The sequence below is a fragment of the Rhyacophila brunnea genome, unplaced genomic scaffold (assembly GCF_057557595.1).
Source record: "Rhyacophila brunnea isolate RB1 unplaced genomic scaffold, BYU_Rbru_1.0 scaffold_13, whole genome shotgun sequence".
Lineage (NCBI taxonomy): Eukaryota > Metazoa > Arthropoda > Insecta > Trichoptera > Rhyacophilidae > Rhyacophila > Rhyacophila brunnea.
The window spans coordinates 19,302,318-19,420,792 of NW_028232785.1; the positions used below are offsets into that span (position 1 = coordinate 19,302,318).

At 35.0% G+C, this 118,475-nt stretch overlaps 7 protein-coding genes across 7 annotated transcripts; 5 read left to right on the top strand and 2 right to left on the bottom strand.

The window, feature by feature from the left end:
- The first annotated feature begins 22,633 nt into the window (after positions 1-22,633).
- On the top strand, positions 22,634-31,219 carry LOC147076812 (uncharacterized). The gene is made up of 4 exons (XM_085940509.1): positions 22,634-22,891; positions 24,651-24,803; positions 29,009-29,161; positions 29,923-31,219. The coding sequence occupies exons 1-4, from the start codon at positions 22,715-22,717 to the stop codon at positions 30,484-30,486; spliced, it is 1,047 nt and encodes a 348-aa protein (XP_085796635.1). The 5' UTR covers positions 22,634-22,714; the 3' UTR covers positions 30,487-31,219.
- A 12,677-nt stretch (positions 31,220-43,896) lies between these two features.
- On the top strand, positions 43,897-47,453 carry LOC147076813 (uncharacterized). Its single transcript, XM_085940503.1, has 3 exons — positions 43,897-44,163; positions 44,555-44,707; positions 45,847-47,453. Exons 1-3 carry the CDS (start codon positions 43,987-43,989, stop codon positions 47,209-47,211), a joined length of 1,695 nt encoding a protein of 564 aa, XP_085796629.1. The 5' UTR covers positions 43,897-43,986; the 3' UTR covers positions 47,212-47,453.
- Positions 47,454-54,786: 7,333 nt separating this feature from the next.
- On the top strand, positions 54,787-56,068 carry LOC147076814 (uncharacterized). Its single transcript, XM_085940514.1, has 2 exons — positions 54,787-55,040; positions 55,883-56,068. The coding sequence occupies exons 1-2, from the start codon at positions 54,864-54,866 to the stop codon at positions 56,066-56,068; spliced, it is 363 nt and encodes a 120-aa protein (XP_085796640.1). The 5' UTR covers positions 54,787-54,863.
- A 1,384-nt stretch (positions 56,069-57,452) lies between these two features.
- Positions 57,453-63,623, top strand: LOC147076815 (uncharacterized). Its single transcript, XM_085940927.1, has 3 exons — positions 57,453-57,572; positions 60,446-60,598; positions 61,386-63,623. Exons 1-3 carry the CDS (start codon positions 57,453-57,455, stop codon positions 62,568-62,570), a joined length of 1,458 nt encoding a protein of 485 aa, XP_085797053.1. The 3' UTR covers positions 62,571-63,623.
- A 7,746-nt stretch (positions 63,624-71,369) lies between these two features.
- Positions 71,370-77,762, bottom strand: LOC147076816 (uncharacterized). Its single transcript, XM_085940928.1, has 4 exons — positions 77,552-77,762; positions 75,966-76,190; positions 73,779-73,931; positions 71,370-71,381 (listed from the first exon to the last, which is right to left on the bottom strand). Exons 1-4 carry the CDS (start codon positions 77,726-77,728, stop codon positions 71,370-71,372), a joined length of 567 nt encoding a protein of 188 aa, XP_085797054.1. The 5' UTR covers positions 77,729-77,762.
- Positions 77,763-83,812: 6,050 nt separating this feature from the next.
- LOC147076817 (uncharacterized) lies at positions 83,813-95,455 on the top strand. The gene is made up of 5 exons (XM_085940931.1): positions 83,813-84,038; positions 85,811-86,035; positions 90,180-90,332; positions 91,391-91,454; positions 95,385-95,455. The coding sequence occupies exons 1-5, from the start codon at positions 83,862-83,864 to the stop codon at positions 95,453-95,455; spliced, it is 690 nt and encodes a 229-aa protein (XP_085797057.1). The 5' UTR covers positions 83,813-83,861.
- A 4,598-nt stretch (positions 95,456-100,053) lies between these two features.
- Positions 100,054-109,886, bottom strand: LOC147076818 (uncharacterized). Its single transcript, XM_085940932.1, has 5 exons — positions 109,616-109,886; positions 107,680-107,904; positions 103,677-103,829; positions 102,322-102,934; positions 100,054-100,196 (listed from the first exon to the last, which is right to left on the bottom strand). Exons 1-5 carry the CDS (start codon positions 109,790-109,792, stop codon positions 100,054-100,056), a joined length of 1,311 nt encoding a protein of 436 aa, XP_085797058.1. The 5' UTR covers positions 109,793-109,886.
- Positions 109,887-118,475: the final 8,589 nt, after the last annotated feature.

Consider the following 118,475-nt stretch of genomic DNA (forward strand, 5'->3'; position numbering starts at 1 on the left):
GGACGCCGACCCAATTGGCCTCCGGGACGATCGGACGCCGGTACAATCGGGCGCCGACCCAATTTGACACCGGCCCAACTGGCCTCCGGGAGATTGGACGCCGCACGGCTGAATAAAATGCGCAAAGGAAAAGACCTACGTAACGACTTGGTAGAGAAAGTAGACGCGACACTTTAATATGCTTCTATCTACTTAGTGGTTGTACCTAATATATTTTGCGCTTAACGTATTTTTATTATGATTAATAATTATTATTACTTATGCTTTATGCTGTTTATAAAAAGAAAAGTATTCTTTCCTCGTCAGAACTTGAAGATGTGCATAATTAAGTGGTTTATTGTGTTTACCTACCTATTCATATTTAAAAAAAAACAAATATTAATAATGAATTGGTTGGTTAAAATAATATCTTTCGGCGTTTTTTCGATTTCATGTTATTATAATTGAACTTTATATGTGTACATAATCCGTAAATAAGTATTTTGAAGATTATGAAATTACAAACAATATAAGTAAGTAAACTACTTGAAAGGTACCTACATATTACATTATATATTATGTTGACAAAGCGAATTTGTAACTTTATTGGAAGTTTTAGTTATTTAAACACGATTTTGAATACTGAATAAGTCAATCCTCCCAAGTAATCGTTTTATACCTTATCATATTATAGGTTACCCAGTTTGGGGGTATCCATAATTTTACAAATAACATGTTTTTATTTGATGTAAAGTTAAAAATCCATACCTACCTAATAATTAGTTAATGGATATCTACAGTTTTTTTAAATTGTTTTATTTATAAAAAAATTGACAATTAGGTACCGTTTTATTGCTAAAGGTTTTCAAATTAACTTTCGCATAGAATTCTTAAATCATTGGTTTTGTATGGCAATTAATTATATAATATAATTCATATTATTTATTGTATCTAATACCTCATAAGTAATGTATTTATATTCTTTATAAATATATAGGTTATTAAGTAATAGGCCTACTTGGAGTTATACAAAAACTTTCGGACGTATTGAGACATTTTGTAGTTGTGAAAGAGTCCATTATAATATGCAATTGGATTTCTACAACCATAATCCTGTATATTTTTTAAATACGGTTATCAGCACCTTTAAATGATTGTATTTCTGAGGCCTTTCCTTGTTCATTACATTAGAATCTACTAAATAAATAATATATATACCTCAGAGGCAGACGGCGGCAACTGCCATATTCTCAATTTAGATTAGAGAAAAAAACAATTTATATTTTTGATGAATGCCTATAACTAATAAGAACTAAAAACATAAACAAAAGGCGATCATCTTTTTGGTAAATTTAATTCATTAAAGCACTGTTAGAATATTTAAAAAAAATTAAACGTTAAATTAAATTTAGAATATAAACTAAATTATTATTAAAATAAGCAGTAATAATTAGCATCATATTGCCTCTAAATAGCCCATCATTCCGACACGTTGTCTTGATCCCAAAGTCAACCGACAAGAACTTGGCAATCATTTAGTTAGATAGTCACCACGATTGACTGTAGGACATTTTTATCAATTATTATTAAAAATGGTTTCATCTTAATTATTCTGTCAAAAACTCATTTCTGAAAAAAAATGGAGTTGCATTAATCTGCTTCCGAAGAATAGGAATAACGTTATGGAATTTATATTCAATCGTGAATTTATCATAAATGTCACAAATTTATATACTTAAGTAATATTACACTGACACTGCCACAATGATCAAAGAAAATGTCTATGACGAGGATTATACATTTTTTTATTTTACGATTTTTAGTTGTTATGAAAATCTGCCCCGAAAATATACTCCGAAATTATGGTCTATGTATACAAAGGTAAATAATCATTAGGTATTTTTTAAACATCTCAAAATACTATTACTAAGTAGATAATGCAAAAGTTAAAAGCATTAACCCTACAGAATGCACCTAGATCAGTGATGGCGAGCCTGTGACACTAGTGTCACGCGAGATAATTTTTCATGGCACGCGAATGTTTTATTTTAAAAAGAGAAAAAACCTACAATAATTTAATAATATACAAGAAAGTTTTGCAAATAAATTAATGTTCCTATAAGTAAGTATATAATATTAAAAAATGATAACGACAGAGCAATGCGTGTTTTCTTCGGTGTTTAATATTATTTTTACCAATCGATAAAAGTCAGGCAAAAATGACAGATAAAAATATTCAACCAACAATGATGACAACTTGATGAAATTTATCGGCAGTCATTCAAATATAAACAGCTGCTTATTATTTTACCTCAAACATAATCGCTAAAAACGAAAAACCGCTTAGTGATAGGGAATATTATAATAATATGAAAGAAGCGTTGCTAAAATGCTTCCACGATCTCCTTGAAATTTTGAAAACAAGGAAAAAATTATTCAACAAATAAAAAAATTAGCTTTCGGCTAGAAACACGGTGAAAATATAATTCGGGAACTTAATTATAATCTTTAAACTTTTTTAATAGCATTCTTAAAAACTGGTTTTCATCTTTTTCTCATGAAAAACTGCTCGGTGTGTCAGACAGTCGAAAAATTATAATGCCGGCGCTCCATTGGCACGCAAGTCGGACGATTTACAGTCTTCGGACTTTTTTTTCGCGTGGAGCACCCCAGGTCTGCGGACTTTTTAATCCGCAGACCAGGCTCGTTGGATTTCAAAAATGTTTGATATTTTACCTCCGAGTTGCCAGACTTCGTCCGTCGATCGCAATGCAAATTTGATTTGACATTAATACGCAATCATTCGGACCGCAAAAAAATCTGTAATTGTTTTAAACATTTTCATTGATTTATTTGTTAATTTACACATTATAAAATGAGAGATTTACCAATTATTTTTTTATTTTTATTTATGAAATTCATAAAAGAAAACGTAAATCTTGTGTTGTTTTCACTGCTATATTATTTTACGCAAGTCTACATATAAATAACACAAAATTATAGGGTTATCAAAAGACATTACGATAATCGCAATTTTTGACTTTTGACAGCTCGACTTTTTTATTCGTTCATTGATCAGTAGCAGGGCATAGACAAATCGGACGATTTATTGTCCTCGGACTTTTGGCTCGCCAATGGAGCGCTGGCATTATAGGGAAATTTTGGCCGGCGTACGTAAAAAGGTTCGCCAACCCTGATCGAGATAATACTATTAAACTTATTTTTCTCCAAAAAAGGGGTTTTCAAACTGTGTTCACTCCTATAATTCTGTTTAATATAATATTTCTTTTATTGTGTTAACTGTCAATTCATGGTAGAAATGAATTGTATTATTTATTTAATTTAATAAAACACAATTTTTATCGTACTGACTAGACTAGCCACTGGGTGGACGAAACCGGTCGCAGTTATAAAGGTTCATCTGATTGGGTCATCGACATATTTAATATACATATTAAATTCTGTTCATTTCTACATATTAAGTCATAATTTGTGTTATGCTAATAATTATTTAATTTATAAATACGCGCTGCAATATAATCAGTTAATGTCGATTTAATGATTTATTTTCTTCCAAACTCAATAATTACCCAGTATAACCTAACTAAAAAAATACGACATCCAACAGGATTCGCGCCCAGACGCGTTATTGGCAATCGGCTTTTATATTTTAAATCAAAGTAGGTATTGAATTATCGATTTCGGGATCACTCCAGTGTTTTATATTATATTTTGCTGATATTTTTGTTTGGCTAGGTATAATGAATCTGGACGAATCCACTGGATGGCCCTGCTCTTAGACTATTAGCCAATGAGTTAGGCATTTTTCGAAATTCTTGTCATATTAAAAATATTTTAACGCTATTATAATATTTTGTATGATTCTCATGAAAATGACCAATCATTTTTAACCCCTGACTAATGATGTAGTTAGATTAGATTATTTTTAAATACCTGGGGCCTTAGCGCGTACCCAGGTATTTCCACAGGTAAATTAAAAATAATTCCCTATCACAAACATCGGCTTCCTAGTGATTTATATAATAGGTATTATATATTTCGACGTAGTTACACAAAAAAATACAACTCGTAAAAAATAAATAAAATAAAATCGAATTGGCTTGAAAAACAGCCTTGGTCAGGTGACAGGTGGTGGTATTGACTTTTGTTGTCAAAGAGGATATATAATTATTAAGTTTACCCTGTTACTTATTCCAATTCTTTATACTATTTTTGTTATATTAGGTATACGTATTCATATTCTGACAGTGAATTTGGACGTTTTTGACATTTTCATTTTTTGTGACATTTTCTTCAGAAATAAATATTTATCTTCTTCTTCTTACTAAGCCATCCCCTCGGAGGTCGGACACCATCAAGGTAATATTAGCTTTGTCGTCTGCTACCTGGAATAGTTCAGTGGAGCTGCACTCGTACTAATCACGGAGGTTTTTAAGCCACGAAATGCGGCGCCGTCCTCTGCTACGCTTACCATTAATCTTTCCTTGAATGACAAGTTGGGGAATACTGTACTTTTGTCCTCTCATAATGTAGCCGAGGTACTGTAGTTTCCTGGTTTTGATACTACGTAGAACTTCGTGGTCCTTCCATATTCGAGTAAGAACTTCAACATTTGTCACCCGGTCAGTCCAAGAAATTTTGAGGATGCGTCTATACAGCCACATCTCGAAAGCTTCAAGTCTCCGTGACATCTCTTAGTATAGCGTCTATAATAATGTTTATAATAATGTATTAATGTTAGCTATACTATCTTTCTTTCAACAAAAATATGTATTGATGAAATACACATGTAAATTAAAGGTGAAATTTTTAACATATGAACATTTCGACTTAAATTAATATCTACTTCACTCTACTCCAGTTATTTTTAAAATAATGTAAAAAAATAAACCACACTGTGAAAAAATATTCATTTACATATGCACCATGCTGAATTTTTTAAGTCCACTTTTCTTGAAATCATCTAATGTGATTTAGCGCGTTTTTTATAAAATACGTTTAGTAATAAAAATGGAATAAGCAATTTTAAGTCGAAGATACCTACTACCTATTTCAAACGATGGTGTATTAATAATAATATACACCTACATACAAATCCGCTTTGTCAACATAATATATAATAAAGTAGGTACTGAATACGGTATAGTTTGCTAATAAATTAGGTATGTGGGTACCTTTCAAGTGGTTTACCTACTTATATTGTTTGTAATTTCATAATCTTCAAAATACTTATTTACGGATTATGTACACATATAAAGTTCAATTATAATAACATGAAATCGAAAAAACGCCGAAAGATATTATTTTAACCAACCAATTCATTATTAATATTTGTTTTTTTTTTAAATATGAATAGGTAGGTAAACACAATAAACCACTTAATTATGCACATCTTCAAGTTCTGACGAGGAAAGAATTCTTTTCTTTTTATAAACAGCATAAAGCATAAGTAATAATAATTATTAATCATAATAAAAATACGTTAAGCGCAAAATATATTAGGTACAACCACTAAGTAGATAGAAGCATATTAAAGTGTCGCGTCTACTTTCTCTACCAAGTCGTTACGTAGGTCTTTTCCTTTGCGCATTTTATTCAGCCGTGCGGCGTCCAATCTCCCGGAGGCCAGTTGGGCCGGTGTCAAATTGGGTCGGCGCCCGATTGTACCGGCGTCCGATCGTCCCGGAGGCCAATTGGGTCGGCGTCCGATTGTACCGGCGGCCAATCGGCGGAGGCCAGTTCGCGGTGCCAAATCGTCCCATTCCCTGAGCAAATGTTTAAGTCGCGATTTAAGATAAATGTTATAAGATAAAGCTATTATATTTAATTTAAGTTATTGTAATATGAGACTGTTATAGACTTAGTGAATAATATAACCGTTAAATTACGCGGAGTTATTTATTGTGACCCCTTCCCTACTCCCGGCGAGTTAAGAAATAACGAAAAAGAAGTGTTAAAAATGTAGTGATAATGTACGAAGTAGCAGTAGTTGGTTCGTGAAGCTGTTTATTTTGGGTGTCGATGTGATTTTCTGGGAGGGAACTGCATTCAAATACTGCACTGGCTTTTTCATTTTGTGATGACGTTTGAAAATAGTGCCACAATTGATACAAAACGTTTGATATTTTAGAACTTTTTTCACCGTCTAGGTATCTGGTGTGTATTATTAATAATATTAAACAATTTGTATTCTATCGTCACCAACGACCTCGTTGAAAAAATCAATGGTCACACTTTCGCTACTAGGTATATTAATGATAATATATCAATCTTATCATTTTGTTGTGTAAAAATTCGTTTTGCTAGCAGCTGGGTAAGCATTATAATATTAATATAATGAGCAGCGTTTTCATTGAAAGGTAAGAGACCACGTCATGTTGACACGAACAAAAACGCCGACCTTCAGTTGGTGTTTGAAAAAGAGTATGGTTGACGACATAACTATACAAATCTAGCCTTGTAGTCAATTCTGCCACTCGAAAGCCATGCGACAACCTCGCGACAAAGTACTAATAAGGTGTACATAAGTCCCATAGTCCTTGTCAGCAAGTCAAAAACGACTTCTCAGTACATACTATGGAAGAAGCAGAAAAATAATTTGTCAAAAGACCAAAAACAGGTAATAAGTAAGAATAATCGTTTAGTAGTAGAAGATAAATGTATTATTGTTAACACTTTTAATAAATGTAATGAAAATTTCATGTAAAAATTTCACTTCAGAAATCGAGAGTCCTCATGCGTAATTATAACGCTGTGATCAGAGACTCCTGATATCGTCATTTCGTCGCTATAGGATTTGTTTCCCGAATAGACCAAATCGTCGCCCTCAAGGAAGAACTCACCAACCAACAAAAGTAAAATCCTGAGATAATCGGCTTTTAAACTTTTTGAAAAAATTTAAATTGCTCTCATTAGAAAACGAAAATACATAGAAGGAAACGGTTTTTTTTGTTTGATTGATTATTTTTGTGTTTATGTATATTACATTTAAAACATGTAACCTTCCTTAGAAAAAAATCTAGAAAAACAGTTTTTCGTACTTGGTTAGTTTTTCCATACACATTCAATGTATGACATTATTCAAATGGTGAGTTTTTATCTTGAATGATCATATTAATAAAACACATCAGAAAAGAATAATAATACTGTATTTAACTAAAATAATCTTGTCCATTTACATATTATAAGTCTTATACATAGACCTCGTCCGAAAAACGAAAAAACGTCCGCAAGGGAGACCTAGAGGCCGCTAGATCGATGAAAAAATAATGATGAAGTTCGGCGGAAGTACGTGGCAACGTAATGCACAGGACCGAGAAAAGTGGAAGCAGCTTGAAGAGGCCTTCATCCAGCAGTGGACAGATTCAGGCTGATGATGATGACATAGACCTCATTCACATTAACAATTAGTCTTCTTCTGATTCGTTTTCATTCATCAGAATATCATTCTGAGGAACATTTCTGGACACTATAGATCTACCATCATAAATTGGCATTTCAGCGAGGGCGCTAGTATGACATTGAGAATTTTACCATAACTAACAAAAAATAGTAATTTATAATTTTTTATTGGTAGTAGATTTCTGTACAAATATTATGCAATCCATAATTCGAGAAACATGTTGTAAAATTAAATTGCATTTATAACAAATATATCCTCGAGATAAACAATTTTAGTTTCAAATTCGACCGGCTGCCAACTTACGATGGTAGATCTTTAGTAGTTATGCATACCAGCCGTGGTATTCCTCTGGAATATTGTTTGAAGTGCAAAGTTTCCAGAGTTAATTTTTTTTTCACACTTATGGTCAATATTTTATTATATGCCTTTTTTATGGCTGGTGGTACTTCAAAGTTGCCATGTCCAGATACTTGTAAATTCTTATATTCATACTGGTGGCCATATCTAAACTGGATAATACCCGGTAGTTATCGATCGAATCTCATACAGTTAATCTTCAACCATTTTATGGTCTCACCATTTTCATCCTTCAATCGATTTTTGGTTACCTGATTTGACAACCATTGCAAATCCATCATGTCGTCGAACTTCATCTCTTCAACAAGATATGGCTGTCGATCGCTGGTTCTTCCTCTCGCATTTTTAAATATTTCCAACCAATCACTCATTCCATAGACGGACTTGTTCTTACTTTCCCGCTCTATCGCAGAATGCATGCTGTGAACAAAAATAGAGCAGCAATATTTTTGTTGCGGTTCAGACCACCACATGTATCAGAAAACAGTGAGATTTCTTTGACCTCATCTGGAAGATTTTCCATCCATTTTATCAAAGCAGAGCCAATTTCAGAGCTGCCGTTTTTTCCACGCATTTCATTCCAGCAATAGCAACCAGCTTTACCTGTAGCTCCATCATAAACAGTCAAATTGTAGACGCATATTTTTCTTGAATAGTAATGGTTCAAATACACTATATGACGATCGGTCACATATATGTCGAAAAACCCGTTTCTTATGTTGGCATCCTGTGTCATAGAGTGTAAATACGATGTCATAGACTGTCACATATATGTCAAACGATCTATGACGGCCTTCTATGTCATAGGCCTACCGCGCATGGACGATTACATAACCGGCCGGTAGCATTCGGACAATCGTTGGTTTGCTCGCGCATGATCCAAATTATTACCGGCCAGTATGTTTGAGCGCGCATGGCGTGATATAGATCGGAGGCAATGCGTCCGCACCGAAAAATGGCGGACGCAATATAAGAAACGTCAAAATGGATTTTGTGGAGCTTATATTATATAATATATAGAAGTTTTGTATAGATTATCAAACTGTTTTAAAATGTGGGTGTATATATTATTAATTTATGAAGAAACAAACTGAAAAAATGGGACTGGTACGCGCATGCAAAGCCAATAGGTACGCATCGATGAACTGTCAAGTCAAATGTGGATCTCATAACGGTTCGATGTATGCGTGTGCTCCATACGACCGCGTCACTTGTGCGTGCATTTATGAGTGCACTCTCGGCCGGTCATGACTTGTCATGCGCGGGCTCTCATTTAAAAACATTGCCAATGGGACCCCGGCCGGTTTGAATCGGTGTAAAATTTTGTGTCTGAACACAGATTTTCAATTCGGCCGTTCGCTCGATCGTCCATGCGCGGGGTTGCATTGCAATACGATGGTTACAACTCCTCGATTGTTGACCGTACGATAGTAAATCGTTCATGCGCGGTAGGCCATAGATTTTCGGCTCAGTGTAAACACCTCGGTAATTTTGTGTGACACTAGTTTATGTCTGTGACATCTATGCCGAGCATGTTGTCATATATTATTGTTTATGGGTCATAGATCGCGCGGGAAGTGTTTTTCTGTCTTTGATTTCAAACGCCATCTCAACAATCTTGACTACTAAACGAAACAATACCTAGTAAAAAATGGACAGAAGAAGTCGCAAAATCGTGTTGCAGTGGACGGATGAAATAATCATTAATTTAATCGGATTGGTAGAAGGTAATCCACTATTGTGGGACTGTACACTGACTGATTATAAAAACAGGGTCCAAATCGTACAAGATTTGGGCCTTGAAAGCAGTTCTCAGTACTCGGTGGATGATGCCACGCGTAAATGGCAGAGTTTGCGGTGCCAATACAAAGACTCTAAAAATAAGGAAAAGGCGACAAAGAGTGGCCAAGGGACCAGCGACAGGTACCACGTGAGATGAAAGTTTTTCGGCCTCCTGAAGTTCCTTGGCTGTGACTCGATAGCTGTCGTCACTACTTCAAATTTAGCAAGTATCGCAACGATTTTTATTAGACATTCCACATCGAGTTAAGTGTTTCTCTAGCGGCTAGCTATTCCAATTCAGATAACGAGCTCTCTTTGCAAAGTATTTATAGTATATTATTATTCTATGAAATGTATAAAGGTACCTAGGTACCTATCCACAAAAGTGTAGACAGCCTTGAGGTACGATCCTTCCTGAAACTTGGTATTATATTAGGCAGATGCTCTGTGAAATTAAACACAATATTATCCTATGACCATTCAGTCTCAGTTCTCTTTTCAATTGATGACTTGTTTAGGCTATTAAGCTAGGTAAAGATACTCTACTCCATATCGTTGTGATCTCAATTCTTGATTCCTGATGTTTTTTTCGTGTGTATCTTTAACAACAATGCATCGAAATCTTCCAGCGACAAGCGTACAAAATTTTTATACATTGCCGTATCCTCAGCTCTTAGCTCTCTTATTAAATTACTGTAGCATCCGAGAGTTTCCCGTCTTGCAATCCACTCACGAACCCAAACTCGTCTGCGTCTTGGTTTTTTATTGTCTACCAACAATACATATGCCACGATTGCCGCGGCAGTAGCTCCATCCGCCGGCATTATAATATGATATGGACAGGAACCAAATAGATAAATAAATTTAAAATCTCACTAACAAGCCTAGGTAGGTACTGATTTATTTCGTTTTATAATTATTATCTGTTTGACGTTTATGAAGGCGTACCAACCATAAAGTTTGTCAAGCGTCATGTTGGTAGTATTTATCAGTGGCAAATATGTGACACAATAGATTTTACGGCATCGTGTGTAAACGGATTGGCACATACGGGTGTCATAGAATCTATGCCCACGCTTCTATCATAGATTTTTTGACATATATTGGCTCATGTGTAAACGGAATGGCATAGATATGATCATAGACACTAAAACGCTCTTGTCACATATGTGCCCAATCGTCATATAGTCTATTTGAACCTTAAAATTGCGAAACTTCGGACTTCGGAATTTGTAGGACACTTTGAAGGTCGAATGTAGCCATTATGAATGAAGGATCTGATTTGGCTCTCTCTTTGTGAGCTGCTTTCGCTGCATTACAGTCTTCTTTCCGCCTTTGATGCTCTTGATAGTCTTCTTCAAGTTTGGCTTTTTTGGATTCATCCGTACACTTTGTAATTTGTACAAGTTGGGCACAAATCTTTTTTAGGTCTAAAAAAAGACAAATTAAAGTTTCTGCAGAAAAAACATCTGTACAAAGTTATACTGGAGTTAAATTTTTCCCTGTGCAATATTCTTTATACAATGCGTATATTTTTTGAATACTCAAATTTTTATCTAAATACTGCCTCTAGCAACTTTTGCGAACATAGTGTGCTTCCACTCTTGGGAAGCTGTTTATGTGCTGTTTGATAATACTCGTTTCTATTTCTTTCTTTTTATTGGCAGGAGAGCTCTTACCTCGTTGGTCATTTTTCAAAAAAACACCTTTTTCGCTTTTCCCTTTAAAGGCAGTGATTATTGAACCATTACTTATGCACAACGTTTTCTGAAAAAAATCGCGGCATACTCCTATATTCTCACCATTTTTCATGAAGTAATAATATGTCCGTGAAGCCAGCCTATTTTGATTTGCATTTTTTTTCATGCGAATAGGTTTGTGACTTTGTGACAAATTTTAGGATAAAATCGTGTCGTCCTTGATAATGTAGACCCCAATAATGTTTGCATAGCTCCACTCTATCTTCAGAGTTGAAATGTTGTTGACATTTGTAAATACATGCGGAGCAATCTAAGTCTTTGGGTAATTTTGCAATCTTTTTGAGACTCTAAATTATAATATTTGCGTGACGTTTTAGTATTTTACGATAAACAACGCAGGGAAACGTTAAACGCCATAATACACAACGCCGAACTGACAAGTGACTCAGTGAAAGACAGTGTTGCCATATTTTCAAAGTGAAATTATAGTACCAACCCTCCAAAATTATAGTATTTTGGCCAAAAATATAGTACGCGTTGAATGACGAATACTTTTCTGCATTTTCCAAAAATTACGCGTAAAGTAATTAACGTCACCTTTTTTTTAGACAAAAATTCAAATAGTAATTAACGTCTGGTTAACAAAAATTCAAATAGAAGGTGATTAACGTCTCATCTTTTAGACAAAAGTTCAAAAGTTAGGTATTTTAGTCCTCCCGAACAGCTTTAGCGCTATTTTTTATCTATTTTTCCGAATTTTCAAAATTATAGTATTTTAGGCGTACTATACCTGTTTTATATCGTACATAGTACGCGGGCCAAATTTATAGTACAAATACTATAATTATAGTACGGTTGGCATCACTGGTGAAAGATGTGTCACCAAGTGTTACCAATACGAAAAAATACGCATGTAAGAAGTCACCAAGTACCTTGGTGACTTTTTCCATAACACAAAATATCAGCTTTTGTATTTGGTGAATTATTTTAATATTATATTTTTTGACTTAAAACGTATAGTTAGAATTTTGGTGATTTTTTCTAAGATAGAGCTAAAAATTACAAGTTTGCCAGTATAAATAACTCATTTTGAGCAAAAACTGTATTTGGTGAGTTCTTCCTTGAGGGCGACGAAATGTCAATTTTACAGGAGACGAAAAACAAATTTCATTGTCGTATATTTAAATAATAGTAGATGTATCGATCATTCTTTCTACACTGTATGATTATAACATTATCCAAAAATAGATTCCAAGAATAATATACTGGTATAAATCATTAAATGCACAGAAAATGAATTTTATTTACAAGTACTCACTGTGGATATTCGGGAAATTTTTATCGCTCTCTCAGAATAATGGATATTCGGGACAAATCAAGGACGTTCGGGATTTAAGACCGGAGCGTATTGCTGCACGGCCCACGGATTACTGAGTGGTCAAAAAGTACGCGCCTCAAATGTTATATTTATTAACACGATAATTGTCAAGAATTACTTCTACTATTTAAATACTTAATGATCGTAATTACACAAGTTCGTATGTAATAATAACATGCGGCAATCGATTTTTCGGTTTTTTGGGATTAAGTAATAAAATAGTTTTTAAGTAATTAACCATTTTTCTATTGAACGAATAATTCACAAGATTTAAGAATGTACCATTCTAATAATTGAACATACATATTTTTTTAAATCACTTCTGAGAAAATATATTATAACCAATAGAAAAAAATCTTTTTGAAAAAAGTAAGACACCCGGCAGGAATCGACCCTGCATCTCCTGGGTTTACGCCCCAGTCCACGAATTATCCTCTATGCTACGAGGTGACATACTTATGACGACAAACTTTAACTATTGTTGTTTTTATTTAATAAAACGCAATTTTTTATAGTACTTATTCCACTTTTAATTAATATATTAGGACCGGTTTCGTCCGCCTCAGTGGGACATGACTTACTGAGGCGGACGAAACCGGTCCTAATATATTAATTAAAAGTGGAATAAGTACTATAAAAAATTGCGTTTTATTAAATAAAAACAACAATACAATGCAGTTCCACCATGAATTGACAGTTAACAAAATAAAAGAAACTTTAACTATTGGCCTTTTAATACCTGCTTATCAGCATTCTTCAAAATCAAGCGACTATCGGCGATCGGTTTTTGTTTATTAAATAAAAGTAGGTATCTACTACTTCAATTACTAACTGACGTCACGGATTTCTCCAATATTTTATGATGGTACTTACTCGTACTTGCTAACAATTTTATATTAATACTTTTTCCAAAAAAAAAATAATCTATGTATATTAATCTGTATATTATTATATCTATATATTTCTATGATTAACAATTAAACTTATTACAAACCACCAAATAAATAATATATTTACTATTGTAAGGAATAACAACACAAAATGATAGCATGTATAAATTAATTACCATTGGCTGCTAATATTAGATAGGTACCAATATCCAAAGTATATAATATTCACCAAATAAATAGTTACTAACATACATATTAAATTAAATTAACTATCAGCGCATTCAAAAATAAATAATAGCGTCGCCTTTATTTTCATAGAAATACCTAGGTTAAAAGTAAAATAAAGACAAGCAATGTTTGATTAATAATAATTTGAAATAATAATTATTTTTTACGTCATAGTAGTTGGCGGGTCACACTGTAGAATTCATATAGCCTTTGGGATTTTGTGTCATTTATCAAAACAAAATGCAGTTATTTAGGTCAAAATACTCACTTCCATAACTCTACTCTAAGTTCAGGGCGAACTGGTGATGTATCAGCTATGAATTATCTCTTCAAATTTGATGAATTCACTATTAAAACAATGGTAACTTTAAAAACAATATCAATAAGACGAAATTTGTTGACGGCCAAAAAATATGAAAGTGGGCGTGATTGTTTTAGAGCTAGACAGCGTGAATGTGGGAGCGAGATGCACGGCGTCAGCGCGGTTTGATTGCCTAAAGTCATATTCGGGAAATAAAAACTCAGCCAGAAATCTATTTCGACCGAAATTAACTTGGATATTCAGGTACGAATAGTTGGACATTCGGGAGGCAACCACGGAGTAATTGTAACTTTACATGGCGTATTCGGGTTTTTTTAAAAAATATCTCTGTTCCTAGATAAAAATATATTGTTTTTATAAATGATTTCGGTAGAGTTCGATAAAAGAAATTGAACTGCATTAAAATGTCGATTTCGACAAAAAAGGATATTCGGGAAACAAATCCTATAGCGACGATTTGATAAATTCTGTTATTGATACTTTGGAATATGTTTATATTGATAAATTTGAAAATAGAACATGTGAAAAATTGTTTGCATGAAAGCCGATAAGTATATGCTTGCTTACACTTGGTACAAGTATTGGAAATGTATAAAAATAGAAATATTAACTTTTATAAATTCCTGCTCTGTAGAATTTTATATTAATTAAATTAGATTAAGATAAAGCTAAGCTATTATTGTAAAAATATTGTGAACTCGTACATATGTTTATGTGCGCGTAATTATAAAATTTAGGTATTTTTTATATACGAAAAATCCGCTAAATTCGTTGAATCTTGTAAAAATAATTAGTAGAGAATCTCGAGGCCTTGCCTTAGATGGGTTTCCACTCATCAGCTACAGTAAATCTTGAACGTACTCCAAATGAATGAAGAAATAAAAATTTTAAATTCTGTGCGGAAGAAACTTCGCGCGGTTTTGAAATTGCAAAATGTATTCCGCTTGAATATTCGAGTCGACTATTCCTCGTCACGAGAGGGAATAAAATAAGAGATTATGTTTAGATTAAAGTGTAAAACACTATTAAAAGATTCATAAATTAATAATTACTCGTGATTAATATCTTTGTTAAATTAAAGTCTTTGCCTATTTCATTGTAAATGTTAGGTATATCATTGTAATAATATTACGTGATAATTACCGTGCTAAGGGAAGTTATTAACTGATAAAGATATTTCGGGCCCAACTAGTTTTATTAAAGTTTGGTAAATTTCTATTGGTCTAAAACGATTCAGAGTGGTGGAAAACTTAAACGCGTCATTGTTTTGTCGTTTCAGTTTAAAGATTGTCATTCCTTTATTTTATGTACGAATGTTTGTTGTAATAGCTTATTGGAAAGCTAAAAAACTTTCCTTTCTCTTGAATACATAAAAATGTATAAAATCAACTATTTTTGTTGAGTCATTCTAAATGCGTATTTACAAGACATGTTCCGGAGGCCATAGAAATAGCCACGGCCGACATGTAAAATTGCTAAAATAATATAATGTAATTTCAGCTCAACTTTATTAGAAGTTGTCTCTATTCAAAAGGTGTCTTAGATAAAAGATATACCAAAACTAAATCTTGGGCGAAAAGCGTGCGAAAGGGACGGATTCGCTGTCCCTCTCGGACTATTTCTTACTAGATCTCGATTCCGAGAGTATAAAAACTCGCCTTTTCCCCATACAAGTAACAGTTCACCAGTTCAGCAGCTCTTAAGTCGTCGATCAAAAGTCCTTTCCCGGAAAGGCGCATATCGTACGCGAGTCGGATTTAAAAGTCCTCTCTCGAAAGGAGGCGATCAGCAACGCAAAAAACCGGATACCAGTTAAGGGTTATCTCCTGACGTAATCGGCGGAGTAATTCATATTATTCTGTTCCGAAGTGAGACGCGAGTATTTTCGATACGTATTCTTCGGAATGACGTCATCAAAATAAATCGCGCGAGAATTTGTTTTGAAATAAAAACAAATTAACAAACCGAGTTTGTAATAATAATAACAAATTTTAGAAACTATTTTATAGTTATAATAATAAATTTTAGAAACTATATTAGTATATAATAAACAAACTTTCTGTCAATAAGTTTGTAAATATAAATAAACTATTAGTGAATAAGTTTGTAACATTAATAAACTTTTAATAAATAAGTTTATAAATATAAATGAACGTTTTATAAGCGGTTTATAAAATAAAAACTATTTTTCAAACCTAATATTATGTAAATATAATATGATTGTGACATTGTATGGGAAAATATTTTACGAAATAAAAATATTTATCGAACATTTGCGTATACTTTCCTCAGATTGAGTGTGAACAATTCGAATCTTTTTGAAAGATTTCATTAAGATTATATAATAATTAACTAAATCGTTTACGGACATCTTGATAAGTTTTAATTGTTTGAATAATGACAAATAACTTAATTGTGACACTGTGAACATTGAACCTGAATAAATTTGGTATCACACTAACCGAGAGTTTTATTTGGGATAATCAAAAGTTGTGCTACCACAAGGGAGATCCACCCTCCTAGTTCATCCCTAGTCTCCTTAGTGACGGCCCGGTTACATTAATGAGCTAGCTGCGAGCCGCGTCACGTCAATGTCCTGAAACCATTTTATAAGAAATCTCGGTTTAATGTTATCAACAACGCATTTCAAAACAGTGGAAAAAAAAGTAGTTTTGGAGCACACTTCTTCTGGGTTTCAATAGATCACTCATGGACAGCCTTTGTCCACATTTTCTTCATCGGACCAAATAGGTTAGTTCTGTATCCATCTACTGGTTGAAAGTATCCTAGTTGCATTACGATACCTATAGTGCAAATACCTCTATTTGCAATGTATTACATTATCGTTTATTCCCTTCGGATTTCATAACGACTATGTTTAGGAAAAAGGACGTAACCCTCGATTTTTCAAAAAGTGCTTTATTAGATATTATATTCTATAAAAAGAAAGTAAGCCGCAAATGCCGAATTATAATTAAATTCAGGTTTTAATTAAGATTAATTAATTTTTAATTTATGGGTAAAAGCATGTAAGTATCCGCAATTTTTATGATTTTTCTGTAATAACTTCTTAATTTATTGTAAGATCAAAAATATATTACACCAAATCATCAATCATCATGCACCCAATGTCTGTGCCTATTTAAAAAAAAATATTAAACTAAAAACTCTCAAAAAACGTTTTTTGCTTCTCCTGTAAAATTTGTTCAGTGAGGGTTACTTCCTATTTTCCTAAGCACGGTCGAATTACTAATAAAGTGAAAAATAACATCAAATAAGAATAGTAGGTACCTATCCAGTCATTTTATTCAGCGATGGACACACATCACATAATATGTCGTACGAATTACGTTTAATATTATTAAACTTAATTCGTACGACATATTTTGTGATGTGTGTCCATCGCTGAATAAAAATATGACTGGATAGGTAATATTATTATTTATTTTGATGTTATTTTTCACTAGATTAGTATGAAATCCGATAGGAATAAAAGGTAGTCTCGGATGTCAATCACCATTAATGAAAGGAGTTTTACCTACCATTAAAACTCTTATTATTCTTGTTGACTCTGAAGTCCCTTGAGATGTTGATCGTATTTTTGCCTTGTGTTCTTCTGCGCTGGCCCCTTTTTACCCCCTTTTCTTCTCGATTATTTACCTCTCTGGTTGTTCATCTTGTTTTTTACCGGCTGGCAGGACTGACGCTTGTATCGCGGCGTGCTTTGTCTTTGGTATTCAATTTGATATGTCTCAAGGAAACCAGGTAGGTGTTCTCTGGACTTCAGAGTCAACAAGAATAATAAGAGTTTTAATGGTAGGTAAAACTCCTTTCATTATTCGCTATTGACTCTGAAGTCCCTTGAGATATCTGTTTGTTATCACCTGGTAAAGCAAGATAGATCCTGCAAGATAAGGTGGATGAACCTAACATGAGAATTAGGTATAACATCTCCTTGCTTTTAGGCTCAGTGTACCGGGCTGAATAGAGAGGTCAACATATTTTGTTCTCCCGCTGTAGAAGTCTGTGTGTCTATCGGTCTCTGGTAAAATGTCTTAAAAGTAGCTTCTTGGCGCCAATTACCTCTCTGCAGGATGTCATCTATGGGGTAGTTCTCTAACCAATTTAGAGAGGCGACTGCTGATCGAGTACTGCCTGGTGATTCCTGTACCCCTGCATCAGCGAGTACTGACTTCACCCAATTTCCAATGACTGCTCGAGTCGCAGGTTTTGGGGGGCCTCTTGACGAGATAAATAATGCCGGAATATTACCACCCTCTTCTCTTCTCTCATTGGAAACGCAGATAAGTTTTCGTAGCCAAAAAACTGGATCGATGTTTTGGCAACTGGAAGCGCTTAATTTCCATCCAGATTGGCGGTGCCTTGATGTGTCCGTCTTGGAACCAAACACTGGCCATAGAATTATATGGTCGCCATTATCGACTAGGCCATTATCCGCTATACTGAGTAGGGTAAGGTCATGAACCCGTCGTCCCGATGCGAGTAATAATAGTATAGCTGTTCTGCGTGAAACCTCATATAGGTTGTATACTAGTGGTGTTGTTTTCTTGAGGTAGTCCACGATTATTCTAGGATCCCAAATCGGTGGTTTTGTAGGTCTAGTCTTGCGGGTGGATATGGCTTTTAACATATGACGCACTACTATGTTACTGCTGATGTCTTTACTGATCATATGTTTGCAAAAGGTAGCTATGGCTGACTTATGTACAAGAATAGTGTTATATGAAAGACCTTCCTTATTGTATAAGTGACCCAGGTATCTAGCCACTTCAATCGGCTCGGGGGTATTATAGCTTATCGTGTTGGCCATGCACCATGTCTTCCATTTGTCCCATGCCGGTCTATAAGTCTTCAAAGTGGATGGTCGCCAGCCAGAAGTGAGAAGTGATCTGTCCTCTACCGACCAGCTAGAAATTAACTCTGCCCACCCAAAATTATCCATAACTGGAGTGATAGGTCCCGGACTTGTGGAGGTGGATGGTTTGTCACTGTATCCACTAGAAATGACTCCAAGTGCGGGATCGGGTAGGGGGGTTCCAGTGATCTCTGCTGTAGGTCTGCGCTCCAAAAACACTTCTTCCACCATGGGGCCACTAGTAAATATTTTCCCCTTGCCATGTTCAGGTGTGCCAATACTTGTGGAATTAGATTCGGTGGCGGGAATATCCAGGCTAGTTTGAAGTCCCACTGTCGACTGAAGGCATCGTGGAACAGTGCAAGAGCATCGTTCGGATTTCGTGAGACATAGGTTGCGACAACATGGGCTGTGTTGGACGCGAACAGGTCTACGTCTGGGAGTCCCCATCTTTGAAATAGGGGAGCTGTAGCCGCCATAACTAGGTGCCATTCTGGGATAATTTTGCTGCGTGAGAGATGGTCTGCCACGCAGTTGTATTTTCCTGGAAGGTATTGTGCAGTCAATGATATACTGGCCTGGTTGGCGATTTCCAGGATCTGTCGGCAAAGACTTAGTAGGCTTGCGGACTTTGTGCCCCCTTCGTTGTTGATGTAGGCCACCACTGTTTTGTTGTCGGTTTGTAGGAGTAATTCTGATCCCCTGAGCGTTTGTTCCCGAAGTTGTATGGCTGAAAGTACCGCAAACAGCTCTTTTCGGTTGGAGTGCCACGTGGATTGGCGTTTTGTCCATGTACCTGATAGGTGGTACTCGTCTAACTGCGCTCCCCAGCCTGAATCGGCTGCGTCTGTGGTGAGGAAGTGATTGTAGGTTGCCCTGTGAATCTTTCCTGAGGAGCCCACCGCTCGAATCCACCACATGATGTCCTCTCGAGCTTGTGGAGGAATCGATGCTGATTTGTGAGGGTGGCTCCTCGATAATTGAGCGCTCGTACGTTGTAGACGTCGGCAATGCAACCTCCCCTGTGGAGTGACGAAGGTTGCAAAGTTGAGTCGCCCGAGGAGGCGTTGGGCCTGCCTGAGCGACCAACTGCCTTTTTGGATCTGCAATTGCAGGTGGTGACGAAGTGATGTGCACTTCTCTGTTGATAGATATTTCCGATTGTTGTGAGTATCCCACGTGATACCCAAGAACTCCCGCTGTTGGCTTGGAATCAGACAAGATTTTTTCTTGTTGATTATCCAGCCTAGAGCTTGCATGAAATCTATCATATAAGTCAGTTGCGACAGGAGAATCTCTCTGGACTGATTTGCCATGAGAAAGTCGTCTAAGTAAGTGACGATTCTCATACCCTTTCCCCGGAGGTGTTCGGCCACCCAGTTTGTTAACGAGGCAAACAGTCTTGGTGCTGCCGACAGTCCGAATGGAAGGCACGTGAATTGAAGGAGTTCTCCTTGGTAAACTAGCCGAAGAAATCGGCGATGTTGTATAGCTATAGGTACATGTAGGTACGCTTGGCTTAGGTCTATTTTTACTAACCAGTCTTCCCTTTGCAGGAATGTTGGGACCTTGAAGTGGTGGAACAGTTTGAACGGCCTTGGTTGTAGGAAACCGTTTAGGCGTTTTAGGTTGAAGACGGGTCGTTGACTGCCGTCTTGCTTCCTTACTAAGAACAGGGTTGAGAGGAAGCTTGGAGATGGTTCTGCCAATTCCAATACTCCCGATTCCTTCAGTTCCGCGATTTGTGAAGTGATCTCCGGCGATTGTCGCGTTTGGAAATCCTTCTGGAATTGCACGGAAGGCATTATTAGAGGGGGTTTCTTTATAAACGGAATACGGGTTCCCGTTATTATTTTTAATAATGGTGGTGGTGCACCCTTGGCCTGCCAGATTTCCTGGAAATGCTGGAGGCGTCCCCCTTTGAACGTGGTGAGGGAGACCCGGTCACCTGCGTCTTGGGTAAGTGCCCCTTGCACCACCTCGGTTATCTCTGGGAAAACCTCGGTTGGATGGGCGTGGGCCTTTCGGCAGGCCACCCCTAACCTGGTCTGGTATCCTCCTCGTATATCCCTGCCTCCGAATGGTGTCCTTGCGTCCACCTGACGAAGTGCTAGGTTGACTCTCCCTGACCTGGTCAACCACTTTGGTGGTCTGATCGAAGACCTTCTCCCGACCCCCACCTCTCTCTAGGAATACCGCCAGTTTATCTTTATTGAAGATGTGTTCGGCGCTAGGTGGGATCTTGTTAAGAGCCTCTCGGGTGAAGGTGTCTCTTATACCGGAGAGGATTTTCTTCCGCCTCGTCTGAACTAACTCTGCCCGCTTTCCACAAAGGATTCGGGTGACGTCCTCAGACACTTTGTTGAGTGCTGAAGAGGGCCCGAACTCCTTTACGACCGTCTCAAAAATAGCCGTACCGATGGTGTGGTCGCTGACAGAGTCGACCACTCGCTGCAACGCGTCCCGAATACACTCTTTTTGAGCAAGCATTGCATTTTGGAGGCCGGCAATCGTACGCTCCATTAAATGTATTGTTTGCGATGAATGGTCGTAGGGGCGTAACTCATCGTTGAGTCCCAACTCAACGAAAGACGGGGCCGCCAAATATTGTTTTTGGGTTTCAGCGTAGCGAACCCCCGCCCAATTATCTGTGTCGAACAGTTGGAGCCTGGTAAGTTCCGCTACCCGAGCTTTGTCTGGCGTCGGAAAAGCAGGCTCCTGAACTATGACGCTAAATACAGGCAACGGAATCCTGTTGGGTTTTTCCGCTGTCTCAGGCCTTGCGGGCGGCCGTAAAAAACTTACCGGAGAGTCGATGTTTACCATCGGATTCTGCGGAGTAGGCACCACTGCAGGCAGACCCTGTTGGGTCAAGATTGAAAAAATTTGTGATACCTTGTTGTCCAGGGATCTAACTGTTTCCCTTAGCTCACCCACTGGATCTTCCAACAGCAATTCCGATTCATTCGAGTCGGTCTCCATCGCTAGTCCCTCCGCGACGTTACTGGCTTCATTACGCTCCATTATTGCACAATTTTCACAATTTAACTGCACTGACAAAAATTTTTCGCTTTCGAACAAAGCACTACAATCAAACAATTGAATACCAAAGACAAAGCACGCCGCGATACAAGCGTCAGTCCTGCCAGCCGGTATAAAACAAGATGAACAACCAGAGAGGTAAATAATCGAGAAGAAAAGGGGGTAAAAAGGGGCCAGCGCAGAAGAACACAAGGCAAAAATACGATCAACATCTCAAGGGACTTCAGAGTCAATAGCGAATAATAAGGTGTTATTTCAGCATATTTTTTCAGTGATACGTTTGTATTCTCGTAGTTCTCAATACTCTCACGTAACAAAGGAAATGGGCGGTCTTTAAAAAACGACCAAATTATATTATTTTCTATACATTTTATGGTGTATACGTACTGGATACGTACTAATTTATTTTCGGACACGATTTGAAATACGTTATCTACTCTACCTACAATTATTTAAAAAATAAGTCCTCAAATATTTCAATTGTTTATTAAATTTCTTTAGAGATTCAAAAAAACCTATGTATATTTTCAATTAAGAACAACGCGTACTATAATTTTTCTATTCATAATTCTAATAATAATTCTAAATGTCATGGAATACGTGTGATAAAAATGGCAGCACTAAATATAATTCATAATATCTATGGTAGACGATTTGAGTATATTTGTCTATGGTCAGTGGATTATCACGTGGCGAAGTAAAGGAATTGCAAGATTTTGTGTTAAATATCGTTTATAATGGAAGTGAAAACCGAAACAAACGATGTCACACTGCCTGACAAAACGGCGGAGGAAATCAGCGACGGTGCATACCAATGCATTGACAAAAACCAATTCAAGAGCAAAGGTAGATCTGACGTGTCAGTCAAACAGGAATATATCGAGGACGACAGCAATATTAGAAACCTTAATGATGTAAGTGATTTTTTTATTTACTTAGGCGTTGGTATTCATAATTTTGTTGAAAATTGGCACGAATATGCTTCAAACTTATAAACATTACCATTATTCTGGTACTGGGCAAAAACAAAAATGGTTTATACAGTGGTTTTTCCATCGATTACGAAATCAGAACACCAATAACAAAATAGGTGCCTACTTACTTATTTACGCATCTACATTACGTAGGTACTGATATCAAAATACTTTAGTAAAACAACATATTATTGTTATTGAGTGAACAAAGTGCATCGTATTCACCATTGACAGTTGAGTATTATTTTCTGCAACGATTAAAGACTTCGACATTGAAAGGCTGTCTGATTGTTTCTTTCGAATATAAGTGCTGCGGGTATTTTGGTAACACGGTAAAGACAAGTATTATTAATCCAGCGAATAACTATTAATGATTGATATCTGATATAGTAGCTATTTATTGATTACTTGTATTCATCATGACTGGCAAGCAGTGTATTAGCATTGTCACACTGAATTCGCCGTCATTTTTTTACACATATTAAAAAAACCACTAGCTGAGCCAGCTAGCGGTCGCCAGTCTGTCTGCTAGGTCTTTCAGACGGCTTGGCGGTGTTGGATTTTAATATAATTGTGAAGTATGCATAGATGGCGCCATAGTTGTTTGCAAGGCCTGAACAAAAACGATGCATGAGTGCGAGTGAGAAAGTATTCGGCACCCTTATAATCTCTGCGACACGCGCTAAAGTAAGATAAAAGGTCTGCATTTCTGTGGGCTAGTTTCCAAAAGTATCGCCATCGAATCGGGGCGAAACGCTTCACATAGCGTCGATAACTTGCGAGCTCGAGTTACTAAAATTGAAATTTTTTGTGTTAAACATAAAGTCAATGGTAAATATTTTTAGTTAATTGAGTAGAAAAGATGGTTCTTTGTGTTGTCTTAAAATGTGGTAACCGTACTGATAAGCAAGAAGATGGTATTACTTTTCATAGGTAAGTTGATACATGTTCGTGATAATTTATTTGTATTTTATTATATATGTCAATATCAGTGACCTAGTGTTTCTTTAAAATAACTTAAATTATGGATATCTTTACCTAATGTTCACCGATTTCGAATGGAAATTAATTATGCGGGTGTCAACTATGGAAAACTCATTTTAAACGATCCGAGAACCGATTATTTTTTTGAACCCATCGGACATGACGAATAAGGCACACAATCGCTCACTTAAACCTGGAAAAGCTGTAGGATAATAATATAATATAAAGATGATCATAACTATTGCGATAAATGTATGAATATAGGTAGTATGTATTCGACCTGTCAAACGCAAACTATGAGAATTTATGTTAATAAAAATAATCGAAATATACTAGCATAAATCGTCTGGTGTTCAAATTTAGATCCATGTCCATCGCAGTATAAAAAGTATTGAATGATATGTCTATTGGACTCTAATAAGCATGTGGCGCTCTCACTCAGCGCACAATTTATACTGGTAAATTTTATACCAATGTGTTCAAATTTTGGAAAAAATAATCAGCTACCTATTCAATTATCATACATAAAATCGTAAGGAGGTAATGTAATTGAGTACCTACATGTTTTCAGAGGCAGACAACAACATAGTGTTAAACCACCGCCATCTCATGACTCGTGACAGTTTATTGGGCCAAAATGTCTCGTATAAAATTACTTGACTATTAATAATCTGGTGATACTGTAACATTTTATTAATAATGATATTACTTCCAGATGAGAGAATACGTTCTGACCAATATAAAGTCTGAGAACGATAATAAGGGAATCGCCATCAAAGAAGAATTTGTTGACAACGCAATCCGCCAAATCAATAATGACAACCCCCAACCTGGCTGCTCCGATCCACAATACAGGCCATTAGATCAGGTGTGTACGTTCAATTATAATGTTTGTGTATGAAGCCCTATAAAATTTGAAATTGTAAGAATTATATACGTTTTAATTTTTTTTATCCGAAAGATCGATATTAACCCTCGAAAACCATTTTAGAGATAAAAACACCACAACGTTTCTCACCAAAGCAAATTCTAACCGTCCATTTAGGGCAGTATTTCAATATTTAATGCAGGTTTTGGTGCACCAGTTTTTTTTATTTCGAAGAAACTCTTGTTATTTTTTGATAAATTCTACATCTACCGACATCACTTTAAAACATTTAACTGACTTAACAATAATATCTTATGAATATTTTATCTAGATTTACTTTTTCAAGGTAATTCTCGAAATACTGTGACAAAACCGAAACTAGTGAGGTGATTTTTAAATGAAGGAATATATCCGTTTTTCTTTGTGTATGTAGCTATTTCTATATATAGGTTCCAAATGATCTCCTCGATTTGCCGCCCTTCGAGTTACTGTTGCCCACAAGCGACGCTCAATCTGCCTATCCCCACGGGACGTCAGTGATCTACTAAGTAATTGTACTTTAAATAAATGTCGCGCTTTACATATTATATTAAGAGAATTTTTATGACTTATGTTCATAAAACGAAAAATTCTTCCCTTGTTAGAACTTACTTACTTACTTATCGTGTCCGGGATCACACGGCTCCTTTCCAAAACGTTGCAGCGGAGACCGCCCTGTCATTGGCCTTCAACAGGTCCTCCTCAACACACTCAATCCCAATTCGAGGGTAAACCAACATATGTTTCGCATCCTGCACCTACCCACACTCGCATGAGACATCCTCGCCGGTTAAGACACCCCACTTCTTGAGGTTTGTCTTGCACCTTGTGACACCGACTCTTAGTCTGTTCAGTGCATTCCAGACATCGAAGGGAAGTTCGTGTCCCGGCGAGGGTTCCTCTGTTATATCTATCCAAGGATTGCAGAGTCTTTCTTTCCATTTCTGGATATGACTCTCTTCTGGGAGGCAATCCACTTCCGTTGTCCTTTTAAGGAAGCTTTTTGTGGACTTGAGCCTTGAGGTCTCTGCTTGATTTCCATGGAGTGGGTGTCTGTGATCATGCGTCTGCTTCCTTCTTTCGACATTCGCCGCTACTTCTCTTCGTATATCGGGAGGAGCTATGCCTATGATAGGGTATATTTTATCAACGAGGTTCGGTCGCAGGCATCACTGTATGATTCGATCTGTCACCTTAATTGATACATCCACATGTTTGGCATGCACAGATGCGCTCCATACTGGTGCCGCATATTCTGCGGCTGAGAAGCATAGGCTTAAGGCAGACGTGCGCAGGGTATGTGGTTGCGCTCCCCAAGATGACCCGGTTAGTTTCTTTATAATATTGTTCCTCGCGCACACTTTAAGTTTTGTAGTAATGCAGTGTTGCTTGAACGTCAGTGTGCGGTCGAGGAGTACACCCAGGTATCTCGGCGTTGGGCAGTGGTCGAGTTTATCGCCTCTCCACGTAACACGTAGTTCTCTTTTGGCCTCTTCATTCCGAAGATGAAATGCACATACTTGTGTTTTCCGTGGGTTCGGTTTGAGGTGTTTGCTCTCGTAGTACACTGAGAGTTTCTCCAGCGTGACGGATAGTTATTTTCAACATCTTCGAAAGTCTTGCCTTGAGCTGCTACGGCCGTATCATCCGCGTAAATAAACTGCCTTGTACTCGATGGTGTTGGCTGGTCGTTTGAATAAATATTATATAGGGCTGGAGCCAGCACACTTCCTTAAGGCAGGCCGTTTTTTTGGGATCGCCATCGGCTATTTTTACCATATAACGTTACGAAAAAACGTCTATTTTGCAAAAATGTCCCTATGAGCGTCGATAAGTTGAAATCGCCTGTAAGTTCATAAAGTTTTCTCAATAACTTTTTATGATTTACCGTGTCATATGCAGCGGTAAGGTCGATGAATACTACGCCAGTTATTTCTTTTCGTTCATATCCGTCTTCGATATGCTGTGTTAGATTTAGAATTTGTCCACAGCACGATTTTCCAGGTCTGAAACCAGCCTGCTCTTTGTTTATTTTTTCTTCCAAGAAATTTGAGATGCGATTAAAGATCAGTCTTTCAAACAGTTTAAAAAGATGGCATAGTAGCGAAACCGGTCGGAAGTGCTTTAGATCATTTGCTTCATTACCTGGTTTAAGAAGAGCAACTACCCGTGCTTTCCTCCAGATTTTGGGAATCCGAAAAGTTTTTACGCATGTATTGAACATTTGTAGTAGCCATTGCAGAGCTTTGGGTCCGAAATTTTTAATTTGCTCTCCTCTCAGTTCATCCAATCCGGCTGCTTTGTGATTCTTCATATCTTTTATGAATTATCTTCATATGTTTTAGAACTCAAAGATGTGCACACTTAATTAATTTATTGTGTATACCTACCTACATGGGTACTTATTTACATTTCCAACAAATATTTAAAATAATGTTAAATGTTAGAATGAAACAAACATTATATTTCAGCGTTTTCTTCACTTAATATTATAATAACGTTTATACGTGTATATTATTATGCATAGATACGTGGATATTTTAAGATATGAAATAAAAACAAAATAAGTAACTTATCTGCTAAGTATATCTAAATGTTTCAATAGCTTGATTGATAAAGTAGATAGGTACTTGTTTACTTGACAGCTGGTACCTACTAAAGTGCCCAATTTTCATAATATTGATGGAGTTTTAGAATTATTATGCCCTCTGAACATTAATAAAGGAAGTTTTTCGTTGTCTACATATTTCACAAATCAATCAATATTTGTATGATTTTTTTATTTAAAAACAATATTTGAATCTTTCAGCGTCTTCTCGGTTTCAAGCAGAACAAAATAAAACGTGTAGACATTAACATAAATAAAAAAGTACTTATAATATAATATTATTAAATTAAGAATATTAAGTATATTGTACTATTAATGAATTAATAACGAAAACATACTGCGTACTAGGATACAGGTAATATTATTTTCAAAGAATAACGTCTTAAAAAGGTGCCTTTCAAGTAAAATTCTGGGCTTTTGTTTGTCTGTTGTGTTTTTTGCTTCTATATATTCATGTTTTATAATAAAAAAATGCCTATGTAGATTATCAATTATATGTTATAGAATAGGTACCGATATTGTCAATAATTGATGACTGTCGTTCTATAAATTATAGTAAAAGGGTTAATAAAACCGAATGCATAGATCGAGGGTTTTCAAATTTGCTTTTAATGGGCAGATACCTTCCTATTTTAAATTTGCCAGATTTAGGTATCATTTGTTTCGAATAATGTCAGAATTATAACATTTTCAAAGTCAAATATTTTCAATTAAAATCTACGTCTTTTGATTCAGTTATCTGTGTTATATCGTTTCAGCGTATTTTAACTGATATAATAAACACGGAACGAAAATTTTACCTATTTTTTGTAAGTACTCATTTGACACAATATTTATTAATTTAAAAAGTAGCCCATAAAGTAGAAATAATTAACTTATCTGCCTACTGGCATGAAGATATTTTGGTTTTTTTTATAATTTAGACCCATGTAACCAGACATCTAATAGTAGTAATTCATACATGTAATAATAAAATATGTAGGTACCTAAATTAAACAATTTTAAGATACACACTGGCATTATTAATCCACAGATCCCTTCCTTTTCGGGCTTCTTTACATAAGAAACATGCTTACCTAAATTTTGACACCGCAGCGAATTGTCAGAGCTTGTGGAGGCCCCCTTAGTCTGAATGACCGAAGAAGTATCCGTCGAGCTCGTACTCGGCAGAAGTAGTCTTTCGACTTAGCGTAGGAGACATGGCAGCGACGGGTGAATAAACCTCACAAGTGCCGGCACACTTATATGTTTTTTTTAGCCATCAAATAGGAGATAAGCAAATATTTGACTTCCGACCATCACACCAATCAATTTGTAACTGGCCACGCTGGGTACGCTGGCAAGCACTTTGAGGTTAGACTTGCAAGCCACCCGACATGTCCATGCGGAGGGGAAATACAAGATGCCCTGAAGAATAATGTCTGAGTGGGCGCTCCGAACAGGAGAAAATGCTCAAGTCGCACTAAACTGCTGTTCGCCTTATAAACTATTGCGAAATCTTTAAACTCAGTCAGATGGTGATACTGTAACATTTTGTTAATAACGATATTATTTCCAGATGAGTGAATACGTTCTGACCGATATAAAGTCTGAGAACGATAATGAGGGTATCGTCATCAAAGAGGAATTTGTTAACAACCCAATCCGCCAAATCAATAATGTGAGTCCTCAACCTGGCTGCTCCGATCCACAATACAGGCCATTAGATCAGGTGTGTACGTTCAATTATAATGGTTGTTTATGAAGCCCTTTTGAATTTAAAATTTTAACCATTATACACGTTTTGATTATTTTTTTATCCGAAAAATCGATATTACCACTCGAAAATCATTTTAGAGATAAGGCCTCTGCAACTGTTTCCGCAACTGAAGGCCACTTGCTTTTTAGCACTGCCGACCGGATTGTCGTATGATTTAACAGAAATGTCAAATCGCACAACTTTGGAGGCGCATAATTGATTGGTCCATTTCTTGGACTTAACTTGTCGCCAAATTATCGTGTGGCACATAGTGTCATCCTGTTTGAACCTAAAAACTGAATCATCAAATGAATGTTATTCATAATTTCAACAAAAATATCATCGATTATGGTTTGGTAACAATACTTATTTACCGTACCGCGAGCTTCGGCCTTAGTTTTGACGATTTTTTTTCCGATTGAACGGTGCATTTTTGTCATGGTATGCAAGCGATGGTGACTCTAAGGCTTCTACTAAAATTGTCCCACTTCAAATGCGCCGATTTTCCTTATTGACAAACCGTTAAGCCAGAAATAAGCCTCAACCGTTGAACGTAATTGCAATTGAATGCAACTATAAGATGTGCAAATCGACAAATGGTAATTTGCATAATTTGATAGCGTTGATCAAGCGTGAGTATTCCCTTACCCTAGTTAGTGAATCCTATCGTTATTAACTTATTTAGTTTAATATTATTGAACTGAAAATGCCAACAATATTCTTTTTGCACCTAGATTTCTACCCAGCAATGTTTCACGGAACCGCATCACAGTAAACCACTGGACATAGTTAGAGAAGGTGCGATTGACAATAACTTGATCAAGAACAAAATGCGACTCGCAACAAATAAAATCAAAAATATGACGATACAGCATTCAGAGATAACCATAGATGAATCAAAAGTCAAACGGGAGGTTCAGAAATTATACTTGCCAATGGTGGTTCGAATAATCTTGAGAAGAGTAACATATTTCCCACGTAACTTTATTTGCAATACATGTTGTGGAGTGTTTGAATCTATGAATCTTTTAAATGGTCACTACACTACGTCGTGCATGAACTCAAGTCGTCATGAGTCATACAAGACGCATAGTGGTGAACAGCTATATGATATTCTTCATTCATACAAATCTTCGAAGTGTGGTAGTAACACGATTGGAAAAAAACCACATCAATGCGATGTGTGTTTCAAATTTTTTTCGCAAATTGGACATCTCAAAAGACATAAAATGACTCATACTGGTGTTAAAACCACATCAATGCGATGTGTGTTTCAAAAATTTTCTAGATATTGGTGATCTCAAAAAACATCAAATGACACATACTGGTGAAAAACCACATCAATGCGATGTGTGTTTCAAAAATTTTCTGGGTATTGGTAATCTCAAAAAACATCAAATGACACATACTGGTGAAAAACCACATCAATGCGATGTCTGTTTTAAAACCTTTAATCAAATTTGTAATCTCAAAAAACATACAATAATACATACTGGTGTAAAACCGCATCAATGCGATGTGTGCTGTAAAACCTTCAATCAAATTTGTAATCTGAATATACATAAATTGATACATACTGGTAAAAAACCACATCAATGTGATGTGTGTTTCAAAAAATTTTCGCTAATTGCTCATCTCAAAAGACATCAAATGACTCATACTGGTGTTAAACCACATCAATGCGATGTCTGTTTTAAAACCTTTAATCGAATTAGTAGTCTCAAAATACATCAAATGACACATACTGGTGAAAAACCACATCAATGCGATGTGTGTTTTAAAAACTTTTCGCGAATTGATCATCTCAAAAGACATAAAATGACACATACTGGTGTAAAATCACATCAATGCGATGTGTGTAATAAAAACTTTTCGCGAATTGGTAATCTCAAAAAACATAAAATGATACATAATGGTGAAAAACCACATCAATGCGATGTATGTTTTAAAAGATTTCTGCAAATTGGTGTTCTCAAAAGACATAAAATGAAACATACTTCTAAAAAACCACACTAATGCGTGGTATTTTTCAAAAAAACACTAATTCATCCTCTTAAATGACAGTGGTTGTATACCATTAAAACCATAGCACTTCGTCGTTTGTTTCTTCAGGGATGGCCAGTAAAGGTATTTTGGTCTATCGCGGACAAAATAATATGTTGTACTATTTCTTGTTTAAACGAGTCATAACCACTTGATGTTCCAGCACCTAAAATCCGCTAGTTCTTATCACTTCTCTTACTTTACCTGTCTTACTGACAGTCACCGCTCCTTGAAAATTGCAACAGCGTTGCCGTCCTCAGTGCGCTCTTTGTCGCTCACTCCAATGACTCCCCACAGCCCTCACGCTTTCCTCGTCAATGTCTCCAAACCGACAGCTGAATGCACGGCAATGCTGCTTGTAACTTTGTTTCGCTAACAGAAAAACCTTTCTGTGAAAACGTACATCATAAGTACATTTATATTTCATTTTTTATTTCCCTAAATGCGTCATTCCAACATATTTTCCAGAAAACCAAAGACATAGCACTATCATAATGGTGTAGATGATTTTTTTCCACTATGGCAAATGAAAAATATATTGTTTTATATTTGTAGACAATTTTGAACCGCCTAGTTTTGAGTTGCGTAAAAATAAAGTGATACACTTGTAATCACGATTTTCTCGTTAACAGTTTTTTCTCACTAAGTTTCAGTTAGGGCGTATTTAATTAAATTAATTATTTTATTACCGCGTAATCATTATTGTGTTATAACATAATTTACAATCATTGCTTTCGCCATTTCAATAATAATAATTAATATCTCTATAAAATTGCGACGGGTTTATATTGATAAAATAAATTTAATGTCAATTTAATTATATAAGTAAGAAGATATATTAAAATAAATTAAAATATCTGCAAAAATAATTGATCTCGTTCTGGGAATGTGCCCTACGAACCCTTAAGGTACAGTCACCAGTGGCGGCCGGTGATATCCAAAATTGCTTTTGTTGGGGGTGCACTAAAAACTTTTTTACCTTATTTAAAAAGAACATGAATTCGGCGTTGTTTCTGCTTAGGGAACACCTCAATAACTTTCTCATTAAAGTCTGGAACTGTTTGTTGAAGTTTTTCATGCTTAGGACATATACAATTAAGTCTGTTCTAAATCAAAGTATATCTTAAAAACGATTTAATTCTTGTAACAGTTGAAAAATACTTTCCACTTTCCACAGATGTCATCAGAATCGTACAAATAATTTTTAATAGTTTATTATATCAATAAAATCATGTCGAACGCTTTTGTAATATTTAATGCAGGTTCTGGTGCACCAGTTTTTTTTTTATTTCGAAGAAACTCTTGTTATTTTTGATAAATTCTGCATCTACCGACATCAATATAAAACATTTAACTTACTAACAATAATATATTATGATTATTATGAAGATAATTCTCGAAATACTGTGACAAAACCGATAAAATAGCGCTGTCTACATAGTAACAGCAGGAATGGAATGTGACGATTTGGCGCCGCGATATGGCCGCGGGCAATTGGCCGCCTGTACAATAATTGGACACGGGACAATTGGCCGCCCGAACCATTGGACGCTGGTACACTTGGGTGCCGGTACAATTGGACGCCGCATGATCGAATTAAATTCGTTAATGATTAGACGTATTCAACGATTTGGTATAAAAAGTAGACAAGTCAGTTTAATAAGCTTCTTTCTACTTAGTAATTGTACCTAATATAAATTTCGCGCTTGACATAACATTATATTGAGACAATTATTAGGACTTATGTTCATAAAAAGAAAAATTCTTCCCTTGTTAGAACTTAAAGATGTGCACAATTAATTAATTTATTGTGTATACATGGGTACTTATTTACATTTACAACAAATATTTAAAATAATGTTAAGTGTTAGAATGAAACAAACAATATATTTGAGCGGTTTCTTCACTTAATATTATAATAAAGTTTAAACGTGTATATTATTATTCATTAATACGTCGGTATTTTAAGATATTATAAAATTACAAACAAATTAAGTAACTTATCTGCTGAGTATTTATCTAAATAATGTTTCAATAGCTTGATTGATTAACTAGGTAGGTACTTATTTACTTGACAGCTGGTACCTACTAAGGTGCCAAATTTTCATAATATTGATGGAAATTGAGAATTATTATGCCTACTGGCCTTTAATAAAGGAAGTTTTTCGTTGTCTACATATTTTACAAATCAATCCATATTTGCGTGATTTTATATTATTTAAAAACAATATTTGTATCTTGCAGCGATTTCTAGGTTTCAACAGAAAAACTTAAAACATGTGTAGGTATTAACATACATAAAAAATGTATATTTAATATGATATTATTAAATTAAGAATAATACGTATATTGTACTATTAATGAATCAATAACGCAAACATACTGCCTACCTGGATACAGGTAATATTATTTTCAGAGAATATCGTCTTGAAAAGGTGCCTTTCAAGTTAAATTTTGGGCGTTTGTTTGTGTGTTGTGTTTTTTATTATATATTATATATGAAATTATAGTAAAAGGGTTAATACAACTGATTGCATAGATCGAGGGTTTTCAAATTTGCTTTCAAAGGGCAGATACCTTCCTATTTTAAATTTACCAGATTTAGGTGTCATCTGTTTCGAATAATGTCAGAATTATAAGATTTTCAAAGTCAAATATTTTCAATTAAAATCTAGGTCCATTGATTCAGTTATCTGTGTTATATCGTTTAAGCGTATTTTAAGTGATATAATAAGCACTGAACGAAAATTTTACCAATTTTTTGTATGTACCTACTCATATGACACAATATTTATTGATTTAAGAGGACGTTCTACAGAATTGGCCTTGAGAATTGAAAATATGATTTTTTAACATGTGGTCCATAATATCTGGTCTACTAGTTAATATAAAAAGGTCGTGTCAAAGTTGTAAATTTGCTCTGTGACTGATCCGACTCATATTTCACATTTATTTCATCAGGGCTGTCGAAGACATAAATCATAATATATATTTATAATTTTAAATTTTTATTTATAATATATATTATTTAAGTTTTGTGCACCTAATGCCGGGTCCACACTGGCAACAAGTTAATTTGCTGGCAACCTCGTTAGATTTTACGATAATTATTGTAAAATTTCTTAAGCAATTATGGTAAGTATCGTAAAATTTAATGAGGTTGCCAGCAACTTGTTGCCAGTGTGGAAATGGCTTAATATCCACTGTGGTTCACGTAGTGGCATGGACCTGGGGTTAGCTAATTCAGGAAGTCAACACCCATGATAGAATTTTTTCCAGTTTTAGTTGCATTATATTCCAAAACTCTTCTGTAAAAATCGTTTCCGAGTTTATAAATGGAAATTTCTCGGTGTACATAGTAAACAAACCTACGAATAAAAAAAGACAAAAAGGAACATACTGATTCATCGCAGTAAAATCTGGTAATGAAATTCGCCATTTTGAAAAGCGACGATTTTGCGTAAACAAATATCACGTGGTCTGTACGTGTGCGGCAAACTTCGAATGTGTTTGTAATTTTGTGCAAAGTGCGAATGTAATGTTTTCAAATAATTGATATGGATTAATTATACCATCGTATTATTTTCTCGAAATCATAAACATACTATAATAGTATTTGAGTATCAACCTATGTTCAATTTGAATTGGGTTATAATAATAATATACCCGTATATATATCAATAGTATGTTTGCTACAAAATCCACCCAAGTTATCAGTACGTACTTGCACAGGTTTGATTAAAAACCATGATGAAATTAACATTTAAAAAATATGAATGCTTAATATTATTTTGACAGCCCTGTTTTCTGATCGGCTTCATCTCGCAGGTGTTCATAAAATAATAATAATTCTCCGCGCGGCAGAAATTATCAGAAATAATAATAATATTTCTTGAAATAAAATCTCCGATGATTAGTGATTTTTGCGAAAAGATCGATTTAAATTGACGTAGTTACGACGCCGAGGTCCTTTTTATACTGAATTATATTTCAACGGCGGGCTCTTCAGCGGGCCCTTAAAGAGTTGCCCATAAAGTAGAAATAATTAACTTATCTGCCTACTGGCATAAAGATATTTTGATATATTTTTATAATTTTGACCCATGTCACCAGACACGTGATAGTAGTAATTCATACATGTAATAATAAAATATGTAAGTACCTAAATTAAACAATTTTAAGATACACACTGGTATTATTAATCGATATATCCCTTCCTTTTCGGGCTTCTTTACATAAGAAACATACTTACCTAAATATTGACACCGCAGCGAATTGTCAGAGCTTGTGGAGGCCCCCTTAGTCTGAATGACCGAAGAATTACCCGTCAAGCTCGTATTTAGCAGAAGTCTTTCGACGCGACGTGGAAGACATGGCAGCGACGGGGGAATAAATCCAACAAGTGCCGGCATACTTATATGTTTTTTAAAGACATCACATTTATGGCGATTGGAAATAAGCAAATATTTGACTACCGACCATCAAACCAATCAATTTGTAACTGGCCACTGTGGATTCGCTGGCAAGCACTTTGAGGTTGGATTTGCAAGCCGTCCGACATGTACATACGAAGGGGAAATACAGGATGCCAACCACATCCTCTGGGAATGTCTGAGTAGGTATGTGCTCCGAACAGGAGGAAGCGCTCAAGTCGCACTAACCAGCTGTTGTTCTTATAAACCATTGTAAATTCTTTAAACTCAGTCAGAGCTCACTTAGAGCGTAGCAACCTCAGTATTGGGCATCTGCGCCCAGAACAGGGCTCGAAATGGACCGGAACACACCGGAGCGCCGTTCCAGTTCATAAAATCAAAAAAAGTATCGGTCCGTCCCGTTGAAACATCAATTTGACCGTCTGTGCTAGATATTATTTCATATAAATAAAAAAAAATAAGACACTTATTTTTATAAATCACATTTACAAATAATGTAATATAGTTGATATTTTCGTAAAATTATCGAGCGCTCCGGTTCGTAAAATTTTCCATTTCGAGCGCTGGCCCAGGACATTCCAATTCATACATTAAATAAATGCCTCACATCACCACTGTAGTATCCTGTGATACCCTCGATTACGACCAAGTGTGGTCCGGGGCGGGTTTGGTTTGGAGGGATTAACCTCAATTTCCTCATGAGCTGTTCCTTTCTACTCGGTCAACCAGGTTCTGTCAAAATTTGTAGGCCACACACTGAAAGATGTATGAATTATAAATGTGCTAAAACAAAATATGCCGATGAATGAAAGGTTTTTAAAATGTACTGTACCTAATTTATATGTTAGATCTCAACCGATGATGGAGGTCCCTGCGAGACCCTCACCCAAAACAAAGGAGTAATGGGTGAGCAGCTGAGTGACACGGTCGGTGGCACAAATACAATTTGACTACATTATTAAAGGATACGCTTTTAATTCTTTCACTAATTGGTACCTCACACATCTGGCAACAAACTAAATAATTGCACTTTGGTATAGTTTACTTGGTTAAGCTGTAAATGGTGGTTTTGTGACAAAACATGTTTTGCCACAATATGCATAGTTTCACACCTCTTATAATAATGAGAAAATGTTTAACATACCATACAAATTAATTCTTGAATTTCAATTAAATTAGATAATTCGAAAGGAATTCAAAGTGGCAGCGCATAGTTAAAAAAAAAACAATTTTTCCAAAATTTACATTTTATTAGCACACAAAGTACCTAGGTAATTACAAAATATTTTATTATAGTATCATTTATCCTAATATCATGTTCTGTTGTCAAGTATCAACAAAATTGAGGTTATGAAACAAAAAAGTTAAACGCATACAAATACATACCTTCTTAATCTATAAAGTTCCTTTTAACCAATTCCATTATCTGACGAGTTCGGTTTGAATAGATGTATGTTTTAACTTCTTTACAGTGTTTTAACACAAAAGAAACCAATATTAAAGCATTGAAAGTGACAACAGGTCCATTGACAACTGTGCAATGTCTGATTCAAACTTTTCACAAAAAGTGCGAGTTGCCAGAAGTTGATAAGTTTACATATCAAGTATTGCTGCCACATAGTATGAATAATGAAGCTGTACTTGTGTGATGCCAAAAACGATATGTAACATAACATTTTTTTGGCTTTTCAACCTTTTTAATAAATTGACATATCAAGATTGTTCACACGCTACCTATATCTTTTGGATGGATAATGACTGACATACCAAATTTCGCCACCACATGCCGGGGAATATTTTCTATAAATTGGGGGAATAAACCCAAAATGCCAAAAAAGGACATATCAACTTCTGCCATAACGCCACAGCTTTAATGTAAAGTGCCAGGGACAGAAAGCACATGGAAATTACCAAGAGAAAATGAAGTTGCAATGTGTATAATATAGCAAAGAAAAACGAAGCTAATCATACGGACGGCAAAAATTATGTAAAAAGATCTTCAAGCCCGTAATAAGAAGCAGCAAATTTTTAAACAAGATAGGTAGTCTGCCTTAGTAGCAACCAAGTCGGACGAGCCGACGGGTCCAACAGCTGGTTGGAACGACTTGACTATTTTCCTGCCGTTCGGATCACATATTATGCTGACGTTCCAGAGGATATGGTTGACATCCTGTATTTCCCCTCAGTATGTACATGTCGGACGGCTTACAAGTCCAAGCTCAAAGAGCCTGCTAGCGAAGCCACCCTATCCAGTCTTATTATATGATAAATGATGCTCGGGATACGATCTATGATTCTAAACCACTTGGTTCAGTTTCCACGTCCTCAGCAATGTCAGTAAGGAAATCAATAATTATTTTCTTGGTGTCCAAAATCTTCGAATGGGGTGTCGTGGAGATGGAGCCTCAATAAAGTCCAGATTGCCGCTGAAAATCTAAACTTTTTGTTGTGGGTATTTAAGGGTTGGTAGTTGGTTCGTGAATCTGTTTAATTTGGGGTGTCGATGTGATTTCCTGGGAGTGAACTGCATTCTAATACTGCACTTTCTTTTTCATTTTGTGATGACGTTTTAAAATAGGTAGTGCCACAATTGATACAAAACGTTTGATAATTTAGAACTTTTTTCACCGCCTAGGTACCTGGTTTGTATTATTAATAATATTAAACAATTTGTATTCTATCTTCACCAACGACCTCGTTGAAAAAATCAATGGTCACACTTTCGCTACTAGGTATATTAACGATATCAATCTTATCATTTTGATGAGTTAATATTCATTTTGCCAGCTGGTGGGTAAGCATTATATAGAATGAACTGAATTTTCATTGAAGGTTAAAAGACCACGTCATGTCCTGAAACCATTTTATAAGATATCCCGGTTTAATGTTATTAACAACGCATTTCAAAACAGTGGAAAAATAAGTATTTTTGGAGCACACTTCTTCAGGGTTTTCACTAGACCACTCATGGACAGCCATCGTCCACGTTTTCTTCATCGGACCAAATAATTACTTTATCCATCTACTGGTTGAAAGTATCCTCGTTGCATTACGATATAAAGTGGAAATACCTCTATTTGCAATATGTTACGTATTAAACTTAATTCGTACGACATATTTTGTGATGTGTGTCCATCGATGAATAAAATGACTAAATATGTACTATTATTATTTGATGCTATTTTTTACTAGATGAGTTTGAAATCCAATATGTATAAAGGGTAGTCTCGGGTGTTAATCGCCATTATTCGAATTTGACTTTGAAGTCCTTGAGATAGGGTTTGCTCTTTCTTCTTCGCGTGAGGTTATATTCTACTAATTTATTTTCCTTTTTCTTTTCGTTGGTCATTCTCCCCTTTTTATTTACTGGTCATACCCGCTCGCCTTTTTTATGTAGGGAGTTTGGCATTCCTTTGTTTTCATTATGGATTTGGCTTTCTTATAGTTTACATGTTGCGCTGACAGTTCATTCTAACTATTAAAAAATTTATCTTGAACGAACGTTAAGTGATAGTTAAGTGATCAGTGATTGTGGCGCAACATCTGAAGTGAGGAGGATATTCTAAAAGCAATGGACATCAGACGGCGAAGCAAGACTGCTACAGGAGGAAAAGTTCAACGTACCTACGAGCGTCGATTAAGATGCTGATGTTTGAGGTATCCTCGTTACGTACCTTATTTCAGCAGGGGGACCGGCAAGGAGTGGCACAACGCCCAAAAAATAATTCTTGGCGGCCCCTACGGTCGTAGAGTTGGTCTATATGACAAGTTGCGTCGGTGCGACCACTCGTCATCAACTAACCATCTGACGGAGAGGACCATTGCGGCCCTCCAGAATACGATGTTTTCCCAACGGGACAGCTTCTGTAAGGGTATGCAAGGGTTAGTGGATTGGGCAACCATTCCTCAAAACATCATAACAGCGATGGGCCTGTACCAAAAAATCGAAGAGGGTTTTGGGGACAACGAATAATAAAATTTGCGAGAACATGACTCAGATCCTTACCGAAAGGATACCTTCACTCGGGAGGAACGTCCTGTGGGAAGGGAGTTCTCCATCGGAGGTACGGGCTCCACCAGGGATCCGTTCTCTAAGCGGAGGTGACCGCATCTGAACGACCAACAACATTGGGGGCCGCCTAGGAGACTTTCGGGGAGCTGGATGGCGTAGTGTACCCCCGCCCCCCCAACATTGGTAAAAAAATAATAGCCGTAGCCCGACACCTTTTGTGCGGACACCACCATTGGTAAGTCCTTCTTTACTTTTACGGAAAGAATTTCAAACGCAACATTCAGCAGAGGTCACTCTCGAGATCGAGCCCTTAAAGAACTCAGGGGTTCTAGAATAAGCGGGTCCAACCCCCAGTTTTCTCTCAACCCTGTTTCTGATCAAGAAACAAAACGGGACCCTATGCCCTGTTTTCAACCGAAAGCGTTTGAATGCGTTCCTACAGCCAAAGCCATTCAAACAACTTCACCATTACGAGGTTCCAGCCGTCTTACAAACAGAAGACTGGCTAGTAATCATAGATCTAAGCCAGGCATACCTCCAGGTACCCATGGCTTCTCAACATCGTCGATTCGTTCGACTAGACTACCAAGGGGAGCTCCTTCAATTCATGTGTCTCCCGTTCGTGCTGTCAGCCGCTCTGATTATGTTTGCATCCCTGACACAATTAGGTCGCCGAATTCCTACGAAAGAATGGCTGAGAATATTCACTTACCAGACGACTTCTTAGTGGCCAACCAATCCGAGAAACGGTCTCGGTTCAGGTGGAATACAGGATAACCTTCCTACAGTCTTTAGGGTGGTTAATTAACATTAAAAGACCCTGTCTGAACCCAAGCCAATGAGGGTTCCTGGACATCACGTGGGACACACACAAGCGGAGGTTTCTGTCGCCGGAGAAGTGTGTAGCACTCCGTCACCATCTGCTAATGCAGGTACAAAAAGGCAGTTGGTCCCTCAGACAGGCACATATCCAATCCCTTCTGAGGCGACTCAACTTCACATCCTACCTCCACGAGGAAGGTTGCATTGCCGACGGCTACAACGCTCCAGTCATCAATATGGCCGAGGTCCCATCCTCGCCAATTGATGACAATCCCACCACAGGCCCAACAGGACATCATGTGGTGGCTTTAGGCGATAGGATCCTCAGAGTTGACAACGCAGGTACAAAAAAGCAGTTGGTCCCTCAGACAGACACATATCCAATCCCTTCTGAGGCGACTCAACTTCACACCCTACCTCCACGAGGAAGGTTGTATTGCCGATGGCTACAACGCTCCAGTCATCAATATGGCCGAGGTCCCATCCTCGCCAATTGATGACAATCCCACCACAGGCCCAACAGGGCATCATGTGGTGGCCCTAGGCGATAGGATCCTCAGATTTGACACAATGCAGGTACAAAAAGGCAGTTGGTCCCTCAGGCAAGCACATGTTCAATCCCTTCTGGGGGCGACTTAACTTCTCATCCTACCTCCACGAGGAAGGTTGCATTGCCGACGGCTACAAAGCTCCAGTCATCAATATTGTCGAGGTCACATTCTCGCCAATAGGCGACAATCCCACCACAGGCCTAACAGGACATCATGTGGTGGCTCCAGGTGATAGGCTCATCATAGTTGACACACAGAACGACATTCAATCACTTCCTGACGACAGACGCAGCCGACACAGGCTAAGGAGCCCAACTGAATGAACACCACCTATCAGGTACGTGGGAACAAGACCAGTTAGCATGGCATGGCATTCCAACATGAAGGAAATGTTTGCAATTCAATCTCGGTTACAATCAATCATAGGATCAGATCTGCTTCTGCAGACAGACAACAAAACAGTGGTGGTATACATCAACAACGAGGCCGGCACAAAATCTGTCACCCTGCTAAACCTATGCCGACAGATACTAGTATTTACCAGTCGAGCTAACATCACGTTTACTGTACAATACTTCCGCAGAAATTACAACTGTGTGGCAGATCATCTCTCCCGCAGACAACTCATTCCCGAGTGGCACCTCATCAACACCGCAACCACCCCCCTGTTTCAAAGATGGGGTGTTTCCGAGGTGGATTTATTCGCAAGCGAAACAGCAGATGTCGTTGCAACGTATGTGTCACGAGACATTACAGACAGTGGCGCGCTGTTTCACGATGCCTTCAGCCGAGTATAGGACTTGCGTGGATATTCCCCCCACCAAACTTACTTTCACGAGTCCTAGCGCACCTGAACTCAGAAAAAGGGAAGTACTTACTAGTGGCACCGAGCTGGAAACAATGCTTTTGGGAAGTGGACTTACGAAAAAGGGCGACAGTACCTCCTTATACAATGCCTCACCTACATACGACACTAGTAGGTATGGAGACCAACCGTCCACCTCCAAGGACCCAGGACCTGTCCCTCTAACAAGGGTTATTTCGGGTGGGGTGAAATAACATCAAATTGAATGGTGGAAGAAAGGGCACTCCTTGCTTCCAAATGGCGGCCTTCGACTCTAACAATTTACAACCAGCTTGGAACAAATGGAAGACAATGACATGGTGTAACATGAACCTAATGGATCATAATAGCCCTCAACCAATGGAATTGACCAGATACCTAGGCTACTTGCACAACATGGAGGGTTTGTCGTACAACACCATCCTGGTGCATAAGTCAGCCATAGCCACATTTTGCAAACCGATTATCATTGTAGATATCAGCATCAACGTGGTACCTAGTACAACACAATATGTTACAAGCAATTTCGGTACACAAAACGAAACCTGTCAAACCACCGGTTTGGGATCCAGGACGAGTGGTAGATCATCTTAGGAAAACAACACCGGTGGAGTACAACCTATTCGAAATGTCTCGTAGGACAGCTACCTTCTCGGCTGCTTCTCGCATCGGGACGAAGGGTTCATGACCTCACACTACTCAGTAATAGTAGACAATGGATTAGTGGATAAAGGTGATCACATAATTGAATGGCCAATGTTTTGCGCAAAGACAGATACCGCCAAGCATTGTCAATCGGAATGGAAGCTAAGCGCTTCCACGTGTCAAAACATCGACCCAGTATTCTGGTTACGGAAACTCGTCTGCATGTCAAACCCAAGGAGAGAGGAAGGATATTTCGGAATTATTTATATCTTCAAGAGAACCACCAAAACTAGCCACCGGGACAGTTATAGGGAATTGGATAAGGTCAGTACTGTTGGAAGCAGGTGTACAAGAACCACCAGGCAGTGTCCGCTCAGTGGTGGCTTCCTTAAACAGTAAATATACCCAATAGATGATATCTTAAAGAGAGGTAACTGGCGTAGTGTCGACATTTCACGACAACTACCAGAGAACGATGGACACACCACTATCAGAAGGGCAAAGAACCCATTAACTTCTCTATTCAACTATATACATTGAAAGTCACGATGGTCTATACCTCGTCAATGAATCATTGTCACATACAGGAATTTGGCATACCCAACACCAGGTGATAACAAACAGATATCTCAAGGACTTCAAAGTCAAATTCGAATAATGAAAGGAGTTTTACCTACCAATAAAACTCTTATTATTCATGTTGACTTTGAAGTCCAGGTAACTTCTACCTGGTTCCTTGAGCCATATCATAATGAAAACAAAGGAATGCCAAACTCCCTACATAAAAAAGGCGAGCGGGTATGACCAGTAAATAAAAAGGGGAGAATGACCAACGAAAAGAAAAAGGAAAATAAATTAGTAGAATATAACCTCACGCGAAGAAGAAAGAGCAAACCCTATCCCAAGGACTTCAAAGTCAACATGAATAATAAGAGTTTTATTGGTAGGTAAAACTCCTTTCATTATGGAGGTGAAATGTTAGCATTATTTTCAGTAATACCGATGTTTGTAATCCTAAGTTCTCAATAATTCTCACAAGACACAAAGAGAATGGGCGTTCTTTAAAAAACGATCAAATTATAATATTATTTCCGATACATTTCACGGTGTATACGTACCCACTGCATACGTACTAATTTTCAGACACCATTTGAAATAGGTTAGCTACTCTACCCACAATTATTTAAAAACAAGTCCTCTCAATATTTAAATGTTTATTAAATTTCTCTAAAGCTTCAAAACCTATATATTTTCAATCGAGGACAACGCGTACTATAATTATTGGGGAAATACTAAAATTCATGGAATACGTGTGATAAAAAATGGCAACACTAAATCTGATTCATAATATCTATGGTAGACAATTTGAGTATATTTGTCTATGGTCAGTGGTGTATCACGTGTCGCAGTGAAGGTATTGAAAGATTTTGTGTTAAATATCGTTTAAAATGGAAGTAAAAACCGAAACAAATGATGTCATATTATCTGATAAAACGGCGGAGGAAATCAGCGACGGTGCATACCAATGCATTGACAAAAACCAATTCAAGAGCAAAGGTACGTCTGACATGTCAGTCAAACAGGAATATATCGAGGACGACAGCAATATTATCAACCTAAATGATGTAAGTGAATTTTTTATTTGCTTAGGGTTGGTATTAATAATTTTGTTGAAAATTGGCACGAATATTTTTCAAATTTACAAACATTACCATTATTCTGGTGCTGGGCAAAAACAAAAATGGTTTATACAGTGGTTTTTCCTTCGTTTAAGAATTCAGAACTCCAAAAGTAAATAGGTGCCTACTTACTACTACATTACGTAGGTACTAACTGATATCCAAATACTTAAGTAAAAAGTTTACAGAGGCAGATAACAACACGCTATGTGATGTGTTAGACCACCGCCATCTCATGACTCGTGACAGTTTATTGGGCCAGAATGTCTCGTATAAAATCACTTGACGTTAATCTGGTGATACTGTAACATTTTATTAATAATGATATTATTTCCAGATGAGTGAATACGTTCTGACCGATATAAAGTCTGAGAACGAAAATAAGGGAATCGCCATCAAAGAAGAATTTGTTGACAACGCAATCCGCCAAATCAATAATAGGAGTCCTCAACCTGGCTGCTCCGATCCACAATACAGGCCATTAAATCAGGTGTGTACGTTCAATTATAATGGTTGTTTATGAAGCCCTATAGAATTATAAATTGTAAAAATTACAAGGCGATCGCAGTGTTCGTGCATTCGAACAACAACAGGATTCCAGTCGAGGTCGTTTGCCGTCGATACAATTCGCATTACATTACACACGTCTGGACGCGTCATTAGACATCACGCGACGAGATCTAAAAAATATGTTTACAGAGGAAGATAACAGCATGCTATGTTGTGAATCAAAATGTTGAAAATTTATTGGGCTGGAATGTCGCTCAGTGAGTATAAAATCACTTGATTACAATGGTGATACTGTATATAACATTTTATTTACTAATGATATTATTTCCAGATGCGTGAATACGTTCTGTTCGATATTAAGTCTGAGAACGATAATGAGGCTGTCGTAATCAAAGACGAATTTATTGACAACGCAATCCGCCAAATCAATATTGAAAATTTTCAACCCGGCTGTTCTGATCCACAATACAGGCTATTAGATCAGTTACTTCAATTATAATGGTTGTTTATGAAGCACTATAGAATTTTAAATTTTAAAAATTATACACGTTAAAATTATTTTGATTATCCGTAAGATTGATATTAACACTCGAAAATCATTTTAGAGATAAGGCCTCTGCAACTGTTTCCGCAAATGAAGGGCCACTTGTTTTTTAGTACTGTCGACCGGATTGTCGTATGATTTGACAGAAATGTGAAATCTCTCAACTTTGGAGGCGCATAATTGATTGGTCCATATCTTGGATTTAACTTGTCGCCAAATTATCGTGTGGCACATAGTGTCATCCTGTTTAAACCAAATAACTGAATCACCAAATGAATGTCATTCATAATTTCAACAAAAAAATCAATAAAAATATCATACCCATTTACCGTACCGCAAGCTCCGGCCTTAGTTTTGAAGAAGTTTGTTCCGATGATGCAACCAGCGTGAATTTTTCTCATGGTATGCATGCGATGGAGGCTCTAAGGCTTCTATTAAAATGGTCTCACTTCAAATGCGGTTTTACTTATTGACAAACCATTAAGCCAGAAATAAGCCTCATCCGCTGAACGTAATTTTGCAATTGAGTGCAATTTTTGAACTAAATATGCCAACAATATTCTTTTTGTTCCTAGATTTATACCCAACAATGTTTCACGGAACCGCATCACAGTAAACCACTGGACACAGTTAGAAAAGGTGCGGTTGACAATAACTTGGTCAAGAACAAAATACTACATGCAACAAATAAAATCAAAAATAAGACGATACAGCATTCAGAGATAACCATAGATGAATCAAACGTCAAACGGGAGGTACAAAAATTATACTTGCCAAAGGTGGTTCGAATAATCTTGAGAAGAGTTACATATTTCCCACGTAACTTTATTTGCAATAATTGTTGTAGAGTATTTGAATCTATGAATCATTTAAGTAGTCACTACACTACGTCATGCATGAACTCAAGTCGTCGTGAGTCATACAAGACGCATAGTGGTGAAGAGCTTTATGATATTCTTCATTCATACAAATCTTCGAAGTATGGTAGTAACAAGATTGGTAAAATACCACATCAATGCGACGTGTGTTTTAAAATTTTTCTGGACATAAGTAATCTCAAAAAACATAAAATGATACATACTGGTGAAAAACCACATCAATGCGAGGTATGTTTTAAAACCTTTAATCAAATTAGTAGTCTCAATAGACATAAAATTACACATACTGGTGTTAAACCACATCAATGCGATGTGTGTTTCAAAAAATTTCTGGATATTGGTAATCTCAAAAAACATACAATGATACATACTGGTGAAAAACCACATCAATGCGATGTATGTTTTAAAACCTTAAATCACATTAGTAGTCTCAATAGACATAAAATGACACATACTGGTGTTAAACCACATCAATGCGATGTGTGTTTCAAAAATTTTCTGGATATTGGTAATCTCAAAAAACATAAATTGAATCATACTGGTATAAAACAACACCATTGCGATGTGTGTTATAGAACCTTTAATCAAATTAGAAATCTCAAGCAACATACAATGATACATACTGGTGAAAAACCTCATCAATGCGATATCTGTTTTAAAACCTTTCATCATATTGGTGGTCTCAACAATCATAAAATGACACATACTGGTGAAAAACCACATCAGTGCGATGTCTGTTTTAAAGCCTTTAATCAAATTAGTAATCTGAATAGACATAAATTGACACATACTGGTAAAAAACCACATCAATGCGATGTGTGTTTCAAAAACTTTCTGGCTAGTAGTAATCTCAAAAAACATAAAATGATACATAATGGTGACAAACCACATCAATGCGATGTGTGTTTTAAAAAATTTCTGGATAGAAGTAATCTCAAAAAACATAAAATGATACACAATGGTGAAAAGCCACATCAATGCGATGTATGTTTTAAAAGATTTCTGCGAATTAGTATTCTTAAAAAACATAAAATGAAACATACTACTAAAAAACCACACTAATGCGTGGTGTTTGTTTTTTAATACTTATTTATCCTCTTCAATGATTAAAAATGACTGCGGTTGTATACACGCACGCTTTCCCTCGTCTACGGCACCGAGCCGAGAGCGGAATGCGCGGCGATGCTGCATGTAACTTTGTTTCGTAAACCTTTCTGTGAGAAAGTACATCATCAGTACAATTTATATTTCATTTTTTATTTACCCCATATGCGTCATTCCAACAATTTTTCCAAAAACCCATAGACATAGACACATAATAGGGTAGAGGATTTTTTTCCTCTATGGCAAATGAAAAATATATTGGTTTATTTTTGTAGACACTTTTGAACCGCCTTTGACGAGACAATCGTGATTACTAGTGAGACACTAGTAATCACGATTGTCTCGTCAACAGTATTTTCTCACCAAGTTTCAGATAGGGCGTATTTAATTTAATTAATTATTTGAATACCGCGTAATCATCATTATGTTATAACATAATTTACAATCGTTGCTTTAGCTATTTCTATAATAATAATTAATAACTCTTTAAAATTGCGACGGGTTTAGATTGATAAAATAAATTGAATGAGTGAAACTGAAATATCTCCAAAAATAAATGATCTCGTTCTGGGAATGTGCCCTACGAACCCTTAAGGTAGAGTCGCCACGAGTGGCCGGTGACAACCAAAATTGCTTTCGTTGGGGGTGTACTAAAAACTTTTTTACCTTATTTAAAAAAAATGAATTTGGTGTTGTTTCTGCTTAGGGAATACCTCAATAACTTTCTCATTAAAGTCTAGAACTGTTTGTTGAAAAATACTTTCGACTTTCCACAGATGTCATCAGAAACATACAAATATTTTTTAATAGTTTATTATATCGTTAAAATCATGTCGAAGACTCTTTGTCTTAATCCACACGTTTTTGTAATATTTAATGCAGGTTTTGGTGGACCAGTTTTTTTATATCGAAGAAACTCTTGTATTTTTGATAAATTCTGCATCTACCGACATCATTTTTAAACATTTAACTGACTTTACCTTATCACTGCCAGCCAATTTTTACTAGGTGGGCACTTGTAGGCCTGCTTTTTTCGGAATAGAATAAATCCTTTAAAAAATTTGAAATAGGAAGGGAATGATAAATATCTGTGAAAACTTAGCAACAAAACATGTTTATCAAGTTTATCGCAAATATTTTCACACTAAAATGATAAATATTGTTTAGAAAATATACACTGAATGTTTATTCAGAAGTTATGACGTTTACAAGAACCCGCGAATATATTCGTCCGTGGCCTGACGCGACATACATGCTTTGACGAGTTAATTCGTCCGTGGTACGGATCATTACACTTTTCCGCGTTTACTTCACCTAATATTACAATAAAGTTTAAGCGTGTATATCATTATTCATAAATACGTCGGTATTGTAAAATATTCTGAAATTGAAACAAAATAAGTAACTTATCTGCTGAGTATATCTAAATGTTTCAATAGCTTGATTGATAAACTAGGTAGGTACTTATTTACTTGACAGCTGGTACCTACTAATGTGCCCAATTTTCATAATATTGATGAAGATTTAGAATTATTATGCCTACTGATCTTTAATGAAGGAAGTTTTTCGTTGTTAGAATTAAATAAATTTTACAAATCAATCAATATTGAGTGATTTGATTTGATTTGAGTGGGTCAATAATTCCTTAGAAAAAAGCATTAAAACAGTTTTTATTTTTGTATTTTTTTTTATTTCTCAACATAATCTCCTTGGAGCTCAATACACTTGGTTAGACGTTTCTCAATTTTTTTTAAACCGTCAGAAAAATAAGTTTTCGGAAGGTCCTCAAAATAAGCATTTGTCCGATCGATGACTTCTTCATTTGAAAAAAAACGTTGTCCACTTAGCCATTTTTTTAAGTTTGGGAAAAGGAAAAAGTCACTGGGGGCTAAATCTGGCGAATACGGTGGGTCGTCGACCAATTCGAACTTCAATTCTTCAATTTTAGCCATCGATCGTAAACATGTGTGAACACGGGCATTGTCCTGATGAAAGAGGATTTTTTTCCTGTTTAAATGAGGCCGTTTTTCTTCAATTTTGTTTTTTAGCTGGTCCAATAAAGATGCATAATAATCCCCTGTTATTGTTTTTCCTTTTTCCAAATAGTCAACGAAAATAATTTCACGTGCATCCCAAAATACAGTAGCCATAACCTTACCAGCTGATTTTACGGTTTTCACCTTCTTTGGACATGGTTTGCCTTCGCAATCCACTGCTTTGACTGTTCTTTCGTCTCGGGAGTATAGTGGTGTATCCATGTTTCATCTACAGTCACAAAGCGACGAAAAAATTCATCCGGATTGCGTTGCATGAGCGACAACAGGGCTTTAGAGGCCACCACCTTATTGCGTTTATTGTCGACTGTGAGCAAACGCGGCACCCATCTTGCAGAAATATTTTTCATGCCCAATTTGTCATGTAAAATAGAAATGACGCTACCTTTTGAGATCCCTGTAACCTCAATTATCTCACTCAACTTTAATCTTCGGTCACTTAACACCATATCGTGGATTTTATTGATCATTTCTGGTGTAGTCACCTCTACAAGACGTCCTGAGCGTGGTTCATCCTTTGTTGATGTACGACCACGTTTAAATTCATTTAACCAGTTATAAATAGTTGCAAGTGAAGGAGCAGATATGCCGTGAACTAAATCCAACTCATTTTTTATTTCCTTTGCTGTTAACCCTTTTATATTAAAATATTTAATAACAGCTCTAAACTCAATTTTCTCCATTTTCCATTTTCCACAAGCAAATTTTTTTTTTAAATGTACGAGAAACACACAACAACCCGACCAATCTGATTGAAACTTCGCAGCATACTGAATCGGTAGTGCCGCTGCATGAAAACAAACCGCTTACAGTACTAGTCGCGCCACCTGTCGGCTTTTCTAAGGACTTATTGACCCACCCTCGTATATTATAAAATAGGTACCGATATTGTCAATAATTGAGGACTGTCGATTTCTAAATTATAGTGAAAGGGTTAATAAAACCGATTGCTTCGATCGAGAGTTTTTAAACTTTTTTTCAAGCTTTCATTATGCAGATACCTTCCTATTTTAAATTTACTAGATTTAGGTATCATCTGTTTCGAATAATGTCAGAATTATAACATTTACAAAGTCCAATATTTTCAATTAAAATCTAGGTCTTTTGATTCAGTTATCTGTGTTATATCGTTTAAGCGTATTTTAAGTGATATTATAAGCGCGGAACGAAAATTTTACCTATTTTTTCTAATTACCCACTAGTATGACACAATATTTATTCATTTAAAGAGTTGCCCATATTAGGTAGAATTTTTTCACTTATCTACCTACTTGCATGAAGAAATTTTGATATATTTTTATAATTTGGACCCATGTAATCCCAGATAGTAGTAATTCATACATGTAATAATAAAATATGTAAGTACCTAAATTAAACAATTTTAAGATAGACACTAGCATTATTTAACCACATATCCCTTCCTTTTCGGGCTTCTTTACATAAGAAACACACTTAGGTACCTAAACATTGACACCGCCGCAAATTGTCAGAGCTTGTGGAGGACCCCTTAGTCTGAATGAGTGCCGGCACACTTATATGTTTTTTCCAGACATCAAATGGCGATTGGAGATAAGCAAATATTTGACTTCCGACCATCACACCAATCAATTTGTAACTGGCCACGATGGGTTCGCTGGCAAGCACTTTAAGGTTGGACTTGCAAGCCATCCGACATGTCCATGCGGAGGAGAAATACAGGATGCCAACCACATCCTCTGGGAATGTCCGAGTGCAGTGACGTCCCTAGACAAAATGCCGCCCCTAGGCAGCGTCAAAATGCCGCCCCATTTTCTTATCATCCTTTCATTACTCCAATATCTAAGAAATGTGTTGTATGAAGCATGGCCCCCGCATCCTGAAGCGGGCCCCCAGGCTAGGATCTTTGGCAGCCCCCCTACCTATCGCTAAGGGTAAAGGCAGTGTGACTCTCTACAGTAATGTTTTCCAAATGGTGTAAGCGTCAAAACTGATGTGTATATTTTGTGTTTTTTTGTGTATTTTAATACACCCATTTGAATTATGGAGTTTTTGAGTATCGCTACACAATTATAAATTGTATTATACAACCACATAATTTTAAATAATAATATCTTTGAAGAAAATAGCGCCGCAGGCGAATTTTTTGCTATTAGAGCAAATTTGTGATATGTATTTATTTCACTTATCGAGCCCGGGGCCCAGGCTAGAGCCCTGTCAGCCCCCCCCTTGTGGGAGGCATGGTATGGATAGATACATTACTAACAAAATATATACCTACCACTAAGCTGAATCATACAAAATTAAATTTAGATATTAATAAATAAATAAGCGAATAAATACAATATTAGTTAAACACTTACCCAAATCACCAGAGTCTGAGATGCCATGTCTGACATATTTGGTTTGAATCATTTAGTAATACCTACGCAGACATTATATTTTTAAACCATTTTTTCTATGCTATTATTGTACCCTACAATATGTAAACAAAATAATTTGCCTCATTATTTATTTAATATAAACATATTTTTAATCATAAATACACTATTAATTAATAGTCTCAATACTCAGCCGTTGATGACTGAAATAAACCACAAATCCACACTATTATCAGCACAAAATATGTTTACAAAAAAAGACTTAAAAGAAGGTATTGTTATTCACAGCACGACAAATACGATATAATCTAGGTAGGTACCTACTAGTGTACAATTTTATTACAATTAGCTGGTACTTAACGTAAATACCTATTATATGCACGAATACTATTTGATTATGTCAAATGTCAATGGATTAATAATAATTATGAATATCTATTTTGCAATAGCTACATCCGGCAACTTTTAAATCTCGGGAGTGACTGGCAAAAATATTTGGATAAATTAAAAAATACGGAAGTATGTACCTACCTATAAATCTTGTTTCGTCACCAACGTTGAGATCTATATAGGTAATATTATTTTGTTTCAATACCTACATTCGTCGCTTGTTCGGCGCCACTTATGGCGCGACATAATTGGCTTTTGCGCATATACCTACATAATAATATCACTGTTATGAAAAGAACTCTTTAATCAGAGTAAATGACATTATATTATTATGACTGATTTATAATGGGTTTTTGGTCTACCTGCCAAAAGTAGTAAAAAATATATTTTATTGGCATTTGTATACGAAACCGAGTAGTCAAAAATAAAACAAAAATTCCTCGCGAAGCGTGGTGACATCATACTAAAATCTGTACTGTAGTAAGTACTGGATAAAAAAAACATCCGGAAAAAAACATCTCCAACGCTCTGGTTATAATATAACTAATATAGGTTGGTATTTCTATATAATACCAAATAATTCTCCTCGATTTGCCGCCCTTCGAGTATCTGCCGCCCCCAAGCGACGCTCAATTTGCCTACCCCCACGGGACGTCACTGTCTGAGTGGGTGCTCCGAACAGGAGGAAATGCTCAAGCCACACTAACCTGATGTTGGCCTTATAAACCATTGTAAATTCTTTAAACTCACGCAGAGCTCAATTTGATCGTAGCAACCTCAGTATTGGACATCTGCTCCCAGGACATTTCAAGTCATACATTAAATAGATGCCTCACATCGCCACTGTAGTGTCCCAGTGATACCCTAGATTACGACCGAGTGTGGTCCGGGGCGGCTTGGTTTGGAAGGATTAATTTCAATTTCCAAATGAGCTGTTCCTTTATACTCGGTCGACCAGGTTCTGTCAAAATCTCTGTGCCATACACCGAAAGATGTATGAATTATAAATGTGTTAAAATAAAATATGCCGATGAATGAAAGGTTTTTAAAATGTACTGTTCTGTCGATGTCATATACTGGCAGTGAACGGCATCCAAATACTGCACTGGCTTTTTCATTTTGCGATGACGTTTTAAAATAGTGCCACAATTGCTACAAACCGTTTGATAATTTAGAACTCTTTTCACCACTTAGATATCTAGTGTATACTATTAATAATATTATAGAAAAAATCAATGGTCACACTTTCGCTAGGTACCTATATTAATGATAATATCAATCTTATATTGTTGAGTTAAAATTCGTTTTGCTAGGTGGGTAACCATTTTATAGAATGAACAGCGTTTGCATTGAACGGTAAGAGACCACGTCATGTCCTGAAACCATTTTATAAGAAATCCCGGTTTAATGTTATCAACAACGCATTTCAAAACAGTGGAAAAATAAGTATTTTTGGAGCACACTTCTTCAGGGTTTCAATATATCACTCATGGACAGCCTTCGTCCACATTTTCTTCATCAGACCAAATAGGTTAATACTGTATCCATCTACTGGTTGAAAAGATCCTCGTTGCATTACGATATAGTGCAAATACCTTTATTTGCAATATGTTACATAATCGTTTATTCCCATCGGATTTCATAACGAACATGTTTAGGAAAAAGGGCGTAACCCTCGATTTTTCGAAAAGTGCTTTATTAGATATTAACAATGTATACAACTAAATACACGTTCTATAAAAAGAAAGTAAGCCGCAAATGCCGAATTATAATCTTAATTCAGGTTTAATTGAGATTAATTAATTTTTAGTTTATGGAAAAAAGCATGTAAGTATCCGCAATTTTAATGATTTTTCTGTAATAACTTCTTAAATTATTGTTAGATCGAAAATATATTACACCAAATCATCAATCATCATGCACCCAATGTCTGTGCCTATTTTAAAAAAAAATATTAAACTAAAAACTCTCAAAAAACGTTTTCGCCCCTCCTGTAAAATTTGTTCAGTGAGGGTTACTTCCTTTTTCCCAAACACGGTCGATATTAATCTAATGAAAAATAACATCAAATAATAATAGTACCTATCCAGTCATTCTATTCAGCGATGAACACACATCACATAATAATATGTCGTACGAATTTAGTTTAATAATTAAGTTTAATATTATTAAACTTAATTCGTACGACATATTATGTGATGTGTGTCCATCGCTGAATAAAATGACTAGATAGGTACTATTATTATTTGATGTTATTTTTCACTAGATTAGTATGAAATCCGATGGGAATAAACGGTAGTCTCGGATGTCAATCACCTTTAATAAGGTGTTATTTCAGAATTTTTTTCAGTGATACGTTTGTATTCTCGTAGTTCTCAATACTCTCACGTCACAAAGAGAATGGACGGTTTTTAAAAAACGACCAAATTATATTATTTCCTATACATTTCATGGTGTATACGTACTGCATAAGTACCAATTTATTTTCGGACATGATTTGAAATACGTTATCTACTCTACCTACAATTATTTAAAAAAAAAAGTCCTCATTTCAGATGTTTATTAAATTTCTTTAGAGCTTCAAAAAATTCTATATATATTTTCAATCAAGAACAACGCGTACTATAATTTTTCTATTCATAATTTTAATAATTCTAAATGTCATGGAATACGTGTGATAAAAATGGCATCATTAAATATAATTCATAATATCTATGGTATACAATTTGAGTATATCTGTCTATGGTCAGTGGATTATCACCCGGCGAAGTGAAGGTATTGCAAGATTTTGTGTTAAATATCGTTTATAATGGAAGTGAAAACCGAAACAAACGATGTCATACTGCCTGACAAAACGGCGGAGGAAATCAGCGACGGCGCATACCAATGCATTGACAAAAACCAATTCAAGAGCAAAGGTAGATCTGACGTGTCAGTCAAACAGGAATATATCGAGGACGACAGCAATATTATAAACCTTAATGATGTAAGTGAATTTTTTATTTACTTAGGCGTTGGTATTCATAATTTTGTTGAAAATTGGCAAGAATATTCTTCAAACTTACAAACATTACCATTATTCTGGTACTGGGCAAAAACAAAAATGGTTTATACAGTGGTTTTTCCATCGATAACGAAATCAGAACACCAAAAACAAAATAGGTGCCTACTTACTTATTTACGCACCTACATTACATAGGTACTGATATCAAAATACTTTAGTAAAACAACATATTGTTATTGAGTGAACATAGTGCATCGTATTCACCATTGACAGTTGAGTATTATTTTCTGCAACGATTAAAGACTTCGACATTGAAAGGCTGTCTGATTGTTTATTTCGAATATAAGTGTTGCGAGTATTCTGGTAACACGGTAAAGACAAGTTTTAATAATCCAGCGAATAGCTATTAATGATTGATATCTGATATAGTAGCTATTTATTGATTACTCTTATTCATCATGACTGGCAAACAGTGTATTAGTATTGTCACACTGAATTCGGCATTATTTTTTTAAACACATATTAAAAACCCACTGGCTGAGCCACCTGGCGGTCGCCAGTTTCGCTAGGTCTTGCAGACGGCTTGGCGGTGTTGGATTTTAATATAATTGTGAAGTTTGCATAGATGTCGCCATAGTTTTCCCTTCGGGATGGATTTTTTATTCACGTCAGACAGTTTGACATTTCGCTGATTTGTCAGTTTTTTTTTACCCATTAAAGCAAGCCATTCGCTTAACTGGCCCATCATTGTACCTCTTACCCTACTTGACTATTAATAATCTGGTGATACTGTAACATTTTATTAATAATGATATTACTTCCAGATGAGTGAATACGTTCTGACCGATATAAAGTCTGAGAACGATAATAAGGGAATCGCCATCAAAGAAGAATTTGTTGACAACGCAATCCGCCAAATCAATAATGATATTCCCCAACCTGGCTACTCCGATCCACAATACAGGCCATTAGATCAGGTGTGTACGTTCAATTATAATGGTGGTTTATGAAGCCCTATAGAATTTGAAATTGTGAAAATTATACACGTTTTAATTTTTTCTATCCGAAAGATCGATATTAACACTCGAAAATCATTTTAGAGATAAGGACACTACAACGTTTCTCACCAAAGAAAATTCTAAGCGTCCATTTAGGGCCGTAATTCAATATTTAATGCAGGTTTTGGTGCACCAGTTTTTTTTTATTTCAAAGAAACTTGTTATTTTTGTTAAATTCTACATCTACCGACATCACTTTAAAACATTTAACTGACTTAACAATAATATCTTATGAATCTTTTATCTAGATTTACTTTTTCAAGATAATTCTCGAAATACTGTATAAATGGCCGCGGGTTTAATATGCTTCTATCTACTACAGTGACGTCCCTGGACAAAATGCCGCCCATAGCCAGCGCCAAAATGCCGCCCCATTTTTTTTATCATACTTTCATGACTCCAACATCTAAGATAGGTGTTGTATGGATACGTTACTAACAAAATATATAGTGAAACCAGGAAGAATGAATGGACTCACATGTATACTGGCAGGATTCTTCATAAGCATCACTTCGATTGGGAGGTGTAGACATCACGGGATATAATAAAGATAAAACACATTATTTTTGGTTTGACAATTTCCCCGCGCAGGAACGTTTAATTTCACTAAATTATACAGACAACGGTGGATACTACATTATTGGTTACATTGTAGGTTACAACTTAACATAACTTGTTGTTGTAATTTCTGACTAAATAGGTAGGTAATGGAGTTTTTACCTAATTTATTGTATTGATTTACTATATAAGGTAGAGTTAAGGGTGTTCGTTGTCAGTGTGTGTTTGCCTTTGGTGAGTGTACACGACGCCTGAAGATGCCGAAAGGCGAAACCCGGGTCGCAAAAAACGACTTAAATGGAATAGTACAAAGCTTGAATCCATTAGAATTTAAACCAACATATGTTTCGCATCCTGCACCTCCCCACACTCGCATGAGACATCCTCGCCGGTTAAGACACCCCACTTCTTGAGGTTTGTCTTGCACCTTGTGACACCAACTCTTAGTCTGTTTAGTGCCTTCCAGACATCGAAGGGAAGTTCGTGTCCCGGCGAGGGTTCCTCTGTTGGCTCTATCCAAGGATTGCAGAGTCTTTCTTTCCATTTCTGGATACGACTCTCTTCTGGGAGGCGATCCACTTCCGTTGTCCTTTTAAGGAAGCTTTTTCTCGACTTGAGCCTTGATGTCTCTGCTTGATGTCCATGGAGTGGGTGTCTGGGATCATGCGTCTGCTTCCTTCTTTCGACATTCGCCGCTACTTCTCTTCGTATATCGGGAGGAGCTATGCCTATGATGGGGTATATTTTATCAACGAGGGTCGGTCGCAGGCATCCCAATATGATGCGACCTGTCTCGATGATTGATACATCCACATGTTTGGCATGCACAGATGCGCTCCATACTGGTGCCGCATATTCTGCGGCTGAGAAGCATAGGCTTAAGGCAGACGTGCGAAGGGTATGTGGTTGCGCTCCTCAAGATGACCCGGTTAGTTTCTTTATAATATTGTTCCTCGCGCACACTTTGAGTTTTGTAGTAATGCAGTGTTGCTTGAACGTCAGTGTGCGGGCGAGGAGTACACCCAGGTATCTCGGCATTGGGCAGTGGTCGAGTTTATCGCCTCACCACGTAACACGTAGTTCTCTTTTGGCCTCTTTATTCCGAAGATGAAATGCTCATACTTGTGTTTTCCGTGGGTTCGGTTTGAGGTGTTTGCTCTCGTAGTATACTGAGAGTTTCTCCAGCGTGACGGATAGTTTATTTTCAACATCTTCAAAAGTCTTGCCTTGAGCTGCTACGGTCGTATCATCCGCGTAAATAAACTGCCTTGTACTCGATGGTGTTGGCTGGTCGTTTGTATAAATATTATATAGGGCTGGAGCCAGCACACTTCCTTGAGGCAGGCCGTTTTTTTTTTGGGATCGCCATCGGCTATTTTTACCATATAATGTTACGAAAAAACGTATATTTTGCAAAAACTTCCCTATAAGCGTCGATAAGTTGAGATCGCCTGTAAGTTCATAAAGTTTTCTCAATAACTTTTAATGATTAACCGTGTCATATGCAGCGGTAAGGTCGATTAATACTACGCCAGTTATTTCTTTTCGTTCATATCCGTCTTCGATATGCTGTGTTAGATTTAGAATTTGTCCACAGCACGATTTTCCAGGCCTGAAACCAGCCTGCCCTTTGATTATTTTTTCTTCCAAGAAATTTGAGATGCGATTAAAGATCAGTCTTTCAAACAGTTTAAAAAGATGGCATAGTAGCGAAACCGGTCGGAAGTGCTTTGGATCATTTGCTTCTTTACCTGGTTTAAGAAGAGCAACTACCCGTGCTTTCCTCCAGATTTTGGGATTTCGAAAAGTTTTTACGCATGTATTGAACATTTGTAGTAGCCATTGCAGAGCTTTGGGTCCGAAATTTTTAATTTGTTCTCTCAGTTCATCCAATCCGGCTGCTTTGTGATTCTTTATATCTTTTATGAATTATCTTCATATCTTTTAGAACTTAAAGATGTGCACACTTAATTAATTTATTGTGTATACCTACATGGGTACTTATTTACATTTCCAACAAATATTTGAAATAATGTTAAATGTTAGAATGAAACAAACATTATATTTCAGCGTTTTCTTCACTTAATATTATAATAACGTTTATACGTGTATATTATTATGCATAGATACGTGGATATTTTAAGATATGGAATTGAAAACAAAATAAGTAACTTATCTGCTAAGTATATCTAAATGTTTCAATAGCTTGATTGATAAAGTAGGTAGGTACTTGTTTACTTGACAGCTGGTACCTACTATAGTGCCCAATTTTCATAATATTGATGGAGTTTTAGAATTATTATGCCCTCTAATCATAAATAAAGGAAGTTTTTCGTTGTCTACATATTTCACAAATCAATCAATATTTGTATGATTTTTTATTTAAAAACAATATTTGAATCTTTCAGCGTCTTCTCGGCTTCATGCAGAAAAAAATAAAACGTGTAGGCATTAACATAAATAAAAAAGTATTTATAATATAATATTATTAAATTAAGAATATTAAGTATATTGTACTATTAATGAATTAATAACGAAAACATACTGCCTACTAGGATACAGGTAATATTATTTTCAAAGAATATCGTCTTAAAAAGGTGCCTTTCAAGTAAAATTCTGGGGTTTTGTTTGTCTGTTGTGTTTTTTGCTTTTATATATTCATGTTTTATAATAAAAAAATGCCTATGTAGATTATCAATTATATGTTATAGAATAGGTACCGATATTGTCAATAATTGATGACTGTCGTTCTATAAATTATAGTAAAAGGGTTAATAAAACCGAATGCATAGATCGAGGGTTTTCAAATTTGCTTTTAATGGGCAGATACCTTCCTATTTTAATTTTTCCAGATTTAGGTATCATTTGTTTCGAATAATGTCAGAATTATAACATTTTCAAAGTCAAATATTTTCAATTAAAATCTACGTCTTTTGATTCAGTTATCTGTGTTATATCGTTCAGCGTATTTTAACTGATATAATAAACACGGAACGAAAATTTTACCTATTTTTTGTAAATACTCATTTGACACAATATTTAATAATTTAAAATGTTGCCCATAAAGTAGTAATAATTAACTTATCTGCCTACTGGCATGAAGATATTTTGATATATTTTTATAATTTGGACCCATGTAACCAGACACCTAATAGTAGTAATTCATACATGTAATAATAAAATATGTAGGTACCTAAATTAAACAATTTTAAGATACACACTGGCATTATTAATCCACAGATCCCTTCCATTTCGGGCTTCATTACATAAGAAACATGCTTACCTAAATTTTGACACCGCAGCGAATTGTCAGAGCTTGTGGAGGTCCCCTTAGTCTGAATGACCGAAGAATTATCCTTCAAGCTCGTACTCGGCAGAAGTAGTCTTTCGAAGCAGCGTAGGAGACATGGCAGCGACGGGGGAATAAATCTTACAAGTGCCGGCACACTTATATGTTTTTTTAAGCCATCAAATAGCGATTGGAGATAAGCAAATATTTAACTTCCGACCATCACACCAATCAATTTGTAACTGGCCACGGTGGGTACGCTGGCAAGCACTTTGAGGTTGGACTTGCAAGCCACCCGACATGTCCATGCGGAGGGGAAATACAAGATGCCCTGAAGAAGAATGTCTGAGTGGGCGCACCGAACAGGAGAAAATTCTCAAGTTGCACTAACCTGCTGTTGGCCTTATAAACTATTGCGAAATCTTTAAACTCAGTCAGATGGTGATACTGTTACATTTTATTAATAATGATAATATTTCCAGATGAGTGAATACGTTCTGACCGATATAAAGTCTGAGAACGATAATGAGGGTATCGTCATCAAAGAGGAATTTGCTGACAACGCAATCCTCCAAATCAATAAAGACCATCCCCAACCTGGCTGCTCCAATCCACAATACAGGCCATTAGATCAGGTGTGTACGTTCAATTATAATGGTTGTTTATGAAGCCCTATAGAATTTAAAATTGTAACCATTATACACTTTTAGATTATTTTTTTTATCCGAAAAATCGATATTACCACTCGAAAATCATTTTAGAGATAAGGCCTCGGCAACTGTTTCCGCAAATGAAGGCCACTTGCTTTTTAGCACTGCCGACCGAATTTTCGTATGATTTAACAGAAATGTCAAATCGCACAACTTTGGAGGCGCATAATTGATTGGTCCATTTCTTGGACATAACTTGTCGCCAAAATATCGTGTGGCACATAGTGTCATCCTGTTTAAACCAAAAAACTGATTCATCAAATGAATGTTATTCATAATTTCAACAAAAATATCATCGATTATGGTTTGGTAACAATACTCATTTACCGCACCGCGAGCTCCGGCCTTAGTTTTAAAGATTTTTTTTCCGATGATGGCACAAGCGTGTAAACTGAATTGAACGGTGCATTTTTGTCATGGTATGTAAGCGATGGTGACTCTAAGGCTTCTACTGGAATGGTCCCACTTCAAATGCGCCGATTTTCCTTATTGACAAACCGGTAAGCCAGAAATAAGCCTCAACCGCTGAACGTAATTGCAATTGAATGCAACTATAAGATGTGCAAATCGACAAATGGTAATTTGGATAATTTGATAGCGTTGATCAAGCGCGAATATTCCCTAACCCTAGTGAGTGAACCCTATCGTTATTAACTTATTTAGTTTAATATTATTGAACTGAAAATGCCAACAATATTCTTTTTGTACCTAGATTTCTACCCGGCAATGTTTCACGGAACCGCATCACAGTAAACCACTGGACATAGTTAGAGAAGGTGCGATTGACAATAACTTGGTCAAGAACAAAATACGACATGCAACAAATAAAATAAAAAATATGACAATACAGCATTCAGAGATAACCATAGATGAATCAAAAGTCAAACGGAAGGTTCAAAAATTATACTTGCCAAAGGTTGTTCGAATAATCTTGAGAAGAGTAACATATTTTCCACGTAACTTTATTTGCAATAATTGTTGTGGAGTGTTTGAATCTATGAATCTTTTAAATAGTCACTACACTACGTCGTGCATGAACTTAAGTCGTCATGAGTCATACAAGACGCTTAGTGGTGAACAACAATATGATATTCTTCATTCATACAAATCTTCGAAGTGTGGTAGTAACAAGATTGAAAAAAAACCACATCAATGCGATGTCTGTTTTAAAACCTTTAATCAAATAAGTAAACTCAAAAAACACACAATGATACATACTGGTGTTAAACCACATTACTGCGATGTGTGCTGTAAAACCTTTAATCAAATTAGTAATCTGAATGTACATAAATTGATACATACTGGTAAAAAACCACATCAATGCGATGTGTGTTTCAAAAATTTTCTGAATATTCGTTATCTCAAAAAACATCAAATGACACATACTGGTGAAAAACCACATGAATGCGATGTGTGTCATAAAACCTTTTCGCGAAATTTTCATCTCAAAACACATAAAATGACACATACTGGTGAAAAACCACATCAATGCGATGTGTGTTTTAAAAACTTTTCGCGAATTGCTAATCTCAAAAAACATCAAATGACACACACTGGTGAAAAACCACATCAATGCGATGTCTGTTTTAAAACCTTTAATCAAATAAGTAATCTCAAAAAACATACAATGATACATACTGGTGTAAAACCACATCAATGCGATGTATGCTGTAAAACCTTTAATCAAATTAGTAATCTGAATATACATAAATTATTACATACTGGTGAAAAACCACATGAATGCGATGTGTGTCATAAAACCTTTTCGCAAATTTTTTATCTCAAAACACATAAAATGACACATACTGGTGAAAAACCACATCAATGCGATGTATGTTTTAAAAACTTTTCGCGAATTTCTAATCTCAAAACACATAAAATGATACATAATGGTTAAAAACCACATCAATGCGATGCGTGTTTTACAAACTTTAATCAATTAAGTAGTCTCAATAGAAATAAAATGACAAATACTGGTGTAAAACCACATCAATGCGATGTGCTTCAAAAATTTTCTGTACCGTAGTAATCTCAAAAAACATAAAAAAATACAAAATGGTGAAAAACCACATCAATGTGATGTATCCTTTAAAAGATTTCTGCAAATTTGTGTTCTCAAAAGACATAAAATGACAGTGGTTGTATTCCATTAAAACTATTGCACCTCGTCGTTTGTTTCTTCAGGGATGGCCAGTAAAGGTATTTTGGTCCATCGCGGACATAATTATATGTTGTACTATTTCTTGTTTAAACGAGTCAAAACACTTCTCTTACTTTCTTTGTCTGACAGTCACCCCTCCTTGCAAATTGCAATGCATTGCCGTCTATGACTCCCCACAGCCCGCACGCTTTCTTTCGTCAATGGCACCGAACCGACAGCAGAATGCGCGGCAATGCTGCTTGTAACTTTGTTTCATTAACAAGAAGAGGACCTTTCTGTGAGAAAGTACATCACCAGTATAATTTATATTTCATTTTTTATTTACCGATATGCGTCATTTCAACAATTTTCTCTAAAAACCAAAGACATATCACTATCATAATGCGGTAGAGGATTTTTTTTCCACTATGGCAATTGAAAATTATATTGGTTTATATTTGAAGACAATTTATTTTGAACTGCCCAGTACTGAGTTGCGTAAAACTAAAGTGAGACACTTGTAATCACGATTTTCTCGTTAACAGTATTTTTTCACCAAGTTTCAGTTAGGGCATATTTATTTAATTAATTATTTTAATACCGCGTAATCATCATTATGTTATTACATAATTTAGCGGCGGCTCTTGTGGTGATGTGGGTAAGTCGCTGGCCTTCCACCCGAGAGTTCTGGGTTCGATTCCCGGTCATGACAAAAACATTTATTTGTTTTTCTCAAAGCCTGGGTGTTTGTTATTGTTCAAAATTACTAACAACCACCTTGTACGAAAAAGCAAGGACATGGTTATTAATAATTCTAAAAAAAAAAAACATAATTTACAATCGTTCCTTTAGCTATTTCTATAATAATAATTAATATATCTATAAAATTGCGACGGGTTTAGATTGATAAAATAAAGTTAATGTCCATTTAATCATATAATTAAGAAGGTATATTAAAATAAACTTGAATATCTGCAAAAATAAAAGATCTCGTTCTGGGAATGTGCCCTACGAAACCTTAAGGTGCAGTCGCCAGTGGCGGCCGGTGATATCCAAAATTGATTTCGTTGGGGTGCACTAAAAACTTTTTACCATATTTAAAAAGAACATGAATTCGGCGTTGTTTCTGCTTAAGGAACACCTCAATAACTTTGTCATTAAAGTCTTGAACTCTTTGTCGATGTTTTTGATGCTTAATACATATACAATTAAGTCTGTTCTGATTCATAGTATATCTTAAAAACGATTTAATTCTTGTAACAGTTGAAATATACTTTCCACAGATGTCATTAGAATCGTACAAATAATTTTAAATAGTTTATTATATCAATAAAATTATGTCGAACGTTTTTGTAATATTTAATGCAGGTTTTGGTGCACCAGTTTTTTTTATTTCGAAGAAAATCTTGTTATTTTTGATAAATTCTGCATCTACCGACATCATTTTAAAACATTTAACTTACTATTTAGCACAAATACATTATGATTATTATGAATCTTTTATCCAGATTTGCAATTATCAAGATAATTCTCGAAATACTGTGACAAAACCGATAAAATAGGGCTGACTACATAGTAACAGCAGAAAGGGAATGGGACGATTTGGCGTCACGATATGGCCGCGGGAAATTGGCTGCCTGTACAATAATTGTACCCTGGACAATTGGTCGCCCGGACCATTGGACGCTGTTACACTTGGGTGCCGGTACAATTAGACGCCGCATGACGAATTAAATTCATTAAGGGATATACGTACTCAACGATTTGGTAGAAAAGGTATATAAGTCAGTTTAATATGCTTCTACCTACTAAGTAATTGTACTTTATATAAATTTCGCTCTTGATATAATTATTATGTTAAGAGAATTATTATGACTTATGTTCGTAAAAAGAAAAAATTCTTCCTTTGTTAGAACTTAAAGATCTGCACAATTAATTAATTTATCGTGTATACATGGGTACTTATTTACATTTCCAACAAATATTTAAAATAATGTTTAATGTTGGACTGAAACAAACATTATATTTCAGCGTTTTCTTCACTTAATAGTCAAATAAAGTTTAAACGTGTATATTATTATGCATAGATACGTGAATATTTTAATATATTATGAAATTGAAAACAAAATATGTACCTTATCTGCTGAGTATATCTAAATAATGTTTCAATAGCTTGATTGATAAACTAGGTAGGTACATACTTATTTACTTGACAGCTGGTACCTACTAATGTGCCCAATTTTCATAATATTGATGGAGATTGAGAATTATTTTGACTACTGATCTTTAATGAAGGAAGTTTTTCCTTGTTAGAATTAAATAAATTTTACAAATCAATCGATATTTGCGTGATTTTTTATTTAAAAACAATATTTTTGAATCTTTCAGCGTCTCTCGGTTACAAGCAGAAAAAAACAAATCATGTGTAGGTATTAACATAAATAAAAAAGTATCTATAATATTATTAAATTAAGAATAATAAGTATATTGTACTATTAATGAATCAATAACGCAAACATACTGCTTACCAGGATATAGGTGATATTATTATCAAAGAATATCGTCTTAAAAAGGTGCCTTTCAATTAAAATTCTGGGCTTTTGTTTGTCTGTTGTGTTTTCTACTTGTATATATTCGTGTTTTATATTAAAAAAACGCCTATGTAGATTATCAATTATATATTATAGAATAGGTATTGATATTGTCAATAATTGATGACTGCCGTTCTATAAATTATAGTAAAAGGGTTAATAAAACCTAAGCACCTAAATTAAACTATTTCAAAATAATTATTTTAAGATACACACTGGCATTATTAATCCACACATCACTTCCTTTTCGGGATTCTTTACATAAGAAACATACTTACCTAAATATTGAAACCGTCGCGAATTGTCAGAGCTTGAGGAGGCCCCCTTAGTCTGAATGGCAGAAGAATTATCCTTCAAGCTCGTACTCGGCAGAAGTTGTCTTTCGACGAGGAGTGGAAGACATGGCATTGACGGAGGAATACATCTTACAAGAGCCGGCTCTATTAAAGATATCAAATTTAATGGCGATTGGAGATAAGCAAATATTTGACTTCCGACTATCACACCAATCAATTTGTAACTGGCCACGGTGGCTTCGTTAGCAAGTTCTTTGAGGTTGGACTTGCAAGCCATCCGACATGTCCATGCGGAGGGGAAATACAAGATGCCAATCACATCCTCTGGGAATGTTTGAGTGGGTGCTCCGAACAGGAAGAAGTGCTCAAGTTGCTTTAACCTGCTATTGGCCTTATAAACCATTGTATATTCTTTAAATTCAGTCAGAGCTCACTTAGAACAACGCAACCTCAGCATTTGGCATCTGCTCCCAGCACATTCCAAGTCATACATTAAATAGATTCCTCACATCGCCACTGTAGTGTCCCGTGATACCCTCGATTACGACTGAGTGTAGTCCGGGGCGGGTTTGGTTTGGAGGGATTAACTTCAATTTCCTTATGAGCTATTTCTTTCTACTCAGTCGACCAGGTTCTGTCAAAATCTCTGGGCCACACACTAAAAGATGTTTGAATTATAAATGTGTTAAAATAAAATAAAATATGCAGATGAATGCAAAGTTTTTAAAATGTACTGAATTAACAATGTTAGGTCTCAACCGATAATGGAGGTCGCTGCGAGACCCTCACCCAAAACAAAGGAGTAATGGAAGCAGCTGAGTGACACGGTCGGAATATGTAGTCTAATGAAGATGAAAGAAGACTCAGATGTAGGCTGGTAAGATTCTTCATTGGGCATTACTTGTGTTTGGGAAATAACAACATGGGGCACAATGAGTATAAAACACAGAAATTTAAGTTATAATTCGCGCAGAATTACAATTTTATTTACACTAAAGCATGGACAAGCATTGGTCTTATTACAATTACATTTAAGAGGTTTTAGATAAGGGACCGCACTGTCGTTATTTTTGGGGTCGACTCATTATTGTTATCCCATGCGCTTAGCACTGGATCATTTTTTGCACTAAGGAATTGGTTAACTTTTATTAGGTTATACGAGTCGCTGATTAGGATTATTACCAACACCGTAACGTTAAAGGGGTATCTCTTATATTAACGGCCCACATGCTCGTCGTAGGTCAAAATTGAGTTTTTATTGTATTTTCAAACCATGATCCTGGACACTCCTTAAACGTTGTAGATAATTTATTTATATAATTTTAAAGCCTTATTATCCTTTATAGTTATTTTAAACATTTGATGACTGCATAAAGTATTTTTGTTACATAAAATAGTATTCTTTTAAACCTCTCGCTCTAATGTTTAAGAATATAGTCATATTTCGGTACATAACTGTGCAGTGGTGTTAAGATTTTTTACATTTATTAATTTTTAAACGAATTTATAAAACCATTAGTATAATTTATCACGAGATAATTTTTGTAAAATATTCACGATAAAAAATTATATTGATAATCTCTGTGATCCTAAATTTGACAATTAGGCATTTTATTATTCAAAAAATCGGCAAGATTATATATATTCACGGTTATATATAATACGGCATTATTCTTTTCAGCTAAGTAGGTACCGACATCGTTACCGTATTGTATAATTGCATAAAAGAAGCTGTTTAATTTGGGGTGTCGATGTGATAAAAGCAAATTTTGCTGTCAGTACACTGCATTCAAATACTGCACTGGTTTTTAATTTTGTGATGTTAATAGTGCCACAATTGATACAAAACGTTTAATGTTTTAGAACTTTTTTCATCGCCTATCTGGTGTGTACTATTAATAATAATAATTAACAATTTGTATTCTTTCTTCACCAACGACTTCATTGAAAAAATCAATTGTCACACTTACCTTTTCTAGCGCTATATTGAAAAGAAGGCTTGCCAGAGCGTCCCTTTGCCTGAGGCCATTCAGTGATATAAATGGCTCGGATATTTCCGCTTGAGGCTTCACTCGGCATTGTACTGGTGTAATTGTCATCTCTACAAGTTTAATTATTTTCGTCGAAATTTCAAATTCTCGCATTGCTTCGTATAACCGGTTTCGATTAATGCTATCATCGGCTTTGTCATTTCGTGATGACGTTAATGGTGCCGCAATTGATACAAAACGTTTGATATTTTTGAACTTTTTTCACCACCTAGGTATCTGTTGCATTCTATCTTCACCAACGACCTCTTTGAAATAATAAATGGTCATACTTTGGCTATATTATTGATATCAACCATATCATTGGGGTGAGTTAAATTCGTTTTACTAAGCATTTTGTATAGGTATGTAACGAATAGCGTTTTCATTGAAGACCAGAATCATGTCTTGAAACTATTTTATAAGATACCCCGGTTTAATGTTATCAACAACTCATTTCAAAGCAGAGGAAAAATAAGCATTTTTAGAGTACACTTCTGCGGGGTTTTCAATAGATCACTCATGGACAGCCTTCGTCCATATTTTCTTCATCGGACCAAATAGGTAAGTACTTACTTTATACATCTACGAACTGGTTGAAAGTATCCTCGTTGCATTATGATATGCAGTGGTGAAGGGTGGAGGTAGGCTGTTAAGATCCGCCATAAATTTTGCACATTAAACTTTTTCAGACATACATATTTGTTTTCAATAAAATAAGACTACAATTTACAGATAGTGATGGTTAGTTTTTAAAATTCAATTAAACTCTGTGAAAACCAAGCCACAATAGATAATAGTCAAAAAATACATGTCTATCTATAAAATTACTAAAATTATGCAATTAAATCATACATAACTTTGAATATTTTATAGATATAATAATATTTTTTATTTATCATAGTTTGGTTTAGGCATTGCTTAATGAATTTAAAAAATGAAACAACAATATGTATAATATGTACTTTTAATCCAACAAAAACCAATAACTATGAATAAAAAAGTGTGCACAATTTTGTCGTATCGCCCAAATTAGACCAAAACTATTATGGTTTCGTTATGTAAGGTTAAATTGAGTTTTAAAAAATAACTTACAGCATCTGTAAATTGTAGTCTTAGTTCAATAAAAACAAGTACATTGACTAACAAAGTGTAGTGTGTACTATTTATAGCGAATCTTAACAGCCTACCTCCACCCTTCGCCACTGTGATATAGTGCAAATACCTCTATTTGCAATGTGTTACATAATATTAAAAATACCTGATCATTTTTTTATTTATTTTATCAATCTAAATACGTCGCAATTGTATAAAGATATGTATTATTATTATAAATTAAACTAAAGCAATGATTGTAAATTATGTAATATAGTGATGATTACGCGGTAATTAATTAAATTAAATACACCCTAACTAAAGTATGTAATTTATTTGTTTAAAAAGAAAAATAGTATAACGGCATAACAGCGATTGGCCAATGCGCCATAATACATAATAAATACAAGATTATAAAATATGTAAATATTAAACATGATAATATATACAATTATAAATTTAAATTATTTAATACGTCCACAAACATTATATAGTTTATTAAAAATAAATCTACCTTCATGGTGCCATCAAATAAGTAAATCGCACGATACACAGCATCATGAAACATAACATCTGTCCTGCGACGAGGTATCATGAAGACCGCAGAGTACGAGTGATATTGGTGGAAACAGGAAAATTAATATTTGCCAGTATATACGGATTGTAAATGAACCCACGAAGAAGTATAAAAAAATGCCTCAAAAGAGCAATCAGTATTTGGGTGGACAGGGATTGTATTGATAGCATACCCAGAAGAAAACGAGTCGGGAAATTCATTTTATTATCATTGTCATAAGGAAAGAAACCGTATGTTCTTATGTAGAGAAATCTAAGAAATCTATTGTAGACTTGATCCAATTTAATTGCGTGGATGGACCTATTAGGACTCCAAATAATGCTGGCATATTCTAGAATACTCAAAACAAAAGATACGTATAATGTACTGATAAACCACCACACTTCGGGTCTAGCTCAGTTTTTGGTTTTTCTTTTGAAGGTGGGTATCATAATTTTTTGGTTAGCAATTAGTAAACTGTCACTTTTATTTTTAGTATGGTTTTTAGGATTTGGGGGTGGACAAAATAACACACCGGAATTTGTTTTATAAACGGCAGGGTATATATAAAGTGATGTTATATAATTGTTACATTTTTTTTTTAATTTGTTTTGCGGAGGACAAAATTCATGCGTTTAGTGTTTTCCGAATACTGCCCGCCATCTTGTTTCACTTTCACGAGAGACGTTGTTGAAGAAAGGCGACATTGCAACATCTCCAACGGTTATAATTTACGGCATTGCCGGCTCGGCTATATTATCCTTATTTTTTTATTTCGGAATCAGCGCTTTAAATTGTTTACATTTTTTTATTTAATGATATTTACTTTTTACGACGCACTTACGCGTTATTACAACGTACTGTCCATACTGCGGAATTTTTTTATACATCTTAATTTTACATATTTTACGATCTAGTTATGAAGTAACACTCTTTTTCTTCTCCTAGCACTATTTAACATTCCTCTCTCTCATTCACAATACAAGTTATTACAATTTATTGGCGTTTTGTCTACACATTCTACTGACATGTTTTACTCACTTGTTTGATTATGTTTAAGTGGCAAAAGCTTAATACCATTCATCGTCTCGCATACCTTCCGACTTGTTTACCCTGGTCTTCTACGGACCATGTCCTCAGCCTCAAGGATATGGTTCGTGGGACTTATTCCTGAAAGGGAATCGTCCCTCTGGGTGATCAAGGTTGCGGCTAGGTGCTGTTTTATTTTACAACAGGGCCAAGGATGTGCTCAGGCCACTCTAAACTCCCAAAAGGTACTCCAGGTATAAGACCTGAAGTCCGAAGACGTAACAGTACGTAGCACTCGAACGTTTTCGAATGATTTTGAAACCCTCATAACAAAACCAAGCATTTTGCTAGATCTAGTACTGATGTTATTACACCAAGATTATTACGCGTTATTGAAATAATTATTTAAATTAAATACGCCCTAACTGAAATTTGATTTTTCAATCGTGATAACAAGTGTCTCACTTTATTTTTACGCAACTCAGTACTAGGCGGTTCAAAATTGTCTACAAAATAAACCAATATATTTTTCATTTGCCATAGTGGAAAAAAATTCTTTTCCCCATTATGATGGTGCTATGTCTTTGGTTTTTTGAAAAATTTGTTGGAATGACGCATATGAAGAAATAAAAAATTAAATATAAATTATACTAATGAAGTACGTTCTCACAGAAAGGTCCTTCTGTTAAGTTACAAGCAGCATTGCCGCGCATTCAGTTGTCGGTTCGGTGACGTAGAGGTAAAGGGTGGGAGCTTTGGGGAATCATAGGAGTGAGTGGCAAAGAGCGCACTGCGGACGGCAACGCTGTTGCAATTTGCAAGGAGCGGTGACTGTCAGTAAGACAGGTAAAGTAAGAAAAAGATAAAAACTAGCGGATTTTAAGTGCTGGAACGTGGTTTTGACTCGTTTGAATATGAAATATTACAACATATTATAATGTCCGCGATTGACCAAAATACCTTTACTGGCCATCCTTGAAGAAACAAAGACGAAGTGCTATAGTTTTAATGGAATACAACCACTGTCGTTTTGTCATTTAAAAGGATAAATTAGTATTTATCCTTTTAACGAATCACAATAATCCATGGACAATAAAACACAATAATCCACGGATTATTGTGTTTTTTTGAAGTATGTTTCATTTTGTGTCTTTTGAGAACACCAATTTGCAGAAAACTTTTAAAACATACATCGCAATGATGTGGTTTTTTACCATTATGTATTATTTTGTTTTTTGAGATTAACAATATCCAGAAAATTTTTGAAACACACATTGCATTGATGTAGCTTAACATCAGTATGAGTCATTTTATGTGTTTTGAGACAACTAATTTGATAAAAGGTTTAATAACACACATCGCATTGATGTGGTTTTCAGCCAGTATGTGTGATGTTATGTTTTTTGAGATAACTAATGTACAGGAAATTTTTAAAACACACATCGCATTGATATGGTTTTTCACCACTATGTGTCATTTTATGTCTTTTGAGAACATCAATTTGAATAAAATTTTTAAAACACACATCGCATTGGTGTGGTTTTTTACCAGTATGTATCAATTTATGTCTATTGAGACTACTTATTTGATTAAAGGTTTTAAAACAGACATCGCATTGATGTGGTTTTTCACCAGTATGCGTCATTTTATGATTATTGAGACCACCAATTTGAAAAAAGGTCTTAAAACAGATATCGCATTGGTGTGGTTTTTCTCCAGTATGCATCATTGTATGTTGCTTGAGATTTCTAATTTGATTAAAGGTTTTATAACACACATCGCATTGGTGTTGTTTTACACCAGTATGATTCAATTTATGTTTCCTGAGATTACCAATATCCAGAAAGTTTTTGAAACACACATCGCATTGATGTGGTTTTACACCAGTGTGTGTCATTTTATGTCTATTGAGACTACTAATGTAATTAAAGGTTTTAAAACATACATCGCATTGATGTGGTTTTACACCAGTATGATTCATTTTATGTTTTTTGAGATTACTTATATCCAGAAAATTTTTGAAACACACATCGCATTGATGTGGTTTTACACCAGTGTGTGTCATTTTATGTCTATTGAGATTACTAATTCGATTAAAGGTTTTAAAACAGACATCGCATTGTTGTGGTTTTTCACTAGTCTGTATCATTGTATGTTTTTTGAGATCACCAATATCTACAAAATTTTTGAAACACACATCGCTTTGATGTGGTTTTTTACCAATCTTGTTAATACCACACTTCAAGGTTTCGTATGAATGAAGAAAATATTCATTTTGTTCACCACTATTCGTCTTGTATGACTCATGGGGACTTGAGTTCATGCATGACGTAGTGTAGTGACTATTTAAATGATTCATAGATTCAAACACTTCACAACAATAATTGCAAATAAAGTTACGTGGGAAATATGTAACTCTTCTCAAGATAATTCGTACCACCTTTGGCAAGTATATTTTTTTTACCTCCCGTTTGACGTTTGATTCATCTATGGTTATCTCTGAATGCTGTATTGTCATATTTTTTATTTTATTTGTTGCATGTCGTATTTTGTTCTTGACCAAGTTATTGTCAACCGCACCTTTTCTAACTTTGTCCTGCAGTTTCGTGAAACATTGCTGGGTAGAAATCTAGGTACAAAAAGAATATTGTTGGCATATTCAGTTCAATAATATTAAATTAAATAAGTTAATAATGATAGGGTTTAGTCACTAGGGTTAGGGAATTCTCACGCTTGATCAAAGCTATCAAATTATACAAATTCACTTTTATATCATTTGTCGATTTGCACATCTTATAATTGCATTCAATTGCAAAATTGCGTTCAGCGGAGGAGGATTATGTCTGGCTTAACGGTTTGTCAATAAGGAAAATCGCCACATTTGGAGTAAGAAATTCCAGTAGAAGGCTTAAAGCCTCCATCGCATGCATAACATGACAAAAATGCACCGCTCAGTTCTGTTTACACGTCGATGGCATGATCAGAAAAAAATCTTCAAAAATAAGGCCGGAGCTCGCGGTACGGTAAATAGGTATCGCTACCAAACCCATATAAATGATATTTTTGTTAAAATTATGAATGACATTCATTCGGCGATTCATTGATTTGGTTTCACCTTGGATTTTAGTTTTTGGACCTATCAATTCCCTTCCAAAATTATGCGATTTCTGTAAAATCATACGACAATCCGGCCGGCGGTGCTAAAAAATAAGTGGCCAAAGTTGGATGTACAGAATTTGCTTTGTTGAGAACATTGATTTTCGAGTGGTAATATCGATCTTTCGGATAGAAAAAATAATTACGTTTATAATTTTTAAAATTTAAAATTCTATAGGGCTTAATAAACAACCATTATAATTGAACGTACACACCTGATCTAATGGCCTGTATTGTGGATCAGAGCAGCCAGGTTGAGGACTCACATTATTGATTTTGCGCATTGCCTTGTCAACAAATTCTTCTTTGATGGCGATTCCCTTATTATCATTCTCAGACTTTATATCGGTCAGAACGTATTCACTTATCTGGAAATAAAATCATTATTAATAAAATGTTACAGTATCACCAGATTATAGTCAAGTGATTTTACACGAGAGACGTTCTAGCCCAAAAACCTGTCACGAGTCATGAGATGGCGGTGGTTTTAAACATATCGTGGTGGTTTGTCTGCCACTGTAAACATGTGGGTACTCAATTACCTTACCACCTTATGATTTTATGTTTAATAATTAAATAGCTGATTATTTTTAACAATATTTGCACACATTGGTAAAAGATTTACATTATAATTTGTGCGCTGAGTGAGTGCGCCACATGCTAACCGGTGGTGACCAAACCTTGTGCGCATTGGATGATTACAAGTGGCGCATGTCATCTTTGCGCCTCTTTATTGTTTTGAAGTAGGCGCCATAGCTGAATCAATCTTCAAATAATTTGATTAATAAAAATTTGCAAAATGCTATATGTCGCTTTGGATCGACATACAGATGTGAACAAGCATTTTCATCCATAAAATTGATTAAAATGAAAACAAGGTCGAAAATAACAGATTCAAATTTGAAAAATTCTCTACTGCTTCAAGTAACAAATTTAACACCGAACTTTGAAAAGCTAGCGAAATCCAAACGCTCAAAAGCTCTCAGTGCTCCATCCCGCACACAGCTCTCTCTCTCATCACATTCAACAACTGTGATCCAAAGTTATCATCACCAAACGACTCTCCGACAGCTGTAGCACCATCAGCGGGGTCAACGACAGCGATCAGCTTCTCGTCCAAGAGATCATTTCTAACAGTTGTAGATTGGTGATCCAATAAAAGATCGCCACCCCTGCATTCGAATATAATAGAAATATCATTCAATATTGTTTATACTGCGATGGACTTAGTTCTAAATTCGAACACCAGACGATTTATAATGGTATTTTTCGACTATATTTATTAACTGCGTTTGACAGGTCGAATACATACTACCTATATTCATCCATTTATCGCAATAATTATGTTCATGGTTTTTTAATATGTGTAAAAAAATGACGGCGAATTAAGTGTGACAATACTAATAAACTGCTTTCCCGTCATGATGAATAAAAGTGATCAATAAATAGCTATTATATCAGATATCAATTATTAATAGTCATACGCTGGATTAATAAAATTGTGTAACCAGAATACTCGCAACACTTAAATTCGAAAGAAACAATCAGACAGCCTTTCAATATCGAAATCATTAATCGTTGAAGAAAATATTACCGACTCAACAATCAATGGTAAATAGGTACGACGCACTGTGTCACCCAATGCTATTTTACTAAAGATTTTTTATATTAGTACCTACGTGTAGGTGTTTAAATAGGTAACTACATAATTATTTATCTTTGCAATACTTAAACTATTATTAAGTATTTACAGAGGTTGCGAACACTTGCAGGGCTGCTCATTTTACGGGAGGGTAGGCGTTGTTTTATGTAAGGTTCCTGATATGGGATTGGTGACGTCTCTTCGCGAGGGGTTGCAATTGGTAGCAATAGGTACGATACACTGTGTCACCCAATAGGTTATTTTACTAAAGAATTTTTATATCAGCAGCCTATGTTGTAACTGGTGACATGAAGTCACCCGACGACATGACGTCATTGTGGCCGCCCAATGCACGCGGCTCAACATAGATATTATTATACTGAAACTCCTATTTGTGTATGGTTACGATGAATAACGTCAGTATTGGAGTAGCGTTAATTTCTCGAAGACTATTGTCTCACTCCGGTAGTACGTCACAATGATGTCATATGACGTCATGTCGCCGGGTGACTTCAACTCACAAGTTACAACATAAGGCCCCAGTACCTTCGCGCAGGTGTGTAAATAGGTAAGTACACACTTATTTATCTTTGCAATAGTTAATTCGTTAATTTAAAGGAAAAGCCACTGTGTCAACCAATTTTTCACGGCACCAGAATATTGGTAATTATGGATAATTTTGAAGAATATTCGTGCCAATTTTCGTTTAGAAATTGACCTAGAGTTTGTCAACAAAATTATGAGGAAGGAATCTACATACCTTTTTTAAGTGAATACTAGTACTCTTGTCCTCGATATTTTCCTGTTTGACTGACACATCAAACCGACCCTTGCTCTTGGAGTCATCTATGTCAATCCATCGATACGCAACGTCGCTGATTTCTTCTGCCGGTTCGTCAGGCAATATTTCAACAAATTCTTCTTTGACGACGATTTCCTCATTATCATTCTCAGACTTTATATTGATCAGACCGCTTTCATGATTCTGAAAATAACATTATATTTATAAAATGTTACGGAATCGACATTGTAATCAAGTGAGTTTATACTCGCTGAGCGACATTCCAGCCCAATAAACTTTCAAAAGTTTAATAACCATTGCCGACTTAGGTAGAAAGCCGATACATTCACAACGACTTGTCCTACTTTTTCCGCCCCTCCCATTGTTGTCTAAGGATGACATGTCATTGCCTGTCATTTTTCTATAAAGTGCTCATACTGACGCGTCTGTCGTGTTCACCCGGAGATTGGTATTATTAGAATATATAAGTGACATGATAAATAATACACTCGCATTAACACACCTTCAACAAATGAAGATAGATATATAGAGAACATAGATCAATGCTACATATTTTTTGGAAATCGATATTACCCCCGGTTTTGTATGAAGGACTATTCTGACTTCGACAGCTGATGAATAACAGGAATGTATATTATTTATTAATAACACTGATAGTTAATATATTTGATTTGAGATTTTTTTATAATTCAATTTGAAACGAGAAAGGGCGAATCAATATGTCAAGCAAACTGGGATCTAATTTTGAAAGCTAAAAAGTGGAAAACTCGTTACTTGTGCAAAAAACTATGCTCAAGCTGTATTTATCCAAATTTCCGAGCGTCCGTCTCTGTAAACATGTACTCTTTTACCTTACCTTCTTAACTACCATTTTATGTTGAATAATTGAATAAGTAGCTGATTTTCTGATTATTTTTTACACTTATTGCACACATTCGTAGATTATATTTATTAACATAAATTCTCATAGTTTGCGTTTGACAGGTCGAATGCATATTATTGTACTTATATTTAAATCGAAATTATGTTCATTTTTTTAAACGATTTGTATAAAAAATGGCGAAAAATTCAGTTTGACAATACTACTTAATAAACAACTTGCCTGACATGATCAACAAAAGTGATCAATAGCTATTATATCAGATATATATTAATAGTTATTCGTTGGATTAATAAAACTTGTCTTTCCCGTATTACCAGAATATTCGCAACACTCAAATTCGAAAGAAACAATCAGACCGCCTTTCAATATCGAAGTCTTTAATCGTTGAAGAAAATCCATACTCAATTGTCAATCGTCAACACGATGTGCTGTGTCACTTAATAACATTTTATTTATAAGTATTTTGATATCAGTATGTACGTAATGTAGGTGTGTGAATAAACACTTTCCTACTTATTTATCTTTGTAGTTCTGATTTCGTAAACTAAGGATAACCCACCTGTATATACCATTTTTGTTTTTGCCCAGCACCAGAATAGAAATAGAAATTGTCAACAAAATTATAAACACCAATGCCTAAACAAATAAGGAATCAACTTACATCTTTGACGTGGATATTATTGCTCTCGTCATCGATATTCTCCTGTTTGACTGACACGTCAAATCGACTCTCACTTTTGAGGTTATTTATGTCAATCCATTTATATAAACCGTCGCTGATTTCCTCCGCCGTTTTTTCAGGCAGTGTGACATCGTTTGTTTCGGATTTCACTTCCATTATAAACGATATTTAACACAAAATCATGCATTACCTTCACAGCGCCTAGTGATAAACTACAGACCATAGACAATTATACTTGAGTTGTCTACCATAGATATTATGAATTAGATTTAGTGTTGCCGTTTTTCATCACACGTTGTCCATGAATTTTAGAATTTCGGCAAATAGTATAGTACGCGTGGCCCGGTCCTCACAAAATGAAAAAACCAGTGCAGTATTTGAATGCAGTTCACTGAAAGCAAATCACATCGAAACCCTAAATAAAACAGCTTCTTTTATTCAATTATACAATAACGACGTACTTACCTAGTTGAAAAGAATATTTTCGAATCAACAGTCTTTAACACTGTATGACATAGAACCACAATCTGGCTACTCACCGCCATTCAGAGACTCATGCACCAACTAACCTACCTACCCCTTAAATACCCCCAAAAAGTTGAGATTTTCAGCGGCATTCTGGACTTAATTGAGGCCCCATCTTCACGACACCCCATTCGAAGATTTTGGACAAGAAAATAAATGTTTTCCTCACCTTCATTGCTGAGGACGTGGAAACCGCACCGAGCGGGATAGAATCATAGATCCCGAACATCATTAATCTATCATATTATAATATGACTGGATAGGGTGGTTTCGCTGGCAGGATCTTTGAGCTTGGACTTGCAAGCCGTCCGACAGGTACATGCTGAAGGGAAAATACAAGAAGCCAACCACATCCTCTGGGAATGTCTGAATATGTGATCCGAATGTCAGGAAAATTTTCAAGTCGGTCCAACCTGCTGTTGGGCCCGTCCGACTTGGTTGCTACTAAGACCAACAGCTATCTTGCTTTCAAAAAATTTGCGGCTTCTTACTGCGGGCGTGAAGATCTCTTAACAAAATTTTCTTTCCTCCTTTTCTCTCCCTGGCACTTTGCATTAAGGTAAACTTATTAAACTCAGTCAGAGCCAGTGACGTCTCTAGATAAAATGCCGCCTCTAGGCAGCGCCAAAATGCCGCCTAATTTTTTCATACATTATTTTTGTCATCCTTTCATTAGTTCAATATCTAAAAAATGTGTTGTATGCATATATTATTACCAACAAAATATGACTAATCGAAAATCTTCAAGTGTGGTCTCTGGTTTCTGGTCACCAAGTACATTGAAGGGCAACGGAAGTAAACTAGATATCGTGAACCCGATAAAACCAGTGAGCTGATTTTTTTAATGGAACGAATTATATTTTCATTATTCCTAAGTTTATGTAGCTATTTCTACATATTCCAAGTGAATTTCCTCGATTTGCCGTCCGTCGAGTAACTGCCGGCCCCAAGCGACTCTCAATCTGCCTACCCCCACGGGACTTCACTGGTCAGAGCTCACTTTGAGCGTAGCAAGTCTTGGGACATCTGCTCCCAGTCCACTTAAACAATTACTTAATGTAGGTACTTAAACAACTAATTGTATGGTTCCGCGATACGCTTTATTTAGACCGAGTGTGGTGCGGGGCTCGTATCAGTGGAGGGCGCTTAACTTTAATGTCATCGCTAAGGTCTCAGCTGCCATTGCTTGACATTGATCTATAGATTGCTCATGCTGACGCGTCTGTCTTGTTTACACAGAGAATGGTTTGATTTGAATAGATAAGTTACATGATAAATAATACATTGCCATTAACACACCTTCTACAAATGAAATGCATAGATCAATGCTACATAATTTTTGGAAATTGATATTACCACCCGTTTTTGTGTGAAGGACTAGTCTGACTTTGATAGCTGATGAATAACAGGAATGTAATCTGCCTATCCCCACGGGACGTCACTGGTCAGATCTCACGTTGAGCGTAGTAACCTAAGTCTTTGGGCATCTTCTCCTAGTCCAATAATTGGACTTAGACAATTTTACTTATTGGACTTCAACAAATATTGTTTCACATGCCTCACATCACCAATAATTGTAGGGTCCCGCGATACTCTCGTTTAAGGCGAGCAGGTTTCAGAGGGGGGCGCTTAAAACTGTCATCGCTAAGGGTTCAGCCCAAAAGAAGGACTGAATTACAGCCGGAAGAAAAGAATAAAGTACTTTTCTGAAGTTACATAAGAAATCGATCTTCTCGGGTCGTAGAACAATGTTCCATCGAAGGTTGCATTCGTATGTAGTTACAAAATAATTTATTTTATATTATTAATGAAAAGCTTTTATAGATTGGCAAAGATTGGAGTAGATTGGTTAATTAGGTACTAACTATAGATCGCTGCACATAAGTGAGCGTATGATTTATCTCACTCAATCATAATATCGTCCCCTTATTGCAGAACTAGCCTAACTGATTTTTAGACATTTTACAGGAGAGCACTTTTAAACTTTATTTCGTCATTAATTTGAAAACTGTAAATGCAAAAAAATTGATTTAAATATATGATAATGCATTGATTAAATGCTTTGTTTATGTGAAAAAAGAATACAAAAAAGTATATTCCGTCACATATTTTATGCAGATAGGCTACTTTTGCACTACAATATTTGAAATCAGAACTATCTTATTTGAGTTAAGCTTGTTCTGCATAACTATTAGGATATGGTTGTACTACAATAATTCAGATCAGAACTATCTTAATTGAGTTAAGGTATTTGAATGCGAACATAAGGCAATAAAAAATGGTACCTTAAGCGCATTAAGAAGTTAGGCTAAATTTGTATAGCACTACAAAATAAAAATTAAATCTCAAGACATAGTTTTTTTATTCACAAAATCTACCAAACACTTCAACGAACATAGGTACTTATAATATACTGTAGTTATTAATGAAAGTTAGAGTTCAAGAAGTTATATAAATGAAAAGGCAATAAAACCTATTACTCATAAGCATTATTTTTAATTTAATCACTGTCGGTTTCATCCCTATTCACTTCTTGTGGTGAGGTGATCAGTCCTGTATAGAAGGAATGGTAGTCAACAGGGATTATTTTCTCCCGGCAAAGATACATTAGGTCACAATGTTTTAGCTTAGCTATTGATATGACCGAACTTCTTACTGGCATCAATTTGAAGTCAGTTATCTTTTAAATTAGTGGTCTACGACTACGCTCAGCTGTATTAACTGGTGCAGGCGAATCTTCAAAGTTGTACTCGATTTGGAGTGTGTGTGGATTTTCTGGCATATCTGAGATTCGTTTTATCATTTGCCAAGAAATTTTGATTCCACGTTCATCCTTATCCCAATTTTTGGTTGTTGATTTCAAGCAATGTAGGCGTAGGGTCTCTTCCTACTTGCTGTCGTGCTATTGAATACCACTAGCTCGGCGTATATACTGGTACTTTCTTGGCAGCCCTTTTAATAACACTATGAATCGAATCAACTTCATTCTGCGTGTGACCTTTTCTGAAAAGATATGTGTTATTTTACAAGAGACATTGGCCGCACAGAACATGTACATACAGTACATGAAATGGATACAATTTTTTCCAGCACGATTATCTGAAAAAAATATGAATTCTTTTATCCTTTCCGATACCTGTTGTTTGATGAAATCAAAAACACAGCTTCCAAATTTCACACACTTCTCTCATTCCAATTGATTCATGCCACATAAAACAATGGCCTTGTTGTGATCCTAGATCATAAATACTGAGATTATATGTGGCATACTTTCGTTTATGTTTATAGTATAAATGTGCGGCTTCTGATCTGGGATTTGTAAGACTTGTTGTTACGCAATAGGAATGTTTTATTTAAGTTTGCCTGCTCCTTGACATTTATTTTAACTTTCGGGTATTTTTTTTAATTTTTTAGATGAGTATCATATTCTGCTTTCATAATATCTTTTTCTTCATTACTGCTCTGCTCATATTTCAAGAAAAAGTCACACTGGTCCTTCTTCGGAGTAAAGAATAATTAAATTCATTAAAAAATATGCCTCTATATGTAGGTACATTGAAGCAATGTCTACTGTCAAGCTTTTTTCTTCGTAGTCCTTTTTATATAGGTCAAATAGCTTTGTTATATTTAATGCTGCATCCAAGTACTGCTTCGTGGTCTTTTTTCGGCAATAATGGCTGCTTACTGTAGAAAAGCTTTTAATGTGATCCCTTACGTTTTGCTTCATGTGGTCGCTTACCCCAAATATCCTCTGCGACCCTCTGCTGTCATCAGCAACCGTGCTTGAATTAAGGTGGTATGAATTCTTTGCAGCAGTCTTAACCATTTGATAACGTATGCTCAATGAGTTTAAAAACAATTGGCATATTTTAATCTTGTTAAGATCTTCTGAAAGAAAATTGAGTTGTCAGTCATTTTACGATGACTTCTTTCTCTACCTTCACTTATATCAATTGTAGCTCTTTTTTATTAAATTCAACGAAGCGGTTCACGTTGATGATTTATATCACCTAAATTCCAAACTTATGAAATATTGCAACCCTCTGTTCTTGGGTAATTTTTATAGAACAACCAAATTTGCATGTTTGAGGAGAGGGTTCCTTCATTTGACGCTCACATATTAGGTACATTGTTTTTCCAGTTTATAAATTTGTTTCCAGAATTTCGCTGCTTTTTTATTACATTTCTGCGCCACAGAGCTTCATTACGATGTCTTTTCCTAGTCTTTTTTTTCCTGCTTGACTTGAGTTAATCACCTCTAGGACAGGTGCTGAAAGTCGATTTACAATATTACCAATACCATTTGATGAGTTTTCATCACTGTGTGATGATAGTGAATGCTGTGTTGGTTCATAGTCTGATCCACTGTCGGTAGAAAATGGGTCCACTTTCCCATCATTATCAAAAGAATCAGATGTCGAAAGAACATCTTGATCATCCATAAAATTATTGCAAACCTTATCGATGTTTACAGAGTCTGAAAATATATACATCATTGAGCTAATGTGCGGGATAGAAGCAAATTGCAGTTCTTATTTCAGTCAAGAAAGTGTTTATTTTTGTTGTAAAAGTGAACAATAAAACTCATAATTACCTCGTTGTTCTAATGTACAGTGGGTCACTGTGGCACTGATTTCTCCTTCGTTATTTGGAGTCAGCGGGATCAATCGATTTGGTGTTGATTGAACTCTAGTCATGCCACTGATTTCGGTAGAAAATGTGTTAACTATCTCATCATCATCAACCAAATTAGATGTGGAAGGAGCCACTAGATAGTCCATAGAATAATTGCAAGACTTGTCGGTAATTACAGCATCAGCGTAATTACGTTGGCAGTTGACATTGACAGCGAACTAGTACAAATAAATCCTAACTGCAATAGAAAGAGGCGATATTGCCAACGTGTAAGTGTACTTTTGCGTGCAGAACTCGCTTAACGTCAGTTAGGCTAATTTAGTTCCAAAATATTTTTAAGATTGAATTTAGGCTTGGAATGATCTAAGCTGATAACTTTTTTTATATTGATAATTCAGATACGCCTGTTCTGACTACAAATAGAGAATCAAAAAAGGAATTTTTCTGTCAAATAAAAAAAAAATCACAAAAAATCAGTTAGGCTAGTTCTGCAATAAGGGGACGATATTATATTATGGTATATGATGATCGGGATATGATCTATGATTCTAACCCTCTCGGTGCGGTTTCCACATCCTCAGCAATGACAGCGTGGAAATCATCTATTCTCTTGTTGTCCAAAATCTTCGAATTGAGTGTCGTGAAGATGGGGCTTCAATCAAGTCCAGAATGCCGCTGAAAATCTCATTTTTTGAGGGTATTTAAGGGATGGGTAGATTAGTTTGTGCGTGAGTCTCTGATTGCCAGTGAGTAGCTAGATTGTGGTTCAATGTCACACAGTGCTAAAAACTGTTGATTCGAAAATATTCTTTTCAACTAGGTAGGAACGTCGTTATTGTATAATTGAATAAAAGAAGCTGTTTAATTTGGGGTGTCGATGTTATTTAGTGTCAGTGAACTGCATTCAAATACTGCACTGGCTTTTTCATTATGTGAGGACCGGGCCATGCGTACTATTAATATTTGTCGAAATATTAAAATTCATGGACTACGTGTGATAAAAAACGGCAACACTAAATGTAATTCATAATATCTATGGTAGACATCTTGAGTATATTTATCTATGGTCAGTGGTTTATCACGTGGCTCTTTAAAGGTATTGAAGATTTTGTGTTAAATATCGTTAAAAATGGAAGTAAAAACCGAAACAAATGATGTCATATTATCTGACAAAACGACGGAGGAAATCAGCGACGGCGCATACAAATGGATTGACATAAATAACCTCAAAAGTGAGAGCCGATTTGACGTGTCAGTCAAACAGGAGAATATCGATGACGACAGCAATAGTATCCACATCAAAAATGTAAGTTGATTCCTTATTTGTAGGGGCGTTGGTGTTTATAATTTTGTTGACAATTTCTAAATTAACAAAAATTACCATTCTGGTGCTGGGCAAAAATAAAAATAGTTTATACAGTGTGTTATCTTTCGTTTACGAAATCAGAACTGCAAAGATAAATAAGTAGGAGAGTATTTATTCAAACATCTACATTACGTACCTACTGATATCAAAATACTTATAAATAAAATGTTAATTTGCGCCGCAGCGCATCGTGTTGACAATGAGATTGACAATCGTGTATTATTTTCTTCAACGATTAAAGACTTCGATATTGAAAGGCTGTCTGATTGTTTCTTTCGATTTTAAGTGTTGCGAGTATTCTGTTAACACGGAAAAAAACAAGTTTTATTAATCCAGCAAATAACTATTAATATATATCTGATATAATAACTATTAATCACTTTTGTTGATCATGTCAGCCAAGCAGTTTATTAGTATTGTCAAACTGAATTCGCTCTCATTTTTTACACATATCGTTTAAAAAAAACGTGAACATAATTTCGATTAATATATAAATACAATAATATGTATTCGACCTGTCAAACGCAAAAAATGAGAAATTATGTAAATATAATCTACCAATGTGTGCAAATAGTGTGAAAAAATTATTCAGAAAATCAGCTACTTATTCAATTATTTAGCCTAAAATGGTAGGTTCGGTAAGAGAGTACATGTTTACAGAGACGGACAACAGCACGCTCTGTGATGTGTTATTAACACGGCCATATTTACATTAATAAAGCCTGAGCATAATTTTTTGCACAAGCAACGAGTTTTTCAGTTTTCAGCTGTCAAAATTAGATCGCAATTTGCTTGACATATTGATTCGCCCTTTCTCGTTTCAAATTGAATTATAAAAAAATCTCAAATCAAATATATTAACTATCAGTGTTATTAATAAATATTAAACATTCCTCTTATTCATCAGCTGTCAAATTCAGAATAGTCCTTCACAAAAAACTGGTGATAATATCGTTTTCCAAAAAATATGTAGCATTGATCTATGCATTACATTTGTAGAAGGTGTGTTAATGCTATTGTATTATTTTTCATGTAACTTATCCATTCAAATCAAACCGTTTCCATTGACATCAAATCAAACAGACGCGTCAGTATGAGCACTCTATAGAACAATGATGGGCAGTGACGTCCCTAGACAAAATGACGCCCTTGGGCAGCGCCATAATGCCGCCCCATTGTTTATGCCTACAATATTTTTTATCATCCGTGCTCGTGTCATTTCTGGTCACCAAGGACGTCGAAGGGCAATGAAAGTAAACTAGACATCGTGAATCCGACATCAATATACAGTCCTGTTAAATCTTTTATGTTAATAAATACATTTTGTTTCCAACCAGTGAACAGATTTTTTAAAGAAAAGATATTTTCGTTATTAAGTACTCAGTCTAGGTAGCTATTTCTGTATAATATACCAAATGATTCTCCTCGATTTGCCGCCCTTCGAGTAACTGCCGCCCCCAAGCGACGCTCAATCTGCCTACCCCCACGGGACGTCACTGATGACAGGCAATGACTGTTGATACATTGACAACAACCGAAAGGGCGAAAAAAGTAGGACCAGTCGTTGTGAATGTATCGGCTTTCTACTTGAGTCGGCAATGGTTATTAAACTTTTGAAAGTTTATTGGGCTGGAATGTCGCTCAGCGAGTATAAACTCATTTAATTATAATGGTGATTCTGTAATATTTTATAAATATACTGTTATTTTCAGAATCATGAATGCGGTTTGATCAAGATAAAGTCTGAGAATGACAAAGAGGGAATCGTCGTCAAAGAAGAATTTGTTGAAATATTGCCTGACGAACCGGCAGAAAAAATCAGCGACGTTGCGTATCAATGGATTGACATAGATGACTTCAAGAGCAAGGGTCGACTTGATGTGTCAGTCAAACAGGAAAAAATCGAGGACAAGAGTAATAGTATTCACTTAAAAGATGTAAGTAGATTCCTTATTTGTTTAGGCGTTGGTATTCATAATTTTTTTGACAAATTATAGGTCAATTTCTAAACAAAAATTAGCACGGCTAGTCTTCAAAATAACAATAATTACCAATGTTCTGATATTGTGCATAAATGGTTGACACATTGGCTTTTCCTTAAAATAAACGAAATAAATATTGCAAAGATAAATAATTGTGTACTTACCTATTTACACACCTACGCGTAGGTACTGGGCCCTTATGCATAAAGTATTTTAATTACATAAAATAGTATTCTTTTAAACCTTTCGCTCTAATGTTTTAGAATATAGTCATATTTCAGTACATCCATGTGCAGTGGTGTTAAGATTTTTTAGTTTCAATAATTTTCAAACGCATTTACAAAAACATCAGTAAAATTAACGTTAACATTATATAGTGACATATTTACAATAAAGAATTATATTTTATAATCTTTTTGATCCCAAATTTGAAAAGAATTCGGCATTTTATTAGTCAAAAATGGGCACGATTAACACATTTGAAGATAATTATAAAGATATTTATTATAAGCTAATATAAGATAAGAAATACTGAATAATCATTTCATATTGATTTCCATAGTAACGCACGTATATATTATTTAATAATTTAGTTGCTAGGACCCCCTTGCAACCAATAATGGTATCGAAATTACTTTTCATACAAAACAGAATTAACTAAAAAATAATTTAATTCTGCTTAAAGATGACTAAAAGTATTAAAAATGCATTGGCATCGTGTTCTGATATATTCGAAAAGTTTTAAATGTCTAGTTAGTTGGGAAGTTTGTTAAAAAGTCGATTGCAAGATTTGTATCAGACAAACAACCACCGGCCAAATAAGAATACGACCTAAGAAAAACGTTGTAAAAATATTGAATGCTATGTCTATTAGTCTCTAATGCAGGGGAGGCCAACATTTATTGGTGCACTAATCTACAACAGTTAGAAATGATCTCTTGGACGAGAGGGTGATCGCTGTCGTCGACCCCGCTGATGGTGTTACAGCTGCCGGAGAATCGTTTGGTGAAGATAACACGGGACTACAGTTGTTGGATGTAATGAGAGAGAGAGAGAGCTTTGAGCGGGATGGAGCACTGAAAGCTAAAGCGTTTGGATTTCGCTAGTTTTTCAATGTTTGGTGTTAAATTTTTTACTGAAAGCAGTAGAGAATTCTTCAAATTTGAATCGGTTATTCGCGACCTTGTTTTACTTTTAATCAATTTCATAGATGAAAATGCTTGTTCACATAGATCCTTAGCGACATATATAACTTTTTGAAAATTTTCATTAATCAAATTCATATGGAGATTGATTCAGCTATGGCGCCTACTTCAAAATAATAAGTAGGCACAAAGATGAAATGCGCCACTTGTAATCATCCAATTCGCCACGGCAGGGGCCCTATACGTGAAGCGGACCCCCAGGCTAGAATCTTTGGTGGGGCCCCCTACCTATCGTTAATAATAAAGGCAGTATGTACGCGGTAAAAATAAGCCGGGCCACCAGGATAGAGGTATACCAGATAGGATGCCTATCAGCCCCTACCCCCCCCCCCCCATTGTAGGGGCCATGTGCCAATGTTTGGTCACCACTGGTAAGCATGTGGCGCACTCACTCAGCGCACAATTTATACTGGTAAATCTTATATCAATGTGTGCAAATAGTGTAAAAAATAATCAGAAAAATTCAATTATTCAACATTAAATGGTAAGGAAGTAGAAAAGGTACATGTTTAGAGAGGCAGACAACAACTCGCTATGTGATGTGTTAAACTCAGTAGCGCACCCAGGGGGGGGGGGGGGCAAGGGGCCTTGGCCCCCCCCAAAAACATTGAAATTGAAAGCCAATAGATTAGACAAATAAAAACACGGCAAAAAAAATATTTGAAATTCTCCAGCACCCTCTAGAAAAATTTCTTAGATTTTAATTTCTAACACAAAAATTTCGAAACACTAATGTCGGGTTGTTTTAGAAACTCAATCTCTAATGGAAATGTCAAAAAATTCTCGGTGTCCATCCAAATTCCGGAGTGGTGTACACCGAGTGCAATAGACAAAAGTCCGATAAACGAGAAATTAGGCTGTGTTCTGTTGGGTAGGTTTGTGCACCTATAAGTTAAATGCAATAATACTTTTTTTCCATTTTCAATTAATATTTTGGAACTTCACTATTAAAAAACCCAAAATCGACGATAAAAATTCGGCGAAAAGTACGACTACACCCACCACCATGGGCTGACAGGGCTATAGCCTGGGGGCCCGGGCTTAAGAGGGCCCTGCGTGGCGGCTCGTCTAATTGTGAGATAAACACACACCAGAAATTTGTTATATCATAAAAAAAAAATCACATGTGGCGCTATAGATACTACTTCATCAAAATTAACATAAAAAATATGAAGTATGATGAAAATAATATGATATACGTAACTACATGATAATAATTCACGTGTATCATTTTATATTACAATTATTTTTAGTGTTTCTAGAAAAATAAAAATGTTTATTTATCCAATATCGATGGGTCGAATGCAACTTGGCTACCACAAGAGGGGGTCGTGACCAGTGGTCTATAGTATGATAACGATCGATAATATGATATGAGGTCCGACAAATCAAGAATTCAAGGGAATTATTTAACAATATAGATAAATCCACGGAATACCATTTGGGAACACTACTGTAGAACATCACATTCCCCTAAACCCTGGTGATAGGTAAGGGGGCCCGCCAAACATTCATGATGTGGGGGCCATGCCCACCACAGTCGGTGGTGGTGTAAATTAAAAAAAAAAACATTTTTTCGGTGGAATTCAGCATACATATTGTGGCTCTTAACCGGTGCACCGCTGGCTTGTTGCATGTGCACCGCGAAAATAATGATAAAAGCAGAAAAATCCGCGAAATAGCGAAAACCGAAAAAGTCCTTCGTGAAATTATGAAAGCCGATGAAAGATCTAATGTGATTTCGATGTTGCCGAATCGATCGCACGCGTCTAAAATCTAAAATATCATGGAGGAATTTGTATGGATGGTGCTCCGTCAATGTTAGGCTCATTTAAAGGATTTGTTACCCTCGCAAAGACAAGAAATCCTAACATTATATCTACGCACTGTTTTATTTACACAGGGAATCTATAGTTTCGAAAACATTACAGCAGTGCTAAAACCTGTACTAGACCAATATTTCATCTAATCCAGACCTTTAAAAACAGGCATTTTAAAAAAAAACTTTGCATTTCTATGGAAGCTAAGTACGATTGTTTGCTTTTTCACACTGAAGTGAGGTGGTTACAGTGGCGCACCCAGGGGGGGAGGGGGGGGGGAAGGCAAAGAGCCCTGACACCCCCCAAACATTGAAATTGAAAGCCAATAAGCATTTGGGCTTAGACAAATAAAAACACTGGCAAAAAAAACACAAAAATTTCGAAACACTAATGTCAGGTTTTTTTAGAAACCCAATCCCTAATGGAACTGTCAAAAAATTCTCGGTGTCCACCCGAATTCTGGAGTGGTGTAGGTCATGGCTGAGGATGGCTGACAAGGCTCTAGCCTGGGGGCCCAGGCTGTGGGGGGCCCGGCGTGTCGGGTTGACCAGATAAACACACATAAAAAATTAGCTTTAATAGTAAAAAAAGTCGCCTGCGGCGCTAATTTACTTCTTGGCCATGAACATTTTCAATTACTTATATAATTGTGCAATATATTTTTTGATTATTATGTGTCGATACTCAACAGCTCCATTATTAAAGTGGATGTATTGAAAATCGCCAATAATTCTTATGTATAAGTACCCTTAATTTGAACTAAAACACAATTTGAAAAACGTTAATGTAGTGTTTCACACTGCCTTTAATCTTAGCGGTAGGTAGGGGGGCCGCCAAGCCTAGCATGAGGGCCCGTTTCAGGATGTGGGGACCATGGTGTAGGTACACCGAGTGCAATAGACAAGAGAAATTAGGCTGTTTTACATTCTCCTCCTTGGGCCCCCCCCAATATTAAATCCTGGGTGCGCCACTGGTTAAACTTATGAAATTTTATTAGGCCGGAATGTCTTTCGTATAAAATTACTTGATTATAATGATGATACTGTTACATTTTAATAATAATGTTATTTTCAGAAGCGTGAATACGGTCTGATCAATATAAAGTCTGAGAACGATAATGAGGGAATCGTCATCAAAGAAGAATTTGTTGACCACGCAATCCGCCAAATCAATAATGAGAGTCCACAACCTGGCTGTTCTGATCAACAATACTGGCCATACGATCCGGTATATACGTTCAATTATATTAATGTTGTTTATTAAGCCAGGTGACTGATGCTTAACAATACCCATTAACCGTACCGCGAGGCCCCGCCTTATTTTTGAAGAAATTTATTCCGATGATGCCACCAGCGTAGAAACCGAACTGAACGGTGCATTTTTGCCATGTCATGCATGCAATGGAGGCTCTAAGGCAGTGGTTCTTAACCTTTTTGAAGTCATGGTGCACTTTTAATCATAAGTAAAAATTGCGTAAAAATAAAAAAGAAAGTCAGAAAACAAAGAAAAATATGCGGACATAAGTTTTATTAGAAATTTAACAGATTATTTATATAACAATCAAATAAAAATATATTAAAGAAAAGGTATATAATTACATATATCGCAAAACTGTAACCCGTAAATTACCCTTCAAAATAGGATTTATTTGATGTGAAAATCAATTATTAATGTGATACCTGAGCTTGTCAGATTTTGCGGATTTCAGAAATATTTGGTCGAATATTTGATATAGCTATGCTCAATAGTCTAAATTCGCAAGTTTTACTCGTTTCTAAATATGATGTTGAAAACTGTAACAAAATTTTCAAGGCGTAATTTCGCGAAGGACTTTTTCGGTTTTCACTATTTCGCGGATTTTTCTGCTTTTATCATTTTTTTTTCGCGGTGCACCGGTTAAAAACCACTGCTTTAAGGCCTCTAATCGATGGGTCTCACTTCAAATGCGGCGATTTTTGTTATTGACCAACCGTTAGCCAGAAATAAGCTTTATCCGCTGAACGTAATTTTACAATAATTAGAATGCAATTATAAGATGTTCAAAATGGTTGCATGTTGATCAAGCATGAGTGTTCATGATGATACTAATCATAAATGTTAAAAAAATGAGCGCATTATCACGTTAACTTATTCGTTAAATATATTTTATCAAAAAAAACACCAATTATTCACAACGATTAGTTGTCAAAACGCATAGTATTTATGCAATAATAGAGAACCCTATAATTTATAATATTAATTTTAATATTATTGAACTGATTAATCCAACATTATTCTTTTTGTAGATTTCTACCAAGCAATTTTTCACTGAACAACATCACAGTAACCCACTGGACGCTGTTAGAAAAGGTGCGGTTGACAATAACTTGGTCAAGAACAAAATACCACATGCAACAAATAAAATCAAAAATATGACGATACAGCATTCAGAGATTACTATAGGGGAATCAAACGTCAAACGGGAGGTTCTGAAATTATACTTGCCAAAGGTGGTTCGAATAATATTGAGAAGAGTTACATATTTCCCACGTAACTTTATTTGCAATAAGTGTTGTGGAGTGTTTGAATCTGTGAATCACTTAAATAGTCACTACACTACATGCATGATGACTCGGCATCATGATTCATACAAGATGCATAGTGGTGAAAAGCCATATGAATGCAATGTGCAAACCTCGAATCGTGGTATTCACAAGATTGGTAAAAAACTACACCAATGCGATGTGTGTTTTAAAAGTTTTCTGTACATTAGTGATTTCAAAAGACATAGAATGAGACATACTGGTGAAAAACCACATCAATGCGGTGTATGTCATCAAAACTTTCATGAACTTAGTAGTCTCAAAAGACATAAATTGACACATACTGGTGAAAAACCACACCAATGCGATGTGTGTTTTAAAAACTTTCTGCAAATTAGTAATTTGAATAAACATAAAATTACACATACTGGTGAAAAACAACATGAATGCGATGTTTGTCATAAAAACTTTTATGAAATCGGTAGTCTCAAAAGACATAAAATGACGCACACTGGTGAAAAACCACATCAATGTGATGTTTGTTTTAAAAACTTTAATCATATTAGTAGTCTCAAAAGACATAAAATGACACACACTGGTGAAAAACCACATCCTTGCGATGTGTGTTTTAAAAGATTTCCGCAAATTAATGATCTCAAAAGACATAAAATCAAACATACTGATGAAAAACCACATCAATGTGATGTTTGTCATAAAAAGTTTCATGGATTTGGTGAACTCAAAAGACATAAATTGACACATAGTGGTGAAAAACCACACCAATGCGATGTCTGTTTTAAAACCTTTAATCAAATTAGTAGTCTCAAAATACATAAAATGACGCATACTGGTGAAAAACCACATCAATGCGATGTGTGTTTTAAAAAATTTGTGCAAATTGGTCATTTGAATAAACATAAAATGACACATACTGATGAAAGACCAAACTAATGCGATGTGTGTTTTAAAAGGTTTCTGCAAATTGGTAATCTCTAAATACAGCAAACTACTCGTACACATAATAGTGAAAAACCACATCAATGCGATGTGTGTCTTAAAAACTTCCATCAAATTAGTGATCTCAAAAGATGTAAAATGACACAAACTGGTGAAAAACCACATCAATGAGATGTGGGTTTTAAAAGTTTTCTGCCAATTGGTGTTTTCAAAAGACATAAAATGAAACATACTACTAAAAAACTACACCAATGCGATGTGTGTTTTAAAAAAATTCTAATTTAACATTTTAAATGACATAAAATTACACTTACTGTTTACATACTCGTACCATAAAAAATATGCGAGGTTTGTTCATATAAATAAAAAAATGATCAGTGCATAGCCACACTATTAAGCTAATACTTATGGAAACTGGCCGACAAGGATTGGTCTTACCTCTCCTGACCCCCCAGCCTTTCTCCACCTGCTGCTCTCATCATTGTTCTTTCATCTATAGAGTGCTTGTGCTGACGTGTTTTCTTGCCGAAGAATCTCGGAGACCTCGGAGTTCATCTGATTTAGTGGTTCTGTGTTATTAATAATTAAGTTTACTTCTGTTCATATTACAGTAATATCCTTACTAAAATGGTGACAGTCACTTCAAAACGACAATTACTTTATTGTAATCGTCAGTCGACATTAGAGAATACGAAACTGTCAGTGATAGAGTAAACAGAACATATAATTTTACTTTGAAATTTGTACTTTGTTGCTATTGTTAAACTTTATCGTGTTTTTTTCAAAATGACAAACTTTTACGTTCTCACGCAAATTTTTTGGCAATTTTATTCATTACTATAACCAATAAATATTTGGCGTTAGTGTAGGTTGAAGAGAGAGAATGTCGTTGTATGTTGGTTGATTAAAAGAGACGGCTTATAGTTGATACTTGAATACATTAATACAATGCTGAAGATGACAGCGTGCGATTATCATCTCGGTTGATTAACTGGTGAGAACGAGAGATTGATTATACCTAAAATTAACTGATAGACTCTATTCAAGTGGAATGGCGGTCGACTATGTCAAGTGAAGGACTCGTGACCATAGTAGTGAATCGCATGACGGACTCGATGAGTTCAGTGGGGATACATGTATAGTCCTTTCAATTTATACAAATGCAGTACATATGATAATGACATACATACAAAATTGCTTGCATACAATACAACTTGCATATTTTAAAGGCTAACTCTTTTTGCATTCAATCATATGTGAATCAATTTTAATTAAACAAGTATTTATTTATTCAATAAATAATTAACAAGATTCCAGAATGTAACACTCTATATTGAACGTACATAATATTATGTAAATATCTCATGCATATACCCACTAGAAAATTTATTTTTAGAAAAAAATCTGACATGAAACGGGAGTTGAACCTGTAACCGCGAAACCGACATTATTTACGCATTGTGATAAGCATGTAGGAACTACAAGTCAAATTCGTCGTAATTGAGTGTTTGCCCGTAGCTTAATTGTGAAAGCACACTCGCGCGAGTCCAGTGGTTACAAGATTAATCCCTGTCGAGTGTCATATTTTTTCTGGTGGTATTTTATAATTTTTATTATTAAATTATTATAATTTATTTAATTATTATAGTATTTTCAAATTATTTATGTTTAATTAAATGTTATAATACACCTATGTAGCTGTTTACACTAATTATAACCTTTTGAAATTTAATTAAAATCGTTAAACATAAATTGAACTGTTAAAAATAATAGAAAAAAATAGGTACATTAAGTAGGTACGCTTCGAAAAGGTGCACCACTTAGTCACAGATAATGTAAGTATGTACAAAATTCGAGCTGTATTTTAATTAAATTTTAAAATCTAAAATAAAAAATAAAGTTATTTATAAATATACACATAATATAAATAAAAAAGATGCCTCTCAATTACTCAAATTTTCCATTTTTTTACGAGAGCCAACAAAACAATCTTTGTAATACACCTTTTAATACACAATCCGACTTCGGCTAGCTCAGCTGCCGAACTATGGTATTAAAATAAAATAAAATAAATAAGTATAAAAATGCTTTCAGTACATATTGGAACGGGTCACATTATAATATTAAGAAAAATAAAAAGACGATTGTTTACTACCGTATGGTTTTTATTTGTTATTCAAAGTTGAAGATATATTATTAACAGAAAAGTTACACTAATTGGATCGTAATACATAATTTACATATATATTTCTAAATAAGATCTATATGAGTTCACAAAAAAAGTTTAAAAAATGATCTCAATAATATTATGTTCTTGTTGATAATTATTTATATAATGCACATTAAAATTTATGCCAAATTTTTCATAAAGTTTTATGTGCAGCAAACGTGTTTACAAAAGATTTGTGTACCTCTTTTAGTCAAATAAAAATAAATCAACTGTATAGCTGATATTAGATTTTGTGTAACAATAAAATTAGACATTGAATGCCTATTATGAAAACAGTCAAAAATTATTTATTTATTTTGCGCACACCAATGTGAAGGTAGGGTAGAAATGGATTTTTTATGTATTAATGTGGTTTGGCATTATTCTTGTTTCTATGTTACTTTAATATTTTTAAATTTAATCAGTAGCGCTATTTACGAAAATGCATTGCAAATAAGACTTAATTCTATATAAATAAAAAAATTGAACTTGTGGTTTTATTTTATTTAGTCTACCCTTCGTACGTTTCCCGGAAAATTAAAAAATAAAACACATTTTTGCACTTTCCTATTTCTTGATTCTGAAAAGCAGGTTGGTTGCAAAAGGAACCGTTCAAAAATTCGGAACCCGTCTCCATATCTCCATCAGGAGCCGAGACGTAATTTCAGCAATAATTCGTAACTTTTAATTGGACTGAAATATTCACGCTTGGCAATTTTTTCGGAACCCCATATATCCGCCAAAATTCCGATCGTGCACTCTATTCATACAAAACTTAGAGCGGAATGCAGAAACATTTGTCATAACTAAAATTTCCTTAGCAGAAAACACTATGCAGAAACACTGTCCTTAGTTAAGATCATTTTTATTGAAAATAATACCATATTTAAAAATTCTCGTTAGGTAAATTAGGTAAATTATTTTATAATTGTTAAACGATGACAAAAATATGACAACTGCATTTTATAAATGCAATAACTATAAATACATATTAATATTTAATTATAATACTCTTATGTTTCCGTTATAAGTCATTATACGTGATTCCACAGGCACCACAAGATTTTTTTTTAACATGGTAACACTAGCATCAATTGTCAGTCTTCATCTGGTATTTTGTATTTCTGCGGGCTGGCGTATAAAAATAAAATAATATTCTGCAAGTACATGCCAAACGAATTAACACTATCAATATCCATATTGAGATACATTGTTAAATGAATTTGAGTGTATGGACTGTGTTAGATACATGCGAATTTATTTTGACAGCAGCTGTCAGTGGTAAACGGTAATATAGAAGGGAGCGTGTTCATAACAAAAGTAGTCTATGGTTAAGGATTCCTTAACTCTATACTCAGGATTGTCTATAGTTAAGTCATGCTTTTCGGCGACTTATCCTTAGGAACGAAATCTTAGATTGTGCATTCCGCTCTTAGATTCTAAGAGCTTTATGCACAATCGTCTGTCATAATTACAACAAAATTACAACAAAACACTATGCAGAAAGCATTTCATAGTTATGATCGAGTTGTCTATGGTCCACCAAATCTGCAATAGCTTCGTTCTGTTTTTCTATTGAAATATTACCATATATAAAAATTCTCTGTTTCATAATTTAGGTAAATTATTTGGTAATTGTTAAACGATGACAAAAATATGAAAAATATACAAAATAAATTCAATAACTATAAATACACAATTAATATTTAATAAAAATGATTAAATGTCTCCGCAATTAGTGAATAATATAAGTTATTTTTTGACCATGTTTTTCCCGATACGGTAACACTTGCCGTTGAAATGTCAGATTTTGTCATTTACAATTATTACAAATATATGCCATGATGTGAATAATTATATAGAGTGATTAAAACTAATATTACCATGTTGGTGTGTAGGTAACTAAGTACTTATATATTTCAACTACCTATCTATTGGTTTAATATTACATAAATATCTAAATCTGAATAAGAAAAGTTAATTCATAATTCATTGAACCTGACATTTCAATTCGATAATCGGTTTTACTAAATTAAGACATGTACAGAATCAAGAAAATAAGGGAAAATGTGTCGTATTAAATGTCACGGATATTTAATAGTTGTTCAATACCCATATTGAGATCAATTGTTAAATGAATTTGAGTGTATTGGCCGTTTTAAAGCCACGTCAATTTATTTTGACAGCAGCTGTCAGTGGTAATTGGCAATACGGCAGGGGGGCAAGGGGGCGAGTTCATAACAAAAGTAGTCTATGGTTAAGGATTCCTTATCTCTATAATCTATAGTTAACAGATGGATTTCGGCTACTTACAATTTTTACTGTTATTTTATGGTAAATACGAATTGAGCATCGGGCTCTAAGTGTTCCCTGCATCCCTCCAGCACGTAACAGTATTATATTTATGTATTCCATTATACAGTTTCGTAGTGGTCACGACAGTACCTCTTCAGAATTTTAGTAAAGTTCAACTTAAACAATTTGTTTAAAGTCACGTTAGCGGCCGTGGTGGCAGTGTTATTTTACTCTTCGTCACTGTTGGATTGGTTTGTCGATAGACCAAATGTTCAGGAGACGAAAAACAAATTTGATTATCCAATATTTAAATAAATGAAGGTATTTTAATCGTTGTTTTTACATCGTATGAAAGCTGTTTTCATTACAAAGCAATTTAAAGAAAATGATGGTTCTGGTCCATTTAGATACAAAAAATCATTCTGCATTCAAAGTCGATTTCGACAAAAACGGATATTCGACAAAGCAATCTATAGCGACGTCATGGCTTATAAGACCCATGACTTGCAGATTTCTGAAGACATAATGACAGGAATGCCCTGAAACTATTAAACCATCGTTGAATCCACAGAAGTTACATTCAACAATGTATACAAACTTAATATTACGCCCTTCCGTACCACACCGTTTTGCATTCATTTTCTCCCACTTTCGAATTTAAATACGATGTAATACAGACACTTACAAACTATTTCAAACATGGTTTGATACTTCTCGTTACTCATTCTTAATACATTTTTGTGTATGGGAACTTACGAGTTATTGCAAATGCAGCCCCATACAACTACTTCTTTTTAAAACATCTTATTTTACAATTTTTATATGCTAGTTGTCTGCTTTTTTCGTTCTTCTAGCACAATCCACTTTCGTTCTTTCATTCTCGGAAAAAGTTATTAAATTTTACAGATATTTCTACACACTTTAAGGGGGGACATGCTCGTCGAAGGTCAAAATTGAGTTTTTATTGTATTTTCAAACCATGATCCTGGACACTCCTTAAACGTTGTAGATAATCTATTTATATAATTTTGAAGTCTTATTATCCTTTATAGTTATTTTAAACATTTTATGACTGCATAAAGTATTTTTGTCACATAAAATAGTATTCTTTTAAACCTCTCGTTCTAATGTTTCAGAATATAGTCATATTTCGGTACATAACTGTGCAGTGGTGTTAAGATTTTTTACATTTATTAATTTTTAAACGCATTTATAAAACCATTAGTATAATTTATTATGAGATAATTTTTGTAAAATATTCACGATAAAAAAATATATTGATAATCTCTGTGATCCCAAATTTGACAAGAATTAGGCATTTTATTACTCAAAAAATCGGCAAGATTAACACACTTGAAGGTGATTCTAAAGATACTTATTATAAGCAATGTCTTTGACCATTCAAGTGTGATAAACATCTTATGAATAATGATTGCTTTATAATAATTATTGACCTAAGAATAAGGTAGTGTTTTTTTGAAATAAGCCATTTCTTTTGTCATTCCCCAGTGATTAAGCTACAACATATGGCCGTAGCCATAAATTGACAAACTATAATTAAAATAGGGAGTAAAATTATGTTAACGCGCGTGTTTGAACATGTACCTAACCGATTTTTTTAAGAAAAAATTTTAAAAGGTACATGTTCAAACACGCGCGTCAATATCATTTTACTCCCTACTTCAATTATAGTTTGTCAATTTATGGCTACGGCCGTATGTTGTAGCTTAACTTCTGGGGAATGACAAAAGAAATGGCGTATTTCAAAAAAACACTACCTTATTCTTAGGTCAATAATTATTATAAAGCAATCATTATTCATAAGATGTTTATCACACTTGAATGGTCAAAGACATTGCTTATAATAAGTATCTTTAGAATCATCTTCAAATCTGTTAAACTTGCCGATTTTTTGAATAATAAAATGCCTAATTCTTGTCAAATTTGGGATCACAGAGATTATCAATATAATTTTTTATCGTGAATATTTTACAAAAATTATCTCGTAATAAATTATACTAATGGTTTTATGAATGCGTTTAAAAATTAATAAATGTAAAAAATCTTAACACCACTGCACAGTTATGTACCGAAATATGACTATATTCTGAAACATTAGAGCGAGAGGTTTAAAAGAATACTATTTTATGTAATAAAAATAGTTTATGCAGTCATTAAATGTTTAAAATACCTATAAAGGATAATAAGGCTTCAAAATTATATAAATAGATTATCTACAACGTTTAAGGAGTGTCCAGGATCATGGTTTGAAAATACAATAAAAACTCAATTTTGACCTTCGACGAGCATGTCCCCCCTTAAAGTTTACAATTAACATATTATTAAATATTAACAATAATTACACATTTTACTTTTTAATGAGAGGAAAAAGACGAATATCATTCATCTCCTTGCATACCTTTTTAATGTTTTTCACCTAATCTTCCACAAACCATGTCATCAGCTTCAAGAACATAGGTCGTGAAAGTGATTCCTGAAAGAGAAACAACTTTGCAGGATGGTCAAGAGCTCGGCCGAGTGTTTTTGTTCATCCCTTATTTGACTACAAGGCCAAGGGCATGTTCAAGCTGTTCTGTACTCCAAACAGGTACTTCAGGTATAAGACCAGAAGTCTAGGGTCGTAACACTACCTACTGGTTAGGTTATCTGTCAGACTGATATCCCAATTTAATTGTTTCCTTTAACGACTAGTTAAACAAAAAAAATCTTTGCTACACTTGCAGCATTTTCAAAAATGGAATATTAAGGTTGCCGGGATCATAGAATAAATTGTATGCAGATAGGTAGGTACCTACCTATATTAAATTTATTGATGTAACTTTATTTTCTAGCACATTACATCATTTTTGCCATTTGACCTCCGATCGAGCTGGAAAAAACGTCAATATTTTTTTAAATGTACACATTCTAGCAACATTTTCAATAAAAAATGGGGGTTGTAGCATTAACTTCTGCATGCGGCGAACTTTTCCGCAAAAACCGTAAAACTGTCCCCGGGGTGCAACGGATGAAATCTGAAATTCAAGACACCCACCACGCACTCTGGCTCATCGGTCTCCATCGCTCTCCAAATTTTGTCAGAATCTGCTGCTAATATAATGTTTAAACATTAAAATATGTGTTTCTGGTTAGATGTCCAATGGAAGAGTGTTTGTTAAATTACTGGATAGAAAGTTTTTAGTGCACCCTCGATGAAATCAATTTTGAAAATCACCGGCCGCCACTGGCGACTCTACCTTAAGGGTTCGTAGGGCACATTCCCACAACGAGATCATATTAAAAATACCCGTTCGATATTTTTATTTATTTTATTATACCTTCTTAACTACATGATTAAATGTACATTTAATTTATTGTATCCATCTAAACCCGTCGCAATTGTTTAGAGATATTTATTATTATTATACAAAAAACTAAAGCAATGATTTTAGATTATGTAATAAAATAAAGATGATTACGCGGTATTAAAATAATTAATTAAATTAAATACGCCTTAAATGAAATTTGGTGAGATATTACTGTTGGCCAGACAATCGTGGTAACAATTATCTCACTTTATTTTTACGCAACTCAGTACCAGGCGGATAAAAGTTTCCATGGACGGTTCTAAATTATTGTCTTTCAATGTTTACCCTTTTCGGAATTGATACACTCGAAGTAAAAATAATACACATAGGTATAATTTTCATTTGCCATAGTGATAAAAAAATCCTCTTCCCATTCATTATGATGATAAGTCTTTGATTTTTTGGAAAACATATTGGAACGACTCATATCGTCGTTGAAACTAGAAAATTGTGTAACTCCGTTTTAATCGAAAATTGACTTTGAATGCCATCTAGTGGCCGTTGATAATATCTATCCGTCTTGCAATTTTTTTAATTCCAGAAAAATTGTATCATTGTTAAATCATGGATGATTTCACTCCAAAACCATACATTTGTATAGGAAACCATAATGTTTTTTGTCTCTCCTGTAAAGTAGTGTTTTTGGAGTTACACAATTTTCTAGTTTCAACGACGATATGGGCAAATTATAAATGAAATAAAAATAGTAATGATTATGTACGTACTCACAGAGAGGTCCCTCTGTTAACGAAACAAAGTTACAAGCAGCATTGCCATGCATTACGCTGTCGGTTCGTTGCCGTTGACGAGGGAAAGGGTGCGTGCCGGGGGGTATAGTAGTCGTAGAAGTGAGCGGCAAAGAGTGCACTGCGGACGGCAACGAAGATACAATTTGCAAGGAGGTGTGACTGTGAGTCAGGTAGGTAAAGTAAGAGAATAGATAAGAACTAGCGGATTTAAGGAGCTGGAACGTCAAGTAGTTTTGACTCGTTTGAACAAGAACCAAACATATCTTTACAGGCCATCCCTTTTTATATTATGAACAAACAACGCATTGTTAAAGTTTTTATGGTATGTAACCAAACATGTGTCATTTTGATGATAAATTAGAAGTTTTTTTACAAACACTTCGCGTTATTGTGGTTTTTCATGTATCAATTTATGTTTATTCAAATTACCAATTTTCATAAAGATTTTAAAACAGACAACGCATTGATGTGGTTTTTCATCAATATGTGTCATTTTATGTCTTTTAAGATGACCAATATCCTGAAACTTTTTATCACATACATCGCATTGGTGTGGTTTTTCGCCAGTATGTTTCAACTTATGTCTTTTGAGATCACTAATTTGCGGAAATCTTTTAAAACACACATCGCACGCATGCGGTTTTTCACCAGTATGTGTCATTTTATGTCTTTTGAGACTACTATTATGATTAAAGTTGTTAAAACATACATCGCATTGATGTGGTTTTTGACCAGTATGTGTCATTTTATGTCTTTTGAGACTACTAATATGATTAAAGTTTTTAAAACACACATCGCATTGATATGGTTTTTCACCAGTATGTATAATTTTATGTCTTTTAAGATTAATCATCTCATGAAAGTTTTTATGACATATATCGCATTGGTGTTGTCTTTCATCAGTGTGTGTTTTTTTATGTTTAATCAAATCATCAATTTGCGGAAAACTTTTAAAACACACATCGCATTGATGTGGTTTTTCACCAGTATGTATAATTTTATGTCTTTTAAGATTAATCATTTCATGAAAGTTTTCATGACATATATCGCATTGATGTTGTCTTTCATCAGTATGTGTAATTTTATGTTTATGCAAATCATCAATTTGCGGAAAACTTTTAAAACACACATCGCATAGATGTGGTTTTTCACCAGTATGTGTCATTTTATGTCTTTTGAGACTACTTATATGATTAAAGTTTTTAAAACATAAATCGCATTGATGTGTTTGTTCACCATCGTGTGTCATTTTATGTCTTTTGAGCCTAAGAAATCCATTAAAGTTTTTATGACATACATCGCATTGATGTTGCCTTTTTTTAATATGTGTCTTTTTATGTTTATTCAAATTACCAATTTGCAGAAAGTTTTTAAAACACACCTCGCATTGGTGTGGTTTTTCACCAGTATGTGTCATTTTATGTGTTTTAAGACTACTTAATACACGGAAGTTTTTATGACATACATCGCATTGATGTGGTTTTTCACCAGTATGTCTCATTTTATGTGTTTTGAGATGGCTAATTTGATGAAATATTTTAAAACACACGTCGCATTGATGTAGTTTTTTACCAATCTTGTTCTCTGAATTCTGTATCGTCATATTTTTTAATTTATTTGTTGCATGTGGTATTTTATTCTTAACCAAGTTATTGTCAACTGCACCTTTTCTAACGGTGTCGAGTGGTTTACTGTGATGTCGTTCCGTGAAACATTGCTGGGTAGAGATCTAGGTACAACAAAAGAATAATGTTGGAATATTAAGTCAATAATATTAAACTAAATAAGTTAATATCGATAGGGTTCACTCACTTACTCACTAGGGTTAGGGAATACTCACGCTTAATCAACGCTATCAAATTATTCAAATTTACTTTTATATCATTTGTCGATATGCAGATCTTATTATTGGATTCTGTTGAAATGTTCTGTTGAAATGTCGTTCAGCGGATGAGGCTTATTTCTGGCTAACGGTTTGTCAATAAGGAAAATCGCCGCATTTGAAGTGAGACCATTCCAGTAGAGGCCTGATAGCCTTCATTGCATGCATTATATGACAAAATTGCACCGTTCAATTCGGTTTCCGCGCTGGTGGCATCATCGGCATAAATTTCTTCAAAAATAAGTCCGGACATCGATTATGAGGAAGTGAAGTGATTTGGTTTAAACATGTGCCTCACGACGATTTCGCGGTCAGTTGAGTCCGAGAAATGGACCTATCAATTCACCACCAAAGTTGGGCGATTTGACGTTTCTGTCGAATCATGACAATCCAGCCGGCAGTGCTCAAAAACAAGCGGCCCAAATTGGACGCACAGAATTTGCTATGTTGAAAATAGTTGCGGTGCCTTAGCTCCGAAATGACTTTCGAGTGTTAATATCGATTTTTCGGATAAAAAAATGTTTTAACGTGTATAATTTTTACAATTCTATAGAGCTTAATAAACATTATTATGATTGAACGTACATACCTGATCTAATGGCCTGTATTGTGAATCAGAGCAGCCGGGTTGAGGATTTTCATTATTGATTTGGTAAATTGCGTTTTCAAAAAATTCCTCTTTGATGGCGATTACCTCATTATCGTTCTCAGATTTTATATTGATCAGAACGTATTCACGCATCTGGAAATAATAATATCATTATTAATAAAATGTTACAGTATCTCCGGTCCAATAAATTTTCATCGGTTTAACTCACCACATAGCATGCTACTGTCTTCCTCTTTAAACTTCATTTAAGTCTTGTCGCGTGATGTCTAATAGTTGGTCCAGACGCGTGTAATGTAACGTGTAATGTAGAGCGAATTGTATGGATGGCACTCGATCTCGACGCGAATCAATTCTCGAGCACTGCGAGCGCCTTGGTGTTCTTATTTAAAACCGACAGCTAATGGATCAGCGCGAACGTCGCTACAAGCATCACATGTAAGGATCGTGGCTACGTCCATACGACGTAACATAACACACGTCTGGAAGCGGTTTCAGATGCACCTTACGATGTTGTGTTGAAGCTAGTCGTGATTTTCTGATTTTTTTTTCACTATTCTTACACAGTGGTTGATTATAGTTATTAGCATAATGGGTTGAAGCATTGCCCACTGAAGAAGGAAGCCAATACATTACACGAATGGTCCTACTTTTCGCCCCTCCCGTTTTCTATGGATGACGTCATTGCATGTCATTGTCTATAAGAGCGCACATACTGACGCGTTTGTCATGTTTACACAGGAAATGGTTTGTTTTGAATAGATTAGTAACATGATAAATAATACACTAGCATTAACACACTTTCTACAAATGTAATGCATAGATCAATGCTACATATTTTTATGAAATCGATATTACTGAGGGTGGAAGGAGTCCGCAGACAGTGCAATGTGTAGATAGCAGTTAAGACAGTTAAGAAAACCTAAAAATTACAACATTTTAATAATCACAATATTTTAATATATTTTATTCAATATTTTAATAATCAGCAAAACGCTGCCGTGCGAACGGACATATGATCGCCTTCCGCCGGCCGAAGAAATGCTTACGTGCCGGGTGTCATTTGTCGCATCACAGGAATGAACGAGTAAACAGTGCATTCCTGTCATTGTGTCGTGAGAAATCCATTGTTGGATTGATAACATTTGTATCATAAGCGAATTTCGCAGACAAAATTCTAGGAAGCAATCCACGGTGTGGGAACGAAAACAGTAATAATTTACCCACGCCGTGGATAGCATTTTCTTTGTCTACTTTCAATATAAAAACAGATGTGGCAATCCAACAATAGATCAGTACCTTAAATTCGTTCGTCTTAATCACACGCTTCTCGCTTCAACGTTAAAATAATTTGTATTACAAACACTATCGTCGTAAATCTAATTTATAAACTTTGTATTGTACAAGCTGTAAATTGAATTTGTAATTTGTGTTAAGGGATAATAAATTTGGGGAATTACTTTTATACGCATCAAAACCTTCTGATTCTATTCATTACCTACCCCTCATCACTCCATCCCTTGCCTCATTACCACCGGTTTTTGTGTGAAGGACTAGTCTGACTTTAACAGTTGATGAATAACAGGAATGTATAGCGGCTCTCGTGGTGAAGTTGGTAAGGCGCTCGCCTTCCACCCGAGAGTTCCTGGGTTCGATTCCCGGTCATGACAAAAACATTTATGTGTTTTTCTCAAAGCCTGGGTGTTTGTGATTGTTCAAAATTACTAACAACCACCTTGTACGAAAAAGCAAGGACATGGTTAATAATAATTCTAAAAAAAAAATGTATATTATTTATTAATAACACTGATAGTTAATATATTTGATTTGAGAATTTCTTATAATTCAACTTGTAACGAGAAAGGGCGTATCAATATGTCAAGCAATCTGGGATATGATTTTGACAGCTGGAAAGTGGACCACTCGTTGCTTGTGCAAAAAGTTATGCTCAGGCTTTATTAATCTAAAGAAGGCAGTGGTTGAAGTCGAATAGCTGACAATCATTCCCATAGTTTGCGTTTGACAGGATTGTTGCGGAGTTCTAAAGGAACAATACCTATTATATGAGTATATTTATCGCAATTACGCTTATATTTTTTAATGATGAACGCCTGACAGATGCCCGAATGACAGCGAATTGGGTTTGACATTACCTACCTACTAATAAACTGCTAGCCAGACATGATCAACAAAAGTGAACAATTTCAATTAATAGGTAGCTATACGCTGGAGTCATAATTCGTTACCAGAATACTCGCAACACTCTTAAATTCGACACTTAATAACAAAAAAAAAATAAGACAGCGTTTCAATATCGGTCTTTAATCGTTGATAAAAATAAAACCCTACTGTATATGGACAATACGATTCACTGTGTCACTCAATGGTCATTCACTTGAAACTGAATCAAATCAATCAAACCGGCCCATAGACATTAATATCGCTGTATATTACACATACCAATTGTATGAGTAAACCGGAAACGGTTTGAGATTTCACGTTTGGTTCACTGTTCCAATGAAAATCAAACCATTCTTGGACCATCAGAAATGGTTTCCACGTCATACTGTCAAACCACTTCTGACGATCCATAGACCGATCTGTCGGCCCAGATGGGACCTGACCTAAATATTATAGTATTTTTTTTTATTATATTTTGTATCTGTCAATTTCTCGGCTCATTGCGTTACCTATGTACATTATATAATATTTTTTGGATTAAGAAAAAATGTGATGATAGGTAAGCATTATTCAGCATTTATATATTATTGTGAGATGTTCATATTAATATTTTAGCCATTTAAATGAAAGGGGTTCACTTGAATTAGGTAGGTATGTATATTATAGCTTAATAATCAATACCTATTATTCATAAGTAACCGTACGCGAACAAGAAACAGCTTTTGCTCTGGTTGTCCCAAAATTCCAGCCATATTTTCCATGCAAAGAGTTCGATTTAATATCATTGGGTAGGTACTTTTATTATTTTGTCAAACCAACAATTTATATTCATTTTATTTAAATTTTGTAACGGGGTATCTAAACTACAAACTGTTTTAAATCTACACGGCATTCAGTGTCATTATTAGGTTTTATATTGTCTAAAAAAATTATCAATAATTTATGTTCCATTGTCGACTAAGTCACAATATATTATTATTGTCGACATGAAAACAATAAAATAAGTGGGCGTTTATGAAAAGCTTTGGGCAAAAGTAATTTTTAAAAACCTTTAAAAACTAAATGGCTACCTATTCATGAAGCATTATTTTTATTTTGTACATTTAAAATAAATCAATAAGACAGTTAAATTTATGTTATTGTAGACGACGAGCTATTGGTGGTATGTCATAACAAGTTGACATTTCAATAAATGTGTTGCTGTTTTAGAGACAAATATATTATTGAATTATTTTAAGTACTGGCAACACTAATTAATCGTAAAAATCACGTTCCACTTTTGATTTGTCGCAAAGGAACGAACCTTTAACAGCATGATATTTTACTTAAGTATTTTGATATCACTACTAGGTTCAAATAGACTATATGATGATCGGGCACATATATGACGTTAAGAGCGATTTAGTGTATATGATCATATATATGCCATTCCGACTTATTATACATACCTACATATTGTATGACAGCTATGTCATCGTATTTACACTCTGTGACACCCTGTGACACAGGACGCCAGCATAAGAAACGGGTTTTTCGGCATATATGTGACCGATAGTGATAGAGTCTATTTGAGCCATAATGTAGGTGTGTAAATAGGTCTCATTTATCTTTTCAATACCTACTGATTTCGTTAATTTGAAGGCAAAACCACGGTGTAAACCATTTTTGCCCAGCACTAGAATATTGGTAATAATTATTGTTAATTTTGAAGAATAGTCGTGCCAATTTTCGATTAGAAATTGACCTAGATTTTGACAACAAAATTATGAAGACCAACGCCTAAACAAAGAAGGAATCTACTTACATCTTTTACGTGAATACTGTTAATCTTGTCTTCGATATTTTCCTGTTTGACTGACACATCAAATCGACCCTTGTCTTTGAAGTCATCTATTTCAATCCATTGATATGCAACGTCGCTGACTTCCTCCGCCGGTTCGTCAGGCAATATTTCATCAAATTCTTCTTTCACGACGATTACCTCATTATCATTCTCAGACTTTATATTGATCAGACCGCTTTCATGATTCTGAAAATAACATTATTTTTATAAAATGTTTACAGCTCACCATTATAATCAAGTGAGTTCATACTTGCTGAGTGACATTCCAACCCAATAAAATATGCGACCTGGAATACGCTGATAACGCTGTCCTATTTGACAACTCAATCGAGGGCATTCAAGAGACGATCGACAGGTTGCATAACAACTCACTCGCATTGGTTTGAAAATCAACGCGAAGAAAACCAACGTCTTTTGTGATAGCACCTGTCCTGATCCAGATTTCCCTCTGATTAGCGATGGACAAACATCGAGAACGACAGCTTCAAGTACCTGGGGGTACACATCACGGGAGATGGCATTTTGCAGAAAAAGCTCGCTATTCAAATAAGAATGGCTGAAGTAACATTCAACTCGATGCGGAATGTCTGGGACTCATGATTTTACTAGGTCAAAACCGAATGCCGCTTATTCGACGCTTGTATTCTGATGATGCTGCTTTACGGTAGCGAATCAAGGTACCTTATGAAGGCTCAGAGCAACCGTATACTGAGTTTCGAAAACATATGTTTGCGACGTGCAATTGTGGTGGTATGACTTTAAGAGCAACGATGAGATAAGAGAACGCACCAAGCAGCCTCTCATCACGCTGTGTGATGAGGCGACGTTGGACCTGGGTCGGCAACGTGCTGCGGATCCCAGAAGAGAACCTCAACCTAGCTTGTCTGTTCTTCAAGCCAACCGGATTCCGGCATCCTGGAAGGTCGCTAAATACTATCTACAGAGTGTATACGGCGGAACTACGGGATGCTGGTTTGACTTGGTTCTTGGAGGCGCCGCTTGGTGTCCATATGCTTCAATTAAGGGGCGGATGTGGCCAAAAAATGGAAGAAACTTTCAAATAAATTTAACACATCACAGAGCGTCTGTTGTCCGTCTCTGTGAACATGTTTTTATATGTCTTGCCGTGTGATGTCTAACATGCATGTTACCTACCATGTTATGTTGAAGCTAGTCGTAATTTTCTGATTATTTTTTTACACTATTCGCTCACATTCGTTAAATAATCATTGGCATAATGGGTGAAGTCAAAAATAACAGATAATCATTCTCATAGTTCGCGTTTGACAGGTCGAATACATATTACTTATATAAGTATATTTATTGCATTAATTATCTATGTTAAGTTTAAGATACTTAGGTATGTGTAAAATAAATGACACCGTATTCAGTTTGACATTACTAATTAACTGCTTGCTTGACATGATCAACAAAAGTGATCAATTACAAATTAATAGCTGTTCGCTGGAATAATATATCGTGACATCCTTGTCCTACAAAAATACTAGCAACACTTAAATTCGTTTCAATTTAAACTCAATTCTAATTCGTTCACTTTAATCGTTGATAAAAAATAATAAAACTGTCAAAGGTCAATACGATGGACTGTCACTCAATAACATGTCATTTATTGTATTTTGATATCAGTAGGTACCTAATGTAGGCATTTTAATAAGTCCCTATTTATTTTTGCAGTAGGTAGGTACTGATTTCGTTAATTCGAAGGAAAAAACACGCATAATAAATAACGCATTTATGTTTTTGCTGAGCACCAAAACATTGGTAATAATTGTTAATTTTGAAGAATAGTCGTGCCAATTTTAGTTTAAAAATCGACCTCGAATTTACCAAAAAAAATATGAATACCATCGCCCAAACAAATAAGGAATCTACTTACATCTTTTAAGTGAATACTATCACTCTTGTCCTCGATATTTTCCTCTTTGACTGACACGTCAAATCGACCTTTGCTCTTGGAGTCATTTATGTCAATCCACTGATATGCGACGTCGCTGATTTCGTCCGCCGGTTCGTCAGGCAATACTTCTTCGTTTAGTTCGGTTTTTACTTCCATTTTATGAGATAATAATTAACAAGATATATCAACACTTCACAGTGCGACCGTACTTTAGTCGTCAAAGTGTAAAATAAAATGACATTGATTAAGTGTTGCCATTTTTTGTTACCATGCGGTCCAAGAAATGTTAGTATTTCCACCAGAGTAATTATTTAAAGTAGGTACATACTTACATGTTGTTATTTAAGCTGAAAATTATAAATATAGGTTTTTATGTTTCTCACAAAAAAAAAAATACGTAACAATCAGTAATTGAAAGTCCCTTTCTTATTTTTAACTAAGATAGAAACTGTATTTCAAATATTATTTATAATTGTTATTATTCGCTATTGACTCTGAAGTCCCTTGAGATGTTGATCGTATTTTTCGCCTTGTGTTCTTCTGTGATGGTTTCAGTTTTAATGGTAGGTAAAACTCCTTTCATTTTATTTAGGACTTTTTTATACAATAATATAATACAATATAGATATTACAAAACATAGATGAATTAAGGTCCATTTACCTGTATGATCCAATGTTAATTCTATTCCTAAATCTAACTATATACTTAAATTTGTTCTGCATCTTCTTCATCCATGTTTTCCTAAGATTTTACAACTTTAAAGAATAATATTGTAAAAATAATGACATTGTTTTTGAATAATGCCCATTGATTTCTTTTTCGCTGTGAGGGAAAGTGCTGCGAAAGGGCTGGAGTTGAAAAGATGAATGGTTAATTATTCTGGTTCCTCTTCGTATGACTTGGAGCATTTTGAATAGCTCGTCAAATCCATATTTTCTCCATCCATATCAATCCGTATCAATCGTATAACACTTTCATCTGAGCTCATCAGCTCTGTCATCTGAACAGCAGACTACCATGCGGATGGATGGCATACATCCAAATGCTTTGGTTTTCGACTCTCGCATGAACGGAATCTCGTTTCCTTTGCAAGTGCCAAAGAACATAATATTATTTTGATTAGCTAGGTATCGGAATGACTATGTTTTACAATGATCACGTGTGTGTGGCACCATCCGGTCTTTGTTTTTCAATATCGCCTAAAGAACAATATGAAATTCAACATTGGCTGCCGTACTGTTTCGTTAAAATTCTCATTGCACTTTCTGGGACATTTTAGAACAGTCTTTGTGCTTTAAATAACTCCCTTCAGTTTGCTTACCTGTAACTGAAACATATGACTTTTCGTTTTGACTATGAGATATGTTTATTTTTTTCCATTCCTAGGGCTTTGCAAAACGTTTTCGTTTACTATTTAACTCATCAAGAACATCACCTTCTTTCTGAATTAAACATTATCGGACATCACCGACATTATTTCTTATATTAATTTCTTTTGGACATCCATTCAATTCTTCAAAAAAACCCGGTTGACCTATTTAAACACATTCCTGAGATGCTCTAAATGAGTTTATTATACAGGAAGTAGATGAATTATTATTAACTCACTGTTATGTCACTAATCACATATGTACAAGCGTCAAACGGCATACAACATATTTCATCTAAAATACGTATGAAAAGACTAGCTAATTATGTTATGTTATTTTTGTATTGTACTTATTTTTTTGCAATCAAAATATTTCACATATTATCTGATGATGTGTATTTTGAGTATATTGTAATATGTATCTTGTATCATTAAAATTGCTATTTAGTTGATATAACATAGGAAAAGCTGTAAATCATTAAAATGTTAATTTCGTTATTGTTTTTAATTAAACCTGTGCAATTACATATTTGATTTAAACACTGTTGTACTGTGTGACTTTTATAATATCAGATAGCCTTACGCGAGATGGGCAAGATAAAAAATAAAACTGTAGAATGTCGGCAGAAGATTAAACAAAACCCAGGTCATTGGATAACCGAATGGTAATCAACTGTATATATTATATTTTTCCGCCAAATTGCACACAATTTAAACAACTTATCATAGGAATAAGTTAGTAATAATTCTTCGACAGCCCTGGCGTGATTCAATACTGTCGGTACCTTTGTTAAGTTCTCATGCGACCCGCTAGCTTTGAATAAAAAAATAATCTGTGGGTGACTCCACGTTAATAATCATTTTTTATGTAAATTATTTCTTGCATTGGCATTACTTACCAACAAAATACAATAATTATTGTACGTACTGTTACCAGACAAAAAAGAAAAGACCCCGGCGCGAAAATTTCTAATTCCAAATCAACAATTTAACAACAAACACATCAAAACGCCCCCGGCTGAAGATTTAGCTTTCCTGACTGACAACATAACAATAATCGCAATACGTATTCCGTCGGTCGCACAGCGGGCCGACGAGGGACAAAGGTGCATTTTATTACCCGACCCGGGGATGAAGGCGGCCGATACCAAGTACCGTTAGTCGGTCCCCTGCTCCTTTCCTCCTTCCCTCGGCAGAATAAACCCCGCCAAAAATTAAAAGATGTTTTTTTAAAAATAGCGTCAGTCCGAAGCTACCAACGATCGCGGCGTGAGACACAAGTTTTTAACCTGCGTAAGGCCGCGCGCCCGCGGGCGGTGTTTTTCAACGCAAAAATGCCACGCTTTCCTCGATGTTGTAAATCAGTGAATCTCTTTTCCCGTTATCGTGTTAATAGTAATTCATGTAACCACCCTTAAAACGAATCTCGTGTCCGATAAAGTGTTTCGGTGTTGATCCCGGCAATTGTGCCTAAATATATTAACCCGCCTCCGTGTTAGCTTCGAATGAATTAAAAGTGTTGCGGCAATGGCCAATAATAATAACGTGTCTTCTCTGTTGTAATCTACAATGTAATCTATAATGTAATATCCGTCGATGTCTGTATAATTTAGTGTAAATAAATCCCGCCTGCGCAGGGCTGTTAAATCAAAAGATGTGTTTTATATAATTAAACCCCATGATGTCACACATCCCTAGATCAAAGTAATGCTTCAGAAGAAACCTGCCAGTCCAACATGTGAGTCCCTCCTTTCTCCTGGGTATTACTACCTATTGTTGTAAAAATAAAGTTGCGTTACCTGTTTGTAAAATTGTCAGACTAAATTTTAACTTATCGGGTAAGTAATAAAAAGTCATTAATGGAGTTAGCATTTAATTGGTAGAATTCCATTTTAAAAGAAATGAAAATATAATTAATTATATTTTCATTTCTTTTAATAAAAAGTCACTTTCTTTTTATACTCGTAATAAACAGACATCACTTTTTTTTAAATATGCATTAGAATTAAACAATATGTACCTATTTTTTTTAAATAATTATGTAATAGGTCTTACACATTCAAAATAAATACTATTCATTAATAATGTTTTTTGGATAGCTCGTGAAATAAAAATGTAGGTAGATATGTGTTAAAACATCCTTCGTATGTTTACTTCTCGGACAATTTCAGGTTAAAACGTTATTAATATATTATTAGGTTTATATCGTGGCTATCCATCATATTGGTTGCAATACTTTCCACCAAACAGCTGATTAACAAATTGAATTTAGTAACATTTACGTATATTAGAAGATATCATTTTTTGGTCACCCCATACTTTCTTCACGTCGACAGTGTTTATGGTTTAAATTTAATTAAGAAATCATTATTTACTTTAGACCAAAGCATTGTCGGCAACCTTTGAATATCACCAGTAGAGCAACAATTCCGGACCACATGTAAAAAAATCATATTTTCAATTCTCAAGGGCATTTCTGTAGAGCGTCCCCTTAAATCTATTAGACTTTAAATTCAAATTCCATCACGTACCTTCACTCGATAGTATTAATATAATAATATTGGACATTTAATACCTATGTAAACATTCAAATGTTATTTATTTATTCTGCGCATACAAATGTAAAGTAAAGATATGATGTTTTTTTTTATGTATTTATGTAGGTAGTTTGGCAATATTCGTGATGTTATTTTAATTTTAAATTCAGCCTTAGTACGAAAAAAACATTGCAAATATGACTACATTTGGATTACATATGAAATTGCGTGACGTCTATCTATACTCATGTGCGAATGTCGCTATGCGCGAATTTACTTGCTAGCTACTGTATTGAGTGCGTTGTCTATTAATAATGTCATTGGGCATAGTCTAACGCTTAAGCGGCGCGGTAATTGTCGGTAACTGGTGAAAAACCTTACAAATGCAATGTATGCATACATATAGATGCTCGCAAATTAGTCACCTTAAAAGCCATAAAATGACAAATTCTCTTGAAAAACCATATAAATGCAATGTATGTCAATATAATGCTCGCGACTTAGTTGCCTCAACTTTTAAGAAAGTGTAAGTATATAATATATAATAAATGAAATGTATATGGATGCTCGCGACGGAGAAATCTTAGAATAGGTACATGTAAAGATACAATATATTGGTGGATATCCTTTAAAATAAAATAACTATCTACTTATACGAAGGCTCGGCACAACGTTTTCTTAAAGCTCATGAAACGACACAGGAGAAAAACCATTTGCGTGTGATGAATATAATATAAATAATTAATGTAAACAGTGATACGTTGTTTAAGAATTCAAAAACTTTCAGGACAATCCCATTTGCGTGAAACCATTATCAAAGCCGTCAAAGGTAATACATTTTTAAATTACCTACATAACTTCATTTGACAACTACTACTGCTCTACGTTTATGCACTGAAGCCACCGTGTATTTGAAAGTTGCTATACATACTACCTACTGCACGACAATTATGTGTGTTTCATTTTCTTATGTCACTCACATATTCAAATCCCGGCTTCAAAATATAGTCTAATGGGGTAGGCATAGCCATACTGAATTATTTTAATAATCAGCTGTTCTGTATTCCCACGAATAAACGCCAAATGCGCACGGCTCATTACTGATCATTGTTCGACGACCCCACGCAAGAGAATCCAGCCATATCTTCACACCCTGCATCCGTCCTGAGATGTCGTCGTCGCGCTCGAACACACGTACAGACAGTACTTCCCGCCGAACGATACCTGGTCCCAGCAACCCGCCGCCTTCCCATAAAAAAGCAACCCTACCCTGACCGCCGCAGTAACCTGGCGAACCCTACAATGTGATGACACCCTACCAGAAGCTGATTCTCCCTCCTAAACCGTTGGTGCCTGCCGGAAGAAATTTCGCAGGATGAACCGAAAACCCCGATGACATCAAACCCATAACTTGCTGAGCGTTCACCTCGCGGGTCGAACAAAACGTACCCTATGAAAAACCATCAATGAGTTACCAACTTAAACCTTTGTTTTACCAATACACCCCTATTCATTTTACTTGATCATGACAGATTTCTGATATGAAATTGGAGACAAATGCATCAGGGAGGTTTATCACCAAATACATAAGACCCTCCAATTCGCTGTCAGCTAGCTCAGATGAAACTGGGATTGAATTAATGCAATATTTATTATTATCTGTATGTAACTAAACTTATTATAGTTACTCGTAAAAGATAGTATTTCTACAATGTCTTTTCCTTTTACAGGATGTGCACTGGTGAACAGGTATAACTACGAATTAAACACTTGGAAGGTTGGTTTTATATATATTTTTATTTTACATATAGTTACTCGTATTTAAGAAACTTTTAAATGTTTATTAAAACATTAATTTAATTATTGTTAATTTATATATTTTAATTGTATTCGTAACTTATGTTTAATTATTAAAGTTAAATTTTCGACGTATATTGAAAGCGCGCGTACCTACTTATTTTGTAAAAAAAAACGGTACTTATTTTGTAAAAATGTCATACTAATATTCGATATTACGACTCTCGTATTACGAAACGACGATTTTATAAATTATAATATTGTTTCGCACTAACAATAGTTGCGGAGAAATGTCTTCCTGGGAAGAATGCTAACTGAATTCCTAAGTCATTAGAGATATAAATAAATTTTTGAAACATGAGTCACTGGTTCGAACGAAGTTTTGAAAGGATACATCTTATCAATAATTATTCGCTTTTATTTTCGCGCGTCCGCATAATATTGAACTACTTTTACATTACTTAATATGAAACTTATATAATGCTTACGTGCTATGTATAAGTTATTTAATTTCATAAACTAGGTACATAGTTATTTATTTATTTATATAATACTAATTATATTAATTCAAACACATACATCGCCATTCATGCTTTTAATTACCTAAAATATAAACATTTTGACGAATAATCAAAGAATTTAAGATATATCGCACCGTGAGTGTAAAACCAACGTATGTGCAAATTACATAGTTTGGAGATATAAGGGTTTGAAGTTTTCATTTGGACAGGATAAATAGAGTTTCTAAAATAAAACTATAATATTTGGTGTATGTATACATTATGACATGTTCTTTTATTAATTTTATTTTTTTTCATATAAATTCATCAAGATTACAAGTTTTAGCAGTTGCTATGGTTTTACACTTTCATGATGCATAGAAAGTGTTGATATTTTGCAGTTACCTGAATTGCAGTAAGATTTTTATTGGGAACTTTGGTAATACCATTATAATATAATATATTATATTATTAAATAAATCAAGAATGATATTTACCTATAATATTTTGATATTTTAAGATTACTAACTATAATTTATTAAAATAGATGCATACAATTTTAAACCAAAATAAAAATAGCAAATTACAATAATTGTAGTGTTTTTATAATTAATTTTATCGACGTCAATTATTATCTGAATCTGTATTTAAATGTGTCGATGAAAGTTTTTTTTATAAAAATTGTGGTGTATTTCTGGTATCACTTTTGATGAACATAGGGAAATCAAGTCATTTAATTTTGCTTCGGAGATCCGAGGTGGTTTTATAAATGCTTTGTGTAGTTGAGGTTGTACTGATTGACGTCCGCCCTGACGTTTTCTAATATTTATTACATCAAACACTTCTGTTTCATACTTATTTTTATAGAACAGGCAATAAGGATTGTTTTTCCTCACTTCAATAACGCGAATGTCTACCCAACTAACCTTTTTACTATTTTCGTTGAGTTGAAAATTATTGCCCATTTCATTTGCTAACTTTTGAAAATCAAAAATCTCGTCAGTGCCAATTTCCAGTGAATCACTGGAATCCACTGTATTGGTATATAAATTGGACCTGACTTCAAGACTATTTTTTTGTTTCTCTATGCAAGAGTGTTATAGAGTCACCCTTATTCTAGGTGTGTCCTACGACCAAAAAGTTGTGTGTGAATTTTGGGATATTAAAATTCTGGACGACGTATAAATACATTGCTGTAATAAATTTATTTTTATTCTGTCCGGCACAATTATCCGAATAAAAAATGACTTCCTTCCCAATTGATTGGTCTTCCAAAAATTTTACAACACAAGAACCAATTGCATTGGCCCCTTTTTTTTGTAGTCCCTTCATGCTAAACAAAACATTAACCATTTTTATTATTAATGTGTGTAAGATGCTAAAATTATAGGTTGAAAGCTTTCTTTTATAATATAGCACTGATATCTGGGCATTTGGTGTTGATAATACGGCCTGCAGATTATAGCAACATACTATTTTATTCGTCTTTCGCCTTCTGTGTTCTCGATAATTGTTTATTTTTTTTTATGAATGTCATATATTATTTAACTTGAATTATATTTTTCTCTTCGCCACTGCAATTTTTATATTTTTCACAAAAGTCACATAGGTCCTTGTTTGGTTGAAAAAAGCCTATATTATAATGGGTATTGTTCCTCTTGCAAACCAGCAGCATCCTTATCTATATCCAACATGGGTTCTTCAGCATCAGGAAATGTACTTGTCACATTTTTGAAAATCTGTAACATTGCAAAAACAAAAATATCATAGATCTGATTGATATACTGTTGTGTTAATTGAAAGAGTTTATTATTGTAGGTGCATAAAATAAATACATAGGTACATAAGATAAGTCGATAATAATAAGTTTCATAACAATAATAATATTAAGGTTAGTTTTGTATATCATTTTAGTATAATATTTATCACAAAGTCTTACCTTTTTAGAAGTTTTTCAGCTTTTAAAGCTAACTCCACCATCATTCGAATCCTTAAACTCATATTTGATAAAAACAAAATACACTGCACTACATTACTTGAATCAAAGGAAACAATAATGTATTGTAGAATACGTCTGGATGCGTTATCTAAGTCTTAACACTGAATCATTTCAATAATTGCCTGCTATCACAATAATAAAAACAATGCCACATTGCATTCACCAAAAGAATGCGTCTGATGCTCGAGTTTCACAATTAGTCTGGATAATCATTTGCAGATACTATGGTTTTACATTAACAATGGAAGTAAATCTTTGTATTGTAAAACCCAAATATCTGTCTTTTTTAATGAAAATTTTTAAGTTCGCAGTAACTTCAATTTTACATTATCAAGTTTATGACTTTTGCAGTTGTTTTGCATTTAAATCTCGAAATTGAAAAATTTGCACTTGCTATGGTTTTACACTCACGGTGCGATATGTTCGGTTAGTTATGGTGTGTTATGAAATCAAGGACATGCTTACGTCTAACAATAAAGTAATTTGGACTATTGGGAGAGGCACAATAATTAGAGATGTAACAAACATCCAACCAAAGGATGTCCCCAATTCCATACCAGAAATTAAAAATCTCAATATTAACATACCCCTGACAAAAGTTGAAAAGCCCTGCCTGACAAATGATATCTGCCAAAA

Excerpts from the sequence above, each read along its gene's own strand:
- LOC147076812 (XM_085940509.1), top strand. The coding sequence starts at position 22,715 with ATGGAAGTGAAAACCGAAACAAACGATGTCACACTGCCTGACAAAACG. Across the intron at positions 24,804-29,008 it reads AATACAGGCCATTAGATCAG|ATGAGTGAATACGTTCTGAC; the intron begins GTGTGTACGTTC and ends TATTATTTCCAG. Across the intron at positions 29,162-29,922 it reads AATACAGGCCATTAGATCAG|ATTTCTACCCAGCAATGTTT; the intron begins GTGTGTACGTTC and ends TTTTGCACCTAG.
- LOC147076813 (XM_085940503.1), top strand. The coding sequence starts at position 43,987 with ATGGAAGTAAAAACCGAAACAAATGATGTCATATTATCTGATAAAACG. Across the intron at positions 44,164-44,554 it reads ATATTATCAACCTAAATGAT|ATGAGTGAATACGTTCTGAC; the intron begins GTAAGTGAATTT and ends TATTATTTCCAG. Across the intron at positions 44,708-45,846 it reads AATACAGGCCATTAAATCAG|ATTTATACCCAACAATGTTT; the intron begins GTGTGTACGTTC and ends TTTTGTTCCTAG.
- LOC147076814 (XM_085940514.1), top strand. The coding sequence starts at position 54,864 with ATGGAAGTGAAAACCGAAACAAACGATGTCATACTGCCTGACAAAACG. Across the intron at positions 55,041-55,882 it reads ATATTATAAACCTTAATGAT|ATGAGTGAATACGTTCTGAC; the intron begins GTAAGTGAATTT and ends TATTACTTCCAG.
- LOC147076815 (XM_085940927.1), top strand. The coding sequence starts at position 57,453 with ATGATGCGACCTGTCTCGATGATTGATACATCCACATGTTTGGCATGC. Across the intron at positions 57,573-60,445 it reads TTAAGGCAGACGTGCGAAGG|ATGAGTGAATACGTTCTGAC; the intron begins GTATGTGGTTGC and ends TAATATTTCCAG. Across the intron at positions 60,599-61,385 it reads AATACAGGCCATTAGATCAG|ATTTCTACCCGGCAATGTTT; the intron begins GTGTGTACGTTC and ends TTTTGTACCTAG.
- LOC147076816 (XM_085940928.1), bottom strand. The coding sequence starts at position 77,728 with ATGGAAGTGAAATCCGAAACAAACGATGTCACACTGCCTGAAAAAACG. Across the intron at positions 76,191-77,551 it reads ATAATATCCACGTCAAAGAT|AATCATGAAAGCGGTCTGAT; the intron begins GTAAGTTGATTC and ends TGTTATTTTCAG. Across the intron at positions 73,932-75,965 it reads CTAGTATTCACTTAAAAAAG|ATAAGTGAATACGTTCTGAC; the intron begins GTATGTAGATTC and ends TTTTATTTCCAG.
- LOC147076817 (XM_085940931.1), top strand. The coding sequence starts at position 83,862 with ATGGAAGTAAAAACCGAAACAAATGATGTCATATTATCTGACAAAACG. Across the intron at positions 86,036-90,179 it reads ATAGTATTCACTTAAAAGAT|AAGCGTGAATACGGTCTGAT; the intron begins GTAAGTAGATTC and ends TGTTATTTTCAG. Across the intron at positions 91,455-95,384 it reads ACTGGACGCTGTTAGAAAAG|GTTGGTTGCAAAAGGAACCG; the intron begins GTGCGGTTGACA and ends TCTGAAAAGCAG.
- LOC147076818 (XM_085940932.1), bottom strand. The coding sequence starts at position 109,792 with ATGGAAGTAAAAACCGAACTAAACGAAGAAGTATTGCCTGACGAACCG. Across the intron at positions 107,905-109,615 it reads ATAGTATTCACTTAAAAGAT|AATCATGAAAGCGGTCTGAT; the intron begins GTAAGTAGATTC and ends TGTTATTTTCAG. Across the intron at positions 100,197-102,321 it reads ATGCGATGTGTGTTTTAAAA|CAGATTCTGACAAAATTTGG; the intron begins GTTTTCCGCAAA and ends TTATATTAGCAG.